This window comes from Xenopus laevis, chromosome 6L, assembly GCF_017654675.1.
Source record: "Xenopus laevis strain J_2021 chromosome 6L, Xenopus_laevis_v10.1, whole genome shotgun sequence".
Lineage (NCBI taxonomy): Eukaryota > Metazoa > Chordata > Amphibia > Anura > Pipidae > Xenopus > Xenopus laevis.
The window spans coordinates 104,729,861-104,874,039 of NC_054381.1; the positions used below are offsets into that span (position 1 = coordinate 104,729,861).

At 38.4% G+C, this 144,179-nt stretch overlaps 1 protein-coding gene across 3 annotated transcripts; it reads right to left on the reverse strand.

Annotated features, from left to right (window-relative positions):
- Window positions 1-37,951: 37,951 nt before the first annotated feature.
- On the reverse strand, window positions 37,952-119,185 carry znf236.L (zinc finger protein 236 L homeolog). 3 transcript variants are annotated; one of them, XM_018267843.2, is made up of 34 exons: window positions 118,361-119,185; window positions 110,635-110,741; window positions 107,466-107,605; window positions 107,159-107,323; window positions 104,390-104,568; window positions 103,685-103,809; window positions 96,426-96,598; window positions 94,090-94,236; window positions 92,729-92,800; window positions 90,454-90,660; window positions 89,666-89,879; window positions 88,173-88,445; window positions 86,131-86,334; window positions 84,949-85,093; window positions 83,554-83,814; window positions 78,257-78,498; window positions 76,249-76,350; window positions 74,912-75,063; window positions 72,633-72,736; window positions 70,048-70,199; window positions 69,599-69,817; window positions 63,914-64,199; window positions 58,944-59,047; window positions 55,042-55,452; window positions 53,943-54,088; window positions 53,584-53,827; window positions 52,620-52,799; window positions 52,355-52,513; window positions 49,914-50,098; window positions 46,941-47,066; window positions 44,833-45,027; window positions 44,607-44,736; window positions 40,466-40,642; window positions 37,952-38,771 (listed from the first exon to the last, which is right to left on the reverse strand). In XM_018267843.2, the coding sequence occupies exons 2-34, from the start codon at window positions 110,651-110,653 to the stop codon at window positions 38,632-38,634; spliced, it is 5,778 nt and encodes a 1,925-aa protein (XP_018123332.1). In that variant the 5' UTR covers window positions 110,654-110,741; window positions 118,361-119,185; the 3' UTR covers window positions 37,952-38,631. The 3 variants fall into 3 exon arrangements, with proteins under 3 accessions (XP_018123332.1, XP_018123331.1, XP_041422281.1); XM_018267842.2 differs by lacking the exon at window positions 110,635-110,741; XM_041566347.1 differs by lacking the exons at window positions 37,952-38,771; window positions 40,466-40,642; window positions 44,607-44,736; window positions 44,833-45,027; window positions 110,635-110,741 and having other exon boundaries at window positions 46,939-47,066; window positions 49,878-50,098.
- Between the last annotated feature and the right edge of the window lie 24,994 nt (window positions 119,186-144,179).

Here is a 144,179-nt window from a genome sequence, read left to right on the forward strand (position 1 = left end):
AGCCCAGACCACACTGAGCATGTGCACAGTCTTGGTCTTGCAAAGAGGTTTAACAAAGTTACAATATGGTGACCCCCTGCAGCCAACTTTGAAAGCATAAATCATTTGTTTGATTAGGCTTGTGGTGCAGTAAGTTCATGTTTATATTTCGTTTACAAAATACAGCATTTCTAGCCTTATTCTAATTTAGACTTTGCTTCCCCTTTAGCGAGATGTTTCAGAATTCAGTATCATGTGCAGCAGATATCATTCAGATGCAAAGAGTTAAAATGGAATCTAGAGACTTAGTCTCAGAGATCTGAAATAGACAGAGTTTCAGCAAGTTGGTTTCAACTTATTGCATAATCTATCAGTCTTGCTGAGGAAAGCTGGAGAACTCACTGGTTTTATACAAACTTTACATATACTTACTTTTGTACTAGAGTTGGTGCCCATTCAGAGAAGCCCTTGTGCATGGCAGTGGAATGTTGGCCTCTTGCTCATGGTGGATTGGTCAGAGGCTATGTGTAAGCAATTCCTAGGGTAGATGGGATTTCAAAGAGAAAGGCTTTTGTAGATAGAGACTTAACAGCATCATACTTGTGCCCATAGAATCATGTACAGATGTTATTTTGATGTACAGAACTGGAATGATGTTTTTTCCATCTGAAACCGCTGCCCTGATTTGAAGACACTGGTTCACTGGTTCATTTGGCTACAGACCAATTTATCAGAGAGATGTAGCTCTGTCCTTCATCCAGGGTTTTGACTCATTCAGATTCAGATGATCGGAATTGTAGAATCTGCTGTGAAGGTACAAGATGTCAGAAAAGTGATTTCAGTTCTACATTATCCTTACAGAGAGCCAAGTTTCTGATTCAGTCATCAAATGTGCTAGAAACCAATGAGCCATTCCACACAGAAAAGCTTGTGTTTACTTTCTCCACTTACCTGGTAATGATGATGATAATAATGGATTAGGATTAGAGTTGCCACCTTTCCTGGCTCCTAAATCCGGGCAGGAGATGGGCAGTGATGTCACAGGGGGTGGGAGGGGCAAGTGGTGGGGCTGGATGTTGCTGCCATGGGGAGGGGCTATGAAGTGGCAATTGGCCGATAGCTGTGTCAATCTCAGATAGACCTGCCCAAATTAGTTTTGACCCAGACAGCCCTTCCAAAACTGGGCTGCCCAGGTAAAAACTAGACAAATGACAACCCTATAATGGATAGATCCTATGAAGAACCACGTAAGAGGATAGGCAGAACCCATCCTCAGTGGCACACAGGGCTCCAAATCCTTCTCTCACTAAAAGGGACAGGGAAATACATATCATACAGTATATATATATATATATATATATATATATATATATATATATATATATATATATATATATATATATTATATATATATATATGATCTTGCTTTTACCTCTGCTATGATTTATAATCATCAAATCTGCCCAGTTTTGCTCCTCGACAAAATTCACGAAACCCCATTAAAATGAGTAAAGGCTTTGGAGTCAATAGGCATAATTTCCTATTCTTTCTCACATTAAATGGGAGTTTCTCTCTGCACTTTTTCGTGCATCAAATAAATTGTAGTCAAGGCCATTTTTTTTCTAGTGCAAAATAAAAAAATCAGGATTTTTTTTCACTAAAAAAACATGGAGTGGAAAAATTCAAAACATGTATGTGTTTTTTCTGCCATGCATTTGTTTTGAACCAGTAAATTTTGCAGCTAAACTGTGTCAGTTGAAAAAATGTGCTTAGTCTTAGCTTTAATGTCACTGCAATGTACTGCTGTGTTATGTTGGCACATAGAGTTCCATCTAATGACAAGTATAAAAGTGCCCAGAAACTCCGTTAGCTGCTTTTGATAGATTTAAAACCCTTAAAACGATCTTCCTACTTGCAACTATCCCACGGCGGCATGTCTAACACTCATATTATACAGTGTAAGTCACTGATCACCCCATGACCCCAGCGCTGACTCCATTTAGTTCATACCTGAAAGGTAAAAGGGCACAATATTTAGATAAATCCCTATTTCTGCATTAGGCATATTGCATTAAGGCAAAGGCTGAACTTTCTCTTAAAGGGGAAGGAAACCTAGTCGGCGCAAACCCCCCACCCCCCCTCCCGTTTGTTGCCCACCCTCCTCCTCCCCCCTGGCCTAACCGTCCCGCTGGGCAAATGCCCCTAACTTGTTACTTACCCTTCTGCGCAGGTTCCAGTCCAGGGAGTTCACAGACGACATTCTTCTTCCACGCGATTCTTCTTCCTGCTGTGAACGGCGTTTGGCGCATGCGTAGTAGTATCATTTCACAGTACGGATCTACTGCGAATGCGCCAAAAAGTCACGCGCATGCGGAGTAGATCGTACCGGCGAAATGATCCACTGACACGAGATGGTGGGAGTTGCAGTTCACTAAAGCTAATGTGAAGAGATGTAGTAATATGAGGGCCCAGAAATGAACAGGATATAAGGACTGGGGGGTTAATGCTATAGCTGGGCCTCCTGTGCTGAACCACCCCCATACCCTGCTCTGACCCCAGGACAAGGAGACGATGGCTTGAATGCTAGCAGTTACCCTATGGCTGAATGCTAGTAGTTACCCTATTGGCTGAATGCTAGTAGTTACCCTATTGGCTGAATGTGTGTGTAATGAAATGGGCCAATCCTGGTGCTGCAGTACAGTGAGTGCGGCTTGGTTTTGCCAATCTTTATAAAAATAAATACCAGCCTCCCTATACCTGTAAACATTTCCTCCCATTGTCCAGGCTGGGCACCACGGGCACCCCTAGTGAGAGCATAGGGTTCTCTGGCTCTTTGGATGGAATGACTAGTGGCTATTGGTCCTCCCAGGAGTCAGTGTAACTGGTTGAAGGGCACATGGTTCATTAAACAGTGAAATAAACTGATGAATATTTTATGTCACAGGAGTTTTATGTCACATTGTAATTAGTAGCCCCAGGGTAAAATTAACTCAAGGGATGAAAACATAATTTTTTTTTTCCCTATTAAAGCCTCACCTGGAGTATGCAGTGCAGTTTTGGACTCTGGTCCTTAAAAAGGATATAAATGAGCTGGAGAGATTTCAGAGAGGTGCAATTAAACTGGTAAATGGAATGGAGCATTTCAATGGAAAAAATATTTTTTTTAACTAATAAAAGAAAACATTCTAAACAACTTCGCAATATATATTCATTACAATTTGTCTGTGGTTTTTGAGTTATTTGTATATGTATTGCTATTGAAAGCAATGTTTGTCTGTCCCTGTCTGTTCTCTAGTGTCTCAGACTGTTGATACAATGGGGTCCGTTTACTAACGTGCGGTAAAAATATTCGCACAAAATACAGACAAATTTGTCGCCAAATATGTTTTCGCCAGTTTACTAACCTGCGCTAAATATAAATTTGCAAATTTTCTTGCGCAAAAATATGTTTTAGCCAGTTATCGCATTTGCTGAAAGTAACGATACATACACATTAATGTCTGGTTTACTAAACAGCGAAATGTGCAAAAGACAAAATTTACGCAAGAATATTTTACCGCCACCTATGTAGTGGCGTAAAAGTATTTTTTCTCCAGAAAATTCTCAAGGGGCAGGAAATATCCCATAATACTTTTTCTTTACCCATCATTCTTTGCTGACAGGAGACAGATCTGTAGCTATTGCTGGCAGGATGTTTTGCTCAGCTTCTATCTGTTGCAACAGCAGCCAGGTTCAGCTCAGGAGTTTCGTATATTGCAGCGGCATCACATCCAAGGATTCGTCAGCCTCTACGCTTTTTTGGTTTCTGTGATTGGCTTACATTAAACTGTGCATTCTATGAAGCAAGAGATTGACTGGTAATCATTCTTGTTCCTATGATTCTATTGCAGAAGGCGTTTATATGATGCCAGAACATGTTATTGCTGTTACTCGTGGTGATGTTGTTGGAATGGTTTCAATAATCATCAGTCAATTAAAGTTTATGAGTTTTTAAAGATTTCTGGCCATAAATGGCACAGTAAAATTGCCGTAATAACCGCCATAAAACAAGACTATTTTGATAGCATAAAAATTCGCAAAAAACTGTAATTTGTCGCCAGAAGAATTTGCAACTCGGCCTTAATTACCGGCTAACATAAAGCTGGTTCGTTAACTTAGTTACCGCCAAGTGATCGCCAATGACTTCTGAGCACATCATGTTTAGTAACTTAGTCGATGCGAATTATTCTGAGGAAAAATTTTTCAGCCGATAACATGCGGGAAACCTTAAGTCAGATTTTTACCGCACTTTAGGAAACGGACCCCAATGTAAGACAAGGCAGCTGAATTAACAGACCTGTCTTTGCTGGGGAACTAAAGACTTTTGCAACATTGTGTAAAAAGTAAACAAACCAGGAGTTAAGCAAATGCTGCTTTCAATAGCAATTGTTTTTACAAATAACTTAAGTTTTAGGAGAAGGAAAGTTGGCGGGTGCCAAAAGTTAGGCACCCCCAAGTAGGTTATTATTACTTACATGACCCACCGGACCTGTTCTTTCTATTAGCAGAAAACTGCATCGACTGGGGTTCTACCAGTGAGCACCACGGAGGAGTTTGTCTCCTGGGCAGATACAAGTGCAGTTAGGAATGAAATAGTCGGCTTTTACATTAAAGTTTGGCTTGTTCGCTCTACTGAGCTGCACAGCCTCGAGAAGCAACAAGAAGCAGAAGACAATTGCCCACATTGCTCGTTTGGCAGAAACCGGCCGGTTACGTTTTCTGCTGATAGGAGTTGGATGAGGGTCAGTGTGTGTTGTATGGACACTGGGGTTTTTTTTTTTTTCCATATTATTGGACGGGGTTGAACTTAAGGTTCTTTTTTTTCAACCAACTTAACTTTGTATTAGTGCTTATAATAATGTCCCTTTAGTGAGAAAAGTTAAAAAGGTATGACACCTGAGTTCCATTTATTACATCAGGGAGAATAAACTATAGGGACAAATACAAGCAGCACCAAGGGACACAAGGGTGCACACCTCAGTGTTAAAAGGGTGCAGGCTATAAGGCAATGGAGGCAGGGCCACATTGTGGGCTGTCTTCAACCAATCCCTAATTTCCATCGTGTCTTAAATGACGCGACCAAACTAGCTAGTTCTTGAACGAGGAAAGAGGGGACATCTGTACATGCCACCCCTCTTCACAATAGAGCTTAAGGATGTTTTTAACGACTGCAAAGGCAACTTGCAAGGCGAAGAAAAGGGGTGCATTGCACCTCTTTTTTTTGGAATTTATACACTGCCTAGGAGGTCATAAAGACTCATATCTATCATAGTATTCGTATGAAACAAGGCTCATAACTTGTCCCTGTGTGACTCTGTTTGGCCTGAAGAATAAGGCTTGAGTGTGGGAAGATATTTTTCCAGGTAGGCATGTCAACTAATCCTTATTTTAGGTGTCCATCCTGATTTGTACCCCTCTCACCCGTGACCCACAGAGTAACAGTCAGTCACCCACTGGGTGGTGACCTGGGTTATCTATAGTAGGATACAGTCATACCTTAGCTGGGAACCATGGCTTGGCTAATACACCATTGGTATGTAAAATAAAACTTGGTTGACATCTGTTCCCAGGGATTTGCACTGATACCCCTCCTACTAACACCCCATCATAACTCAATCATTCTGTCATAAATGAGTTCCTCTTTGCAATATAATAATATAGTAAGATGATTAGAACACGATCTTCTACAAACATGGAGTTTTCTTTTAGCAAATGGCGAATTAATAATAATAATGCCAAGGCAACCATTTCATAAAAAATTACAGTTCTTTATAAATAATTCGTAATGCTTCAGTTTTAACTGATACTTAGCCACACCTGTAATGAAGTGCTTGGAAAACACCCGATACACCAGAAAGTACAAATGAAACAAAGACCACACGTTTATAATGAATTTAGGGCCCATAAAATGATGTTTGTGGGTTGGCCGGAATCCAGTGGCGCGCGCGCCAATTGAGCGCGAGCTGCGATCACTTCGCCTTCAGAGGCCTCGCGAAGGGCAATGCTGTCTGCGATAGGAGGGTTGCTCGACGCAGGCGACGCGCATAATAAATGCCTTGCACTCTCAAGAGCCAAGTGTTTTAAACCTGGTAAATTCGCTTTGTAACTAACTGCAAAAGGGGTCTCTATTTTGCGTCTTCTTCGTTCATTGTGTTCTTGCCTCCCTCCGCTGTACAGGTGTAATGTCCGTAAATAATGAGGGGGCGGTGCTCGTCGGCACTTGCACGGAGCCTTAGGTAAAGGCATCCGGCACTGGCATGTGCTGATATTGTGGGGTGCAGAGTACGGCACAGTGCATAGAGCGCATGGTTGCGGGGGCTCGGTGTACGTACCTTTTAAACTACTGCCTACCCAGTTCTATCTGGTAGTTCTCTCTTCTTTCTTGGCACATGTATGCTGCCTTAGTTACGGACAAGATTGGTCGTGTGCTGGTTGATACGACTGCGTTTCAGTTTGGACTCGAGCGGGCATCGGGCCATGAAGCTCAGACATGGATTGTCCTGGGTGCCGGCCCTGTGGATCTGGCTCTAAAATGAGATTGACACTGAATATATGACATTGTCGCATTACAAATTGCCTTATAGTCATGTTGCCTCTCTTTGTCGGTCAACATACTTCTATATAGCGCAAAATATATTAACAGCTTGCAAAGACAATCGTTTAGTTATATGAGGTTTAAAAAGGCTTTAATTTCTGTGTTCAGTTATCATTTTAATGCTTGAGGTCTGGTATTCGGAGTATGGATTAGACATGGATTAGACTGGTGATCATTATATATTTTCACTAGACCCTCTGAGACAGAATCTCCATTGATGCACCACATCCAGTCTCCTATTGATCGAACATCATAACACGGTTAGACCAGTAACTAGCTTGAGATTGATAAACAATATGCTGGCCATCCATTCTCCATGGAGCACCGATATAGTTTCATATGACATCTAATAGTGTTGACCAGTAACTAGCTGAGATGCAGCTGTGGACCATTTCAGGTTACGGTTCATCTCTCTGACCCAGCTAACTGGGGGGCTAACACTTTCGTTAGAACGAATCTTTTATTACATCACTTCATCTGAACTATTTTCATTATGGAAGGTAGGACCTAATTTCGTTACTGATGTTCATGAATGTTAAGAGCTAGTGTTAGCCAGTGCTTCTCATTGCTGGTTGTACTACTAATAGGGCTCAATGTCACATGGACTTGGTGGATTGCTTTTCTCTTTGTATACAAGCTATCCCGCTCCTCATTGCTCCATCTTTTTATATAGAGATCACTGCGTCCAGGCCTCCGTGTACAATTTCATCTCATTTTCACGTGTAAAAATATCTACTTTTGCTTATTGTACTGGCTGCCAACATACTGCTCCAGTATGTCTTCCGTTGCCTGTTTTGTTATGCAATCGGTGGAGAACAGGCAGCTCCTACCTGTTGTGACATTAAACGTCTAACAGCTGACATGGTTGGATATGTTATACTGGAAATCAACTTTTGTATAAATGGTTCTTTCTCTCATGTAATAATATGACAGAACCTTGTACATGATCACAACTAACTGATATAACGTACATCCTTTTTGGAAAGCACAAGATCCCCTTTGAAGTTAGGTGTTTAGCATGATCTGTATGATACTTAAATATTAAGAAGTTCCAAGATTACTGAAAAGATCTCAATTAGTCCTGATGAAACCGCCAGGTTACTGGCATTTTTGGAACGTATATATTTATTGTTATTTATTTTATATTATTTCGAACTTGCCACCAAAAATGTATACGCAGTTTTTATAAAACAAAAAGTGACTGGGACATTCCTAGAAGCTATTGGAGCTCAATTGGTGGTACTTCTGGAATCTCGAACTTCGATCGATATGTCGCTCATTTCTTCAATTGTACGTATTCCGAATTCACGATTACTGGACCATATAGTTCGATCTGACAACCTGACTCTATTTCTCTGAGCACAAGAAAAACAGACTTATCATTATACCACGTTGACGCTCCTTTTGTTAATTCGAATTGTGACGTTTTTTTCAATTCAATTTCGACCCATATGGAATAATGCCGCCCTAAATGTATTATCATTTATAACCTCAACTATTCTATATACTATTATACTGCTTATAAACTACTATATGGTACTCTGTGCAATGCATGTGATCTGTTGCCGTGCATACACTGCTTAATTATTGTAACGCCTTGCACGAGAATCAAGTTGGCTATTTCGGCGAATGGCAACAATCTTCTGCCGCAGGGACCACTAAAACCCAACATACACATTGTAAACAATTAAATTATCCTATGCTCCTAATCTTATCTGACTTTTGATGCAAGTTGCAATTTTGCTTGTGTTTGTAATGCTGCAATGAGACACAGTTGGCTTATGGCACTGTACAATTTCTGCCAAGCAGGAGATAACACTAACACCTACACAGCTAAAAATTGCCACAGGGATTCTTTCCTCATGGTCTACTTATCGTGTCTACCTCTCGCTATGGAATGGACTTTATCCTTGTGGTTTCAACTAGGCTTTACCCTGCATCTCAGCCATAGTCTCTCTCAGCATGAACATTGTTATAGCCAAAAACTCTGGTTATACCCTCGAGTCAAATTATAATGCGAGATGTGCCGAGTTACAAACATCTGTGTAGTTTCCATTACAGAGGTGCGCCAACCAGGATATCTTATCAGGGAATTTGTGGAAAAGCAAACTTCCACCACAAGCGTGATTATTCATCTGCTACTCTATGTTCTAACTCATCTTGTGCCTCTTCTCTACAGAGGAGCCTACTTTATCTGCAAGGGGCCCTCCGTAAACTGTCTAGATGCATACATAGGCAATGCAGTTTATTGCTGAGAAGAAAATAAAAGGGCAGACAAAAGATGAATTCTAAAACGGCCAGCAGTGTTTGAGGGCGAATAAAAAAGAAAATGGAGAAACGTGGATTGATCCCACTTGATTATACAATGCTCAATGCAGTCGTGTTGAGAAGAAGGACTAAAAAAGGGCCACCACAAAATTTCATGGCCGAGATAGCGCAGTGTTTTATGTGCAGGCGACCAATAATTGAGAGATAGAAAAAACTGATGAGATCCACTGATGATGCAAATGCCAATGCAGTGAGTGAGAAAGACGACTAAAAAGGGCACCAAAAGAAAACCTAAGCCGGTCAGCAGTGTTTCTGAGGAAACAAAAGAGAGAATAAATGATGATCCCACTGACCAACCATTTGCCAAAAAAGCATTTTAGCAGCAACTTCAGCAAAATATGCTTGATTCAATTAATGCATTTCATGCTCTTGGCAAAAAAACTATTGTCACAAGTCAACGGGCAACCTGAAGAACAAGCACAACATCAGCGTTCAAAGCCGTCTTCACCAAAGTGTGGTCAAGTTAAAGCCCACAGCAACCTACCAAGGGAAAATGTGTAGGTGTGAAGAAGATTCAGCTCCAAGGTTGATCCCAATAGCCCAATATGAGACACCCAATACAGAAAAATCACCTCCTCGGATTAAAGACAGTTGGGAAGAACTCCTTGAGCAGTTGGAGTTTTCTATTCCACTTCCACCAGAGGAGAGTGAAGCTCTTAAAGAAAAGCCCAACAGGAGAGAGAAGAGGCCTGCCAGTATACTGCAAAGGGAAGAGTGCAGTACTTTTAACAGTGGCAGCGCGACAAGGACATCTCCCTGCACTATGGATACCTGCCATATCTAGTGCATGAATGAAGAGCGATCCAGTCTCATTCTTTTATACAATTATTTTATGTAGAATTGTTTTGCTGTGCGATGCAGCTCTATACTTACCTTTCTATATAGCTTTATTTTTTTTAAAAATGTGTTTTACAAATACATGAATAAATATATATTTTTAAAAAAATATTATTTTGTAATGCTTACTGACTTAAATGAACATTTAATAAAATTGTTACATCTATTCTGCTTGTATTATATGAAATGACATATTGTTTAAATGTAAATTACTCCAAAGAACAATCTTAGGGAATTCTGCATTGTTTTCCAAATTAGGAATACGAGGCAGGCAGTTTTGACCTGGACAGCCCTCCCAAAATCTGGCCTGGTGGTTCAAAACCGGACAGGTGGCAACCCTAAGTGTAATCTAGTCAAGCAGTTTAAACCAATGTTAAGAATTTCTTGAAATGATCACATGCATTGTACAGCAATGCAATAATTTTTAATTAACAAAATATTTTGCATTAAAGGGCATGTAAATGCAAAAAATAAATAAAAATACAAGTTTTTCTTTCTTTAATGAAAAAGAAACCTATCTCCTATATACTTCAATTAAAAAAATGTGTACCATTTTTATAAGAAACCTGACTGTGTGCAGTGAAATTCTCCTTCATTTACTGCCGTGTATAGAAATTGTCAGACGGTCCCTAACTGCTCTGCAGGGAAACAATCATACTTATGAACAGCAGGAGGAGCCCCCGCCTTAACTTCTCAGTCATGCAGAACTCAAGCAACTTTGTTTGTTTCCCTGTTAGAGGCAGTCAGAGACTGTGCAGAGATTTGTATTGGAATATTACTTTTGTCTATACATCTATACATCTATACAATACAAAAACTATAAAATCCATATTAGATAAATGACAACACAGTACCCAATGCAGTCTGCATATTCTGATTATTAATCAGTCTTGCTGTGTCGGCTCTGGCAAATATTATTTGACTTGTGCTGTTTTGATGATTTATGACGATCCCTAAAGCAGGCCCAGCCACACTGAGCATGTGCACAGTCTTGGTCTTGCAAAGAGGTTTAAACAAAGTTACAATATGGTGACCCCCTGCAGCCAACTTTGAAAGCATAAATCATTTGTTTGGATAGGCTTGTGGTGCAGTAAGTTCATGTTTATATTTCGTTTACAAATACCAGCATTTCTAGCCTTATTTCTAATTTAGACTTTGCTTCCCCTTTAGCGAGAATGTTCAGAATTCAGTATCATGTGCAGCAGATATCATTCAGATGCAAAGAGTTAAAATGGAATCTAGAGACTTGTCTCAGAGATCTGAAATAGACAGAGTTCAGCAAGTTGGTTTCAACTTATTGCATAATCTATCAGTCTTGCTGAGGAAGCTTGGAGAACATCACTGGTTTTATACAAAACTTTACATATACTTACTTTTGTACTAGAGTTGGTGCCCATCCCCCATACAAATTTCAGAGAAGCCCTTGTGGATGGCAGTGGAATGTTGGCCTCTTGCTCATGGTGGATTGGTCAGGAGGCTATGTGTAAGCAATCTAGGGTACATGGGATTTCAAAGAGAAAGGCTTTTGTAGATAGAGACTTAACAGCATCATACTTGTGCCCATAGAATCATGTACAGATGTTATTTTGATGTACAGAACTGGAATGAATGTTTTTTCCATCTGAAACCGCTGCCCTGATTTGAAGACACTGGTTCAACTGGTTCATTTGGCTACAGACCCAATTATCAGAGAGATGTAGCTCTGTCTTCATCCAGGGTTTTGACTCATTGCAGATTCAGAATGATCGGAATTTGTAGAATCTGCCGTAGATATGTGAAGGTACAAGATGTCAGAAAAAGTGATTTCAGTTCTACATTATCCTTACAGAGAGCCAAGTTTCTGATTCAGTTCATCAAATGTGCTAGAAACCAATGAGCCATTCCACACAGAAAAGCTTGTGTTTACTTTCTCCACTTACCTGGTAATGATGATGATAATAATCGGATTAGGATTAGAGTTGCCACCTTTCCTGGCTCCTAAATCCGGGCAGGAGATGGGCAGTGATGTCACAGGGGGTGGGAGTGGCAAGTGGTGGGGCTGGATGTTGCTGCCATGGGGAAGGGGCTATGAAGTGGCAATTGGCCGATAGCTGTGTCAATCTCAGATAGACCTGCCCAAATTAGTTTTGACCCAGACAGCCCTTCCAAAAACTGGGCTGCCCAGGTAAAAACTAGACAAATGACACCCTATAATGGATAGATCCTATGAAGAACACGTAAGAGGATAGGCAGAACCCCATCCTCAGTGGCACACAGGGCTCCATCCTTCTTCACTAAAAGGGACAGGGAAATACATATCATACAGTATATATATATACTATATATATATATATATATATATATATATATATATATATATATATTATATATATATATATATGATCTTGCTTTTACCTCTGCTATGATTTATAATCATCAAATCTGCCCAGTTTGCTCCTCACAAAATTCACGAACCCCATTAAAATGAGTTAAAGGCTTTGGAGTCAATAGGCATAACTTTCCTATTCTTTTCTCACATTAAATGGAGTTTTCTCTCTGCACTTTTTCGTGCATCAAATAAATTGTAGTCAAGGCCATTTTTTTTCTAGTGCAAAATAAAAAAAATCAGGGATTTTTTTTCACTAAAAAAACATGGAGTGGAAAAATTCAAAACATGTATGTGTTTTTTTCTGCCATGCATTTGTTTTGAAACAGTAAATTTTGCAGCTAAACTGTGTCAGTTGAAAAAATGTGCTTAGTCTTAGCTTAATGTCACTGCAATGTACTTGCTGTGTTATGTTGGCACATAGAGTTCCATCTAATGACAAGTATAAAAGTGCCCAGAAACTCCGTTAGCTGCTTTTGATAGATTTAAACCCTTAAAACGATCTTCCTACTTGCAAACTATCCTACGGCGCATGTCTAACACTCATATTATACAGTGTAAGTCACTGATCACCCCATGACCCCAGCACTGACTCCATTTAGTTCATACCTGAAAGTAAAAGGGCACAATATTAGATAAATCCCTATTTCTGCATTAGGCATATTGCATTAAGGCAAAGGCGAACTTTCTCTTAAAGGGGAAGGAAACCTAGTCGGCGCAAACCCCCCACCCCCTCCCGTTTGTTGCCCACCCTCCCTCCTCCCCCCTGGCCTACCCGTCCCGCTGGGCAAATGCCCCTAACTTGTTACTTACCCTTCTGCGCAGGTCCAGTCCAGGGAGTTCACAGACGAACAATCTTCTTCCACGCGATCTTCTTCCTGCTGTGAACGGCGTTTGGCGCATGCGTAGTGAGTATCATTTCACCAGTATGGATCTACTGCGAATGCGCCAAAGTCACGCGCATGCGGAGTAGATCGTTACCGGCGAAATGATCCCACTGACACGAGGATGGTGGGAGTTGCAGTTCACTAAAGCTAATGTGAAGAGATTTAGTAATATGAGGGCAGAAATGAACAGGATATAAGGACTGGGGGTTAATGCTATAGCTGGGCCTCCTGTGCTGAAACCACCCCCATACCCTGCTCTGACCCCAGGACAAGGAGACGATGGCTGGAATGCTAGCAGTACCCTATTGGCTGAATGCTAGTAGTTACCCTATTGGCTGAATGCTAGTAGTTACCCTATTGGCTGAATGTGTGTGTAATGAAATGGGCCAATCCTGGTGCTGCAGTACAGTGAGTGCGGTTTGGTTTGCCAATCTTTATAAATAAATACCAGCCTCCTATACCTGTAAACATTTCCTCCCATTGTCCAGGCTGGCCACACGGGCACCCCTAGTGAGAGCATAGGGTTCTCTGGCTCTTTGGATGGAATGACTAGTGGCTATTGGTCCTCCCAGGAGTCAGTGTAACTGGCTTGAAGGGCACATGGTTCATTAAACAGTGAAATAAACTGATGAATATTTGTATGTCACAGGAGTTTTATGTCACATTGTAATTAGTAGCCCCAGGGTAAATTAACTCAAGGGATGAAAACATAATTTTGTCCTCTTATAGGTCCCTATAAAGCCTCACCTGGAGTATGCAGTGGCAGTTTTGGACTCTGGTCCTTAAAAAGGATATAAATGAGCTGGAGAGATTTCAGAGAGGTGCAATTAAACTGGTAAATGGAATGGAGCATTTCAATGGAAAAAATATTTTTTTTTAACTAATAAAGAAAACATTCTAACAACTTCGCAATATATATTCATTACAATTTGTCTGTGGTTTTTGAGTTATTTGTATATGTATTGCTATTGGAAAGCAATGTTTGTCTGTCCCTGTCTGTCTCTAGTGTCTCAGACTGTGATACAATGGGGTCCGTTTACTAAAGTGCGGTAAAAATATTCGCACAAAATACAGACAAATTTGTCGCCAAATATGTTTTCGCCAGTTTACTAACCTGCGCTAAATATAAATTTGCAAATTTTCTTGCGCAAAAATATGTTTTAGCCAGTTATCGCATTGCTGAAAAATAACCGATACATACACATTAATGTCTGGTTTTACTAAACAGCGAAATGTGCAAAAGACAAAAATTTACGCAAGAATATTTTACCGCCACCTATGTAGTGGCGAAAAGTATTTTTCTCCAGAAAATTCTCAAGGGCAGGAAATATCCCATAATACTTTTTCTTTACCCATCATTCTTTGCTGACAGGAGACAGATCTGTAGCTATTGCTGGCAGGATGTTTTGGCTTCAGCTTCTATCTGTTGCAAACAGCAGCAGTTTCAGCTCAGAGTCGTATTATTGGCAGCGGGCATCACAGTCCAAGGATTCGTCAGCCTCTACGCTTTTTGGTTTCCATTGTGATTGGCTACATTAAACTGTGGCATTTCTATGAAGCAAAGAGATTGACTGGTATCATTTCTTGTTCCTATGATTCTATTGGCAGAGGGTTTATATGATGCAGACATGTTTGATTGGTGTTACTCTGGTGATGTTGTTGGATGGTATAATCATCAGTCAATAAAGTTTATGAGTTTTGAAGGTGCATTTCTGGCCATAAATGTCACAGTAAAAATTGCCATAATAACCGCCATAAAACAAGACTATTTTATAGCATAAAAATTCGCAAAAACTTAATTTGTCGCCAGAAAATTTGCAACTCGCTAAAATTACCGCTAACATAAGCTGGTTCGTTAACTTAGTTACCGCAAGTGATCGCAATGACTTCTGAGCGCATCGATGTTTAGTAAACTTAGTCGATGCGAATATTCTGGCGGAAAAATTTTCTCAGCGATAACATGCGGAAACTTAAAGTCAGATTTACCGCACTTTAGTAAACGGACCCCAATGTAAGACAAGGCAGCTGATTAACAGACCTGTCTTTGCTGGGGAACGAAGACTTTTGCAACATTGTGTAAAAAGTAACAACCAGGAGTTAAGCAAATGCTGCTTTCAATAGCAATTGTTTTTACAAATAACTTTAAGTTTTAAGGAGAAGGAAAGTGGGGGTGCCAAAAGTTAGGCACCCCCAAGTAGTTATATTACTTACCTGACCCACCGGACCTGTTCTTCTATCAGCAGAAAACTGCATCGACCTGGGGTTCTACCAGTGAGCACCACGGAGAGTTTGTCTCCTGGGGCAGATACATGTGCAGTAGAATGAAATAGTCGGCTTTTACATTAAAGTTTGGCTTTTCGCTCTACTGAGCATGCACAGCCTCGAGAAGCAACAAGAAGCAGGAAGACAATTGCTCCACATTGCTCGTTGGCAGAACCCCGGCCGGTACAGTTTTCTGCTGATAGGAGTTGATGGAGGGGTCAGTGTGTGTATGGACACTGGGTTTCATTTGGAGGGGTTTGAACTTAAAGGTCTTTTTTTCAACCCAACTTAACTTTGTAATTAGCGCTTTATAATAATGTCCCTTTAGTGAGAAAAAGTTAAAAGGTATGACCCTGAGTCCATTTATTACATCAGGGAGATAAACTATAGGGCACAAATACAAGAGCACCAAGGGACACAAGGTGCACACCTCAGTGTAAAAAGGTGCAGGCTATAAGGCAGATGGTGAGGTCAGGGCCACATTGTGGGCTGTCTTCAACCAATCCCTAATTTCCATGTCTAAATGACGCACAAACTAGTAGTTGAACGAGGAAAGAGGGGACATCTACATGCCACCCCTCTTACATATAGAGCTTAAGGATGTTTTGAACGACTGCAAGGCAACATTCAGAGGGAAGAAAAGGGGTGCATTGCACCTCTTTTTGGAATTTATACACTGCCTAGGAGGTCATAAAGGACTCATATCTATCATAGTATTCAGTATGAACAAGGCTATAACTGGTCCCTGTGGTGACTCTGGTTTGGCCTGAAGAATAAGGCTTGAGGAAGATATTTTTCCAGGTAGGCATGTCAACTCATCCTTATTTTTAGGGTGTCATCCTGATTTGTACCCCTCTCACCCTGTGACCCACAGTAACAGTCCAGTCACCCACTGGGTGTGACCTGGGTGTATCTATAGAGGATACAGTCATACCTTAGCTGGAACATGGCTGTGGCTAATACACATTTGGTTGTAATAAAACTTGGTTGACATCTGTGCCCAGGGATTTGCACTGATACCCCCTCCTACTAACACCCCATTCATAACTCAATTCATTTCTCGTCATAAATGAGTTCCTCTTGCATTTAATATAGTAAATGATTAGAACACATCTTCTACAAATGAGTTTTCTTTTAGCAAAATGGCGAATAATAATAATAATGCCAAGCACATTTCATAAAAAAATACAGTTTTAAAAAATTCTGTAATGCTTCAGTTTAACTGATACTTAAGCCACACCTGTAATTAAGTGCTTGGAAAACACCCGATACACAGAAAGTACCAAATGAAACAAAGACCACACGTATAATGGAATTAGAGGCCCATAAAATGATGTTTGTGGTGATCAAGTTATTTGAAAGTTTGTTCACAATTGTGATCACATTAAAGGTTATGTTCTGGAGAATGGCATTATGAGCAGCAATCAGCATGGCTTTATGAATGCTAGGTCATATCAGACTAATTTGATTGCTTTTTATGGTGGACAGTGGGCAATAGATGTGATTTGGATTTTGCCAAAGCGTTTGATACTGTGCCCCACAAGTGACTGCTTTCTAAACTAAGGTCTGTTGGACTTAATGAGGTCGTTTGCACATGGATAGGAAACTGGCTACAGGATCGGGTACAGAGGGTGGTTGTTAATGGTACATTCTCTACTTGGAGTAAGGTTCTTAGTGGGGTCCCTCGGGGCTCTGTATTGAGTTTTATTTAACTTGTTCATTAATGACTATGGGGAGGGTATTGTAAGTAATGTATGAATTTTTTAAGATGACACAAAACTATCCAGCCCAATTAATTCCATCCAGGATGTGGCATCCTTGCAACAGGATCTTGACAAACTGGCAATCTGGGCAGCTAAGTGGCAAATGAGATTCAATTTCGATAACCTGGGATATAAAAAATATTCAAGCCAATTATACCCTTAATGGGACTGTGTTAGGCAAATCCATAATAGAAATGGACCTTGGGAATAGGACCAGATAGCAGTAAGGCAGATTTCATTTAAACAAAAAGTTTGAACTCGATGTGTATTTTTTGGCTCCTTAATTACTATGTATGAAACATACATACTTCTTGTATGTGCTAGCTTGCATGTGTGGTATGTGTGTTAACTTGCACTTTTACCACCATGGTTTCAGATAAACCAAAGTTTTTTTTACTTTTTTTTAAGAACAAAGAAGGAAACCAACACAGTCAAATATTTGTGCCAAGTCTAATTTTGGAGGCTTAATTACTTAACTAGACCAATTCCCAATAGACATGCTGGCCACACTTTCATCTAATTGATTCTCTGTGTTCATCCTGTCCTCTACCAATCAAACCCCACTACCCCAAAAAAGCAAAACAAGAATAATTTACACAAAATTATTAATAGTCAGGCAGGTAGCCTGTCCTCCACACATTAGAAAACTTTACTATACATTGAAAATTACTTTCCCATAGAACCTGCAGAGGAAAACACCTAGATTTAGGGCCGGAATCAGGGGCGTGTCGCCAGTGAGGGAAGCTGAGACGCTCGACTCAGGCGGCAATGGCGGAGAAGTTTACAGGGGCGGCAAAAAGCCGCTCCTGCACCCTTAAGAGCCGAATTTCCGGTTTTTAAACCGGAAATTAGGCATTACTAATGCGAGAGAGCGTAATTGCGATTTCCGCATTAGTGTTCCTGCCTCCCCTCCTGACAGATAAGTCGGCGAGGGGGGGCGGCATTGCAGGAGCCGCCTCAGGCGGCCCTTAGATAAGGATGGGCACTGGCCGGAACTAGGGGTAGGCAGAGTAGACACATGCCTAGGGCGCAAGGCTTGGGGGGCGCCTGGTACGTACCTTCAACTACTGCCTACCCCAGTCCGGTCTGGAGTCCTGTTCTTTTTGCACATGTATGTGCCTAAGTTAGGGGAGGGTGGTGTGTGCTGTGACACGACTGCGCTCAGTGGAGGGGGCGATGAGGCCAGACAGGTTGCCTGGCCCTGGGCATTGGCTCTAAAAGTGAAATAGACACTGAAATATGAATGTACATTAAAAATTGCCTATAGGTCACGTTGATTGTTTTTCAATCAACTGAAAAAGAGAGCTGCTTTTGTAAGTAATTGTTACTTGTAGTTCCCGAACCTGATAGTTTTGCCAACCTGACTCTAACTTTCCCCCCGTCAGTTATAGCTTCTAATGCTAATGGACTACTGCTGCACAAATATGGTAGCGCCCTCATCGACGAACATGGGGGATCAGATGGGTAATGTTAAAGCTTTGGGCAAATACTTTTATAAATAGCTTGCAAAGACTATGTTACGATAGATAGAGGTTAAAAAAGGTTTAATTTCTGGTGTCAGTATCATTTTAAATGCGAGGACTGGATTAGACTGGATCATATATATTTATTCATACACCTGGACACATCTCCCTTAGGGCCACATAAGTTCCATTATGACATCGTAACAGTGACCAGTAAATTAGCTGAGATGTAAACAAGATGCTGGACACATCTCCATGGAGACCGCATAAGTTCCATTATGACATCATAATAGTGACCAGTAAACTAGCTGAGATGCAGCTGGGACATTTCAGTTAGTTCACCCTGACCCAGAGAGCAGGAGGACTAACACTTTCTAGAACGAGATCTTTTATTCCTACATTCAACTGAACTATTTATTATGGAAGGTAGGACCAATTTGTACCTGTGTTCATGAATGTTAAGAGGGTAGCAGCTTCCATGATGGTTTATACTAAGGCTAATGTCACATGGACTTGGGGATTGGCTTTTCTCTTTTGTACAAGCAGATCCGCTCTCATCAACTCCATCTTTTCTACATAGAGACACTGCGTCAGCCTGTGTACAGATACACTCATTTCAGTGTAAAAATATATACTTTGGCATTTATGCGGCAACATCTGCTCCATATGTCTCTGCCTGTGTTTTTTATGCAGGTGGAGAACAGCAGCTCCTCAACCTGTGTGACATTAAACTAACAGTACAGGTGTGGGATCTGTTATCTGGAAATCCATTATCTAGAAAGCTCTTAATCAAGGAAAGGCCATCTCCAAATAATTCAAATTTTTAAAAATGATTTCCTTTTTCTCTGTAATAATAGACAGAACCTTGTACTTGATCCAAACTAAGATATAACGAATCCTTTTTGGAAGCAAAACCAGCCTATTGAGTTAATGTTTACAAGATTGTAGACTTAATATAAGAAGATCCAAATTACTGAAAGATCCATTATCCGGAAAACCGCAGGTTCTGAGCATTCTGGAAATATTTTATTGTATTTATTTATATAGTAATTGCACCAAAAATGTATACAGTTTTTATAAAACATAAAGTGATGCCAATTTGAATACATAGTTGAAATTGCTGCTGAATTGCTGCCTATGGGGGACCTCCTAGAAGCTATTTGGAGTCAATTGGTGGACTTTGAATTGAATTCGATTCGTGCAATTCGAATTCGGCCGAATACGGACATATTTGATCGAAAACTGACCTATTCTACCACAAAAAACTTAGACTTAATTTCAGTTGGTCTTTTTGAATTCGAATTTTGACGTTTTTTCAATTCAAAATTCGACCCTTGATGAATATGCCCCTAAATGTTATCATTTATCCCTCCAGATTATAACTATAACAATTATAACTATTCTACTGACTTCAATGCAAGTTGCAACTGTTATTATTGTAACGCTGCAAGAGAACAAGTTGGCTATGGCATGCAACAATATCTGCCAGCAGGAGAACCACTAAACCAACATAACAATTGTAACAATTACAACTATTCTACTGACTTTGATGCAAGTTGCAATTGTTGTTGTTGTAATGCTGCAAGAGAACAAGTTGGCTATGGCATGCAACAATTTCTGCCAGCAGGAGAACCACTAAACCAACAGCAAATGCCACAGACTCTTCCCATGGTCTCCTATGTGTATGACAACTATGGAATGGCTTATCCTGTGGTTAACCAGGCATACCCTGCACCAGCCATGTCTCTTCAAGATGAACATTTTATGCAAACACCTGGTATACCTGAGCAAAATTATAATGCAGAGAATGCTGAGTTACAGAACCCATCTGTGAGTTCCATTACAGAGAGTGGCCAACCAGAATCTTATCAAGAATTTGTGGAAAAGCAAACTCCACCAAAGCCTGATATATCTGCTACTTCAGGTACCTCTATGCCCTTATCTACAGAGGAGCCTATTATGCAGAGCCCTAAACTGTCTGATGATACAAAGGCCAATGCAGTGAGTGAAAAGAAAACTAAAAAGGGCACAAAAAGAAAACCTAAGCCGGCCAGCAGTGTTTCTGAGGAAACAAAAAAGAAAAAGAGAAAAACGGATGATCCCACTGATGATACAAATGCTAATGCAGTGAGTGAGAAGAAGACTAAAAAGGACACACAAAAAAAGCCTAGGCCAGTCAGCAGTGTTTCTGAGGAAACAAAAGAGAGAGAGAGAAAAACTGATGATCCCACTGATGATGCAAATGCCAATGCAGTGAGTGAGAAGACGACTAAAAAGGGCACCAAAAGAAAACCTAAGCCGGTCAGCAGTGTTTCTGAGGAAACAAAAGAGAGAAAAAATGATGATCCCACTGACCAACCATTTGCCAAAAAGCATTGCAGCAAACTTCAGCAAAATATGCTTGATTCAATTAATGCATTTCATGCTCTTGGCAAAAAAACTATTGTCACAAGTCAACGGCAACAGATCAGAGAACCTGAAGAACAAGCACAACATCAGCGTTCAAAGCCGTCTTCACCAAAGTGTGGTCAAGTTAAAGCCCACTGCAACCTACCAAAGGGAAAATGTGTAGGTGTGAAGAAAAGATCAGCTCCAAGGTTGATCCCAATAGCCCAATATGAGACACCAATACAGAAATCACCTCCTCGGATTAAAGACAGTTGGGAAGAACTCCTTGAGCAGTTGGAGTTTTCTATTCCACTTCCACCAGAGGAGAGTGAAGCTCTTAAAAGAAAAGCCCAACAGGAGAGAGAAGAGGCCTGCCAGTATACTGCAAAGGGAAGAGTGCAGTACTTTAAACAGTGGCAGCGCGACAAGGACATCTCCCTGCACTATGGATACCTGCCATATCTAGTGCATGAATGAAGAGCGATCCAGTCTTATATTTTTATACAATTATTTTATGTAGAATTGTATTGCAGTACTTACTCTTTCTATATAGCTTTATTTTTTTTAAATGTGTTTATAAATACATGAATAAATATATATTTTTAAAAAAATTATTATTTTGTAATGCTTTCTGACTTAAATGAACATTTAATAAAATTGGAATCTATTCTGCTTGTATTTATGAAATGCATATTGTTTAAATGTAAATTACTCCAAAGAACAATCTTAGGGAATTCTGCCTTGTTTTCCAAATTAGGAATATCAGGCAGGCAGTTTTGACCTGGACAGCCCTCCCAAAATCTGGCCTGTCTGGTTCAAAACCGGACAGATGGCAACCCTAAGTGCAGTCTAGTCAAGCAGTTTAACCAATGTTAAGAATTTCTTGAAAATGATCACATGCATTGTAAGAAACCTGACTGTATGCAGTGAAATTCTCCCTTCATTTACTGCCGTGTATAGGAATTGTCAGACGGTCCCTAACTGCTATGCAGGGAAACAATCATACTTATGAACAGCAGGAGGAGCCCCCGCCTTACTTCTCAGCCATGCAGAACTCAAGCAACTTGTTTATTTCCCTGTAGAGCAGTCAGAGACTGTGAGGAGATTTGTATTGGATTTTGCTTTTGCCCTTTACTGTTTCCAACTCCAGCTGCAGGGACAAAGATCATCGACCCAGATTTAAGCAGATAAACTGCGATTCTATTTGGAGGATTATTTTGCTGCAGCCACTGGTTCTGCAGAGTCGGAGAAAGTTTGTATTGAACAATACAAAAACTATAAAATCCATATTATATTACATGACAACACAGTACCCAGTGTAGTCTGCATATTCTGATTATTAATCAGTCCTGTTGTATCGGCTCTGGCAAATATTATTTGACTAGTGCTGTTTTGATAATTTATGACGATCCCTAAGCAGCCCAGACCACACTGAACATGTGCACAGTCTTGGTCTTGCAAAGATCTTTAACAAAGTTAAAAGATGGTGACCCCCTGTGGCCAACTTTGAAAGCATAAATGATTTGTTTGATTAGGCTTGTGGTGAAGTAAGTTCATGTTTATATTTAGTTTACAAAATACAGCATTTCTAGCCTTATTCTATTTTAGACTTTACTTCCCCTTTAGCTATTAGATATTTCAGAATTCAGTATTATGTGCAATAGATATCATTCAGACAAAGAGTTAAAATGGAATCTAGAGACTAAGGAATAAAAATATTCGCACAATATATAGACAGAATTTTCGCCAAATATGTTATCGCCAGTTTACTAACCTGCGGTAAATATAAATTTGCAAATATTCTTGCGCAAGAATAATTGTTCGCCAGTTATCGCATTCGCTGAAAATAACGCTACGTACACATTAACGCATGGTTTACTAAACAGCGAAATGTGCTAAAGACAAAATTAACGCCAGAATATTCGCAAACTTTTACCGCCACCTATGTAGTGGAGTAAAAGTATTTTTTTCGCCAGAAAATTCTCAAGGGGCAGGAAATATCCCATAATACTGTTTTTTTTACTCATCATTCTTTGCTGACAGGAGAGAGAGATCTGTAGCTATTGCTGACAGGATGTTTTGGCTTCTGTTTCTATCTGTTGCAACAGCAGCAGTTTCAGCTCAGAGTCGTATTATTGGCAGCGGGCATCACAGTCCAAGGATTCGTCAGCCTCTACGCTTTTTTGGTTTCATTGTGATTGGCTACATTAAACTGTGCATTTCTATGAAGCAAAGAGATTGACTGGTATCATTTCTTGTTCCTATGATTCTATTGGCAGAAGGGTTTATATGATGCAGACATGTTTGATTGGTGTTACTCTGGTGATGTTGTTGGATGGTATAATCATCAGTCAATAAAGTTTATGGGGGTTATTTATAAAGTTCGCGCAGCGCATATTTTTCGCAAATGGTTGTATTGCGCATGTTTTTTGCTGAGCGCTAATATATTGCACTGCTCTGCCCGTCTTTCCGGTTTTTGCGAATTCGCAGTGTGAATAAGTTTTCGCAAATGCCGCGCAAATGAGACAGGAGTTTGCGCGAGCGCACCCAATGTGCGAGGTTGTTGTGCGCGAAAATAGTGTTAAATTCGCAGTTTGCAAAACTGTTTTGCGAATATTTTATCCGCCACCAAAGTTGTGGCGTAATTGAGTCGCAGAGTGTGCGCATAAAGATTCGCAATTTGCGAATTGTGACATATTTATAAAGCCCCTTTAGACATTCGCATTGTGAATAAAAAATTCGCAATTCTGTATGCACCCTCTTATTCAGCTTTATAAATATAACCATGCGCAGGACAAATATATTCACTTTGCGAACCAATCTGCCCTGCGCGAAGTTTATAAATGACCCCCTATGAGTTTTGAAGATGCATTTCTGGCCATAAATGTCATAGTAAAAATTGCCATAATAACCGCCATAAAACAAGACTATTTTATAGCATAAATATTCGCAAAAACTTAATTTTTCGCCAGAAAATTCACATCTCGCTAAAATTACCGCTAACGTAAGCTGGTTCCTTAACGTAGTTACCGCAAGTGATCGCAATGACTTCTGAGCGCATCGCTGTTTAGTAAACTTAGTCGCTGCGAATATTCTGGCGTACAAATATTCTCAGCGATAACATGCGGAAACTTAAAGTCAGATTTACCGCACTTTAGTAAACGGACCCCAAAGTCTTAGTGTAAGCAATTCCTAGGGTAGATGGGATTTGGGATTTCAAAGAGAAAGGCTTTTGTAGATAGAGACTTAACAGCATCATACTTGTGCCCATAGAATCATGTGCAGATGTTATTTTGATGTACAGAACTGGAATGATGTTTTTTCCATCTGAAACCGCTGCCCTGATTTGAAGACACTGGTTCACTGGTTCATTTGGCTACAGACCAATTTATCAGAGAGATGTAGCTCTGTCCTTCATCCAGGGTTTTGACTCATTGCAGATTCAGATGATCGGAATTGTAGAATCTGCTGTGAAGGTACAAGATGCCAGAAAAGTGATTTCAGTTCTACATTATCCTCAGGGAGAGCCAAGTGGTGGGGCTGGATGTTGCTGTATGAAGTGGCAATTGGCCGATAACTGTGTCAATCTCAGATAGTCCTGCCCAAATTAGGAGTATTGACTCAGTCAGCCCTTCCAAAAACTGGGCTGCCCAGGTAAAAACTAGACAAATGACAACCCTATAATGGATAGATCCTATGAAGAACCACGTAAGAGGATAGGCAGAACCCATCCTCAGTGGCACACAGGGCTCCAAATCCTTCTCTCACTAAAAGGGACAGGAAAAGAGAAATATAGATTATACAGTATTTATATATATGATCTTGCTTTTACCTCTGCTATGATTTATAATCATCAAATCTGCCCAGTTTTGCTCCTCCACAAAATTCACGAAGCCCCATTAAAATGAGTAAAGGCTTTGGAGTCAATAGGCATAATTTCCTATGTTTTTTCTCGCATTAAATGTATTGACAATTAGTGCATCAAATAAATTGTAGTCAAGGGCCATTTTTTTTTCCAGTGCAAAAAAAAATGGAGTGGAAAAATTCAAAAAATGCATGTGTTTTTTCTGCCATGCATTTGTTTTGAAATTTTGCAGCAAAACTGTGTCAGTCGAAAAAATGTGCTTAATCTTAGCTTTAATGTCACTGCAATGTACTGCTGTGTAATGTTGGCACATAGAGTTCCATCTAATGACAAGTATAAAAGTGCCCAGAAACTCCGTTAGCTGCTTTTGATAGATTTAAACCCTTAAAATGATCTTCCTACTTGCAACTATCCTACGGCGCATGTCTAACACTCATATTATACAGTGTAAGTCACTGATCACCCCATGACCCCAGCGCTGACTCCATTTAGTTCATACCTGAAAGTAAAAGGACACAATATTTAGATAAATCCCTATTTCTGCATTAGGCATATTGCATTAAGGCAAAGGCGAACTTTCTCTTAAACCATTTCTCATTCTGATGCTGAACTACAAATCCCTGCATCCACTGACAAGAGATGGTGGGAGTTGCAGTTCACTAAAGCTAATGTCATGAGAAGTAGTAATATGAGGGCAGAAATGAACAGGATATAAGGACTGGGGGTTAATGCTATAGCTGAGCCTCCTGTGCTGAACCACCCCCATACCCTGCTCCAACCCCAGGACAAGGAGACGATGGCTGAATGCTAGCAGTTACCCTATTGGCTGAATGCTAGCAGTTACCCTATTGGCTGAATGCTAGTAGTTACCCCATTGGCTGAATGTGTGTGTAATGAAATGGAATGGGCCAATCCTGGTGCTGCAGTACAGTGAGTGTGGCTTGGTTTGCCAATCTTTATAAAATAAATACCAGCCTCCCTATATCTGTAAACATTTCCTCCCATTGACCAGGCTGGGCACCGCGGGCACCCCTAGTGAGAGCATAGGGTTCTCTGGCTCTTTGGATGGAATGACTAGTGGCTATTGGTCCTCCCAGGAGTCAGTGTAACTGGTTGAAGGGCACACGGTTCATTAAACAGTGAAACTGATGAATATTTTATGTCACAGGAATTTTATGTCACGTTGTTATTAGTAGCCCCAGGGTAAAATTAGAGCTGGGCCCCTATCTGCTATGATAAAAAAATGCTAGGTTTAATCAGCTTGCAGCCCTCCAGCAGCTTCAGCATCCCACTTAAGACTAAAATGCCTCAAGCTGTTGTTGAACTCCAGCTATCAGAATCCTCCCTTGTTTGTCAGTGGGATTCTGTGAGTTGCAGTTGAACAACAAAAGGCCCACAGCTTGGACATAAGAATATAAAAACCGTTTACTTTTTCCCTCAAGGGGTCCATGTGATGTTTAGGGACCCCAAGCAAAACTCTAACAGCCGCCTGATTCAGCAACAAAGTGGTTCAGGGAACTACAATTGATTTCTCAGCAGATGCCATGTGAATTGAGGAAACATACATGGCGCGAAGTTGCCCAATGTTTCTTCTCAAGGAAACTTTGGACTGCTTTTTAAAGAAATCAGAATGAGAGTCTGCTGTCTCTATGTCACTTGCTACAAAGCAGGGCCGGAACTAGGGGTAGGTAGAAGAGGCAGCTGCCTAGGGCGCAATAATTGGGGGTGCTGGGCAGCTACCTCTTGTGCCTACCTCTAGACCAGACTAACCTGCCACTCAACTGAGTATATCTTAGACATTCAGTGTAGTAGAAGCACTCTCGTCTCTCTTAACCCCACTATAAAGTTTTTGAAGAGTGCAAATTGTCTCCAGTGGTCTGTGGTTGACAGTTCTGACTGTTGAAAAAGTAAAATGAGTGATCACATGGCATAAACACTGCCACTACTAATTCATTTATATTTATCTCTTCATACAAGTCATTGCTAAACTGGAATCTCTACAGATCTCTACGCTGGGTCTCATGCCAAACCACAAAGTTTTCTGAGGTTTCGGGTGAAAAAATCGTGAAAATCTGAGTTTTTACCGCAAAGCAAATTTTTGGGAAAATGTAATAATAGATAAGCGTTAAAAACCCGAGCGGTTTAGATCGGAGTTTGTATAGCAGATAATATTAAGATAAGTTCGGACCTTGATAAATAACCCCCCTGGTGCTGGTTATTATTATGACTGTAATATGGAGAAATATTACTGGGGCATCATTGATAGGTTAGAAGTAAGGTATGATCCCTCAGGGCACAGCGTTCTTTATATACACCAGAAGGTTTGCAAAAAACACATGATGACGGACCTACAATTGTACATTTAAATGCAAAATAAGTAGTAAACAGTGGAATTTAGGCATTATGGGGGGTTTTTACTGAAACTTACATTTATTTATTTTTTTTTATTATTAAAACAAAATAGACCTAACTCCCATTGACGAATTTAACTGGTGCGAAGAACCGTTGCGACAAAGTCAGCGTCAATTAGAATCGTGCAACTTTTTCAATTTGACTCTCTGAAAACACAACTTTATCGGATTGTCACTTGAATCTATTGGATATTTTCGAATTTGGATTTTTAGCAGCTTTGGGGTATAACGATGCTCTATAAATGTAAGGGTTTTTATTTTCCTCAAAAAATTTGAGTTTTCCCCTTTAAAAACTCAGCCAGAAAAATTTTGAGGTTTAATAAATAGGCCCTTAACAGTAGTCATTTTGAATGTAGTTTCCTGACACATATATAGTAAAATTAAATACACCATCAGTGAAACACCTATTGACAAATTATTATATATATATTATCATATATATATTGTCATATATTAATTCTGTAGCTCTGAAAATATAGAATACATACAAAAACAAAAGCCCAAAACTGATACAAGAGATAATTTGGGACTAAATTTATAAAGGGCAATACGCTGTTTCTGAACAAATTCTTCAGGTTAAAATTTCCTGTCTGTGCAGAACTGATTTTAATCAAGAAGTCATGATGTTCTCTGGGCTCAAGAAGGAAATGGACTAAATTGCTGAAATAATATTGACAAAGTTCAAAACAAATTGTTCACGTTACAGAACTGACCAAAACATATGGGTAGCAATTAGCCAGAATATGCTGAGCAATTGATTACTAATGAATTAGACAGCAGAATGTGGGGAATTTTTGCTATAACCTTAATGCTGATGGAATGGTGCAATGCATAAATGTTTGAAGAACCGTTAAGGAGCTACAATAACTATTAACAATCAATATTCTGTTGTAGCTCTGAAATGTCAGGACTCAAGAGACCGATCACGGCGCCAATGCGAAGAAAAGGTTGCCAAAATCTCTGGACTAAATAAAAGTGAATATAATTCATTCCACACAACTCGTTTCACTAATTCGTTCGGAGGCTTACTGCCACTGTTATATACAATCATTTCTCTACTCTCTCTTGTACATGGCTTTTTTTTCACATCATCGTGAGGAACATAAGGAGCACTAAAAATGTGGCATGATCTTCAACAAAGTCACCATAATATTTGTATAAACACAATATATTTATACTTATAGCACACATACATTTGTATTTGACATTGTAAATACTAAAGACATTATTTAAACAGGAAAACCGTTTAATCAGCTTGCAGCCCTCCAGCAGCTTCAGCATCCCACTTAAGACTAAAATGCCTCAAGCTGTTGAACTCCAGCTATCAGCATCCTCCCTTGTTTGTCAGTGGGATTCTGTGAGTTGTAGTGGAACAACAAGAGGCCCACAGCTTGGACATAAGAATATAAAAACCGTTTACCTTTTCCCTCAAGGGGTCCATGTGGTGTTTAGGGACCCCAAGCAAAACTCTAACAGCCGCCTGAAACCAAACTTGTTTTCCCAGCTGTATGTACCATATTTAAAATACATGCACTTGTGTAGGCCATACTGATGAAGAATGGCGACACAATGGTTAGCACTGCTGGGGTCCTAGGTTTCATTCCAGACAGGGCACTATCTTCAAGGAGTTTGTATATTCTCCCCATGTCTGTGTGGATTTTCTCCCATACTCCAAAAACATACAGGCAGCTCCATTGGTTCCTTATACAACTGACAACAGTGAATGTAAGGATTCGATTGCAAGCTCCTCTGAGACAGTGGCTAATGTAACTGATGTATAATCACTGCACAGTGCTGTGAAATATGTCAATGCATAATTGTGATACAGTACAATATTGTAGCTCCCTGAATAACCATTGGCTGAAGCTAAAGATTTCACGTATCAATAGATTGCCGCTTCTGGGACTCATATTTCTTCTGTTTTTTTTTGGCAGAATCAAGTCCCCTTTACCAAACATTTATTTCTTGTTGATACCCCTTATATGGAACCAGTTATTCAACTTCTTTGTTGATACTTAAAAGAGAAGGAAAGCCAGCACCCTGACTTTGGCACCCAGAGTGATTGTATTCAATTAATTGATATCTTAGCAGGTGCTCCTGTTAGCAGAATCCTGCCCTGGCCAGGGCCGCTCCGGCCATGAGGCAAGGTGAGAATCTTGCCTCAGACGACCGGAGCGGCCAGTTACCAGGGGCGGCAAAAAAAGCCGGCTATGGTAACTTTAAGAGCTGAATTTCTGTTTTTTTAAAAAAATAGCGCTCACTGCACTAGCGATGCAGCCCATCCTCCACCCTCTCCGATGCTAGAAGTTAAAAGTGCAGAGCGGGAGGGGGTGGCATCGGGGCTGCTGCCTCAGGCAGCAGCCCCTGACAGAAATTCGTCTCTTCTAGTGCAGCAAGCGCAATAGTGCTCACTGCACTATCGATGTGGCCCCTCTTCCACCTGCTCCAATGCTAGAAGTTAGAAGCACGGAGTGGGAGGGGGGCCTCAGGCGGCAGCAGCCCCTGACCCGGGGTTCTTTTCAGCAATCCTCTTCTTCGCTCCTTCTGTCTTCAAAACCCCAGGCCGACACATGTGCAGTAGAGTGAAAAGGCTTTTTTTAAATAAGGTTCAGCTCTTCACTGCGCATTTGCACCTGCAAGAAGAAAGAAGAAGCAGGAAGAGAATCACTCCATTGTTCTAGTTGAAAGAACCCCAGGCTGCTGCAGTTTTCTGCTGATAGGAGCACTTGCCTGGGGTATCAGGTACGACATTACAATCATTTGGGAGTGCTTAACATTTGGCACCCCCCAGTGATTGCTGCCTTTCCTTCTCCTTTAAATGAATTAACCAGAGGGAACTTGTAACTATCAGTCAACTACATGTTAGAAAGGAGTCAAACCACAACTTAATCAATAAAAGCCAAACTGAGTTAAATAGTAGGAAGAAATTTTTATAGTTGTTTTTTCATTGCACAGTACCTGGGCATGGGTATGTATAAGTCTGTAATTTAAGTCCCATGAAAAATGACTTTTACATGCTCAGAATCATATACTATGACTTTCTAGGCTGCGGTTGAAACCTTTATGTTTTAAAATGTAAATATTAACAAATTTTCTTATCAAAGAACAGCTTGTGTTTTAGGTTTGGCACCAGCTCTACCGAATGTATTATGGTTTCCAATATACGGGAGCCAGAGGTATGGATTTGAATCTCATTATAGGACCTGTGATGAGATTATACAGAATGTTTGCCAGAAAACGTTGTTGAATGTGTAAAAAAACAGCTGGAATTGCAAGATAATCTTTTACAATATATTACCTTAATGTGGCTGAAGGCTAGGTAATACTAAGAAGAAAAAAAAAAGATAATTTTCTCCCGGCTGCAAATTTTCAAGATCATTTTCAAAGGCATTAATCCAATAATTTTACAAGATAAAGCTTACCCTCCCACGCACACTTTTCATAGTATGGCTACCCTAGATGAAAAATATGAAAAATTTATTTTTACATCTCTTAAATAGATAAAGCACTGCATTATAGTAGCCATTGCTAGAGATGGAGGGATAATCCGCTGGACCATTGTATTTGGCACACTATCTTGAAACAGCAATACAGACATCACTGCATAAAAAGGCATATATTCACCCAGCAGAAGTTTATTTTTTTCTTCTGAGTTCCGTACAATTTAGATTGCCTTTTACTTCTGTATAAGCTCCTCAACACTACTGAGTTATTTCGTAAAGGCCAATATACCCTCAAGTTTTCCTACGCAATTGCATATATATGAATTATTTGATTAAAATGGAGATTGACTTCCCATAATACAGAACTTTCTGGATAATGGGTTTCCGAATAACAGTTCCCACAACTTTACTACCAAAGAACATGGTGGCATAGATACTGTATATAGTATCTTGGCTGTCAGGAAGGAGCCAGTTGTTTAATCCAGTCATTGGGGCAGATTTACTAAAGGGCGAAGTGACTAACGCTGGCAAAAATTCGCCAACGTTTCTGCTTTCAGGCACGTCTCCGATTTACTAACGGGTGCAGGCGTAACTTCGCTAGTGAGAGAGACAGACGCACTCTATTGCCAGGCGAAATTCAATCTGGCGAATGGATGTTACTCCGCAAATTCACTAAGATGCGGATTTTACTGAACGTTACCTCTTTTGCCCAGACTTACCTTCGCCAGCTCAGACCAGGAGAAGTGCACTGGAGTGCATAGATCTTCCTCAATTTTCTGTTACTTACATCATATTTTTAGTGGAGAAGATTCTAAGTCCCAAAAACCGCTGGCGTCTTCTCCTTTTTTCAGAGTGATAGCCTGCATAAGTCCTTAAATTTTTTTTGGGTAACCGGGTTCCCCCATACATTTTCTAACATATAGAACATAAACTATACACTGGGCTCATGTATAGGACTTTATACCAACTCTATTGCCTTTATTAAGGTTCCCTGGACTTGTGTAATGTAATGTATTTGCTGCAACATAAACGTCCATTCAACTTTATCATTTCCCACCATATGCAAATTAGCCTGAGCGAAGACCTCTAATGAAGTTGCGTTAGGTAATTAAACGCTAGCGTATCTTCGATTTGATTGCTGAAGCAACGCTAGCGAAAATTAGCCAGTGTGCATTTTAGTAAATTAGCGTTGTCTGAGTGAATTTTCGCCTGGCGAAGTGTTGCGATGGCTGCGAAGGTTGAATGCTAGAGTTTTTTATACCTCAAATGAACTCTCAACTTGAGTGGTTTCATATTTAAGGGTAAGGTCACACTGGGTCGCCTCGTCTTTGCAGTGACTAATCTCCCCGAGCGCCTTCCCTCACTCTTGCGTTGGCTAAAATGAAAAATCGCGGCGCACTAAGCACACACAGCGATTCTTTTTGCGAAGTTTCCTCCTGAGGCAACTTCGGGCGACTTCGGGAAAACTAATCGCCGTGTGTGCTTAGCGTCGACGATTAAATCTCTCCCCGAAACGCCCAGTGTGACCTTTCCCTAACAAAAAACTTGAATGGTAAAAACTAGATTCTGCAAATTCGTGTTGTAAAACCCGAAAACAAATTGATCAAGTTTTACACAAATAATTAACTCGATTCATTCAAATTACTCAAGTTTTTTTTTTATCCAAAAATGTGAGTTTTGACCAAAAAAATCGGCTTGAAAACTCAGACCTTAATAGATAACCCCATTATTCTTGGACAGAAGGTGTTTAAATACATTTATTTACAGAAGCCCAACTAAATGAGCTCATGTCAAAAAGCAGGGGTATGCTTACCCTTTAAGCATTATTTCATATATTACTGGATATGCAGAGCTCGGAGCCATCCTTTCTGAAATCAGTTTGAAGTGGCTTTTTCAGATGATGGGTTGGACTTCAAAAGATAATTCTAGTGTTTGTTTTCAACAATCCCGTCTCATCCTTCCTGTATTTATGTTCAGGGAAAACTATAAAACCCAGCATGCCGGCTGCTAGAGTCCAGTGTTAATTTAGCATTCAGTAAAGGGCTGCCTGCTTGTTGCCGAGTCTTATCAATGTGACACTGAGACAGATGTAACAGAGCATCCAGCAGCGAAGGAGAAGCCTTTAAGTGAATAAATGAAACACAGAAGTGGAGTGGCATACATACAATACATATACAAGTAAATAACGGGAGGATGAGACAAAGTACTGCTCTGCTTGTCTCTACTGAAGTGTCACTGTCCCGCAGCAGAATAGCAGAACATATGCACAGGCATGGGGAGAGGGAGCGCTCTCCATATTTTCCAAATTGTATTTGAAGAAGCTTTTATTTGATATACACATATTTGACTTCCCATATATATTATGCATTCTGCCACTAGGAGATGCATTCAGTGAGGCAGAGAAATGTTTCTGCTAAAGTCCCTGAAGAATGGCATTGCAGATCAAAGCAGCTAGCCCTGTCAGCATTCTTATCACTGGCAGCTACATACAATCCATACACTGCATCGCAACTATAGACTAAAATATCATTTTTGTGTTTTGCTCAGGCCCGAGTGGATCTGGGGAGCTGCTGCGACTCCTTTCAATACAGCATCTGCCAATGCTTTATCTGCTGTATGCAGGGCCGCCATTAGAATTCACGGGCCCCCGTACAGCATGGGCCCCGCCTAAAGCGGCCCCCAAGCCCCGCCCCAGATCCCGCCCATTCTACATCACAGTTAAAATACCACACAGACATCAGCGCTAAAAAAGGTAACCCCCACACACACAAGTAATAAAAAGCTATTGGTGACCAGGGCCCCCTATACGTTAAAAAAAAAAAAAAAAAAGCCAGGAGCCCCTTACAAATAAAAAATACCCCAAAGAATATTTTTTAAAAAAACATTAGTGGCAGGGGCCTATAGAGTATTAAAATAAAACATTGGTGGCAAGGGGATTAAAAAAAAACACATGGGTGTTCAGAGGAATTGAACTCGTGGCTTCAGAACTCGCCTCCTTTTGTGACTTTGGGTCTTTTTGCCGCTTCAGGACTTCAATTTCGGCTGTTTTTGTGACTTTGGCTATTTTTGCCGCTTGGGGACTTTGGCTGTTCGGCTTTTCACCACTTCTGCATTCGAGACTTCGGCTTTTTGGCACTTCCGCATTCAGGACTTCGGAAGGAGGCGGCACAGCTTTGGGCTTCGACGCCAGGGCCGGGCCAAGACAGCCGGGCGCCCAAGGCAACCCGGCAGCCCTCTTCGCCCCCTTGCGCGCCGGACTTCGAGTGCGCATGCGCGTGCAGCCAGAAATGCGCATACACGCACAGCCGGAAGTGCGCATGCGTGCACATCAGAAACTGCGTGTGTCAGGAACTGTGGCATAAACTGCGCATGCCGGAAATATTTTTATTCGTGAAGGGGGAAGAGAGCGCCGGTGGGAGAGAAAAGGTCCGGACAAGGGGTAGGCTGAAGAAAGAGGTACGTTCTTGGCGCCCCCACTTGATTGCGCCCTAGGCACGTGCCTCTTCTGCCTACCCCTAGTTCCGGCCCTGTTCGACGCTGTCAAGGGGAGCCCGGCTCTTTCAAAAGTTCAGCACTGCCGGGCCCCCATCAGGCCCGGTACACTCGTACCCCCCTGATGGCGGCCCTGGCTGTATGTGCCGAGAAGGGTCACTGACAGATGAAAATGAAATGATAAAGAAAACACCTCTTGTCACCAACACAATATACAAAATGTATTATGTTTAATCTTTTCATCATAAATATTTAACAAAGCAGTGTTTTCTCAATGTCACTATATCAGTTATGTACAACGGCAAGACTTTATAAGAGCAACATTATATAGAAGAAAATGGAAACACTTTTATACATAGATGCAGCGCGCTTAAACAATGCGTCCATCCCGTCACCCACCTCAGTCCTGCGCTGTGGGTGCTCTCACCTATTTGCTAAGGAGATGGAAGCACCGTTTAATGATCCTACAACTGTATGATAAATGGTTGCAATCAGAACAAACAAAAATAAAATATGAAATGTAAAATATTGATGTGAACCTATGTACAAACATACCTCTATCATATACTGTTAGAAATACACAAATAAGACAAATGGAAGTTTGATATTTACACCAAAAATATGTATCCTCTCTATTTATACAAATATTTACAGTGACAATATTGCAAAATATTCTGAAGCAAAACATTATGACCTTATTATATGATGGTACACAGTGTGTCTATAAATCAGGTCTATTACACTCATAGCACCTCGCTGATTTAAAGGAGTAGTTCACCTGAAAATGTACCTTTAGCATGATGTAGACAGACCTATTTGAAATTTGTCTTCATTTTTAATTTTGTGGCGTTTGAAATATTGAAAACTTTTGGGCATGGGGAGGTCAGAATGGGGCAGACGCTGTATATAGGACTGGGCATGAAAACAGCGAAGCGCAACAAATAAGTACAACAATAACAGTAAACATTCACAGTTGATCATCCTCTGCTTATCATTTGCCCAATCAGATAGTATTTGCAGTTCCAGGCTGGAAACAGGCAGAATAGGAAGACGAATGATTAAAGAAAACATACAAAATAAAAGCCTATTAGTTGCTTAGACTAAGGATAAGGTCACACTGGAAGATCTGGGGAGATTTAGTCACCCGACGACTAATCGCCTCTTCTTTGGGGCCACTAATCTCTGCAAACTGCTTCCCCCTGTCTTCCGCTTGCTAGAATGAAAAATCGCCTGCGGCATGGCACTGGCGGCGCTTCATTTTCCGAAGTCGCCCGAAATTGCCTCACGAGGACACTTTGGGCAACTTCGGAAACGAAGAGCCAATAGACTTTAATGGGCATCAGCAACTTTTCGCCGGCGGCAAATTTTTGGTGAAACAAATGGGTCAAATTTGCCCAAGCCTATTGGGGACCCCTGGCCTAGGGTATGAAAGTTTTCTAAAGCTTGTCCTACAATGTTAAGAGCAGAGACACATGCTCAGATTCAGAGAGATTAGTCGCCCGGCAACAAATCTCCTCTTCTTTGGGGCAAATTATCTCCGCCCAAACTGCCTTTCCCTGCCTTCCTGCCGGCTAGAATGTAAATCAGCGGTGGGATGGCACTTCGAGCTCTTCGTTTTCCGAAGCAGTCCAAAGTTGCCTCACAAGGAAACCAGGCGACTTAAGAAAACGAAGCGTTCCGAGTGCAATCCCGCTGGGGATTTACATTCTAGCCGGCAGGAAGGCAGGGAAAGGCAGTTCGGGGGGAGATAAATTGCTGGGCATCTAATCTCCCTAAATCTGAGTGTGTCTCTGCCCTTAATGTATGTGAGCAACAAGTCTATATACAGAGTCCAAGAACCTCTTTGCACTTGATAGACAATGTTATCTTGACACAAGCGATGTATGCCTCTGTCACTGACGGCAAAAACGTGTAGGTCACTTTAAGGTTACTAAAGCAGATAGTGTTTAACTAAAACATCTGCATGTGATATTATGTTTATACCGCGGCAGAATTCGAATTAGAAGCAAGGCTCCTTTCTAGAACTTCAGATATCTATAAAGAAAGAATTTTGAAATTTCTCAGCGATGGCTCAACAAAAACTAGAGAACTTGGTGTGGGTCTAGTGGGGGACACTGCCAGTCCAGAGAGTGCAATTGTGCTCAAATGGAAATTTGGCTGTAAAAGTTACAAAAGGCAGATTTTTGACATACCTGGTAACTTGCTGCACGTTGCACTGCACACGAGGCAAGAGCAGCTCGGGATCTCACCTTAAATATATTAACATTTGAACCCCTTCAGTTCCAGGGCTCAGCTCTTTGATCTATATTGCAAGTTGCCATATAAAGAAATGCTCAGCATATAGTGACTGCATATGTAAAATGTATGGTCTTTTTTATGCAGGAACCATAGATTCTAAATTGTATGGCACTTAAACAGGCAATAAACCTTCACTCACCTGGATAGACTTACTGAGGGGCAGATTTATCAAAGTGTGAGATTACAGCTCACTGCAGAAAAACCCATCCACTTTCTATTCATTCCTATGGGATTTTTATCAATGGGTAAAAGCTGAAGTTGACCATTTGATAAATACAATTGTAAAAATCTCATAGGAATGAAAAGAAATCTGCCGCTTAGACTTAAAGGGATTCTGTCATGATTTTTATGGTGTCATTTTTATTAATAAATTACACTGTTTACACTGCAAATAATTCACTCTACAATATAAAATTTAATTCCTGAACCAGCAAGTATATTTTTTTTTAGTTGTAATATTGGTATGTAGGCAGTCATCTCAGATCATTTTGCCTGGTCATGTGCTTTCAGAAAGAGTCAGCACTTTAGGATGGAACTGCTTTCTTGCAGGATGTTGTTTCTCCTACTCAATGTGTCACAGTGGGACCTGGATTTTTACAATTGAGTGCTGTTCTTAGATCTACCAGGCAGCTGTTATCTTGTGTTAGGGAGCTGCTATCTGGTTACCTTCCCATTGTTCTGTCGTTAGGCTGCTGGGGGGGGTGATATCACTCCAACTTGCAGTACAGCAGTAAAGAGTGACTGGAGTTTATCAGAGCACACATCACATGACTGGGGGCAGCTGGAAACTGAAAATATGTCTAGCCTGATGTCAGATTTCAAAATTAAATATAAAGAAATCTGTTTGCTCTTTTGAGAAATGGATTTCAGTGCAGAATTCTGTTGGAGCAGCACTATTAACTGATGCGTTTTGAAAAAAAAAATTTCCATGACAGTATCCCTTTAAGTTTAAGAAACGTGCATTTTGTCACTGCTATCAGGCAGGTCACTATGCCTCTCTCGGCTGTATTAATCTATGAGGAATGAGAAGTGTGAAGTAGACTTAGTGGTGACAGACACTCAGACAGACCTTTGCTTGAATGTGCTCATTTGAACATTTCTAAGGTCAGTCTTTCACCTCTAAGTGTGCAGCAGTGAGATGCATTCTGGCTATTCATGTTTTCTGCCTGATGGCAACCTAACATCTTGTGTGACATTAGCCTACAAATGCCGTTACCATGACAAATTGGTGCTCCATTCATTGGTCACATTTCATTTGGCTCCTCACTCTCTGTAGTTACATCATGGCAGGCAGAAGATAAATACTTTAAAATGACTTCCCTGTAACAGACATCATTTGATAGTACTACCCCAAGGAATCCAATTACTGAGAAGCTATATGGAACGTGACCAATGATTGGATACAGAAAAATCTGGGATTTGAATGTAATAATCAGTACTTTCAATGTGTAGTAATGGTTGATAGTTCTTGCAAGTTCTTACATGTAATATTGAATTGCTGCACGGACGTTTAAAGAAAACAAGAAACTTAAGGTATCTACAAAAAAATGCATAAAACATATTTTTATAACACAAAGGAGGAAAACAAATAAACAAAACTTTATTAAATAAAATAGCTGTGTGACGTCTCAGACATCCAAGACTAACTCTGGACTCCAGCTTTACTTATTCATACACTAAAGTGGCCCAGCCACTTTAATCAGCTTTGAACTTCCCGGTATATTAACCAGCATAAAACAAAAAATGCCACGGAACAAAGTAGCACAGTTTTTAGTCTTTTTTCACACTTCTGGCTAAAGCAAATAAAGTAAAGATGGTCAGTAATGCTGATGCACAGGTAAACTGTCTGTAAAAGAGGGAGAGAATCAACTGCATGCGTGGAATCTGCTTTACACTTCAGGTTCAGAAAATAGAAAGGTCCACGGATTATCTCAATTCCATGCCCAAATGACAAGATCTGATAAGCATTTATAAACAACACAAAAGTACTTGAAAATAAGGTCTGTCAAAGGTTACCTGAGTTGAACTTTAAAGTGTTTAGCGCTTATATGAAAATGTCTCAGAAATTGAATCCTTTAGTGATGAACTGCTATGGGTTCCAGTAAAACATCACCAGTTCTATCCAGTAGGAAAATTTTCTAAAAACGCATTGGCATTAGACACTGAAGAGTTGTGTGTGTTTGTTTTGTCCTGCATACTTTTGTTGTTGAACAAAGTCACCGGAAAACATTTGTTATGCCACACTGCCAGTCCCCTGATGATTCCTGAACAACCTCTTCCAGGTCAAGAGCTTGCCGGATATCTTCTTCACCTTCTTCCTCTTCCTCTTGGTGCAGAGAGACTTCGTCTATCAGATCTACAAAAGACACAAGAATAGTAATGCTAAATATGCTAAATATTTCATGCTAAATAAAACATATTATAGGCAACAGGCCTACTTAAAGGAGAAGGAAAGCTAGGGAGGCATTTTATTGCCAATAGATGAGCTGCAATAGTGCAAGCTAGAATGCTATATTTATTCTGTAGAATGTTTTACCATACCTGAGTAAAAAGCTCTAGAAACTCTCTGTTTGTTTAGAATAGGAGCAAGCTCTAGAAACTCTCTGTTTGTTTAGAATAGGAGCTGCAGTATTAATGTGGTGTGACATCACTTCCTGCCTGAGTCTCTCCCTGCTCTGGGCTCAGATTACAGTAGAGAAGGGAGGGGTGGGGGGAGAGGAGCAAACTGGGCATGTTCTTGCCCAGGGCAATGAGGTTTAAGGTGAAGGCAGGAAGTCTGATACAGAAGCCCATGTGTACACAATAGAACGAAAGAAATGCAGTGTTTCTTTTGACAGGGGACTCAGAGCAACACTACTTTGGGGGTTTACTGGTATATTTATATGGACCTTTCTGATAAGGCTTACTTAGTTTTAACCTTTCCTTCTCCTTTAATCCCTACGATATTGTATTCTCTTCTAAAGGAAATATTACGAGATAACAGTTATCCTTGTTTGTAAGGACCTTAATTAGCATGAAGGCACAAGTTCCATGACTGCCATTTCACCATCTTGGTTTCAAGATCTTCTGAACCAGATGAAATGTTCTGATGGAGACTATGCCTTCAACCTTATCTTCTTCTAAAATGCTTATCTCAGTTCAAGCCTTGGGTGAGGCTCCTATACCATGGGTTTGGGCGAGGCTAGCTGGTATGAGACTTGTATAGCACCACTGGAAGTGCTAGTAACAAATGAATGGGTAATAGTACAGAACCATCATAGTAAACTTCTTCTTATGCAAATAAATCACAAATGGAAAGAAATAAAACCTCCTGTCATTTGTCAAATGTGCATTTTTGGGGCAATAACCACCTGTCAATGGCAGGAGGTATGGAGGTACCAGACATTTCACGGACAGTTGAAATATGCAGATGTAAAACACTATGGGGCATATTTATTATGCTGTGTAAAAAACAGCGGGATAATATATCACATAAAGGTGGTACAGGGGCCTGCTCTAGATCATGTGGCTAAAATCATGTGTTGAACCCAGTGTTTTGAAGATTGAGATTTGGAGTATTGTAAGTTATCCCTACTTTCAGAGGGAGCCAAAACCTTGGTATTAGAGGTCGAAATCCCATAAACTGCTAAATATAGGAAACAAATGTAAAGTGCAAAAGATCTGAGAACTCAAAATCCTGATTTTGGGGTAAAAGTTGAGTTAAATTTAATAATCTTGCTGTGTAATCCTCCCATCTCTCTGTAACATCCCACTGAGAAGCCAGTTCTCTTCGAGTTATGGGTACATGAGGCAGATTGTGATGGGCAGGTGGTATATCTAATCCTGCAAGACAACTGGATATCTGCATTGTAGGGACATAACTGCTGGCATATTTCTGATATGGGTGAAGTCAATGTACCCAAAATCAACCCTGATTGCTAGTTCTGCATAAGCCTCACATGGACAGAGCAGCCCCTGCTCACTGATATAGGCTTCAGGCAAGCCATTACTGGAACATTGCTAATAAATACTGTATAATGCAAACAGATACTAGCATTGCAACATACTCACCAGGATAGGCATGGGTGCGCTTCATATGCAGTTTCATATTGCATTTCTGGGTGAAGGTCATGGAGCAATAGTCACATTTGTACGGCTTCTCACCCGTGTGCTTCTTCATGTGCACCTGCAGCGCACTTTTCTGGTTAAATGCTTTTTCGCATAATGTGCACTGGAATGGACGTTCTCCTGTATGTAAATATATGCATATAACTTGTTAAAGAGACAATTTTAGGGACTATACTCCTTAAAACAAAGTCATTAGTTACATGTAATTGAAACATAATCAAATACAGTATACTTGGTATAGTTTAATGGTTTCTTATCATTAACCCCCCCTGACCATAGACGCAAAGATATAATCTTATGAAACAAGATACATACGATTTTCAGACCGTGTGTGGATTGTCCCAACATTTTTCATACCATGACAATCAGTCATATAGTAGATCGGACAGGTTAAAAGATGTATATCAGCTAACGATAAGATCTGATTACCGTATGTCAGTGAGTGACTGTCTCTATTATTTGTCGAACATAACTTTCATACGATTGCTGGCCAGAACATTTGTCTGATTTTGTTTTTCCTACTTATTTCAATCTGAATGGTTAATGGTAGATCGTTAGACTGATACGAACAAGAGTTTCCTGCACAAAGAACAAAATCTGCATGTCTATGGTCATCTTAAAGGCCAGGAAAACTGAAATAGAACACTTTTGTACAGTAAGGGTGTCAAAAGACACAAAACAGCTTTCCTGCTAATATTGTGGGGACAAACAGCAGTAATACACTGGCCAATAAAAACTGCCATCCTGGTTCCTCCTTTCAGCCTCAGATGGGCAATTTATTGGCTTATGTATGTGGTCCAACCAGTGTCTACTGACGGGTCTCCCTAGGCCCTCCTAGTCCAGTTGCATTAGACTTATATCATAGCCTGGATAAATGAAAACCTTCATTTACAGGAGGACAGTAGTGAAGTAGATGTGACAATAAGTGAAGTAGAGCACTAACAGAGGAATTTAATAAAAGACATTCATGAAAAAAAATACACATTCTTTTTCCAACAATTGCGCAGATTTTATAAATGTATATCATAAAATTGAAAAAGCCATCAATTTTGATAAAATAGCCACCTTAAAAGAGCTCAAAACATGCAGTATATGCAATAACAATATGGAATATAATTCTAATGAATGATATTGTATTGTGAAATGCAAATTTTTTTTATCTTATTTCTGCAATTTTTCCCCTCAAAACTTTTTTTTTACATTTTTAAATTAAAGACTATTAAAAAAGTGATGACTGGCTGTTACAAAAAAAGAAAGGAAATATGGGCATTCTAAATCCTCATCTCCATTCAATTTAACCATTTTGTGGTTATAAAGTGATTCTTTCATGCTATTGAAGTCTACAGAGATTGCCTCGACCAAAGCAAGTATTTCTGAAGCTCCTATTCATATCCACATGCTTAGAAGGAATCTTTAAAGCACACAATATGATATGCCCTCAATGACTGATGCCTATTAAAGGGAAATAAGAGGAAGGTAAACTTATAAAGAGAGTATATTTTTCCATTTAAACCAATATTAACAAATACGATCCAAATTGTGCATAATTGCCCAAAAAACTGCAGCAAGATTGCCTCACTCCTCTGTGAACTCTATGTTTCTTTTCCTTTCATGTCCACAGCATTTAATATGAAGATGAAAGCAGGTGGCAACTGTGATGTTTTAAAGCAAGAAAATGTATTTAGAGATACAAATGATGCTCAGGGCTTTGTAGTTGTTCCTCAGAAACAGTAAATTGCAGCTACATACAAATCCATTCTGGCATGGTTTTGGTTAATGCCAAAGGTAAAAGAAAATCATCCATAATTACTCAGCAACATGACTAAAGATTATTCTGCCTAACCTGTCTATAAACTAATTTTTTATATTTCTGTTATTTAGGTGGGTCTTGCTGTATGTATTATAAATGTAATAAATATCTATCTATCTATCTATCTATCTATCTATCTATCTATATATATATAGCAACAAAACCTAGTCCGCACTCTTAGGTCTTGTGAAGTGAAAAAAAGTTGTGTTTATTCAACGTTTCAGCTCTTGTACACAAGAGTGCGGACTATGTTCTTTGTGCACATTGCGCTGAATTGTAGAACGAGGTACAGATACACCATCTGCAGCAAGATGTTCTTGCAGGTCTTTGGAGGTGATCTTTGGTTGTCTGTAACCATTCTCACAATCCTCTGCATATGCCGCGCCTGTATTTTTCTTTTCCTGCCAGACCTGGGTTTTACAGCAACTGTGCCTGTGGCCTTCCATTTCCTGATTCCATTCCTTACAGTTGAAATTGACAGTTTAAACCTCTGAGATAGCTTTTTGTAGCTTTCCCCTAAACCATGATACTGAACAATCTTGTTTTCAGATCTTTTGAGAGTTGTTTGAGGATCCCATGCTGTCACTCTTCAGAGGAGAGTCAAACAGAAGCACAACTTGCAATTGGCCACCTTAAATACATTTTCTCGTGATTGGACACACCTGGCTATAAAGTTCAAGGCTTAACAAGCTAATTCAACCAATTTGGTGTTGCCAGTAATCAGTATTGAGCAGTGCATTCAAATTAGCAATATTACAAGAGTACCCACATTTTTGCACAGAGTTTTTCACATTTGATTTAATACTGCTTCACTAAAAATCTTTGTTCAGAAAACACTCCAGTACTCAGATGTTCCTGGGAAATGAAAGACATACCACTGTTATCTTTTTTGATGAAAGTGGAGTTAATTGGATCTAACTGTCAATGAATATCTGACACCCAACTGCTGCATGAAGACAGAATTAAGTGAAACAGATGCTGAGAGAAAAATAGTGAAGAAATGGTTTCAGAAATGGTTCAAAATATTTAATTGATTGTATTTAGAACATTTCTGATTAAAGTATGCTGAAGCTTATTTCACATTCTCAAGATAGTTCCCTTTACGTTTATTAGTGGAACCATCATATGGAGAGGTTCTGCTTATAAAGAGCTGGCTTGGTGCCTGGAAATCATTATAGATTATTGATCTGTGAGAAAAAGGAAATGCAAATAAAGTAATGATATTGGATCTATTGTCAAATCCCCTTCTATCAGAAAATAGCCTGAATGGGTTGTGAATGGCACCGTGTAATATTTGCATTCTAGCTATAAAGTATTTTAAAAGATATTGAGCTCATAAAACTTCTAAAAGAGAAACATACCTAAATTACATTTTCAAAATTAATTTTGACAGTCCAAAAACCTATATACTAAAATGCTAAAACCTACTTAAAAAGATATATTTCCCTATAAGAAGCTCAAAGACGCAGAACATACTCAGAGCAGGGATATGAAGTGAACTGTAACAAAAGCAATGAGTTAATAGGTGTTCCAGGCTCTAATCTGTTGCCACTCTGTTTTGTTCAATTCAAGAGATGTCTGATAGTACAATGCTCAAAAGTCAAGACCAATATGTGGTTATGTAATAAAAGGCACTTCGTTTGCCTAGGGTGCAGTAACCCATAGCAACCAATCAGCAGGAAGCATTTACTGGTCACCTGTTTAAAAGCAAACATCTTATTGGTTGATATGGGTTACTGCTCTTGGGCAAACTTAGTGACTTTTATTACATATGGGGGAAAGTTAAAATATGAATGTATATTAAAAGTTAACTATAGGTCATGTTGATTGTTTTTGGCTGAGAGGTTTATTTTTGTAAGCAATTGTTAGTTGAAGTTTCTAAACCTGACTGTTTTGCCAACCTGACTGTCCCATCTCAGCCTGTCAGTTAAAGTTTCTAATGCTAACGGACTCCTGCTGCACAAATATGGCAGCCCCCTCATAGGCGATCACAGGGAGTCAGACAGGTAATGTAAAAGCATTGGGCAAATACTTTATGGCAAAGCTTTCAAAGGCAATATTATGATAGATGTGAAAAAGAGTTTAATTTCAAGTGTCAGTATCTCTTAAAGTGAGCAGGGCAAGAAATAGTTGGTATTTGTTTTAACATGTGTTAGGAAGTTATGAGTCTATTATTTGTCTAAATTTACTTAAAAATCATTGTGCTGCTATTCATTTTAAATAAAATACAACCAGATAATACAAGCTCTATAAAACATAGTCATCAATGATTACCTGTATGAATGCGACTATGCCTTTCCAGTTGACTTGGCTTAGCAAATGCCTTGTCACATGTATCACATTTAAATAATTTTGGCATCTGCGAACTTCGTGATGGACCAGGCTGGTGTGTCTGCGTGTGCTCCTGTGAGAAACAAAAAGGATTGTACCAGGTGCACAATATTTCAGAAAAAGGGTTGAATGAGGAAGAAACGGCAAAGTCAAAACTTTAGCCTGTTACCTTTAGGTGAGATGCTCTTTTAAAGGCTTTATTGCAGAGGTGGCAAACGTGAATCCGCTCCTTGCCATGAGCTTCTTTGTTGTGCTCTGCCAGAATGGCAGCTGACGGAAAGCAATGATTGCATTCAAAACACTGATGAAGTCTCCCTTCCTTATCAGCTTGGTTGTTATTTTCAATTTGTGCATCACCAGTAACCTAGAGACATTACAGACAGAACATTTCAATCTATATCGTATAGGAAGACGCAGTCGCAAACGAGACAATAGTGATATCCATCTTCTCTCTGTTGCAGTACCTACCGGTAAATCTTTTTTTAACTTTCAATGCTAGAACCCAGAGAAGGGCTCCCCACCTTTCTGCATATAGTAAGAATGATGTGTCAAAAACTGATGCAATTATTGAATCAGATGTGAATAAGCAATTAAGAGTTTGTATTTGGCAAATCCAAATATAAAGGATTTGGTTTAATACCCAAGTTTATGGATCGTTTAAGCAGATCTTAAAGCTATTCAATTCCCCTTGAAAGGCTTTATCGCTACACGAAAACATTGAAACGTTTTTTACATAGCTACTGTATGTAATGCGATAAATTGCATTGTTTGCCCCGGTGTGGTAACCCATTGCAACAGGTAGCATCTACTGGTCACCTGTTTAATAGCAAACATCCTATTGGTTGTTATGGGTTTCTGCTCCTGGGCAAACTTAATGCATTATATTACATCAGGGTGATTATATTTTGATGAAAGTATTCCTTTAAGTAGAGTGTAAACATCAGTTGTAAATTACATATACCATATGGTGTAAATAATAATTTGCCTCAATGCTTTTTTCATCATCTTCATCATTACATCTAACTCTTTATGCAGTTTGTCAGTGATGGTCTCCTTTCAGCCATCAGTTCATAAAAAATTCCTACTCTTGTCTTTTCATCTCCACACATACTGGCTGTGTCTTTCTCGTATTAAAGATGCTAGAGACTGTTTCCAATTTAGTTACCGCAATTTCTGAAATAAATGTACATCCAGCTCAGATGCATAAACTATATGTGCAATTAATGTGTTTCCACCCTGTTCATTTCTCTCCCCAACCATTTTATTAATGTAATGTAGACTAACTGTTTCAGAAGCTTTTTTTTATTTAATTTATTTTTTAATGTAAGAACAGTTACTCATATTAGGAATGTCTTATGATTAAAAATTTGCACTATGCAATGGTGAGATAGGATTACGGAAGCAGCCCCTGTATGAAATGCATCTTCTGCTGGAGAACATAATGACCTAAGCATCCCCTTGCAATTATTCTCCTCTCTTTGCTCACTGGCCTACCATTTACTTCTTGGGCAGTTAGTAGGTTACTATTTTTTAGCAATGTATCTTGTCTTTGAAAATATTAAGATTTAAAGTTGTATTTGATTAATTTGTCTAGTGCAGGGGTGCCCAAAAGGTAGATCGGGATCTACCAGTAGACCTTTAGCTGGTGATCAGTAGATCTCAAGAGACAGTAGATCTCAACAAACAGCTTGTCTAAATCACCCTCATATTTCATGGTTTACATTCAGATATTTTTTTATTACTAAGGTTACATAAGAAATCGTTATTTGTTAAATATAGCAATATACATTTTCTAATAAGTCAATATTTAAGTAATATTTTCAATGTAACAGAATGCTAATAATACTTTTATGGATGTAGATCATAATGGGACAACATCCCTAAAAGTAGACCTCGCATGGGTAAAGTATAGGCACTCCTGGTCTAGTGAATGTTGAGATGCAATGAATACTGCAGAAAAGGTGTCTATACATGGGTAGTTATCTACATTGACTAACAACAAATGAATCTGTGAATAATACCATGAGCCCCTTTCCTGAAAGATATGTAAGAGGGAATTTGGATCAAGAGGCTGTAGCTGTATTCAATGCAAGGCAGCTATGCTGGAATACATTCACACAAACTTATACTGACTATATTTTCTTGAAGGAAGCACCAATCTGTCTGTTCAGTTAATGACTAGGACAGGTCAATCCCATGTTCACATATTAGCTTTAGAATATAATTAATATTAATAAAAGTTTCTTTTATTTAGCATAAATCGAGCAAATCTAGTACCTGGTAACCAAGCTCACTGGCGCTTGATGGCTGTGCCGCATGGCTCACCAAAATGACCTGCTGGGGGCCTGCTCCATTTGGTCCAGACAAACTACTATCAGAAAGGATTCCAGGGAACTGCTGAGCCTAATAGAAAGTAAGCATATTTAACATAAGCACATTTTCACATGATAGAATGTAAATGCTCACAAGTGCATTTTGTGGTTTGAAATGAACAATATACAGACTGAAATGGAAGGCCTGTGAGAATGTGTTAAAACTGGCTTATCTTCTATCTTTAGAATGTTTAGACCACAATGATCTTACATCCTAAAAACTACTGTTTATATCACTGGACGATTTATGGTGATATACAGTAGCAGGTTGATGTAAACCGTAGCAAGCAACATAAATCGATTAGCTTGAAGAAGTTGGATAAATTGTAATAGGCCAATAAGAAATCCTATATAATAAAGTTGAAGTGTCTCTGCGTACAGTCCCTGTGTCAGTGGGATTTCGCTACTGCGCATGTGCCCCACGGATATGTTCTAGCGCCCGTTAATTTAATGGGCTTAATGTCTAGTATATAATAAAAAACAAAGTGCAGTGCTTTTTAATACTTCTCCACAATTTGCCTTTTAAATCATATTACATGTTATCATTTAAATAAAAAAAAAGAACAGACAATGTAATGAACTGAGAGAGCAACATCTGTCATAGCTACTATGGGGGGACTGTGAGAGCAGAAAGCACACTGTGACTGTGACAACAGCCGCCATATTTAAATAATTAACAATTGTTTTAATATAAGAACACTACATTAAAACAAAAACAGAAGTCACCTTGGAGTTACATGTCCTGTATATGGTATGGTACAACCTGTATACCTGGATATGGGACTGCTTAGTGACTTCTAAAGGTCCTTATACTTTATAAAAGAGGGTAAATTGTACCCATTACAAGATCGTGCATATATAAGAGTGACAGAAGTGTTCTATAATCATATATAGTTGCGCTCCGAGTGCTTTTACACAGGTCGTAAAAATTCCAACGTGACTTTAATATTTTTTATAGCTTACAAAGGAAATCAATTATTTTGTCTAATACACGTTTTACTGACATCACGTAGCACTGTTTACAAGACCAACTGCATTTGATTCGTGTTCCGCAATTTCACGTTTTAATGCATCTGCCACAGCCATCTCACAGCCGTAATTATGCTGGAACTGTGAGGGGGGAAAAAACCTTTATGTTTGTTGTATTGGTTTAGTAGCAGTTTTTACATTCAAATCTTCATTAAATCCTTATGTTATTATAGTAAATATTCGCAGGTTGGATGTACAAGTGCATCATAATATTCTCAAAATATATGTGTACAGTCATTTCTAAAGTAAGTCAGAGATCACTAGCATTAATCCCTTTGCTTCTTGTGATGGCTTAATGGGAAAACAAATCAGTGGGGTACAGGTTAAACATGTTTGTTATTTAAAATCAAAGTAATTGAAGTAATGAATATAATTTTATTGAACAGTGCAGTTCATTAATTATGTTATATTAATCAGTTTTGTAGAGCATGGCGTTTTCCTCCATCCCTTAGCAACAACAAATTGCTTTTGCCATAATGACTGTAAAATGCTATGTTCAGAAAATAAGCATTAGCTTGTCTAAACCTGCTGAGACTGAAACATGGCTCCTGCTTAATTATGTTTAGAGCCTTGCTTTTTTCGAATATGCACCCAGGGTCTGTTTAACAGAAGACATCAGGGGGAAAAATTATCCTTGGGAATAATACTTTTACAATGCCACTATACATTTAAAAAGTGAGTTATAAGTTACTGCAGTTATAGTTTGAGAGAAATACTGTACTGCACTGTACAAGACAGCATTTTGTAGGTTTTTCCACCATTGCATTTTGTTAACCTAAAAATGGGGAGATGTTTGCCACTTTCCCACCTGATACAATATCCTCTCTTTCCATATTATATGTTTACCACATTAGATGCAATTAAAGTTTAATCAATTGCTTTTACCCACAAGCCACTTTAATTAGCGCTAATGTGTTCAGCTGCTCGGAGACTAGGATTTCATTTAGGGTTCTTATGAGCATCTTTAGCTGCGCTCCCCTGCGTTCCAGTTTCATTCGTTCAGCTGCAGGGGAGCGCAGGAGTAGATGCACTGAATTCTTTTCAATGTGGCTGTACTCACACAGATGCATGTAAGCGCCGAACGCAGGAAAAATGCAACATGCTGCGTCCCAACCTGCGTTCGTCGCTTACATGCGTCTGAGTACAGCCCCATTGAAAAGAATTCAGTACATCTACTCCTGCACTCCCCTGCCTGTAAGAGCCCTTAAGAAGGCTTACTAGAAAGGAAACCATGCAAGCTGTGCCTTGGAAATTTTATTTCTGGGACACATTGAACAATTAATTTATGTTCAGTCAATGTTTTACTATAATCTCTCGATTTTATTTTACATTAACAAAATCCAAACTGTTACATGAAAAGTAACCGTATGATATAAAAGGAGAGAAAACGAGACGCAAGTGAGGCATATTAATAATTTTAAAAGGCCTGGACTCCAATTTGTGAGCTCTTCTGGGATGTAAATGTTATTTGCAGCTCTTCAAGTTAATGGCTGAGCAAACTAGATTGGTTCTGAGCACTAGCTTCTAAGAAATACTTGCCGTGTGCAATACAAAATGATTAGGTACTTATACTGTTTACTGTTAGGATAAAATAGCATATTTTGCCAGCTATAGAAAAATACCTCCCACGGGGACTTGGCCCTTTCTGAGTACATACAAGTTCTAATTCTGGAACAGGATCAGAAAATGGCCAAACGTCACAATCCTTATTGTATTTTATTATGTAAAAAAAAAGTGTAAAGCTCGAGTCACTTCAATTTCTTGCATAAATATAAATAAACATAGTTTAATTTATGAAAGCAAATTTACATACCAATGCATGTCATTTTTTTCTCAAATGAATCGGTACCTGCGAGGTGATATTGAGAGTCACAGCATCGAGACCTCCAGACAGCATGCTCTGTGTGTCCGTTAGTGTTAGCGTGACACTACCGTCACCTCCCATTCCAGAAGACATGACTAAATTCTGAGTAGAAACAGGGGTTTGTGATATTGATGTTGTGCAGGGAAGGCTGCCAGATGATGTTGTTAATTCTGCAACAAATATACAAAGCATACCAAACAGATGATCAACATAAACTATCATTAGTCTATGTGCCAATGCCATATGGTAAACAACATTGCATATCGATGTGGCACATCTATCAAATCTGTGGGACGTGTGACAATTTTGCTGCTGTTGTGCTCAAACACACACACGTGGTAAAACACCCAGTCTCACTGTTATCAGTGACAGCACTGCTCCACAATGACAGTGGCAGTCAATGTCCCATACAATACATGTCAAAACATAGCTGCAATGTCATATGTTGACAAAATGCCCCAAGTCACTGTGCTTATTCTGCAATCACTTTACAGAGGACTAAACTCTAAAAATGAATGTGGCTAAAAAATGTCACATTTTATATACTGAACTTATTGCACCAGCCTAAAATGTCAGCTTCTCAATAGCAGCAATGATCCTGGACTTAAACTTGTCACAGGGGCTCACCATCTTGGAAAGTGTCTGCAACACTCACATGCTCAGTGGGCTCTGAGCAGCTGTTGAGAAGCTAAGCTTAGGGGTCATCACAAATTATCAAGCAGAAAATGAGGTTGTCCTGTAATATAAGCTGATGCTACAAGGCCGGTTTTGAAATTATGATGCTAGTTGCACTGGTTTCTGGGCTGCCATGTAGTAATTATCTGTATTAATTACTAATCAGCCTTATATTGTGAGATTTGTATTCTATGTGTACAGTATATTTTGAGTCTGTCCCTAAGCTAAGTAAGTGACAGCAGCACAGAGCATGTGCAGTGAAAAGAAGATGGGGAGCTACAGGGGCATCTTTGGAGACACAGATCTTCCCTGCTAAAGGGTTGTTGTTGCCTTGGGCTGGTACAGAAGCCTAAACCATAATTTACAACATTTCTAGTCTACTTCTTGAGTTAAGCTTTAATTCTCCTTTAAACGATTAAAGATCACTCTTTTCACCCCTGTGGTCTGGGCCTTAAGGCAGAGATGGGAACTGAGCTGAGCTTAAAGGAGAAATCAACCTGTGGGGAAAAAACCCAGTACCCTCCACCCAAAGAAGACCTCCCTCCCTCCTCCCCCCCAGGCTAACTACCCCCCAGCTAACTGGGATTCCCCACAGGTTGATTTCTCCTTTAAATTCCTATCATCGTCCCTAAAAACAAAAAGCTGCTGTTCACCTTTAAATTAACTTTTAGTATCATGTAGAAAATGATATTCTGAGATAATGTACAATTGTTTTTTATTATTATTTGTGTGTTTGAGTTATTTAGCTTTTTATTCAGTAGCTATCCAGTTTACAATTTCAGAAAACTGGCAGCCAGGGTCCAAATTACCCTAGCAACCATGCATTGACTTGAATAAGAGACTGGAATATAAATAGGAGAGGCCTGAATAGTAAGAGGAGTAATAAAAAGTAGCAATAACAATACATTTGTAGCTTTACAGAGCATTTGTTTGTTTTTTTAGATGGGGTCAGTGACCCCCATTTGAAAGCTAGAAAGAGTCAGAAGGAGAAGGCAAATAATTCAAAAACTATAAAAAGAAAAAATGAAGGCTAATTGAAAAGTTGCTTAGAATAAGCCATTATATAACATACTAAATGTTAACTTAGAGATGACCCACCCCTTTAAGTAAAGTTCACAGATGATAACATTGTGTAAGCGGGTTAATGCTTGTCTTTGAGGAACAAATGTATGGGCAGACTGAATAAATGAATGAGTTCTTACAAAATTATTATAATCACAAAAAAAGCACAATACAAATGTATAGTTTGCTAAATTTGTGGATGAAGAGCATAAACCTTAAGACATCACTGTATATGTATATCATATACATGATGATTCCTGGACTAGCACTGTTAATTCTTTGTTGCTTACAAAGTTGCAGTTTTTTAAAATTCAAAATCATATTTTTAAGGAATTAATGTTTTTTTCTTTCTTTTTGTTGTACTCTGTAGCTTTATGTTTCGTTTTCCAGAAACAAAAGGTCACCTGGTGATTCAAAAACTGTTTTCCTTAGTGAAAACAAGAAATAGCATTTTCATGCATATTGCATTTGTATTTAATGTATTTTTTCAATTCAAAGAAAGCTACTCCTGTTGTTTTAACTTAGAGACACCTACAAGAAGTAACTATGAAATATGCAATATCCCAGCAGATAAGCAACTTGGTGGGGCAGAGAGTGTTCTGATCATAGTCTCTACAAATATGCTTATTGTGAATTTTAGTTAAATATAAAGCAAAGCAACAACACTAGAAATGGATGAACTAAGTTACCTGAGGTAGTTGTCAGAGTATTGGCTTGTGACAGTATTTGATCATTGCTTAATGATAAAGAGGTCTCGGGTGCCGGATTTGTAATTGCTGGTGTGTTTAGTCTCAGATTCCCATTCAGATCATTGTTTCCTGAAGGTCCAAGCTGCATGATATCTTGACCTAACAGAGTAGATATAACATTTGAATATAGAGGTGACACTAGGTGACTGTTTCTATTTTGAGGAAAAAGAGTAAGTATGCACGTGTGTAATGGTGTTTAACTAACCAGATATTGTAAGTGTTATTTCTTGCGGTGATCCTGTGGAAGTTGTAGGCGTAGAACCTGTAGCATGAGCCAGCACGTGGCTCAGACTAGAGTTATTAATGGTCAGTGTGATCTCATGTTGTCCATTAGATTGAGGCACCAAGCCTTGGGAAGCCATCACATGAGAAAGATCTTGGCCAGCTGAACAGGAAAAAAGAGACAATGAAATAATTATCCAAGTGTGACTTATTCCTTTTTATTCCTCCACATATACCCAATGAAACCATAAAAGGCCAACAGATACGAATCCAATCAAATCAGCTTTAGTGGCAGGACCAACAGACCCTAAGCATAATACTGTGTAAGACTCCCAAAGTCTAATTTGTCCATATGGAGGGCCACCATCAGCCATGCTGCACTTACTTGAATTAGCCGGGCCCTCTGCTGTCAGTGAGCTGCACACTTCAGAAGGGAGGACCTTCTTCATTTTTTCTCTAAGAGCTGTTTCTGTGCTCATTTGTCACGGTAAGTACTGGTAAAGCTGCATTGGATTGGATAGGCTGGAGGGGAAGTCCAAACTTCACATATCCAGTCCCTGTGCAGCTCTACCGGAACTGAAACTTCAGTGACAAATGAGCGCACAGACTCTTAGAGGAAAAAAGAAGCAGGCACCCAAGCTCCCGCCGTCCCTTCTTTTGGTTTTGGTGGCTACATACAGTACTTTTTGCACTGTAGTGCTTTTGAACTGCCTTAAGTCACAGTCCTGCACTTTTCCCCATAGTTTCTGGCTAAATGACCTGTGAAATGGATGCTCAAATGCATACTAAGCTGCATACCTGAAATGACACCTTCAAACAAACCTTGCAACAAATGTTAACTGGGTAGGAAAGCTATTTCTTAGGAAATAATCAGATTGTAGCTAATGTTTCACAGTTATGAAATAATGGAGTCAGCTTTGTGCTTTGAGGGTGTTGCAAAAACTTACATGTATTGCTGGAGCTTAACACTGACTCCTGCTCAGCCATAGGTCCTATTGTCAGTCTGGAAGATGAGGATGTGGCAGGCTGTAGAGACAGGCTTGCTATAGGCTGAATTACAACATTAGGTGGTACAGAGTTGTCACTGGTCTGCAAGCTGCTGGTTGGCTGGGCTATATTGGGAACTCCAGGAATCTGCTGGGGAATTATACTGGTGTGCTGAAGAGTTTGCTGCAAAAGGCTGGGATCGATCTAGCAGGTCCAAAGAGAATGACAGGAAAACATTTATAGAGTAGTCTTTTATTATTGGTCTTACATGAATTGCTTATAACTTTACTTATGGTGGCATATGGCAATATATTGCTACCTGTAGTGTTATGTTGTTTATGCTTGTAGCATCAATGCCAGAAATCTGAACATTCTGTCCAACAAGGTTGGCATCGAGCTGTAACTGAATTCCTTCCAGTGTGGCCAAGCTACCATCTGAGAGAGATACTGTTAAATCCCCACCAGCTGTAGAGATATATGGGGAAAGAAACAAATAAAACAAACTTCATTATAAGCCTAAAAAATGATTATGTGCTCTCTAAGCAGCTAATGCACAAACAACACTTTTTCTGCAACCTTTCTTATTCTTCAGCAAAACATGACATTCTGCCTCATTAACTCTCCCATATATATTGCAACTAATGCTGAATAGCCTGCACATAATATTATAGTTAGAAATATAATATTTTTGTTACATAACAAGGGCATGATATAGTCCCAGGAAATAATGCACATTAATAAGTAAGTAATAAGTAACGTAACGCTATAGAAATTTGAAAATATTAATAAATACAAGTTGTGCCTTTTTTCACTATGGGATTCTGGGCAGGTATGCATTAGGGTGGTCGAATTTACTGGTACCTAGGCAACAAAATTCAAATGTCATCAAAAGGTGACCATATTGATCTTGCTCTTAAATATAGATATCCAGTTACAAACACTTTTTTCAATTGAGTAGTTTTAAATTTTGCCCCAGAAATTACTTTCCATTATTTATTTTTTACTGGTTTTCCAAAATCTAAGTTTAAAGTTGAATGTCCCTGTCTCTGGTGTTTGAGTCTGGCAGCTCAGTAATTCAGGTGCAGAGTCTGTTACAATTTTGCAACATTTAGTTGATACATTTCTCAGCAGCATCTCTGGAATATTAGCAACTATTGTATCAATTCTAACAGCTGCCTTTAATGAAACGCAGAGATTCTGCTCAGCAGGGACAAAGCCAACAAACGTATTAACTAAATGTATCAATTTAGACCAGTTTACAGGGTCGTTGACCCCCCCAGCTGTTTCAGAAGGTGAAAAATTACACTTTATACTTCAAAATTAGTAAAACGTTCACACATAGAAAATAATAATGTCGTTATTTCTGCTTAGATTTCAATTCAAAGTACAGCACAAAGTTTTTAGGGCTATCTGCTTACCTGATACAGAAGCCGGGAGAATTGCTTGCCCAACGAGTCCCTGCTGAAGCAGGCTTTGATCAAACTGGCTTGATAGAACAGAACTATTAGTGATGAAGACACTGGGGTCTGTGGCTGACGTGTTAAGCAGGTTTATCGGCTGCAGTGAGTCAGTTGTTGTAGTTGTGGCACTTGATGGGGGTGCAACAACTTGAGAAAGATGCCTGCGTACAACATGCTTCCTCATTTTTTTGGCATCGGCTTTGTAATGACATTGAATATGAGTTTTCCTGCGGCCAGACGTTCGGAAGCGCATATCACAGTGAGGGCACTTGAATGGTTTTGCACCTGTATGCAGACGCATGTGAACTTTCAGGCTTCCCTTGGTTGAAAAAGAATTGCTGCAGACATGACAGCCAAACAGTTTTTGCCCTAAAAAATGTAAACATGTGTTAAGGGCTAAAAAAGGCAAACTCTATGTACAAAGAAGAATATGCAACTCTAAACTAAAGATTCTGATTTAATTCCCCAAGGTACAATTCTGCCTATAGCTTGTTGTAATGGTGAAAATACTTATTTTATTCAAAAGGCTACTGACTATAAGGAGAACAAATATGAAAAAATATTACAAAAAAGGTTAGAAAAAATAAAAACAATGAGATCACCCTCTCTTGCATGCCAAACTCTGGGGCCTGTAGAAGTGACTGAAGTAAGTGCACACTGAAGGCCAGTTACAGTGGAATTAATACTGGAATTAATTAACGACTGCTGTTTCACACTACTATATGCTCCGGGAAGGCCCAGCCTTGCAGGTCATTTAGGTGAGATTTGGGGTAAACACGTATTTGCTATCTAATACGTTGTTAGAACTATATAGAATACAGGTGATACATGTGATACAGGTATAGGATCCTTTATACGGGATACTTGGGATCTGGGATTTTCCACATAGGAGATCTTAATTCTGCTAAAAAGCATTCAAACATTAAATAAAAACAATAGGATTGTTTTGTCAGCCATTATGAATTCATGTAGCTTGTTACTTTTAAGTACAAGGTACTGTTTCATTATTACATTAAATCTATGGTGGATGGCCATCCTGTAATACAGAGCTTTCTGGATAATGGGTTTCTGGATAAAGGGTTCAGTAACCCACAACAATGAAGCTTGACTTTTACTGTTCTAGTACTGTCAGAAAAAATAAAAGAGCATCGGATCCCATTAGTTATTAAAAGTAATTAAACTGGTCTACCAGTCAAATGTTTTGTATTTATAATTCCAGCTGCACTGGATCAGTAAACGCTAACTGATAATGTATTGTCTCGGCACAGGCAGAGAATCAGCCCCTATGCCATAACCTGGCCCTTACTAAAGGGCCAATGCCCAAACCTTTGTGCACTTTGCTTTCCTATTTGTGCCTGTCAAATCACATGGCATCTAATCACTGTATATGTATGTGTATATATATATATATATATATATATATATAAACTTCACTTTGCTTGTATATGACAGCACCCAGGTAGTAAAACTCTGCTGGATTGGAGTGCACCACAGCCTGAACTGTGTGTGTGTATATATATATATATATATATATATATATATATATATATATATATATATATATATATATATATATATATATATATATTTATTTACTATTTTTTATTATAATGTTGACTTCCCTTTGTGTAATTTTCAAAATTGTACAGCGATGCGTATAATATGTTTTACATACATGCAATTTAAGCCATCCTACATTTTCCACACTATAGATTAAAATAAATACAGAGAAATGCTGAAATAATCAGGTTTGTGCTGTTGTGCTCTTAGTAACACAGGCCATAATTACTTGGCGACTATAAAGGCAGAGACGCACCTCCGGCGACAAATCTCCTCTTCTTCGGGACGACAAATCTCCTCTTCTTCTGGGCGACAAATCTACTCTTCTTTGGGGCGACTAATCTCCCTGAACTGCCTTCCCGCCGGCTAGAATGAAGATAGTCGACGGGATGGCACTCGGATCGATGAAGAAAATGAAGCGCTCAGATTGCTATCCCGCCGGCGATTTTCATTCTAGCTGGAGGGAAGGCAGTTTGGGGAGATTAGTTGCCCCGAAGAAGTTGAGATTTGTCACCAGACGACTAATCTCTCCGAATCTGACCGTGTGTCTCTGCCCTTAAATACTCAATTTATCTGTCACTAAGAGAACTATATTTTCATGAAGCTAATTTTAACATTAATTTAAAAAAAAAACATTAATTGGAAACCAATGGGATACAACTTTAGTGTTCAGCAGCCACAAAAGCCACAAAGTAAACAAGTTAAGCTTAATGAGTCAGGTTAGAGCGGGGCGTGTAAAAGTTATCGACAAGCATAAAAATGGCAGTGAAGAAGAGCATAAAAGATAAACAACATTAATCATTTAGCTTTATTGGAGAAGTATATCTGTTTATTAGCAAATCTTACAAAACAATGGCCTGTCACATCCTGATTCTTGTGTCCTTTTTTTAAAAAGCTTGCTTTTTAAACTTAGAAGCATAGACAAATCAATTTTAATTGAGTGCTTAAGTTATCCTCAGCGCTTACACATTATCACCTCTCAAAAATCAAAGTGAATGTTTATTGGTCTAATTATACAATCCTCAGGTTTACCAGCAGCCAGTCTAGAAGTAAGCCATCAATAGGATCTAATCCCTTAATGGGTATTGAACCGCAAATGTGTCAGAGGTGCAGCCAAACAATCAAAAGATCTAATAGCAGGCTCACAAACAACTTTCTGTCACAGAAAATCTCACCCCATCGATTCAGCGTGGAAAATGGGGATAACTTAAAATGTATATTTTAAGTTATGAGTGATGCGGACAGAGAAGTTAAAATTAGTGATTCATGAAGCTCTGACTATAGCAAGTCTCTAGAATAGCAAGGACTCAACGATTTCACTTAGATTTTTTTGCTTTACTACATAGTTGGATCTGATGCAATGTTGCAAACATTTTTATATCTCCATAAAAGCTTGATAATAGCCAAAGATAACTCCCAGAATGCCCCCCAAAAAATGGCTGACCTAATTTTTTTTATAAACTACTTTCTACAAATGTCCTTAAATACTCAAAACAAAACAAAAAGAGAACACCCAGATGATACACAGCGTGACACATCCACAAGTGCAGTCATGACTTCCGGCAATCATTTATATAGCAAGTGATATCACTGCAGTGTTACAGTGAAATATTGTTTACTGTGTATATATTGTATATATATATATATATATATATATATATATATATATATATATATATATATATATATATATATATATATATATATATATATATATATATATATATATAATTTATTGTCACTTCAAGAATGGGTTTTCATTTGGAGGGGTTGAACTTGATGGACTTTGTCTTTTTTCAACCCAATTTAACTATGTAACTATGTAAGAATAAGAAAATGTGTCTGGTTGGATACTTATCAATAAAGACAATATTTAAACAAAAATGTAGAGCTCAGGATGGGCACTGTGGCACATGAACAGTTAAAAAAAACAACAACATGAAATTTGATGTAGGGGAAGGGGAAGGGGAGAAGAAGGTGTGCACATTTCCAACCATGAGAACCAATGTCTATCTTAAATGTGTCCCCTATTAAAAGTGTAGAGGTGACTTTATATAAGAAAGGGCTATTAACTTGTCCATTAATAGAGACCACATATAAAATCCATTTGGAGTATGTAGCACAGCTGAATAATGCATACAGAGCTTTTACAGCAGCAAATAATATTTATAAAAGCCATCAGTTTTATTAGGAAATAATATGCTTAATATAAAATGAAAGCTACAATAATTTACACTTATATAAATATTATTATATAATGTTATTACCGGTATTATTAAATTATATAATTTACCACTAACCTGCATGTGTTTTCACGTGAGAATCCAGAGTTGATTTGACGGTGAAACTCTTTCCACATTCATCACATTTGAAAGGTTTTTCACCCGTATGGATGCGGATATGCCTAAATTAAATAAAGCAAATCATCTTTAAATATGTTTATAAATGTTTCTGACTAAATCCCAATGGATGATGTAGTAACAAAAAAGTAGGGGTCATTTATATTTGCAAGGGCAGTCCTCAACTTGCTTTTCCCCACAGTGAGTTGTGTCTAAAACCATTTTCATTAAAAGGACATGTAACCCCCCCCCACAAAAATATAATCAGCGAACAACCTCTTTGAAATCTTTAGATAACTGCCACTGATTGTTAAAAGGTTAACAGTACGGCTGCAGCATCCCCTTAATCACTTAGAAATCCTTCTACTCCTCTAACCCACTCTGCCCTCCCTAATGAAATTACGTTGTCTGTTGGTTTATGAGCATGCTCAGTTCTTCTCAGCTCAGATTACTAAACACGTCCTCCAGTCTAACAGCCAATGAAGAGATAGCATTGCTGGCTCCCACATAAACTCTAGTTGTCTGATCCTATTTTTTTCTCCTAACCACCTCTCTGGAGCTCAGCTTAACCATTAAAGTGCTCAATCCAAGCAGAACTTTTTATCAAAGTATATTGTGGCTGTATAAACCTGCATTCTGCATTGCATGAACTTTACAGCATACATGTCTTATTTGCAGATGTCAATGTTACTGATGATGTGTCAGAGGGAAAATGGCCGCCAGGTGAAAGCTGCTATTTGATTTAGGAAAATGTGATGGCGCTTGCAAATGGAGGGGGTATATGCAGTACAAATGATTTTGCTTGGGTGGGGAAGATATGCCCAACATATACATTGTATTAAAATGTAGGCTTTACATGTCCTTTAAAGGTACATTGTGTCAAAATGTGCTCTTTGCACTTCCATATAGTTGCATGCTGTGCTACTCAGTTCTTCCTATCTTCCATTCCAAAATAGGCACTGCTGCACCCATTGACACAGGGGAACCTTCCTCCTCCTAACCAGGCACTATAGCTCTGCATCAATAGAAGCAGAGAGCTCTTGCGGCTAAAGAATCGAGTGCAGACGCCCAATGCACAGAGCAGAAATTATTACATATTTTACGTGGAACATTAAAACATATTAAAAAAGTAAAGATTAATCTTATGAATGTAATAAAACCTTCTGAGATTTAATTGCAAGACTTCAACAACCAAACAATTTTATTCAATAAATGACCAATAATTTGAGCATTATAAACTATGCTACATTTAAATCTTAATTTCAAGGTTACAAGCAACTCAAGATTAAAAAGTTAATCTATTTTAAAATAAAATACAAAAGTAATTCCAAGATAAAAATGCAACTACAAAACAATTAACGACCAAAAAACAATAATATGAGCCCTATAGTACATATTAAATTTTATATCAAAATTTACTAGCAAAATAAACCAGAAACACTCTTTTTAATGCTGTATAGCAACTCCAAACGTTAACAAAAGTTCATGTATATATCATTTACTATATTTATTTTCTCAGTGAATAAAGAGATCCCCCTATTGGACATTTTTATTTAAAACACTGCCAGGTTTAAATTCTACAGAGAGCAGAGAACACGACAACTCGCTCTCATAATGATCTGTAATAGTGATGCATGTTTATTTTGAGAGTGCTGCTTTTGAGATGGAGATGTAATCAGATGCGTTCGCTTGGCAAATTGCTAGCTTAATTATGTTTTGTTACCATCTTGGATTAACATACTGTGAGGTGAATGTTTTAGGAAAACATTTACACATTTTCACTGCTAAACAAAAATCATCTTCTAAGCTAATGCATTATTTATGTTACTAAAACAAATGTGAAAAAAAAAGCCTCTCAACACAACAACAATTTTCATAATATTTGCATTGTTAAGGCGGCAAAATTGTTCATTGTACTTTTTGCAGCAAATGCTTGGTGGAGAAAGAATACTCTGTAGGTTCACTTTCCATAATTCTCCAACTAAAGAATTCACCATTTGCTGTTTTACAGGTAATGATACACAGAAAAGCAGACATATGCCTTAAGACAGGAAGGCATGAGGGATACTCTTGTGACATTTCCTAAAACAGCTCAATTTGAGGAAAATGTTCCTTGGGCCTGGGAATGGATTTCATGTTTATGTATGCATATTTTTTCCAGCTTTAAAATAGTTACAGGTTTCTTGTCATTGAAATCGCTGTAGTGCCTAAAAATATGGCAAATTGCTATCATTTGTGTATGTATGGAGTCATTGGTTGGTTAACCGGAAACACAATCAATGTGAACTTCTGAGCAGTGGTCTGACCGTTGACCAGACAGTCAAATATCAATAAAATCAGCTGTGTCTGGGCAGCTTCATCTAGATACATTATGATAAATGGCTTGTTTTACCAATATTTTAATGAGATTATTTTAAACTCTTGATTCCATCTGTCCCCTTTTAATACAGCCATATATGAAAGGCCAATATTGCATCGCTAAGTATAATTTAATTTAGGTGGCTGTAGGATGTTTTCTAATTATGATTAAACCAGGCAGCATTTTAATTTCATATGTAGCTGGTATGAAAGCAAGGAGGGGGCAATACAAAAGTAGGGTAAGGTTTCTCCAGCTCAGTCTAATTTATTGTCCCTTTAAAGGAGAACTAAAGCTTAACCAAAGAAGTAGGCTAGAAATGTTGTACATTATGGGGCAGATTTATCAAAGGTTGAAGTGAATTTTCGAATTTCGAAGTAATTTTCGAGTACTGTCTCTTTAAAAAACTCCGACACTTCGCCACCTTAAACCTGCCGAATTGCTATGTTAGCCTATGGGGACCTCCTAGAATCTATAGCCAGTTTTGAGAAGTTGAAGGATTTTTTGGTAAAATCGTACGATCGTTCGATTCAAAGTAAGATCGTACGATCTTAAAAATCCTTTGACGTCGAATGTCGGACTACCCTATTCGATGGTCGAATTTCGACGTTTTTTTCACTTCAAAATCCGACCCTTGATAAATCTGCCCCTATGTTTTGGGGTTCTGTACCAACCCGAATCAACCATAGCCCTTTAGCCGTAAAGATCTGTGCCTCCAAAGGTGCCCCAGTAGCTCCCCATCTTCTTTTCGGCTGATTTATTACACATGCTCTGTGCTGCTGTCACTTAGTGAGCGTATGTCACAATATAAGACTGATTAGTAATCAATACAGATAATTACTACATGGCAGCTCAGAAACCAGTGCAACTAGCATCACAATTTAATAATCAGCCCTGTAGCATCAGCTTATATTACAGGCCAACCTCGCTTACTATTTGATAATTCACAATGATCCCTAAGCTTAGCTTCTCAACAGCTGCTCAGAGCCCACTGAGCATGTGAGTGTCACAGACACTTTCCAAGATGGTGACCCCCTGTGACAAGTTTGAAGTCCTGGATCATTGCTGCTATTGAGAAGCTGAAACTTTAGGTTAGTGCAATACGTTCAGTATATAAAATATGGCATTTTTAGCCATATTCATTTTTAGGGTTTAGTTCTACTTTAAAGACTATCACTAGAAATTAAAACACACAAAACTGGACACTCAGTCTCCAGCAAATGTACAGACAAATGCATACAGCTTACAAATTCAGTGGGAATATAGTGAACAAGTGTCTGCATCAAGGTTACAGTATATAAAATGTATTATGATTTCTTAATGCTATAAGACATACAAACCCCCACTGGTAAAAAAGGCACTAAGGTTATAACCCATTGCAACCAATATGGTGTTTGCTTTCAAACTGGTGACCAGTTATTGCACCTTGTTGATTGGTTGCTGCACCTGTGTTTGTTACATAGCCCCAAAATTGTTAAAAGGGTGGTTCACCTTTAAAGGAATAGTTCAGTGTGAAAATATAAACTGGGTAAATAGATAGGCTGTGCAAAATAAATAATATAGTTAGTTAGCCAAAAAATGTAATGTAGTTAGGCTGGAGTGACTGGATGTCTAACATAATAGCCAGAACACTACTTCCTGCTTTTCAGCTCTCTAACTCTGAGTTAGTCAGCGACTTGAAGGGGGGCCACATGGGACATAACTGTTCAATGAGTTTGCAATTGATCCTCAGCATTCAGCTCAGATTCAGAAGCAAACAGGTATGACCCATGTGGCCCCCCTCAAGTCACGGATTAGTTACTTCCTGGTAACCAATCAGTGGAGACCAAGAGAGTTGCAAAGCAGGAAGTAGTGTTCTGGCTAATTATGTTAGACATCCAGTCACTCCAGACTTTATACATTACATTTTTGCATAAATAACTATATTAGAAACATTTTCTTTTTGCACAGCCTATCTATTTACCCAGTTTTTATCTTTACACTGAACAATTCCTTTAAAGTATTTTATTATGTTCTAGAACGGCCAATTCTAAGCAAATTTTCAATTTCTTATAGTTTTGTAGTTATTTGTCTTTTTCTTCTGATTCGTTGCAGCTTTCAAATGGGCGTTGCTGTCCCCTTCTAAAAAAACAAATGCACTGTAAGGCTACAAATGTTTTGTTAATTTTTATTACTGATCCTTCTATTCAGAATCTCTCCTATTCATATTCCAGTCTCTTATTCAAATCAATGCATGGTTGCTAGGGTAATTTGGGCCCTAGTTACCAGATTGCTTAAAATGCAAATTGAAGAGCTGCTGAATACAAAGCTAAATAACTCAAAAACCTTCAATAATAAAAAATGAAAACATATTGCAAATTATCTCAGAATATCACTCTCTACATTGTACTAAAAGTTATCTCAAAGGTGAACAACCCCTTTAAATCACAACTCCAGATGGCCATTGATCTTCTCAAATTTACTGTAATGGAATGTGCATAATGGAAGTAGCTCTCTGCAGGTAAGCACCACCAAAACCAATCTCTAGCCACAATAAAAACAGATAAAGTGGTAAAAGAAAATATTGTTTATATACCTGATTAAATCACTTGGCTTTTTAAAGCTTTTTGGACAGAAATTGCAACAGTTGGCAAATTTAGGTTCTGTTTCCATTTCAGCTTGTTTATCTTTGATCTCACTTATTCTGTCTTTCTCTGCTGCAGACTGGACCAGCACCTTTTCAGATATCGTGGCTCCGTCTCTGGGTCGAATCTTTGCAAGTTCTGCCGTTTCCTCTTCGGTAAATGTTATGACTCCATGACGAGACTTGCGTGAGGCTGATCTTTCTGCGCTTTCATCTTCCGTCTCTAAACCCATAACTCCTAAGAACAAAAAAAAGTGCATAAAGAACAAGGTATTTTTGTGTTTGTATATTATTTGTGGTGACTATTTCCTGGTAATTTATTAGTAGTAGTAGACATTAGTAACCTAAGCTATATTTCAACTAGTCTTCTTCGATAATCTAGCATAGAAACATCTACCTAGTTTGTAGGGTCAATGGGGGTACCTGACAGTTAGTAGTTTGAAAGGATGTTGGAAAATAGCAGGAATACTTTTGAACTTGCAACGACAATAAGGACCACTATGAGTTAAATAGGACTTGTGCTGAACATATTTTTTTAAAAAAAATCTATGTATCTACTTCTCAAAAACATGGAATAGCTTCAGTTTCCCCACATTTAAGGCAATAGTGCTTTAAAGGTTGATAAAAGAAAAAAAGTATACGTTAACATCTTATAACCTGTACGCATCTGATTATTTAAAATAAACAATATGCCCCTTTTGTTGCATAAATGCTGCAATATGAGCAATGAACCATGTATCTCAATAATTACCCATCAATAAACTGGTTAAGTCATCTGAACTAAAGTCATCTGAGGCACATTTATCAACGGTCGAATTTCGAATTCATGTGGGTTTTAAAAAACGTCCCTAAACTCCCATAGATTCGGAATTAGACCAATCGAAATTTATTAAAAAAATCTAATGTTTGCATGAATGCAATCAACCCGAAAACTTTAGTCGAATTTTAAAAACTCATTTTTTTCTCTCTGAAACAACTCAAAATTCATCCGTGGACCTCTCCCGTCGACTTAAACAGCAATTCGGCAGGTTTTAAATGGCGAATAGTTGAATTTAAGTTCTTAATGGAATTTATTTAAAAACTCAAATCAAATTTGAATAACTATAAGAATAGAGAGGGGATGCACACTCAATAAAGAAAATAATACTTAGTAAGCAAAGGTGGTATTTTAAAAATTCTCTTTTATATAGTGTATAGCAAACAAATATACATCATACAAACTGGTATATTATGCACAACAGTATTAGCACAGATATATACATACACTATAGCCTTTGTCAAGGGGAATTCTAAATCAGATTTCCCCTTGACAAAGGCTGTAGTGCCAAAACATTGGGGTGTTCTCATTATTGGAAAGTGTATCTGTTCCCTGTGGTTAATCCCTTTTTGCCTTGATCTTGTAACTTGGTGGTATGTATATATCTGTGCAAATACTGTTGTGCATAATATACCAGTTTGTACTAAGTATTATTTTCTTTATTGAGTGTGCATCCCCTCTCTATTCTTATATATGGTTTTGGGTAACTGACTGTAGGGTTATCTGCACCACATATTTCTTAAAAAAGAGCTTTTTTCCCATTCTAATATTGGGAGTGCCCTCCATTAACTTATATTTGAACAAATTTGAATAACTCCCTAGTCGAATTTGACAGTTTTGACCATAAAAAAAAACTCGAAAATCGAATTTCGAATTCTCAATTCGATCCCCTTAGTGAAGCATTTCTGTTGTATGACATATAAAGATAATGCAGATTTTTATATTATCTCTTTTTTCACCAGCTGAAGAGTATTACAGTATATAGAGTAAAGGCCAATACCTATCTGTGCAGCCTGTCATTCTCATAAATGGAAACTGCCTGTTACCAATCGTGGCAGCTGGTTTCCTGGACAGTAAATACATATTTGCATGATTTGGAATGAAAACCAGTGGTGACAGGCAGTTTCTATAAATGGCAATGAAAGGCAGCATAGGGTGGTAACAGGAGCTTTGCAGCCAGCAAAATTATGCCAGCAGACATATTTTATGTGTGCCATTACCTTATGCAGTAGGAAAAGGTCTTACAGTAGGAAAATAATAAAATTAAATTACAGGGCAAGAAAAGGCAAAATTCATATGTGACATTTTAACTGCCACTGTTCTCAAAAAAGTAAAAAAAAAGCCTTTCTGGTCTATGTTTTCCATTTAAGTGACTGGAAATGCTCTGCCATATAAAAGATCTTGGAAGACCCACTTAGGAACGTTTGTTTTGTTATAGGGTGTAAACTATGTCCAGTATATGCATACCCTGGAGCACACACAATATAGTTAGTACAATGTGAGTGTTCATTGACGATGGGAGGAGGGGGTAAACGACAAGTGGATGGTGGGGAAACAAGGGCCCAGACACAAGAGGTATGGGCCTAGTGTCAACCATCCCCTCCTCGTTGTGCCCCAGGCATGAGCCTCTTCTGCCTACCCCAAGTTCCAAGTCAACAGCAATAAAGTAATAATGTATAGTAGTATTGTATTACAGGCTAATTATAGAGATGATTTTAAGAAATAAATAAACTGGAGAATACAGGCAGGTTTTACACTAAGGGGCAGATTTATCAAGAGTCGAATTGAAAATTCTAAATTCAAATTTTTTTATGGTCAAAATAAATAATTCGACTAGGGAGTTATCCAAATTCGATTTGAGTTTTTCAAAAAATTTGAATTTAATTTTCGAGATTTATCATACTCTGACCCCTTAAAGGGGTTGTTCACCTGCCAAACGTTTTTTTTGGGTCCGCGGTTATTCCCAAGAAATAAATACTTTTTTCAATTACTTTCCATTATTTATTTTTTTACTGTTTTTCCAAAAGTTTAAAGTTGAATGTTCGTGTCTCTGGTGTCAGGCAGCTCAGTAATTCAGGTGAAGAATCTAAACTGTTACAATTTTACAACATTGAGTTGTTACATTTCTCAGCAGCTTCTCTGGAGTATTAGCAACTATTGGATAAATTCTAACAGCTGCCTGTAATGAAACCCAGAGATTCTGCTCAGCAGGGACAAAGATAACAAATGTATCCCCTAAATGTATCAATTTATAATAGTTTACAGGGTCAGCGACCCCTCCCTCCCAGCGCTGCTTTAGAAGGTGAAAAATGACACTTTACACTTCAATATTAGAAAACGGTCACACATAGAAAATAGAAAGTAATTGGAAAAAGTCGTTATTTCTGGTGATCCATCTGAAAAAACTAGTTGTTTGAAGGTGAACAACCCCTTTAAGAACTCGAATTTGACTATTCACCACCTAAAACCTGCTGAATTACTGTTTAAGTCAATGGGAGACATCCAGGGATCAATTCTGAGTTGTTTGCAGCCTTCCTGTTTTTTTCAGAGAATAAACTTGAATTGAGTTTTTAAAACTCAAATCAAATTTGATTCAAGTTTTCGGGTCAATCCTATTCACTCAAGTTTAAAACATTTGATTTTAATAATACATTTCGATTGGTCGAAATTCGAGTTCATGGGAGTATTAAAAGACTCGCATGAATTCGAAATTCGACCCTTGATATATCTGCCCCTGATGGTGAAGGTAAATTGGGTTGTTTGTAGCTTTACAAAAATATATTTAGTAATATGGGGTAGGAGCCAGAAATCCAAAAAAAAATCCCATGAACTCAATATTATCTAGTTCTTTAGGAGATATTTCAAGAGAGTTATTTAATTATATTATTGCATTAAAGTGTCATGCCATGGAATTGGAAATTATTTACAGTGACAAAATTATCAGAACTTTCTAACAAGAAATACAGTGAGAATGGCATGCTTTTAGGTCTTGAAGAAACAATAGATTCCAAAAACTGTGACTGAATTCAGACTAAAGTTTAAACAAGGTAAAGTTACTTTAACTAACAGGTGCCTCCAGGTGAAAGCATGCTCACACATTTTATCTGAACGTGTCCTAGCCAATGTCACGGATTCAGAATTTTACTCTTTGTACTTGTTAAATGCTGCTTTTATAATTAAGCAATATAAATTCAAAACCACAGTGACTGATTCAAATCGGCAGCATGTCGAGCCTAGTGTTACAACACCAGATCTTAAAGTTGCCACTTAAAAATACAATTTTTTTTTAAAAAAGCAAGACCCTTCAATGTTCAGGAAATTAGAACGTCAGTGTATAAATGTTTTTCATTAACAAAATTAAACTGTAATTTTTTTGAATTTTGAATTTTCACAGCAGAACAAAATAACCCTGCCCAAAATAATATTGCAGCTCTGGTTTAAGGGCACTTACATAGGCGTTTTTTTTACGCTTTGGCTCAGGTTTGACACGCAAGTTTGAATGCGCCTAAATGCATTGGCTAACCAATTCCTTTATATTCAGCCTAGTTGTACTCATGAGTGTTCAGAGTTGCATTTTACTCCTTTTGCGTTCCATGACATTTTTTTAGAAGCAGCATGCTGCATTTTCTTGAGCTTGACGCCCGTTTAGAAACCATTGGAATAGAGGATTGTGTTTGGAACTGACAAAAACACCCCTTTAATTCCACACAAAGAATTTGGTTTGTATAACAATCAAGCTAATCTACTGTGGACATAGAGATCAAGAATTCATAATCTGAAAGGTAAACACATTTATACATACATCCTCTAGCATACGTTGTTCATGATAGGTAGGAAGATATTCACAAGGCTTAAATGCCACTGAATTTCAAATGGAAGTTTGGAAATGTCTCCCAGCATAGTCTGCAAATGAGGCTAAAATATGAGGCTAATTAAAAAATCCATAAACAATCACTACCACATTACTAATACGACTTTATTAGTTCTGATAGACTTACCAAACTATTACACATATATTTGTATTTAATATAAGAGCAAGCTTTAATTTATGATACTCTTGCTAACCTATAAAGCATACATTAGGATTTAATAAAAGGCCATTTGAAATGAATCACTCAAAAAAAACAAATAGGGTTGTGGAAGAGCACTTAGTAAATTATAAATGCAAACTGGGAATTCCTTATGACATGAAATATAGTTTACGGGGGTTATTTATCAAAGCTTGAGTTGTGTTTGTCTCAAAACAATTTTAGTTTTTCAAGGGTAGTTTCAGTAAAAACTCGAAATTTTCTTGATTAAAAAAACTTGAATTTTTCAAGTTTTATTATGCCCGGAAGCTGCAAAAAGCTTGAATCTGAATAAACACCAGCTAAAATCTGTCAAGGTCATGTAGAAGTCAATGGAAGAGGTCCCTTGAACCATTTGAATATGTTTTTTGACTTGATTTTCGGGTGTTTAACAGTGGTTTTTGCTCCATACTCGATAAATTCAAGCTATTCCAGTTCCTAAATGAGGCTTATTTTCTGTAAAGTGGTAGAGCTATCTAGCCCAAAAAATATTCCTTTCCCAGGGGCAAACAGAAAAACACAGCAGACTCAGTAGCCGTTAGGAGGCTCAGAATTATAGAGGGCCTATGGGGTTCATTACAACAACTAATGCAAGGCTTTTTTTTAGGTGAGGTTTGTTTACACAATATACAAAAGATGGCAAATCACAGAAGAGCCAATAGCAAACACTCTGCATTTCCATTACTGGTGTTAACATTCCTTTAACCACTAAACTGCCCGAGGCTACTTCATTGCTTTTGGGATTATAATTACCTTCCTCATTTGAAGCCACATCAGTGTCAGGAACAAGAGCAGGACCAATATTCTGATGCTTCTTCATGTGCTTTTTGCAGTGTACAGTTGTTCTAAAGGTTTCATCACAGAAAGGGCATTTGTAGGGTTTCATACTTATGTGCGTTGACATATGACGTGTCAGGCTTCCATTTGTAGTAAAGGCTGCATTGCAAATGTTGCAGGTGAATGCTTTAACTCCTACAAAGGGAGAGAGAAATGTGGGACGAAAATAACATTTTCAAAAATGGAAAACCATATTAGACATATTATAGGGATTGTAAGCCAACAAGTTACTGGATATTGCAAAATTGTATTTTTGTATAAAATATATCCTGTTTTGAGCAGCCTTTAATCATGTGTTTACGTTACCTAAAATAGTAAAGAAAGTGCAAAATGAATCACTCCTAATTAATAATGAGGTATATTACCTGTATGAGTCTTCTCATGTGACTTAAGGACCCCTGATGAAACAAAGCCTCTGCCACACATTGCACATTTATATGGCTTCTCCCCAGTATGCGAGCGAATGTGCTGCTTAAGATGGCTGGACTTTTTGAAACCTTTATTGCAATATTCACATCTAAAAAATAAAAAAAATATATTGTAGTTATTTCTTCATACAGAAAGAGGTTAAAATAGTGGGGCAGAAACTTTATCCGAATAAAGGTTTGGCAAAGGGGACTTTGTGCCAATTACATAACATTGGACCCCTTTCTTTGTGCACTGGATACCTGGAGCCTTAAAGGGGTGGTTCACCTTCAAACAACTAGTTGTTTTCAGATAGATAACTAGAAATAACGACTTTTTCAAATGACTATATTTTCTATGTGTGACAGTTTTTCTAATATTGAAGTGTAAAGTGTAATTTTTCACCTTCTGAAGCAGCTCTGAGGAGGGGGGGTCACCGACCCTGTAAACTGTTCTAAATGGATATATATAGTTGATACATTTCTTATCTCGGTCCCTGCTGAGCAGAATCTCTGGATTTCATTACAGGCAGCTTTTAGACTTGATACAATAGTTGTTAATACGGTTAAAACAGTTTAGAGTCTGCGCCTGAATTACTGAGCTGCCAGACTCAAACACCAGAGACACGAACATTCAACTTTGAACTTAGATTTTGCAAAAACAGTAAAAAATAAATAATGGAAAGTAATTGAAAAAGTCTTTATTTCTGGGGAACAATCTAAAAACAGAATCCAAAAATATATTCCAAATCATTCTCTCAAGGTTAAAAAATCACTCTTTATTCAGCATAAAAATTAAAAAGTAGGCATACAGAAAAATTGATGCTCCGCCTTACGCGTTTCGTGCCCACAGTCACTTATTCATATGAATAAGTGCCTTTCTTGAGAGAATGATTTGGAATATATTTTTGGATTTTGACTTAAGTGCCCTTTAGAGTTGGGGGCTATATTCCAGCATTTTTTGGCCCTTTCTTGACAGGCCTTCATAGATTGCAGCAGTTGACCAATAATTTAACAATCTAAAAACAACTGAATTGAAAAAAGTGTTTGGAAGGAGAACAACCCCTTTAAAAGAACAGTAACACCAAAAAATGAAGGAATGACAATATAATATACCGTTGCCCTGCACTGGTAAAACTGGTGTGTTTGCTTCAGAAATACTACTATATTTTATATAAACAAGCTTCTGTGTAGCCATGGGGGCAGCCTTTGAAAGCTGAAAAAGGAGAAAAGGCACAGGATATGCAGGAGATAACAGATAAGCTCTATATTATACAATGGGATTTCTCCAGAACATCTGTTATTTACTATGTATCCTGTGCTTGAATGACTGCCCCTATGACTACACATCAGCATGTTTATATAAACAATAGTTGTGTTTCTGAAGCAAATACACACATTTTACCAGTGCAGGGCAACAGTACATTATATTGTCATTCCTTTAAAAAACTTTAAAAAAAGTTAGCTGATGAGAGATTCATTTGCTCTCTCCTTGAAAAATTAGCTTCACCCTCTCACTAACCTGATAGATATGCAATACATTTTGGGAATTTTTACCAAATAAGCAAGGTTAATATCACAATCTATGCTGGCACAGAAAAGCACCAGTGGTGCCTGCTACTGCCTTGTTATCAATGGTAAATATATCAATGGCATCCACCTGTAACACAGGGCAGATATTAGCCCAAAAATGTGTAAGCAGGTGAACATTTATGGGCCAATACTCACCCCGTGTACACAGTGCCAGGAACATGCCTTTGTTGTCACTTACTACAGACACCCATTGGTGGAGAAAACACAAAGTGTGACATTAGCCTTGGCTTATCACAGTAAAGAAAGTGCTAGTACACATTAAAACTTCTTACTTGTTGGAGTGTTTGGTGCAAGCTGAAATCTCAGTGAAACCATGTAGTAAATCCAATCCAGCAGCACACCAGAATAGTGAAAAGCATTGTTTTATTGTGCCAAAAACAGTCAAGCCTGTTGTCAAAGGGCTAGTGGAAATCCTGAAAATCCTGAAAATTGCACTACAAAACACTGCCTAAATGACCTACAGTATTTATCATGCTTTAAAAAACACCAACATCATTGGTGATGTTGCCCATAGCAACCAATCAGATATTTGCTTTTATTTCTAACTTGTAGGTGACTGTTGAAATCTAATTGCGGATTGGTTTCCATGGGCAACATCACCGGTCATGTTTTCTCTGTTTTTTACAAAAATAGGTCCCTTAGTGTAATGACACATGGGGCTTTTCCAGATGTGTTTCCCCAATTATTGGTGGCAGTTTTTGGGCTTTTGGGTTAGTTAAATCTTGTCCCAAAAGTAAACGCATAAATAAATCAGCATTTGCTTTCTACTTTGTATTGTACTTTGTACTTTGGTATTTTGTTTTACTCGGTCAATATTTAGAATCAATAAATGAACCTTTATTTTCAGGCAGTTATAATACAATGATAGAATATAATTTATAAAATATATAATACAAGCAGTAGGCTGCACAAAATGTTACTGTTTTATTTTGCAAAGAATAAGAGCTACTAGCCTGTAAGCGCGTCTGCTTCTATCCTCTGTGGATTCCAAAAATGGTCCACTCTGGGTCTGCAGTTCAATTTCCTCATGTGTGCCTTCTTGAATTAAGCGAGCAGTCTAGCAAAAAAAAATAAAATGGAAAACTTAAAATGAAGAAATAGGTCATATGCGTTATTTTTATCAATCAGATTCAGTTATTCCAGATCAGTTATTCGTGCAGACAGACTTAAAAAAAAATATATATCTTACTAGGTAAGCAAGTAGTGAAGTTACTAAAGTCTGTTTTGTGCATCTCCCGGTACACATAATATAAACCTGCATTAAGGTGCATACATAAGCAACATTTACACAGTCAGGTTTTTATTTCATCAAAACAGATCTGATCACCAGAACTAAATGACCATTTAAAAAACCAAAAAACAAATTGCCATATTTAACTCTAGGTACCTGAGCTTTAATGGCTTACAAGCTATTGCTTTATAATCTACCTAAAATACAATTTAATGCTAATATAATGAGCATCAGATTCTAGCTCATAAGTATGTATTTCACTTTAGGTTAAATACACAGGGCAGAAGCCTGCTGATGCTTCTACGGGTCACAAACATCATCAGATGCTGACACACAGGTCATTCGTATCCTATGGTGAAATGAATGTATGCAGTTACATGCTAAAGACTTAGAGCAGGGATCCCCAACCTTTAGAACCCGTGAGCAACATTCAGAAGTAAAAGGAGTTGGGGAGCAGCACTAGCATGAAAAATGTTCCTGGGGTGCCAAATAAGGGCTGTGATTGGCCATTTGGTGGCCCCTATGTGGATTGTCAATCTACATTGAGGCTTGATTTGGCAGTACACCTGGTTTTTATCCAACCAAAACTTGCCCCCAAGCCTGGAATTCAAAAATAAGCACCTGCTTTGAGGCCACTGGGAGCAACATCCAAAGGGTTGGAGAGCAACATGTTGCTCGCGAGCTACTGGTTGGGGATCACTGACTTAGAGCTTGAGGAAACCTCTTTTTATTGTGTTTTTTTTTTAAAAACACATTTGTCCTAGTTTTTTAATGTCATATTTCCTCTCCTTCGTTTGCACGGTTGTAGTAGAGGCTAAAATTCTGGTTATCTGCAGGGGATTAAATATACACAAATGCAAGCCTACCCCTGATCTAGTAACCCACAGTAATGCATTAGATATGTGCTTTCATTTTTTCTCCAGTAGAGGAATAATAGCTAAGTTCTGATTGGTTGCATCAGCTTTTGGGGAAAGGCAAACTTTGACCATGTCCCAATTAATATGTCCATTAAAGTAGCTATTTGGGATTTTTCAAAGGAATGTTAAATAAGAGCATTACGCAGTGGCAGTGTGGACCAAGGGAAATATGATTTTTTTTACTGTACAAATGAAGGAGGATGGCACACATAACATAATTATTTGGGTATATTCCTGCACACTAGTGTTTTCATGTTATGATATCTATCAACATCAAATATATCTATTTGGTTTTCATTCAATTCAGGAAAGACAGTTTGAAAGCATAACATTATAAAGAAATGAAAGGAACCAAATGTGTGCCATGCCTCTGCAAGTCAGGCAGACAATTCTGCAAGATTCATGGGTAATATAGGATTGCGCATCACTGCTACAGGTCAAAGGTCAAAGGTGGAATGAAGAGGTAGAACTTCTTGCTGATACAAAGATCAGAAATGCAGTATTTGAAAGACCAGGAACACCAAACATAAAAGTTTGGCTTGACATACTGTTTATTCATGTCCTGCATACGTAAAGGCAATGGCGCAAGTGTTTTGCCAGCTGCATTTCTTTTCATTAACCCAAACATGCAGGACCAACTATTTTTCACAGGCCCTATGAGAATTGCACCAATACTTGTCAGGTTATTCTCTCTCAATGTTCTCAAAACATGTTTTCAACCTGTATGTTTGGGGTATTGAAAAACACAGCAGGCAAAAATGAGCAAATATTCCTAAAAAACAACTTATGTTTGAAGAGGAAGTCCTGTTTTTATTGTAGTTTGTTTGCTATCATCTGCTGTATCCAGCCATCTTTTTTATGTTGTCTAAAAGCTGTGGCACACACAGTATTATTATGGATACTAGCCCCAAAAGGCTTTACATTAACTTGAATAGGAAGTGTTGCAGATTGAGCTGCACCCGCTACTATTGTTTGAAAATGTGAGCTTGTTAATTTTTAGTGCTATTAGAAGATGCCAAACAACTTGAGTATGCACATTATATTTGGATATACCAGAGGCACGAAATGCTGTGCAGTTACTTACAACATTAATGGTGTCTGCAGTAGGCACTTCAAGAAGAGTGGGCTGTTGGAAACTGGTGGAAAGAGCCTGAGACTCCAAGGTGCTAGAATCCTGTAGCTGCTGCACAGCTGAAAACTGGGCTTGCTGGCTAAAGCCATCGGTCACAGTAAAGCCTAGGAAAAGACATGCAGGATGTTACGTTCAAATAGATTTTATCTACAAGATGGTTTAAATGTCTTGATAACTTGATTTAGAATACATAATTTGCGTGTAAATCACACATCTTTCAGTTAATAAAAAATGATCACGTTAGAACAAGGGACAAATTTTGTCTTGGGCTTAATTACATTACTACACGGACAAACAAATCAATGTAATAAGGAAGCATTTGTAATTATTATTTGTCTTTGTTTTCCTAGATTTCTTTTTTATGTTCAACTATTATTCCCTCCCCAAAAAAAGAGAATTTAAGGGACAAATTACATGCATTCAAATCAAAAATAAATTCTTAGTCATATCTGTGTTTACATTTTAGATTTTCAGGTTTACTGTTTAGGGGTGCACAATATTAGGTAAGTCTCTGGAGGCACCTGAAGAATTATATAGCCAGTGAGACAATGAGACACACTGCATCTTGTATTTAGTAAACAAACTGATCCCTAAAGCTACTAGACAAAAAAAGGTTAACTTATTTTCTGATGTTCCTGTAGACTGCCGATAGCAACCTGGATTAAAGTGTAAAAGATTTAATTTGAGCAAAATTGTGTCAAAAACTACTGTGCAGTGAGGCAAAATTGCTGTTTTACTACTGTTTATACTTATATTTGTCTTCTACAAAATGTGGCAAAAAAAAAACACAGAAAAAAGGCACAAGTACCTTCTAAAACCATGAATAGTTGGAATTTATTAAAGAAAAAGCCTGTAAAAAGTTGCCAGAAGAAACTCGGCAAGTAAAATCTGGTTAAGTTGTACAACTTTATTTTCCCAGTTAACAAAAACATTACAGTTTTTTGGCTTCATTTTAAAATGAAAGGAACAATGTGATTCTGACCAGTGTGCAACATCCTTGACTATTTGTTTTGAGTTATTTCTTAAGCCATAAGCTGAAAAACTTGAAAAAAACATGAAAAGTCGCTCATATTTTGTCCAAGTTCTGTTTTTTTTCAATGATTACAGGATATTCTCTAAAACAAATATTGGAAAATCAGTCCCCCAGACTTAGAGTGGGTTGCTGTGGCAACCCATGGTTAAAATTGCAAACATAATGCATCACTGTAGCTCAAGGAAAAGAACAGTAGCTACTATTTATTGTATTTATCTCTTCTGATCACCTGGGGCAAAAGTGGTTTCAGGCCTACCTTGTGAAAGTCCTTGCTGATCATATGATTGTGGCGGCAATTCTGTAGGCTCGTACTGGTTGATGTTTTCCTGTAAGGCATGCTGGGAAGTAACAAATCTGTCTGCAAAAACAAATTTAAGATTTATTGTGATACGGCTTCACACAGTTTCCCAGGGAACTGAAAACAGGCACACAGTTACACAGTCCAGACACATAGGGGCCGATTCACTAAGGGTCGAATTTCGAAGTTAAAAATACTTCGAAATTCGACCCTCGGATTGAAATCCTTCGACTTCGAATATCGAAGTCGAAGGATTTAGCGCTAATCCTTCGATCGATCGATCGAAGGATTTTTCGAACGAACGATTAAATCCTTCGAATCGAACGATTCGAAGGATTTGAATCCAACGATCGAACGAAAATCCTTCGATCAAAAAAAGGTTAGCAAGCCTATGGGGACCTTCCCCATAGGCTAACATTGACTTCGGTAGGTTTTACCTGCCGAAGTAGGGGGTCGAAGTTTTTTTTAAAGGGCAAGTATTCGACTATCGAATGGTCGAATAGTCGAACGATTTTTCGTTCGATTCGTTCGATTTCGTTCGAATTCGAACGAATTTAACCAATTCGATGGTCGAAGTACCAAAAAAATACTTCGAAATTCGAAGTATTTTTCATTCGAATCCTTCACTCGAGCTTAGTGAATCTGCCCCATAGAGTTACTGCACTAAATGCCAACTCAAATGTATAGATTTAATTTTATTATTTGTGAGATTAATACAATTGCAATCTTTGATGGTGAAATTATCTTCATTTTGAGTCTGTGGTGGCAGTTTTGCCTTAATTTAAGTTATAATTTGACATTACATAGTCTGTTGTTTCCGATAAGATCTCAGTCTGCTGGTTGTGGATGGTTGCATACACATGGTCATTTCTGTTCATTGTGTAGTATGCCACATTCTGCACCATTTCTGTAGGTGTGTGACAAATGCAGGGAGAACACTTCCTACTGTTGCAACAACTTAGACTCAGAGAGTCTTAGGGGGTTATTTACTAAAACCCAAATTTATCTCATAGTTTTATTAAACCAAGCTCGACCAAATCCCCATCCACGATTTAATCTTATTTATCAGTAAAATAACTCGGAAAAGCTGGGTTGGGAAAAAACTCTATACAATTGAGCAAAAATCCAGATTGTACGAATTTTTCAGATTTGACCCCCAAATCACTCGATTTTTTCGAGCTATTGTCCTGAAAACCCTGAATTTTTCAGATTATCAGACAAAACCCAGCGCAGATCACAGTACAGGTATAGGATCCATTATCCGGAAACCTGATATCCAGAAAGCTCCGAATTACGCAATGGCTGTCTCCCATAGACTCCATTTCAACTAAATAATCCAAATTTTTAAAAATGATTTCCTTTTTCTCTGTAATAATAAAACAGTAGCTTGTACTTGATTCCAATTAAGATATAATTAATCCTTATTGGAAGCAAAGCCAGCCTTTTGGGTTTATTTAATGTTTAAATTAATTTCTAGTAGATTTAAGGCATGAAGACCCAAATTACGGAAAGATCCGTTACCTGGAAAACCCCCGGTCCCGAGCATTCTGGATAACAGGTCCCATACCTGTATTTTCAATTTGTAAAAGGGACCTCTCCCATTGACTTATACTTGACAGTCGTGAGAACGCGGATTTTGACTTTTTGCAGCTTCGGGGTATAATAAATCTCGAAAACAAAAAAGTTTTTTCCTATAAAAAAGTTTTTGCCCAAAAAAACCTTGACCAGAAAAAAACGAGTTTAGTAAATAACCCCCTTAATGTTGGACAAATAACAAAGCATGCCACCTAGAGGCACCTGCATTTGCTATACATAACCAATTTGTCAGCAACAGAAAATAAACCACTTGCGATAGATTTTCATGAACACAATGGAAGATGTCACAAATGCATAGGGCTCATATGTGAATGTAGCATTTAGTAACATGCTTATGTACAATGCCTGTATGCACAGGATATCTGCTAACCTTCATCAGTCTCTAAGGTCTGCTCAGTCAAAGTCTGCCCCAAAGCAGATGAGACAGTGTCCAAAACTGGCTGCGGGCTCAGCTGTAAAATAGCTTCTGGTTGTCTGGCAACACTGCTTGATTGATGCAGTCCATCTCCTGCCATTTCCACTTGTATCTGATTAGAAACATGTATCTGATCTGCTGGTGTTTCTTCTGAAGCTGCTGGCTGGTGCTGATGGAGCTGACTGGCAACTTCATATCTGTAAGAAGAAAGTGTGTGCAAATACAGCTTTATTCTGGAAATATGATAAATATGTAACATGTTGTACTTGCTTTAATGCCATGATTACCATTTACCAACACAGAACCAATTACTTTGGTCTATTAATGCATTACAGATACATTTATGTATTATGTAGAAAGTGATATTCTGATCCAAATTGCAATTGTTTTTTATTATATGTGGTTTTTGTGTTATTCAGCTTTTTAATCAACACTTGTCCAGTCTGCTATTTTGGCAATCTGGTTGCTAGGGTGCAAATGACCATAGCAACCATGCATTGATTTGCACGAGAGACTGGTGGTATATGAATAGGAGAGGCCCTGAATAGCAAGATGAGTAAGGAAAAAGTAGCAATAACAATATTAACAATTTATTATTATTATTATTAACATGTATTTATATAGCGCCAACATATTGCGTAGCACTGTAAAGTAACTGTGATTATACAACTACATCACATGAATTACATACATAGAATATATGGAGTAACAAACATCACAATCAATACAGGTACAAAGAGGTGAGGAAGGCCCTATGCATAGGCATACAGTCTAAAGGGAAGGGAGTAATACACAAGGTGTGGGAGTGGGCAAGATCGAAGTAAGTGGGTGAGAAATGTGGTGTTGTATGTGGTGTTGCGTTTGGTAGTTAAGCAGAGTGAGGGTAGGCTTCTCGAAAGAAGTGCGTTTTCAGAGATTTTTTGAAAGCAGAAAGGTTGGGAGAAAGTCGGACAGATCGTGGGAGAGCGTTCCAGAGGAGGGGTGCAGCCCTTCCAAAGTCTTGAATGCGAGCATGTGAGGAGGTAATGAGAGAAGAGTTGAGTAGCAGGTCAGTAGAGGAGCGAAGTAAGCGAGTGGGTGAGTATATAGAGATGAGTTCAGAGATGTAGGGTGGAGCAGAGTTGTGAAGTGCTTTGAAAGTCAGTGTCATTAATTTGAATTTGATTCTGAAAGGCAACGGAAGCCAGTGCAGGGATTGACAGAATGGCGAGGCAGAGGATGAGCGGTTGCTGAGGTGTATGAGCCTCGCAGCAGTGTTCATTATGGACTGGAGAGGTGACAGTCTCTGGAGGGGGAGGCCAATTAAAAGAGAGTTACAGTAGTGTAGACGCGATATGATGAGAGAGTGAATAAGAATTTTGGCAGCGTCTTGGGTGATAAATGATCGTATTTTGGATATGTTCCTTAGGTGGAAGTGACATGATTTAATAAGTGACTGGATATGAGGAGTGAATGACAGGGCAGAATCTAGGATAACCCCAAGGCACCGGGCCTGGGGAGAGGGGGTGATAGTGGAATTGTTAACTATGATGGATACTTCGGGGATGCTACTGGTGTTTCTTGGAGGAAAGAGAAGGAGGAAAGAGAACCATTTTCAGTTTTAGAGAGGTTTAATTTAAGGTAGCGTTGCGACATCCAGGTAGAGATAGCGGACAGGCAGGAGGAGACGCGAGTTAGGAGTTCTGGGTTGAGATCAGGAGATGAGAGATAGATTTGAGTATCGTCAGCATAGAGGTGGTAGTGGAAACCATACGAATTTATTAATTTGCCAAGGGAGGAAGTATAGAGGGAGAATAGTAATGGTCCCAGGACAGAGCCTTGACGAACTCCAACAGAAAGAGGTAGGGGAGAAGATGATACTTGTAGGAGACACTGAAGGAACGATTGGTGATGTAAGAAGAGAACCAGGACAGGGCTGTGTCACGAAGGCCAAGCGACTGGAGGGACTGGAGTAGGAGAGGGTGATCTACAGTGTCAAATGCGGCTGAGAGGTCAAGCAGTATTAGTAGTGAGAAATGATTGTTGGCTTTAGCGGTTAAAAGGTCATTAGTTAGTCGAGTCAGGGCAGTTTCCGTGGAGTGTTGTGGCTTAAAACCAGATTGTAGGGGGTCCAGCAGGTTATTGTCAGAGAGGAATGAGGTAAGTCGGTTGTAGACTAGGCGCTCAAGTAGTTTAGAGATGAAAGGTAGCAGAGAGATAGGTCGGAGGTTGTCAAGATTGGAGGGATAAAGAGAGGGTTTTTTCAGAATGGGGGTGACAAGAGCATGTTTTAGTTGAGAAGGAAACAGTCCAGTTGAGAGCGAAAGATTAAATAGGTGAGTTAAGGCTTTGATTAGACAAGGATTGGTATTGCGGAGAAGTTTCGAGGGAATTGGATCAAGCGGGCAGGTGGTAAGGTGAGAAGAGGCCAGAAGCTTTGAGACTTTTGCATCCTTAAAGAGCATTTGTTTTTTAAGATGGGTCAAGGAATTGAAAGCTGGAAATAATGAAGAAGGCAAATAATTAAAAAACTATTTTTAAAAAAATGAAGACCAGTTGAAAAGTTGCTTAGATTTAGCCAATGTATAACATACTAAAAGTTAACTTAAAGGTGAACCACCCCTTTAACAATGGAAAGATGCTACTGGGACACATTTTGCGAACAAACTTTCAGATTTAACTGTTGCATGTGAAACATAAGCATATCAAAACACCCTCAGATTCTAGAGCAAATCATGTACAAACACCCTCAGATTCCACTTTCCACTCTAGTACAATGCTGAGAATAAGATTAATTAGCTGCATATATGGCAAATTAGACCAAAAAGCATAGCTAGTGGGTCAAACAGGATTGTTATACAAGTTGCTTTTGCTCTCAATACAATACATTTACATATAATTAGGAGTTCTTAATGCATCAGAAAAAAATGGAGCAAAATATAACTTTAATCTTCTACAGCAATGACCCATGAGGAACACATAAAAAGCTCAAGGTCAAACATCATTAGCATAAATATTACTTACTGGCCTTATACCAAATCATTTTAGGTTTGTATCACCCCTTTAAGTGGTGGAAATGGACTACATAGAACATGTCATAAAATGGATAGGTTGGACACAGACTAGAGGTATTTTACAGCAGTGATTTACTGATCTCTATTTGGTAGAATTTTTACGCTTAATATTTCATTTAAATAGGGGTGATGCCAAGGAGATGTATGTTTGGGCTAAGAGTAATCATACAGCAGTTTATGCACAAATAGCACAACTAAAAATTAGAACTAACCCTTTGGACCTTGACTTTCAGCAAAATGTATACGTTGCATTTCTAGATTAGAATCCTGACCATATAATATGTTCAGAAATTCCACTACTGTCTTCACAGTTCCAAAGTCATTATTTGAGAGACTTTCTTTCATTTTCCTAAATAACAATCTTCAAACTGGTTCTGACTTAGCCTTATCATTTGAATGAAGTTGACAAATTACTTACATTCACATAGCCAAAGTGACATGACTTTGAAATGGTATGAAAAAACATCAGACATTTCTTCCATATAGCTATTACTGAAACCTGTATCAGGGCTGATTTCTGAGGTTCGGTAATTCTTGGTATTACAGCAATTTTTACATAAACATAATCATAGCTTCAAATAAACTGGCTGTTACACTCCATTATAAAAAATAACACTATTAAAATGCATATACTGTATATTTGTGGCACAAATCTTACAGAACACCAACATGTTTCTATCAGCATTAGTTTGCTATTAGCTTAAGTGCCAAACACATACCAGTGTTTATAGTCAAGTACAGCACAGCAAAGCTGATTTCCAATTTCTGAAGCAATAAACCGCCTGACAGCACTTGTCGTTTGACAGCATCTTAAGGGTCTGGCCACAAAGCAGATTTGGGGGGATTAGTCGCCAGGTGACAAATCTCTTCTTTGCGGCGACTAATCTCCCCGATCTGCCTTCCTCTGCCTTCCGCCGGCTAAAATGAAAATCGCCTGGGGGCAGGCATTCGGAGCGCTTCATTTTCCGAAGTCGCCTGTAATTGCCTCACAAGGAAACTTCGGGGCGACTTCGGAAAACGATGCGCTCCAAGTGCCTGCCCCCAGGCGATTTTCATTTTAGCCGGCGGAAGGCAGGGGAAGGCAGTTCAGGGAGATTAGTCACCACGAAGAAGAGGAGATTTGTCACCTGGTGACTAATCTCCCCGAATCTGCCCGTGTGGCCAGACCCTAAAACCAGCAATCTGCTAATACTATATATACCTTTCCCCGCTTTGAATATTGTTGTCTTCAGTGTTATACTACTGCTATACTACTGTCAAAACAAAATAAAACAAAATGCAACCTAAAACTTTTGCCTACAACTGGGATTAATGAATAGTGTGGTAGGGTGCAAAGTGCCATGTTTTCACCCTTTGGACACTGGCCCACTATTACAACCCACAAGATCTCTGGGTTCAGCATCGCTGTATTCACAAGGGGGCAGGCTAGAGAAGGTTTGCAGATATCCCCACTTCTGTCCCCTAACTGTGTGTCATTTAGACATGCAAGTTAGGGAGCATCTGTGGTGCAGGGTACAAAGGAGCCCTATAAAGCCCCTGCTATGCTCTGTACCTCCCACTGGATTTTAATCTACTGAGATGCAGAGTGCAGGTATGCCCCAGATACAAGTGATTTTGTTAAAGGGACAGTTCAGTGTGAAAATAAAAACTGTGTAAATAGATAGGCTGTGCAAAATAAAAAATGTTCCTAATATAGTTAGTTAGGCAAAAATGTAGGAATGGATAGAAAGTGGGTGGACTCTAATCTCACATTTTGATAAATCTGCCCCTATGGGGTGCAAAATCAGCAATAATAAATTAGACCCTTGGAATCTCTTGTGACTGGAATGTATACTGGAATTTTGAGTTAATTCATTAAGTGGGGTCATCTAAAGTGCATTAGGTATAGACCAATGAGCAAGCCGTTTTTTCTTTTGCATAGCTTCACTGAATAGTGGAGTATGGCGGATGCAGATGAGCATGGTTAAACTATTAAAGTGTTGTGCACACTGCAGAGGAGGTAGTAGACTGATCTAAAAATGTTTTTAAATCAGTAACATTGGGAGGTATACGTTTGTAACTGAGATAATTAGGGTGTACTGTTATCAAAACAAAGGCAGCCTTGCTTTATTCTCAGTACTTTCATATTTTTACAGCACAGATGTGTTGGTATGGTAGAAATTATTATCTTACTATACTAATTGCATGACAAATAATTACCTGTGGGTTTTCATATGTTTTTTGCAGTTTAGAGAAGTTTTAAAGGTTTTCTGACAATATGGACACATATAAGGTCGTAAATCATTATGAATACACATGTGGCGACGAAGACTTCCACCTGTGGTGAAGGCTCCATTACATACAAGACACTTGTAATCTCTTAATCCAGTGTGTGTTCGGATATGAGCTTTAAGAACACCAGACGATGCAAAACCTCTTCCACATTGTGTACACTTAAATGGCTTTTCACCGGTATGGGATCTAAATAGAGAAGGAAAGATACTGCATCAATATCAATTTCTATGCATTCTTCCTTGTAAGGTCCTCAAACAAAAAATGTATCTCTTCAGCTTTTAGTTTATTTCAATGCATATGGTCCCAATGCACAAAGCACTTTCCACAATTTGTTTTTGGTGAATCTCTCTTGATGATGCTAAGGCATGAATAGAGTGGCACCCTGTCCATAGAAGTGTTGCATGCCAATACACTAACAGGGTCACAAAATACTTAACAGAATTAAAAGATGGCACGCAAACTTATGCAGCTGCCAGATCTGAAATTCCAACCTGCTCCAGTTGGATGCAGGGCTGGAACTAAATGTAAGCAGCAAAGGAAGCTCCCAAGTGTGCCACCATTTTTTATTTATTATCCAAATTAAGGGAACTAACAATAACAGTTTTTTTCTCCTCCCTTTTTGAGTAAACTGGTCTGTATCTGCCACTCTTCGCCTGGCCCCTGGAAGCCAAATCTCTTTGGCCTAGTTCTATACAAGAAGATATTCATTCACATTTTAAAAAAGGCATTTTGATGGTACAGTAGAACCCCCATTTTATGTTTTTCAGGGAACCAGAAAAAATGGGGTAAAATCCAGGAAAATGAAAATCAGGGACATGCATTATGCATAATATAAAGGTGGGACCATAAAACAACAATGTAAAATGAATGACAACTTTAAATCAGGGGATGTTATGAGGTTCCACTGTACTTTATAATAATAAGAAAAATAAATACCTTTTGCTAAATTTATATAATCCAAGCAAATCTGAAGCAAAAGACTGCTTCAGTTTTCTGGAAGATTCAATGCTCTTGGGGGAAAAAAAGCCTTTAATACTCAAAGCTGCTGCTTTTAACATTTGTTATGCCGAAATTCCAAACAACACAGTTGGAAATGAACTGCACTTCCTGTAGAGGTGAACTTTACCAAAACATTTATCTTGGTCAAATTGACTCCAACACTCTAGAAGTGGCAGATCAATGCAATATGTAACGGTTATACTAAGTATCTCTACAAAATTGAGCACAATGGGGAATTTATGTGTTGAGTAAAAAAATCAGAATAAAGACATTTTTATTAACTTTATGTTCAGTATTTAACGGCTGGGTTGCTTTTATTACCTTATGTGTTGTTTAAGGTGACAGGACTTCTTATAAGCTCGGTGGCAGTAATAGCACTTATATGGTCTGTCAACTTCATGGGTATAGCTGTTAATGAAATAGCTCTGGAAGAATTGGCTATTCCGAGGAATCGGCTGAATAAGACCTGTATTAAAAAAACAAATATAATGAAACAATATGTTAAAAGCAATATATTCAGTGATGCATTTACAATGCAAAATTAAATTGCTTAAATAAAGATCTGTGCAATTACATATTATGCAAATTACTTGTTGAAATTGCAATAAAAACAAGATTATAATATGTACATAAGACATGTAACTACTAAACTTGTGGCTTTATCTAGCTTTCCTGTTACATTACAGAATTTATTGGTCGTATAGTTAAGCCAATTACAGGTATGGGACCTGTTATCCAGAATGCTTGGGACATGGGGTTTGCTGGATAAGGGATCCTTCTGTAATTTGGATATCTATACATTAAATTTACTATAAAATCATTTAAACATTAATAAACGCAATGGGATTGTTTTCTTCCAATGAGGATTAATTATATCTTAGCTGTGAAAAAGTACAAGGTACTGTTTTATTATTAGATGAAAAGGCAATCATTTGAATTATTTCATTATAATGGAGTCTAGGGGAGATGGCCTTAATGTAATTCGGAGCTTTCTGGATAGCAGGTTTCCAGATAACAGATCCTACACCTGTACTTAAAACATAATGCTTCTGTGTAGCATTTAAAATAATTAATTCAAGACTACACCTTGGAACTCTTGCCTATATGGAAAATACCTACTCATAAGCAATCAATACAAGCCTATTTCTCTTTAAGCAAAGCTTTTAATGGTGTTTAATTTTCAGAGTCTTGTCTGTATTGAGAATGTTCACATGTTGCATCACTACAGTTTTTAGCTCAAAATGTTTTGACATATATTTTCTAGTCTTTCTTGTTTCAAAAGAAAATCCAGTAAATGACAGGAAATCCATATGCTACTTGCAGCACCTACAGAACACATCTGCCATGTCACAATAAAAAAGAAAAAAAGCAATTTTAACAATGATGTTGTGGTTCATCTACAGGGACTGGCAAATTCTGGCCTAGAAGCCTAAAGGATGTTACCGTTACACACAGATGACATTGGGTTTTATCTTTATTTTATAAAGCATAATCACTTCTCACCAAGGTCTGTGATAAGAATTGGTTCTTGCAATGGAATCTCTGAGACTGGAACATTGCTCTTTCCAACACGAACTTTGCCAGGCTTTCGCTGTTGTCGTAACTTTCTAAGTTCACACTGTTTAAAGTGGGAGGCAATATGTGTCTTCCTATGTCCTGAAGTACGAAACTTTTTGTCACAATGTGGACAAGCAAATGGTCGGACACCTAGAGATATGATACATAAAATGCAATAATAAAACAACCCATTTTATTCAATAGAGAGCATTGGTGTTGAGTAATGTATATTATACGTGATGATCTTCCCAGACCCATTGGTTCACTGCATAAAAAGCACTTTTGTTTCACTGTTATCAATACCAGTATATAAAAGAAAAAAAACAATTGCACTCACAGGACTTATATAGTGCATGGCATCACTATTTTCACAGTATGCACCTTGTGTAACATGCAGTACTGCTGAATTTGAGTACTTACCTTGGTTATTGAATAACTGGTGATAGCAGCAGTTTCAGAACTAAACTTACCATTTAGCAAGCAAAGAGGTACTGGTACATAAATCCAGTGACATAACTGCTGTCATCCTCAGGTAGCTTACAGCAACTAACTGCACTACAAAGTACAATGAGGCTTTCATCACTCATCGTATGTTAGATGCAGTGCTGGCTGTAGACTGGGTGGTAATGTTGGGAAATAATTGGGTTCGACAGAAAGGGTACACAAGCTGGTATGGCCACTGGCAAGTGACTGCCAAAAAGGCATGATGAACTAATGTTTTAACTTGCATAAAAGCATCTCATTTAGCCTTGGCTTTAATCTACTGCTGAACTTAAAATATGTTGAGAAAAAAATGACGATTGTTGAAAAGCACACTGCATATTACAGGTGAATTGCTTTGATCGTAAAGAATCTATGTTACAGAAGGAGAATACAATTTTATAATATAGACTTGAAATATAAGATTCATGTAATAAAAATATGTTCATTTTCAATATATTCTATAATAAAAATATGTTCATTTTGGAGTTTTTCTGTTATTTTATGAAGCTGAAGAGCAGAGAAAAAAAAATTGCGTAATGTCTTAATCTGCTTGTTTTAGTAATGTTCAACTATGCTATATCTGCAACAAAAAGTGGGATTATGTATGCTTTTGCTGTGAAATTCTATAAATTGCTTGGAAATGTGTTCAACTTCCACCTGTGAGACAAGAGGCAGCAATAGAAAAGAGATGAACATATAGTCACACGTCCTTCATTTGCTTGTGTCTCAGTTGCTGCATCATGCAAAACCTGGTCTAGGTATGGGTTCCCATGTATGGAGAATATATATCACCTTAAAAGCAACATAATATTCAACTGCATATTCACAAACAAGAGCATGGTAAAGTTAGTCGCTATACTGTGGGCTTGATGTTGCATGATATCTTTACCAGACGCAGAACGCTGACACATTTTCTTAAGGACAATTTAAGACAAAATAGTAATACAAATATAAAACTATGTCTACTTTGGTTTGGCTAAATGTTCCCACTTAAATTGTATCCTGCTGAAATTTAAAGAAATTCAGACAAGTCTGCTCTTTGGGCTAGTGAATGTTCAAGATCAGTTCATATAGCTTTGTTTTACAGATTCATTACATGCACACCAGTCATAATCTCGGTTTCTGTAAAAAGAACTTTCAGTTAAAGGGATGAAAATACTCTTGCACTTCTCTAAAATAAATACATAAAACTTGCTGTTCTGCTTCATTCTGAGCATCATGTATCTCAAAAGATCTGCAACTGTACATTTTTCTGTACTGTTTCCCCATACTCCTTTGGATTTGTATACTTGTTAACTTGAAAAGTATGTGTAGGGGCAGAGCCCAGTAATAATCCAACACTATCTATTATGATCTTATGCTTCAGCAGCAAGTAAAGCAAATAAGCTAGCTAGGAGATAATATTGCTTTAAGTACCTGAGTAACTAACAACACTTCAATGCTTTGTACACTCTGGTACCATTGAAAAGAAAAAAATTGTTACCATAACAAATTAAGTAACTTACCCGTGTGCAATCGGATGTGAACTTTCAAGCTTCCAGAGGTGGAAAAACACTTCATGCAGAAGTCGCACTTAAATGCTTTTATGCCAGAATGTGTCTTTATGTGAGCGGTAAGTGTGCTTTTTACAGCGAAGGCTCTGAAGCATTGCAGACACTTGAAAGGCTTCTCATGAGTATGAATACGAATGTGACGAACAAGATCACTGGGTTTCTTAAACTCCTTGTTACAATATGTACAAATGTGCCAGCGGATGCCACTTTCCTCACGGACAGAGCCTGGGAATGATTGAAACTTTTAATTCAAACTACTTTACAGGAATACTTCACCAGTTTGCTAGTCTTACTAAAACTGTATAAAATAGATGACTAAAATATTAAATAAAACAAAACATATTAAATGCCAGGGCATAATGCACCAGAAACATATTAGTTACACAGCTGATTCTACAAAATATATACTCAAATATTAAGTTGTTGAAGTGAGAGGATCTAAACATTACTTACCAGTTATGGTTTGAGTAATATAAAATTTGTTACTATATAAAACATATGTATACATATATGCATATGCTGGTCTGTATTTCCTATGTTGCCTTCATAACGTAAAACACTGTATGTTAAATTGATTAAGCTACTGAACTCACAGGCCACTATTTTTTTTGAGTAAGATTCTAAGAGAAAAGTCTTTTAAAAGCTTACAATCTACAGTAGTATACAAGTAGTTAAAACAAACATATTAGTGTTATATCTGTATTGTGTGATTTTATTATGCTTGGAAACATAAATGCTAAAACCAAATAAAATTTAAGTTACAAAAAAAACAAAACAAACATATTAGAAGCAGTGAGCAAAGTGCAAATTCAAGTGCAAACACCATGTTTTTTCCCCAAATGTAGTGTTTACTGTGGACACAAATATGCGATTCTCTTTATGAAATTGAGCTGCGCCTACTGCACTTGAGCCAGATTCACCAAAATGGTGTAATTGTGCGAGTGACATCTGTGCCTGATTCTTTAGGCACAATTTTACTGCACCAGCCAATGCAGGGCCAAAAGGAACCTGGGAGCCACTTCCCTGCTTTAAAAGGTACAGTAGCTCCCAATTCAGAGCATGCAGGAAGGATTGAGCAGCTCTGTGCAACTATACAGAAGTGCAAGAAGCACATTTTGACACGTACCTTTAATGAAAGTGGAAAAGCACAAGGTGCCCACTGCGCTTGCAGATGTAAATGTGCCCCACGTCTTACATTATAGATGCAACATGGCAAAATCTTTACAAATGTAGAATTAAAAATCAGACCAACATATGTATCCAATGATATTTACAGAAGTGACAATAGTGAGCGAGACAGAAGAAATGTTAATCTCAGATGTCTTACCTGTCAGCACTTAGCTATTTACCAAATGTAAGTAACAAATCATATTGGTTCTTCTATTAAAGCACACTGGAAAAGTCATTTGTTAAAAAAGGCCACCATCAGCAAAGAATGTAAATACCTGCTGAAAAGGCAGATTTCTTCTTTATTATCCTTTTTTCTGTCTTGTCAGCTTTATCTTGCTCTTCATGCTCTACTTCATGCTCTTGGTCATTACAGTCCATTTGCTGAGTTGAAAGACATTCAATTTCTTGAACAGTTGCCTTGGCCTGGCTGGTGTCACTAGGAAGTGGTGCAACTGGGATTGATGAGAGTCCACTGTTTTCTAAGGCTTGCTAGCATAATATCAAAAGAGAAAGAAAAGAGAGTATACTAACAATCAGCATTTGTTAAAAGGATAAATATACTCCCCGCATGATCTCATACAGTTGGGTTATGTGCAAAAGTTGCATAAACACTATCACAACTTCCAAAAATAATTATAAAAAATTTTTGTTGGGACCAGTTCCCACCCCTTAATTTCAGTGTAATGCAATGCCTCTGTCACCTTGTTCAATTCTCCCACCCACACAAATACAAAATACAAATATACAGTTTTATTGTCACTGACTGTTTAGAGTCACTGCGTCACCCCCAATGTCATCAGCCCTGCCCCCTTTGTTCGGGTTTAGCCTTCGGAAAAGGTGGCAACTCTAGCTCGTGTCCAGAAGCACAGAAAGAATAGAGAAAAGATAACTGTCCCACTAGTATTTCTGTAAGGTTTTTATAGAGCAAAGATTGGACATTATCTTGAGATCCAAGACAAGTTAAAATTAAACTATCAAGTGAAGTGAAATATATATTGTATTAAAAACACACACACAGTTAAAGCTACCTGAAATTATTAAAAGCATGTACAATCAAACCTACCTGTAAAATATCTCTGTTGATTCCCACCGAGATATTAAGTTGCTGCTCAGATTGTGAATTTTGGGTATTTTCTACAGGCACAGGTTCTGACAGCTCTAAGAGCTGCTGGATAACATCAGTAACAGCTGGTTGCTGAGGTCCTTGTTGTCCTGGAGCAGAACAGTCTGTGGAGTCTGTCTGAGCTGGCACTGCTTGAAAAATTGTTACCTGATTGAAAAAATAGATAGTTAAAATACTGTAATTAAAAGCTTACTGAAATGGCAGTTAACACAGCTATGTCAATTTCCTCCACTCTCATCTCAGTAAATCAATTCTACTTGGACCTTGCTTGGTACATGGGGGCATCATGCAGAGTCAGGAAAGGACCTTTCCCAAAATGTTGTTACAAAGCAGAAAACATAACATTTTCAGGGATGTCAGTGTTAGCTGAAGTTTTAAAGTTTGCTTTCAGTGGAACTAGGAACCGTAGCAGAAACTATGTAATCAGCCTCATTATTCCTCCTCCATCAAGTCACATGCTCCTTACATCAGGTAAATCCAGACTCTTTCATGAGACAGAGATAGATAAAGCATAATTAATTTCTCCAGAGAATTACCACTGCTCAAGAGTCCAATGCCTAATGCCACCATCCTTGCATTTTGCATGGGATTATGTGAGGCTCCCAATCCTTTTACAATGAATAGTTATTATGCTGACCTTGCTTCCACTGACAGTTAGGAACTTGGCATTCAGAATTCCAACTGAGTACATGTGATTTATGAAGGGGTGTCTGGATACTAATGGCAGTATAATTTAGCCATTATAAGAAAACTGTTTATAAGATACTTTTTTAAGTATCTGTTGCTAGCCCCCAAGTGGAACTGCTAAAGGCCAGTTGCAGGGGGGAAGCATTGAGAATTTGCATTTCCTCCCTAGATAAAATGAAATCTTCGCTTGAAGATTAGAGTGTTTAGTTAGAGTGAGATTTTGGTGTGAGCATGTATTTGCTGTCCTGGAAAGTCTTTAAACTATGATTGAATAAGTGATAAACTGCCAGTTTCCAAGCTCTGTACTAAATTTATGAGCTCGGAGTGGGGACTTAACTGTAACTGGCAACTACAGTTTTGTACATCTGTCTTTAACTCTGCCCCACAGTTTTAACAAGTGTCCACAAAACATTACTTTAGCTTTGAATTTAGTATTGGAGTTCCAAATACTGTTATATTGAACTGGGTATCAAGGAGCCATGTAAACAGTATACACAATATAGGTGTTACAATAATGGTTTAATATATTTTTCTTGACAGCCATATGCCCGGGAAGGATTTCACACTTGATTATATTTGAGTGGTGCATTGGGACAGAATTATTCTGATCTGTAGATATAATAACAAGAAATAAGCAGTCCATGTGTTTCGATATGTGGTGCATACGGTACCATTGACATATTTGGATGTGATTAGATCCCTATTCCAATGAGACTCTACATGGCTCGGGAAGTGTTGTTATTAACTCAGTAATTATGCACCTTCAAATGCTGCTATATATTATCATTTATCTATTAAAAATTTCTTTGATTAGTTTTTTGAGCTGTAATACACGGATATCCTTGATAACCTTGTTTTGTGATCTGTCATCTGTATACTTCTTATGTTTTAAAGAGATTAGATGATTCACTATTCTTAATGTTTTTAACAAGGTCAGCGTTTTTTCACTTTTCTACACTTTTTATAAGTATCTTTTAACATGTATTTGGAATCTTTGCAAATGAATATGGTAATTTATGCTAACACTCTAATGCAGAACACTGTCGTGAATACCTAATTAACACTGTTCACTGATTGGTCTATGTTTGTATTTATGGATCACGTGATGACTTCTGGGTGCATCCTGACAACGGTTCAGAGAGAACCGAAACGCGTTGATGTGGGGTAGATTGTAACACTCCAATAAAAAGTATTCTTCACAACACCCGTGAGTGCTCTTAAATGATCCAATATATATATATATATATATATATATATATATATATATATATATATATATATATATATATATATATATATATATGGATAAATATACATATATATGTATTCCAAGAATTGTATTTATAAAATGTTATAATATGTAATTTATTGCAACTGACTGACTAAGCAATATTAAACAGCATTACCATTGCCACACATGTGAATTGGGAGTGCCCAATCTATCATTTAGCCCACCCACTTCTACTGTTCTGCAACTTTAGCTGCCTTTATTAAAGTATAAATAAAGTTATTACGGATATTTTCTTACGTTTTTCCACTTATCATCTGATGTCTGCTGTAGGAGGCTAGAGTCCGACAGAGGCTGGGATTGTGATGTGTCCTAGAGATTTATAAAGAGATATAAGGAATTAATAAGAAACATCAGCAAATACTGGCATATTAACTGCCAAATAAACAACTGGATTTGACAAGCATGTTTCTGTTGTAACTTCTACAGAAGGTATTTATGAGTTTTACAGTCCAGCTGCTCTGCAGGTGCTTTACTGTTCTGTGCTGTTTTTGAAAGCTTTCCCATGTCTTGAAGGGCCAATGTAATCTTGTTTTTTCTATGAGCCAAATAAATACGGCTTGTATTGAAAATGTGCTCTGCCTATACTGTTTATGGGCCAATTTGTAAATCACCTCTTGGACCTGTAAGCACTGGAAGATGACCCTGTCCTTTTATAAACCTTGCTGATTTTGGTATTTTTAAAGGAGTGGCAGCAACACCTTGCCTGCTGTCCTAATGGTTACTTGTAGCAGTTCTAACTCTGCACATGTGCAGTAGAGTTAGTCAAGCAGGAAACAATAATGTGCATGCATCTATCTAGTACAAGTAATGTTATCTCATGTAAAGAGTCAGATATACTGCAGATAACCACTGCTGGCATCAACACACCACTAGAAAAAACTACTATGTCCAGCAAGATTTGTAAAGAAAAGGAACATAAGCAAACTCTTATAGAATAGTGATTGAGATGTTCTAGGTATACCATACAAATTGTAATCTCTGACTTTCTAGGCTTTCTTTGTCATATAATTAAAATGCTCATATATTTTACTTTTTCCATGTCAAAAATTCTAATGCACTGTTTTAACCCTTACTACCTACCTCTTTTATCTTATGTAACCATTCTAATACACTGCATCCACCTTCTCCATTAACTGCTGGTCTCTTTAAACAAGATGGTTAATGGGCTGGCTTTTGCTACAAGAGTCAGAACCAGCAGTACAGAGAAAAGAAATGTACAAATACTGCTTTCAATAGCAATTGCATTTGTAAGTAACACTAAAACCAATGAAATTTGCAATAGGGGTATACTGATAAAAAAAAATATTCTTTTAATATTTAAAATTTAAGGGTGGAGTTTGCCTGTAAAACAAGATTGAAATGGTTACCAGAGCCTATACGCTTGGCAGCCAAAGGTCAATTTTAGTCCAAAAAGAAGGAATAAGACCAGGCCAGATCAGACATATTAATTAGCTACAGTATATGGTCTTAAAATATATCCCCATACCTGATGAAATACTTACACACACATCTCTCAGCCTGCAGTTGTCAGGTTTAGAATTCTAACCACTTCTTGTTGCTAAAGCTCAATTACCCTAGCAAGTTTAGCCTTGAGTTACCGTAGTTACAGCGGATGTTCCTCCAGTTGGAGCTGATGTTGTTTGGGATCCTACCACATGCATCTTACTTATATGCGTATTGAGGCTGCCGAGGCTTTTAAAAATGCAGCTACAGTCAGTGCAGTGATACGTGGCGCCATTCTTAACCTTCAAACACAATCAAAACAAAAGAATATTAGCTTTTTGTAATGTGCAGGATGAGCAAATTCTTCCAATACTACATGTGTTCTAAATACTAAATTGTTATTGGACTTTTTCAGTTCAAGCCTCTGTTGGAGGCTAAACTTTCGGTCATTACAAGAAGACAGACAAAATATCAGTGTCATTCAAGTCATTCCTATGATATAGGAGGATATCAGTGTATTCAGCTTTTTTAGGCAGTGGATAACAATTTGAGGAATCAAAAAGGCCAGAGAAGTTGAGATAGGTTTTGGACACATCAGGGTGTGATTGGAACTAAGATGTTCAGATTTTCTAGTTGGCCAAGTGAAGAGATAGAAATATATATACACAGGTATGGGACCCATTTTCCAGAAAGCTCTGTTTTCCAGAAGCAAATTATGGGAAGGCCATCTCCCATAGACTCCATAATAATCAAATAACTAATTTTTTTTAAAAAATGATTTCCTTTTTCTCTGTAATAATAAAACAGTAACTTGTACTGGATCTCAATTATGATATAATGTATCCTTATTGGAGTCAAAACAGATGTATTTGATATCTAAATTATATTCTAGTAGATTTATGTATGTAGATCTAAATTATTGAAAGATCCCTTATCCGGAAAACCCCAGGTGCCGAGCATTCTGGATAACAGGTCCCATACCTGCACTATAAAATATAACTTAACCCACAGGCAACAGGGTCAGAGATGCAGGCAATTAAATAGAAGGGAAATTAAAATGTCAACAAAAAGTCTTTCAAAGCTTTCCAAAATGGAAATTCCCTTTCTGTTTCTTTGTCACAGAAGAAAATAAAAAATAAGATGTCATGCATTTTTTATGAATTTTCTTTTCTTGCATTTCGACATTTCCCTGGACATCTAACACTTGCGCTATATTGCATTCAGGCACAACAATTTGAATTTTAACACAAATGCACAGAAAGCCCTCGGCCAAAGAGGAAAAAAGCTGAAGTAATATTAAATGCATAAAAAGTATTTGGTTCCTTTAATCACTTTGACATGAAAAGCATTAGACAACAATAGCTAGACAAGGACATTTTCTAAAGATGTCACGGCATCACTACAACCAACTACTCGAGCCTGTAATTTTCTGGGGCTTTGTCAAATCACAAGTAAATGTCAAAAAGCACTTTGACCACCCTTGAGCCCTCACTTCAGGAAAACTCAAAGGAGTTTTTCCATTTCTAAAGGTAACAAAATATACATGAGAATAGTTACTTTAACTTCTGTGCTTGCAAATTCAGTAGAAAAAAAATTATGGGGTTTTGTAAAAAAAAAAAAAAATTAAGACTTTTGGGGGTATATTTAGTTAGAGATTACCGCAGTCCGCTAGAGTGAAATTCTGCCACTTTCCATTCATTTCTATGGGATTTTTAAAAGAGTATTTATCAATGGGTGAAAGTGAAAGTTCATCCTTTGATAAATATGCCTTTCAAATTCCCATAGGCATAATTGGAGAGTGGCAGAATTTCACTCTATGGGACTGGGCGATCTCTAACGTCACACTTTCATAAATATACCCCTTGGGCTCATTTACCAAAGCAGTGCAAAATTTGGATGCAAAATTTTTTCCCACAATACCAAAAATGCATCCTTGTGAATGGCTACTAAATGCCAAATGTGTGCGGCTTTTTTGCCACAAAATGAAGAGCCCATGATTTAAATGAAGGGGAAGTGTATGTTTGCAGAAATAGGAATTTATGTTGCACTTCCAGCAGAGAGGATCCCAGAAATCACAAATGTCCATTTCTTATAAGCCTTAGCTGTATATAATACATAATAACCAAGATTTTAGCAACCCATAACAATTATTAATTAAACTCTTAAGAAGCTTCGTCTTACTTAATAAGATGGTTATATCTGAAAAAATATAAAATAAAGGAAAAACAAATGTATAACAAAGATTATGAATTGAATATAAAATTTAAATACAGTTGCATAGCCCCTGACTAAACCTGTGTTAAAGACAATAGAAATTCAGCTTTTTCTTCCTGTTAATTTACCAAACTAAGCAACATAAAGTACATGAGTGCTGGAAAGAAAAAGAGTACTGCAGTGCTGCTGCAATCACCTCATTACCTAATGGGTTTCAGCAGACATAATGAGCAGCCTATAGTTTGAAAGCTGAAAGGAAAGTGTATGTTCTGTTTACCTCTGAGTGAACTCTCTGTATGTGAGACTGAAGATTTCCTTTCTGAGAAAATGCTGCTGGACAAAAAGCACAAGCATGGGGCTTTTCACCTGTGTGCTTCACCATATGGGTTGCTAGTGCCCCCTTCTGATTAAAAGCTTTGCCACAGAGGTTGCATTTGAAGGGCCTTTCACCTGAAACAACAAAAAGGCGATAAAAAAGCATAACAAATTAGTAACTATTTGTTTGTCTGAGTCAGAATAGGTTTTTGACACCTATTTACATTTTACATATGCTTTATAAATACAACTTATAAATGTGGACATATGCTTCTTGAACATGCCCATATGGCATCCCTACAGTAGGCACACAAGTGTCTATTAACGGTAGCTCCCATTGCAGTTCCCCACCAAACAATAAAACAACCCTATTCTGAATATAGACAGCAAATTATTTCTTATACAGTGTTGCCGCATTAGTTGCAGCCTCACTTAATATTTCAAAGTGATTTGCAGATGCCGTTAGTTTGAAAAACACGGCAATCTACTTGTTTTCACTTATGTACAATCTATTATCAAGAAAGCTTTGAAAAGTGGCTCTGCCATTTGCAGTATGCTGTTAATCAGGCAATGCCACAATTTGGACTGATTTAGCATACATTAATGTTGATACAGAATAATGCTATTGGGTAGTTTTAATGTTTCAATGTTTTTCATTTGTCTTAAGGCATGATGCTTCATTACAGAAATAACCCTTATCTAGGTCCGAAGCATTCCAAATGAAATCCTATAACAATTTTTTGTAATGAAATTTGAACACAAGGTCTATACATAAGGATTATGCTAACAGGGAAATACTGAACTGATTCCATTAGTGCACAGAATTAAAACATATGTCAAGAATTGCTCAGAATTCTTACACCAGTTCGCCCTATGTGCTTTCTGCTTTTTTAGTTCAGTTCCATTACTAGGAGCTCACAAAATTCTGAAGAATAAAATAAACAGTGCAAGGATACATTATAGATCATACGTAACAGCGTATTTTGAGGTGCATGAATCGGTTGGTATGTCAGATCAGTCTATGCCAATAATGCAGCTTCAAGATACTTTGAAGTAAATGACAAAGCTTGAGGGGCAAATTATAAATGATAAAATAAGATTAAATGATTTTTAAAATCCAAATCTTTAACATATTAGAAAACTGTGAATTATGTGATATGTAGTTTTACCATGTACCTAAGCCTAAAATTGTAATCTTTATGAAAATATTCAAAAGTATGCTATTGGATTGTATATTATGTCGGCTTTTAAAATCTAATCTTTCAGATAGATATTTTTTTTCTAGATATCCTCATAGCATCACAGGTGGAATGGTAGTCTCTCTTGTGCCTCTAAGGAAGCAGAAGCTTGTTGGCTATACTTGAGTAGAAAACAGGAAATTGTTTATACTCACCATAATTTCTGTTTCCTGGTCACCTTCCATGGCAGCATTCACCAATGGGTTAACGCCCTCCGGGCCAATGGAAAGGACCTCCCCCACTCCCTCGTCTTAGTTTAAAGCCTGAGATAATAGGGTAGGTAATTCCCTGGTGAATGCTGCCATGGAAGGTGAACAGGAAACAGAAATTATGGTGAGTATAAACAATTTCCTGTTTTCCTAGTTACCCCTGGCAGCATTCACCAATGGGATTTCCAAAGCTAGAAAGAAGGGAGGGGCACCATAAGATTGCAGAACCGAATATATATGCTTTATTTTGCTATGTACAATTGACTGCAAGACTTTCCTCCCAAATCTAGCTTCTTGGGAGGCCAGGACGTCAAGTCTATAATGTTTAATGAACGTGTTAAGCTGCTCTACAGATAGCTTCTGTCGATGCTTTGGCTTCCATCGCCCAGGAACTCCCCAACGCCCTGGTGGAATGGGTTTTTAATTCCTGGGGAACTTTCCTGCCTGCTATATTGTAGCTCTTTGCAATTGCAGAAACAATCCAGGAGCTCAATGTCTTCTTTAAAGGAGCTTGACCCTTTCTGAAGCCACAGGGTATTACAAATAAATTATCCGATTTCCTGTAAGTTCTAGTTATTTCCAGGTAAATCTTTATGGATCTGACCAGATCTAAAGTGTGCCAGCATCTGTCTCTGACTTCGGAGATGGACAGAAGGATGGAAGCGACATCTCCAGATCCATATCAAATTTTGACACAACTTTAGGCAGAAATTTAAATGCAGATCGCAGCACTACTTTATCTTCAAAGATCACTGTATATGGTTCTGACACACACAAGGCAGCCAATTCTCTCACTGTGCAGGCTGACGTAACTGCCACTAATAATATGACCTTTAAAGTAATGTTCCATAAAGAAGCCTTTTCCAATGGTTCAAAAGGAGCTTCTGTGAGCACATCCAATACAAATTGCAAGTCCCAGGGGGGTAAAATTTTCCTTATGCAAGGTCTTATCCTTACCAAAGCATCAAAAAATCTCTGAACTAAAGAATCTGATGCCCAGCTTATTCCTGTCAATGCCGAAATGGATGACACTTAAACTTTTAGTGTGCTTAATTGGAGACCTCTCTCATAGCCTGCGAACAGAAAATTCACCAGGAGAGACGCTGTCGGACAAATTGGATCTTGTTTTCCCAGGTTTGCAAACTGAACAAACCTGTCCCAGATTTTATAATATTGTGCTAAAGTGGAACATTTCCTTGACTTTAACAGGAAATCCACAATGTCTTTTTTGAATTCAGTTTCTTTAACCTCTGCCTTTCAACCTCCATGCCATTAAGGCTAGGTGATCCTCCTCCTGGTAAAGAAACATTCCCTGAGATAGCCAACCTGGGAATCTCGCAATTCTCTTGGGAACCTCTATCGTCAGCTTGCGAACCAATGGAAACCAAGGTCTTCTTGGCCAAAAGGGCATCAGTACTATTGCATCTACTGCTTCTCGATCCACTTTCTTCAGCACTTTCCAGACAAGAGGAATTGGAGGAAATATGTATATGAGCCCTCTTGACCAATCATGTCTCAACCCGTCTACAGCCAGTGCTTCTTTGCACAGTTATCTCGCATAGAAGTTTTTGCACTTTCTGTTTTGGACAGAAGCCATGGCATCTACTTCCGGTATGCCCCATGCGTCTTCTAATTCCTGAAAGATGTCCTCGTGAAGACTCCATACTCCAGGATCTAAAGTGACTTGACTTAAAAAGTCTGCTTTTACATTTTCCGTCCCTGGCAGATGTATTGCTGATATATTTTATAGCCACCTCTCTGCCCACTGAAAAATTGGCATGGATTCCTTCAGCAATGTCATACTTCTGGTTCCCCCTTGCTTCTGCCCATAAGCGACTGCTGGGACATTGTCTGACATCACCTTTACAGTTTTTCCTTTTAGTACTTCTGAAAAAGCAAACCAAGCCTCTTTTATTGCTCTTAATTCGAGAACATTTGAAGGTGTCTGTTTCATTTCCCATGACCCTTCGGCGAAATGTTCTCCGAAATTTGCTCCCCAACTGGAACCTGGCGCGTCGGTCATTAGTACTGACCATATTGGTTCTTATAGATGCATCCCTTTCTTCAAATTCTCTTGCACACACCACCAGTCTAGGCTGTGTTTTATCACTTGAGGCAACCTTAGCGTTTTTTGCATATTTAGTTGTGGTTTTCTTACTTTTCTTAGTAGGAAATTCGCCCATTTCACTACCTGTATCGTCAAAGACATTAACCCTTTAATCTTTAAAGAGTAATGAACTGTTACTACTGCTCAGCTTCTGAAGTCCTTTATTGCCTGAGGTATGTCTCGTTGTTTCTGGACTGGAAGACTTATCAAATTTTCCTGTGTCTGGAAATATGCCCCTAGAAAAGGCAGAGACTGTGACGGACTCAGCTGAACCTTTTCTATGTTCACAATCCAACCGTGTATTTGCAGAACTTCCAACACTCTCTCTGTATGCCGCTCTGCTTCTTCTCTTGACTTTGCGGCCACCAAGGTGTCGTCAAAATAATGGAAAACTGCTATGCCTTCTTTCCTCAATTCTGCTAGGATGGTGACGAGAACCTTTGTGAAGACCCTGGGGGATTGTGAGAACCCGAACGGTAGACATCTGAATTGGATTTGAACTTCCCCTAATGCGAAGCGTAGATATTTTCTGTGCTCTAGGCAGACTGGCACAACTCCTGTCTTCACATAGTTCAGATGCTTCTGTGCATTGGTGCAAAGTAATGACATCACTGCAAAACCACTCCAATAATGGGGTTGTTTCCCTTTGCAAGAAGTAAAGTAAAAGCATATCACATTATGTTATTGGTTCTCTCTGTCTTTAATGTTCTGGTTTAACGTCTAACCTTTAAAGGAGAAGTAAATTCTAAAAATGAATATGGCTAAAAATACCATATTTTATATACTGAATTTATTGCATTAGCCTAAAGTTTCAGCTTTTCAATACCAGCAATGATACTGGACTTCAAACTTGTCACAGGGGGTCGCCATCTTGGAAAGTGTCTGTCACATGGTCAGTGGGCTTTGTGAAGCTAAGCTTAGGGGTTGTCGCAAATTATCAAGCAGAAAATAAGGTTGTTCTGTAATATATGCTGATGCTACAAGACTGATTAATTTCCGATGCTAGTTGCACTGGTTTCTGTGCTGTCATGTAGTAATTATCAGTATTAATTTCTAATTGGCCTTTTATTGTGACATTTATATTCTATGTGTACTGTATATTGTGAGTAGGTCCCTAAGCTCACTAAGTGATAGCAGCACAGAGCATGTGCAGTGAATCAGCAGAAAGGAAGATGCGGAGCTACTGGGGCATCTTTGGAGACAAAGATCTTTACTGCTAAAGGGCTGTGGTTGACTTGAGCTGGTACAGAAGCCCAAAACATAATGTACAATATTTCTAGCTACTTCTTTAGTTAAGCTCTAGTTCTCCTTTAAGTTCCTTGACCTAGACACCTCTAAGAAAGCACTCTAGCAAGCTAGCTCCTGGTGCAATTACCTTAGAGCAACACAGACTACCGCTGGAAACCACCTCTTCTTCACACTTAACATTCAGGCATAATCTGGCATAATCATGAGAAAATGTGGAAGGCATTTTGTTGTGATTATGTCAGATTCATCATAAATGTACTCTACTTTATTGGCCCCTAATGAATATGAAAGGCACCTGTTAGATTTTGTGGGTCTGCAACATATTTCCTGCCAACAGTTTCCTGTCCCTTTAAAGAGCATCTAAGAATGCTAATAAAAGCAAAGAAAAGTTCAAATGAGACATAATACATTTTTATGACCGCATTTGTGATGAAGAAACCCAAAGCTGTATCAGCCCTAGTATATGCGGGCACATGGACACATCAATTCTATATTATTATTTGTAACCAGACCTATTTGCTTCAGGAACTTGCGGCACTCACAGCTTTCCCACAGCAAACAGCACTAAATCTGTGTTATAAAATATTATTTTAATGTTATACCAGGAGTTGCAGGGTGAGAAGTAAATGGGGAATGCCCAGGAAGCACAGAGATTTCTAGAATGATAGTGGAACATAAATTAGAATACTGAGGCCTTCCATTGGATTTTGTATGTAGGGGACAACATTGTTTTAAAGTTGATTCTGAAAGTGGTCTGTGCACATTCTATAACTATTCATTATTGCACTCTATTTCCTTGCAGTTATAAAACTGTTAAACTACAAACAATGATGAGATACTCCAAGCCTATTTACAAATGGGCTCCTGTTGTGAACTGGAACTTTAATGCAGAAAAAAAGAAGAAATTGGCCAGTTAATATTTTCGCTGGTTCGAGGGTGACCTCTAGTGGGTTAGACCTTTAGCTACACCGTTAGCATAGCAATAGCATAGAATAAGAAAGACTGAAAGCTAAAGCTGTTTACATGAATGCCTGCAGTATTCAGATCTGTTAAACAGCAGTCAGAGCAAATAACAAGGATGAAGCAATCATGACTCATTTAACAGCTGCCACTCCTGATTTCTTTTGTTGCTTAGCCACTACTGTATATCAATTGTGTTTACTGCAGAGAACTTATAGAAAGCTGGGATCACTTGCATTTCCAGATGATTGGATATTGTTCCAGCAAGTCTATGTCACATTACGCCTAGATCATAAAAAGTTAGGCATAGGTTGAAATTTACCTTACAATCGCCTGCCACCCACTGTCAGCTTTTTACAATGTTTATGAGGGTGGGATTGCTGAAGAAAAGGCTATATAGAGCAGCATATTCTTACATAAAGCTATACAACTAGAAGTATGACTCCAAATATCAATGTTCTTCAAAGCAAAATCATCCCAGAGTTATAACTGCTCTTCTAAAATGTCTTCTTTTTATAAATTATGGTGGGGCAAGTGAGCTATGCTTAAGAGTTCACACATGAGGTGAGAGACTTAATTCACCACTTGACAGGACCTCCCTAGCAGAAGGCGTCTAGGCCTGCAGTACAAATGTCAGAACTGCTCATTGTGCAACTTATTTATATGTCATCCATTTCTAGCATTAAGCAATACTGCCCAATCACTATATGACATTCTTTCCATTGCCTGCATCATAACACAGATATTTAAGCTTTTTTGGCAAGTACAATAAGATGGTAATCTGTTATGTCAACTGACTTTGAACCAAAAAGCCCTGGGCACACAGTACGTAGCTCCACTGCCCTCCACCTCTGTATTTTAGGCAGGCTGAGAAAAGCAGATCTGTTCTCTTCCGCAGCTCTGTGTATCTGCACTGATAATTACAGCTTTCATTCAAGTACACAGAGCTGAGCCAAGATTATCTTGAAAAAAGGGAAATCAGTCATTTTCAGGCTGATCTCCACTCTGTTCCATGTACCTGCACTCAGGTGGAAGCTGGTCAGTACAGATACACAGAGCTGTGGGAGTGAGTAAATTTGCTTCTCTATACCTGTCAACAAAATGAAGGCATAGAGCAGCAGAGCCAACACTCAAAACAGATGGAACCAGAACATAACACTTTTTCCCCAGGCCAATATATTTTTCCTTTAAAATATACTGAGAAAAAAACATAATGATTACACATACTGGGTGGGTGCCTGACATTTTGGCACCCCTCTGTAAATGGGACTTTCCTTGTCCATGAACTCTTTATGGAAAATCCCTTTAAATCTTTTTAAATGCTAAATCAGTTATCTATGCAGAATGTTCAGTTAAAGAGTCTGCTTTAGATTACAGCAATGGGGGATAAAATAAAATACTGTACTTTTTATATTTTACGGGGCATTAAGATACATTTGATGTACATCAAACCTTATACCTGTGTGTATCCTAATGTGACGGGTTAACTGGCTTGGCTTCTGAAATGTTTTACCACAGTGGGGACATGAGTAGGAAAATCCACTTCTGTCTATGTTTCGATTGTAAGATCTAGTATTTGCAACCCTGCAAAGGCAGAAAAGAAACATTTTAAAGAAAAATTTGCATATTACATTACAGAATAATGTAACAATTTGAAAATTAGGCCTGTGTAAAGTGGAGCACTTGGCTGCCATAGACAATATGCACCTTTCTACAGACAAACAAAGAACTCCCCAACATATTCCGAAGGGAAACACTTTTAGGATGAATGTTCCCAAGTACCCTGTTTTAAAATGCCAAGTGTGTGTCATAAAACCATGTAGCGATTTTAACTATATTTATGCTGAAATAGATATTGGATATTGGGCATCAAACTGTTCAGAAGACCTCAGGCATTCATATATATGATGTTTTCTCTTGGTACATAATAACATATGGGAGATAAGTTATTGCTTAGTGTAAGTTTTGAGGTGATTTTTCAGATTTTTCAAAAATGTTTATAAAAACTGCTAAATTTCAGTTTATGAGTAGAAAGACATATTTACTCATTTTGTATTTGTAAGAATGTATATGTTTCGGAGTAGCACACTGCTGGGATTTTGATCTATCTAACTCAGAAATTGGATTCATGAGAAAACTGGGAAAGGCTAAAATGATTACCCACCTAATCTTGAAGTGTGTTTTCATATGCTCTTTAAGTTGTGGTGTAGAGTCAAATGTTTTCTTGCATGACTTGCAACTGTAGGTTTTGTTTCCTGCCATCTCTTGCCTGTGCTCTTCCATATGAAGGGACAAATGATTTGGCAGGGTGAATTCATCCCCACATTCCGAGCAGATAAGAGTCTGCAAAAAAAATATTATTGTTTTGCATGCAGCAGTTAAAGTTGCTTGATCAGCTTCTGGTAACCCAGTGTAAAACTCATACATTAAAATAGTAATCGTAATAGATTATTTTGTAGTACAGGTATAAGCTCTATTATCTGGAATCCTTAGGACCTAATGTTTTAGGAAAGTTAAGTGATCTTTGTGTAATTTGGATCTTGATCTGCTAAAAATCATTTAAACATTAAATAGTATTGCTTTGCCACCAATATGGATTCATGCAGCTTAGTTACTATAAAGTACAATGTACTTTTATTAGTACAAAGATTTTCTTTTTTTTTTTTAAACTTAGAATTATTTGCTTAATATGGACTCTATAGGATATGACCATCCATAATTTGGAGCATTCTGGACAATACACCATATTTAGATTTAAGTTTAGTTTAGTTTCACCTTATATTTTAATGAATTCTCTTACCGTACATTGCTAACACTTAGGGGCAGATTTATCAAGGGTCGAATTTCAAATTGATAAATACTTCGAAATTCGACCCTCGAATTGAAATACTCTGACTTCGAATATCGAAGTCGAAGTATTTTTCAGCGAATATGGGCATCGTATCTAACGATTCGAATGATTTTAGCTTACGAACGAACTATTTTACTTCGATGTGTAAAGACTTGGAAAAATGGTCTAGAAGGTGCCCATAGGTTAACATAGCACTTTGGCAGGTTTAATTTGGCGAAGTATTCAAGTCAAAGTTTTTTTTAAAGAGACAGTACTTCGATTATCGAATGGTCAAATATTCAAACGATTTTACTTCGAATCAAATTCGAAGTAGCCTATTCGATGGTCGAAGTATCCAAAAAATTACTTCGAAATTCGAACTTTTTTTAACTTCACTCGAACCTTAGTAAATCTGCCCCTTAAAGGGGAACTCTGGCTTCCAAACCAAAATCTGATAAAGAAGCCCACATAACACAGAAGCCCCTAATATATCCATCCATACCCTTAATCACATCCATCACCTGTTTCTTCAAAAAGTATGAATAAATGCTATTTTCTATGCTGAAATCCAGCTGTTTAACAGTTCTTCTCTTTCTGCATTATTTGAAATCCTGGCAGGGAAGGAGGGACTAAAACACTGATGTTACAAATTGTAACAACTTCTCCACAGCTTACAGACAGCATGTGGAACTACATAACCCACAATGCATTGTGATGTTCAGTTCCTTATTGAAATCACATGTGCAGGGAATTGTGGGGTTTGAAGGATGCAGGCTGAGGACAGCTGGCTATTGATACAAAGTAACAGTAGTCAGCCAGCTCAGCAAAGTAGTCAGACAGATCAGCAGGAGAGCCGGGGGCTAGGCTTAGGAAACTGTCTGAAACCATTAAAAATCATGAAAAGTCTGCATATTTTTTAAATGATGTATATTGCAAAGTTGCTTGAAATTATATTTACTTTCAAAAAGCTTAAGTTATGATTTTGTGGAGTTCCCCTTTAAGTTACCTTAATTAATGGCATACTTTTTTTTTTATTAGCAGGATATGTTACATTGCTGTCTCTGTAGAGTTAAAATGATATATAATTCACAGACTAAAACATTGCACCAGTGGACAATTTTCCAGGAAAAATGGCGTGTTTGATAAAACACATCTGTAAATTGAAAGTTCACATTTGCTCAGTGAGCAAGAACAAAAATGTACATAACATATGCTTTCTCCTTGCATCCCCTGTACTGATAATGCCTGGGGACTGAATGGGGTTTTCCAAGTCATTTTTATGCATCATCATCATAAAACTAAAAACATCATCATCTGAGAGCAGCAGAAGGGGAAACCACATCCCTACCAACAATACCTTTTAGGCTCACCAATAACTGTTTGTGGGTATTAAAAGCATACACAGATGTCTTTATTATAACTGTTGATGGGGTAAGATATAACCTTTTAAAAAACAATCTGTAAACCCTAAAAAAGAATCTGGTTAGAAATGGGTATTTTATATTCAGAACTTATTGTACCAGGCCTGAGAGTCAGCAGCCCTATACCAGTAATGATCTATGCCCTCAAAGCTCTGTACATCTGTTTCCCATCTTGTATCTCGTTAGGATCTTCTGAGTGTCAGTGATAACATACATGTTCAGTGTGCTTCGGGCTGCTGTTGAGAAGCTAAGCTATGGGATTGTTGGAAATGATCAAGGAGAAAATGAGGTTACATCTGTCATAGAACTTATGCTACAAGGCTGATGGTTGATCAATTGTGATGTAGAATGAACTGGTCTATGCTGTGGACCTAAATTAATTACTAACCAGCTTTAGAATATATAATATTTGTATATATACAGCATATGTGTATATATACAGCATATTGCAAATCCCTAAACTCAGATAAGAGACAGTTGCCTAGAGCATGTACTGTGAAATACAAATTGCATTGAGAGCTCTACAGAACTTCATAGGCCACACAGAGGTTTTCAAAGTATACAATATAAAATAAAATCACATGAAATAAAAATGCATCACTTTTTAAAAAAACATAATCCCAATATCATTAAACTAGTGTATAACATGAAAAACAAGAGAATAAAAAGCAAAATGAATTACCTCCTCTTTCTCATGTAGCATTATATGAGCTTTGAGACTTGCAACTCGAGAAAATTTCTTGCTGCATGCTGGGCACGTAGGGTCATCCACATTATGTGTAGCTTTATGAAGTGTCAGATTAAAGTCAATATTATAGGACATTGGGCACTGGTCACATCGATAAGGCTGTGCAGCAATAAACAAACATATTTATGGTTAAGCAGAGTCCATAAATAAGATCAATAGCCTATAGCATCCATAATGTTAATTATGCCTTTCTATTAAATTGATTTACTAGTCTTACTAGATTATTTTTATATATGTATACCTTATCATTCTTCTCATGGTCCCGCATGTGTCGCTGGTACTGAGTTTCTTTAGGAAAGGAGAGCAAACAGATATTACACTTGTGGGTTGGTCCATGGTAGGCATAAGAATTATTCTCATCGTTTGGCGTTAAAACCCCATCTGCAAATAAAAAAGGGTAAACATCCAATCATAAGCAGGGCCTAGCAGTCCAGGGGGTATGGTGATGACATCACACCAGGTATAGCTAAGAGCAATCGTACTGGCCAAAGTTGTTATACAAAGTGTACAGAAGGATATAATAAATCAGCATTATTTCAAGCACAATTCTGTACCATAATTTTAGAGCTAACTGTTGTATGCTTGTTGTTTTAGAACCTAACATGCTTCCATGGTGATCATTGCTAAAAAAAAAAAAGGTTATTTGTCTTTGGGAAAAGGACTTCATTCCAATTGTATTTATAGCACCTATGTATATATTCTCTCACATTTGTATACAGCACATACTCCTTGACACACTGGTGTCAATAAGTGAGAATTGACTCTCTTCAGGGGCTAAACAGGGTACAGCTCATGTGTTCTTTTGCATTAAAGTAACTGATATAGTACTTTTAAGTATTTCGATTTATGGGGTGCACACACACATAGCAGCTGAAGATGAAAAAACAGGTCCAAGTTTAACCACTTTCTCAAATAATTTATAATTAAATAATAAACCCGATCTATAGCTCTAATTTGCTTCAAATGGTAATAAAATTCCATCCTGACTTTATAACAGTAATAACACCAGTCCCTGGGTCAACAATGTACAACTAGTATTAACAGTAGCAAGTGTTACATATAGACCTTCTCTTTATAAGCTTTCTGTTGATTATCCTTATTTTATCCCAGAGCACAAGAAGGTTAATAGTACTTATAAACCATTCTCAACAACACAGTAAAATGAACTACATACATGATGGCACCAATAAGGTCTTGAGTTTAATTCCTGCCAGGACAGTATGTGCATGCAATTTACATGATTTTCTGTATTTGAATAGTTTATCTATTACACTCCAGAACATACTTGTAGGGAAAAATTTAAGTGATTTGCCACACAAAAAACATGGATACTTTATATCTACCTTATATCATCTCTGACCTGGAGTTAGTACACTAAACAATACTCTATTATTTTACAAAGTCTCACTTTTGTAAGAGCTTTGAAAAATGCTCAGAAATGATTTTGGTTAAACAAAATATCCATTGTGAAATTAGTATGCAAGCTGGCAAATTTGCAATCAGTTAAATTTTCACATAAACTGCCCTTTCCTTTAGGGCAAGGGCACACTGTGCGTGGGCTCTGCTGCTCTCAGCTACACTCCGTCTGCCCTTGCCTTAAAGGAAAGGGCACAAAAGGGAGAGGAGTGGAGGTCGGCCCGAAGAAGCCTTCTTTCGCATATTTGGGCTAACCTCTGCTGCATTTGAGTGCACACAGGAGGATATAATTCAAATCTGTTGAAATGGGGCATGTTGTGGATCTGCTTCTAGCAGCCTGCAAAAAATATGCAGGCTGAGAGCAGCAGAGCCTACGCTCCGTGTTGTCTAGGGTAGCCAGCATAACAGACTGAACAATGCGCAGTACTGTCCAGTTAAAATCAATGAGCCCTAGCAGTCTGACCAAAGTTGTAATATGCTAAAATTTTAGCCCAAACATCTGAGGCTAACAAAACCTAACATGAGATCATGAGTCACTACAAGCAGCAGTGACCAAAACCCAGCAGTGTGCACATAGTTTGTTGTTAGGGAATGCCCTCTTTAAAGGAATTGTTCAGTATAAAAATAAAAACTAGGTAAATAGATAACTGTTGCTTTTGAATCTGATCTGCATGTTGAGGATCAATTGCAAACTCACTGAACAGTTATGTCCCATGTGGCCCCCCTTACAGTTGCTGACTAACTCAGAGTTAGAGATCTAAAAAGCAGGAAGTAGTGATCTGTTATGTTAGACATCCAGTCACTCCAGTCTTTATAGGTTATATTTTTGGCTAACTAACTATATTAGAAACATTTTTTATTTTGCACAGTCTATCTATTTACCCAGTTCTAATTTTTACACTGAACTGTTCCTTTAAGTAAGTGTTATACTTTACTTGCCTCGGATCAGTGGCATCTGGGAGTATTGTGAAAGGTTGAACTTGAATATGATAAAATTGACTTTTTATTCCAAAAATAATTATGTTAAAATACCTATACAACCGGCAATACAAACAACAATATTACAATATATGTATTTGTCTTTGTATATCATACATCATTAAAAGGGAAATCACCAATAATTGTCTAGGTTTTTGTCTCTGGGACAAAGAAAATTAAATTGTTGCTACTCTTTTTTTTAATAGTCTTTTTCGAGGATTAAAGGGTCTAGCTGTCTGCTTTCCATTAGACGTGTGTGCTATGGTTTCCCCTAACAAAAATACCAGGCTGATTTTGGACCCTTCCTACACATCTGTTAATGCTAACAGTATCATCTGGATAGCTTCTTCTTTAGACCTGACAGAAAATATAAATGCCAGACAACAACATGAAAATCTGGGATACTTTACTTCTGCATCCTGATCTGAAAATATACACACATTTCTATAGAATTTTAGCAGGTATAAACAAATGAATAAAAAGCTGATAAACCATAACCCCTCCTTTAACAGAAGACAATGTATTGTCTTGCTTATAAATAAATGCAGGGCAAAGTAGTAGTGTTTGGGTTAACCAGATCATGTAGTAAGCAGCAGGTAGTGATTAGGGAGCCACAGGCATTAAGTGTATGGTTCCTACCCTGCAACATAGGCACTTTTATTCCCTTAAGTGATTGAATGACAAGACTAGTTATATATTGGGAAGATCAGTGATCATTGTTACATTTGAAAAGATATATAAATAGATGCCAATCTCCATATCTTTTCTAGTGGAAACATGTTTAAATCATTTGAGTCTTGGATTTACGACATCATTACTGAACAAAATCCTAGTAGCCATTGTGCTGCCATAATTGCTTAAATTTCACTTAACCTTTAAAGTGATACTGACAGACTCCATGGTTTTAAAGAAACTTGTCAGTACTACTTTAAAAAAAACCTTCCTGTTGCTCTTATTTTTTAAAATAAAACCCTTGTATCCCCCAGCCCCCCATTCCCTCCCCCTCCATTACTTACCAGTTTCAGCCTCAAACATCCCTTCTAGCTGCTGCAGCCGTGACGTCTGGTTTTGGGGTGCGGTAAAGACCTGGAGGCACTGTCCAGCGATGGTAAGCAACTGGGTTCTGGGGAGTTGCAAGGGTTCAGTTTTAAAAAGGATATAAAGCATCTGGAAGGTTTTTTAAGTGATACTATTCTTGTAAATTCTAGAATGTGTCAGTAACTCTAAAAAAACAACGATCATGCTAAAAATGAACAAAAGATAGTCAAAAAATCTATGTAATAGAGATTTTATGCTTATTAGGTATTTTTAATAGTTATTAATAATGTGTTTCTTTTTTGTTGCTAGAATTTACATATCAGAATAACAGCAAGATCAATTGGTTGTACCAGGGTAAATATGTTAGGTTACGAAGCATTTGAGTTCACAAACTGTATAAATTATTGCTTTGTTATGCCCATTTAGCAAACACTATGATTGTTTGCAGCAGGAAAACAAAGCAGATTGGAGGTGTGTACTAACAAAATATTTAGGGGATTATCTACTAAACCCAGATTTTTTCTGATTGGGCTTTTTGGGGTGAAAATTAAAAAAATTTGTGGGAAAAAAAATTGAATTTTTCGAGATTTATTATACCCCGATGTTGCAAAAACCCTGAACCCGAAACCTGGCATCTCAAACTTGTTGAGGTCATGTATAAGTCAATGGCAGATGTCCATATCCCAATTTGAAGATATTGTGATTTGCACTGGGTTTAGCCCAATAATCCGAAAAAATTCAGGGGGTTTCTGGGCTATAAACGAAGATAAGTAGATAACCCCCTTAATATCTCAAAATCTAAAATAAAAAAGGTGTAAGACAGAGTTATTAGCTATGCTTGAAGCTGTATGTAAATGAATTCATATTGCTAGGCAATCCATCCCTGGCACCTAGAATTTTTCAAATAATAAGAAGTTAGAATTAGATCACTGGATATGAAGGATAACGCCAAAGTATTCTACAAGCAGATTCTGCTAGCCCAAATGTTTATAAGCCTATTTCCCATCCTCTGGTTATTTAAAGAGGCAACAACCACTGGGGTGGTGCCAAGTGCAACAGCCCAGGGTCTCAGGTAAGTGACTTCAATAACTTGGGGGGGGGGGTGCCTAACCTTTGGCCCTGTTAACAGTGCAAATATCAAAAATCAACCTGTCACGTGTAGTAATCCAACGAATAAAAAGTAGGTACTTCTCTCTGTGCAACAGTTAGTGAATGGAGCGAGAGCAAGTGGTGATTCAAGATCACCTTCGGGAACATTTATAAAAAAGAAGAACTTGCATAATCATGATAATTGTGTATTTTCCCAAAATTACTTTTTTTCTTTACATCTCTGAAAAGGGTTCATCTCAATCGCATCTTGTCAAGAACATGGTTAGAAAATAATACTTCATTAACAAACTTGCATGAATGTTGAAAACATTCCATTGATATCTATGGCATCTCAACAGGTTTTACCTGGTGGCATTATTATTTTTTTAAGCTTTCCATTTGATAAATACATTAAAAAAATGGTATGTTCTACAGGGGAGGGATTTCCTTCCTACTGTGTCTCTTACCACATGGCAGGTTCTCTCTGTATACAGTACTTATACTTAATATATTATAATGTTTGTCCTCCCGGTGTGTACTTTTCTATATTTTAAAACAGGATAATTGTGTCTTGTTGCTATTCTTGCTTCTGCCATAGTATGCAATTTGAAGGTTAAACCATCACATATAATTGATCTATAGAGATGTTTGATTGATCTATAGAGATGTTATTATCTTATCATATTGTTTCATTTTTTACAAAAGGAAATGTTTGGAACATACCATACACTCTTTTCCATTGGCACACAAATCTGGATAGATAGATAGATAGATAGATAGACAGACAGACAGACAGACAGACAGACAGACTTTATTTAAAAATAAAGGATCTAAAATGGGAGATTATTATTGTTTCACCAGTGTACACACACTCTTTTCCATTGGCACACAAATCTGGATAGATAGATGATAGATAGATAGATAGATAGATAGATAGATAGATAGATAGATAGATAGATAGTAGTAGAATTCTTTTGCCTCTAATTGATTCAATTGCACTTCATTGTGGGTATTAAAGAAAAATAAAGGATATAAAATGGGAGATTATTATTGTTTCACCAATGTATTTTTAAAACAAACAACAAGGTTTGCACTACTTTCTGATCTGGTGCCTGTAGGCATTTCTTACAAGCAGATTCTTATTGATAGCTCAGTCAGATATAGTATTAGATGTGATGGGCTAGCAGCAGTGTTTGTTTGTGATGTCAGCGTGAATGAACTGCAGTACTGTGTGACCATGTGCTGCACAAACAAGTGGATTTCTTTGATAGACAAAGCATTATACTCTTGTTTCACTCTACAGTATCGTAGGTATTTCCTTTATTTTCAAACAGATCAATATTTCATAAGTTGTGAATTTTTGAAGAAAAAAAGAATCAGAAACATTTTTTCCTTCTACTTCAAGAATGGTAAATTATTAGCACAATTGTATGCTTTCCCTCAATCTACACCATTTTATCCAGAACTTTGAAAACGCAACATTTATGCTTGACTGAAGAACATAGGGGGTTATTTATAAACAGTGGACAAATTTGCTCATGGGCTGTAACCCATGGCAACCAATCAGATGATTGCTTTCAGTGCTCAACCTGAAGCTGGCTGAAAAAAACTAATCACTGATTGGTTGCTATGGGTTACTGCCCACTGTTTATAAATGAGCCCCTATAGTGTATACTTTTTTAATTCTTCTCTTCTACTTCATTCCAGCTATCAAATAGTGTTCACTCACCCCAGCAGCTAGTATCCATTGCTGTCAGACTAGAGTTTTATTGTTACTTTTTATTACTTATTCTAATTAGGCATTTTCCTATTTATCTTCATGTCTCTTGCTCAAACTTCTACCTGCTTGCAAGGAAAAACTGGACCCTAGCAACCTGCTGAAATTTCAAATTTAAGATTCGCTGAGCAAAAAGCTAAATTCAAAAAACGCAAAAATTAAAAATGAAGAGCAATTACAAAATGTCTCAAAATGGTGAACTACCCATTTCAGGTTTTATTTTATGTATTAAACATATTAAATTGTTTACTCTACACTGGTTAGGAAGGTCTAAAACAGTTGATGGAAATGAGCAAATATGAAGCCATGTACTTTGTACCCATGAGAAAGCCATAGTTGTAACTGAAAGGTCATGAAATTAAGAATATTGCACACACCTCTGTCCACCTGCATATACTATGGTTCCATTCCATTTTAAAACATGGGCCTCTTCTGGCATGGAGCATGCATAGTTGTCCAAATGCCATGCACTTGCATGCTCCACAGGCTAATGGGCAGATTTATCAAATGTCGAATTTCGAATTTATGTGTATTTTTTTTGTTCTAATAAATTTGAATATACTCACAACTTGATTGGGAGGTCATTTAAGAAAAAAATTGAATGTCTAATATTCGATCGAATAGGCCCCATCCCAAAAAATCAAATGCAAATCGAATTTGAATCAAGTTTTCCCTCCAAAAAAACTCAAATGGCAGGAAGGCAATTAACATATTCAAATTGTTCAACTGACCTCTGCCATTGACTTGTAAATAAACTCGGCAGGTTTTAGTTGGCTAATATTCGCATCAGAACTGTTAACATGGTCGAGATGTGTGATAAATCTCACATTCTAATTTACATTCAAATTGGGGGATTAAAATTCGAACGTGTGGATTTTGACACCAAAAAACAATTCTAAAATTAGAATTAGAATTTACTATTTGACCCTTAATAAATCTGACCCTAAGGGTAGAGCTACACGGGCGATTTTCAGTGCATGTCAATCCTTTCCGATGCGAGAAAGCGCAGGTGTCACGTCGGATGCACCAAATCTAATATAAGTAATACAAATGTCGCACGTACAAGCTGATTGTATACGATACGACACGACTGTCGGATGCGAACGCTGCATGTTGCGTCTTCATCCAACAGTCGCGTCGGATGCAATCAGCTAGTACGTGCGACATTTGTATTGCTTACATTCGATTTGCCGCATCAGACTTGACGCCTGCGCTTCCTCGTGACGCGACAGAATGCATGGACGCGCACCGAAAATCACCTGTGACCATAAATGTTGCCATCAGCAATGAGAATCAGGTTTGGAAAATACATCACAGCCCATCATCAGACTCACAGCTACTGCAAAAATTTATGTTGTGAACAATATGACCTCCTTTCATCACAACTTTTCAGGGGGTCTGAACCTCCTTTTGTCATATGACAGGAAACATTGTTCACTGTGGTTTCTGGCAGAATAAATACCATACATTGTTACAGCAACTAAATGCTAAAGCTCCGTTTTGTCTGCTTGCATAATTGCATCTAGAAGTCTGTACCACAGGCAAGCAGCCGTGCTACCATCTGCACTATTTTAATGAGCCAATAAGACAACCAAATACTGAGCTTTAACTTCTCCTTTAAGCAGAGAAACCAAAGTATTCTAAAACAGACCTCTTTAAAAATCAGCCCTGTATCATAAGCTTCTATGCACACTGTATGTAACCTCACTTTCTGCTCATGGTTTAATGCATTCTAACATTCCCTAAGCTTAGCATGACAACAACTGCTCAGTACACTAAAGGTGGCCATACACAGGCCGATAAAATCTGGCGAGTCGGCAGTTTATTGGGCCCTGTGTGTGGCCCTCTGACGGGCTTCCCCGTTCGTTATCTGGCCGAGAGTCGGCCAGATGTCGATCGGGCAGGGGTAAAAATCCCTAGGCCCACAATCGGATCAGCCTGATATCGCCCACATATCGGGGAGAGATTCGTTAGTTTGGCGATTTGGATACTTTCTCTGGCCACCGTTAAAGTGGCTGTAAGCCTGCCAGGCTCAGGGGCTGCTGTAAATTGCCATAGACAATCACTATTTATTGGGCTGGTGGGGGGCTGTTTGGGCCTCTATGTACCTGAAATGCCAGGGCCTATTTTGCTTCTCACGTAACTTTTTTTTTTTTGCATTTTCCAAGACAACCTTCGGTGGGGTAATTACGCCAGTACGTAGATTCAAGCTGATTTCGGCCAGGCATTATCTTTTCATTTTCCCATACTCCCATGTTGCTTTTAGCAATAATTTCTCATTCCTCATGACGCATTGCATAGTTATGTTTGCATTGTTAAGGACGAGGTACCATCAGTTTCGGACTGGGATGCCAGGGGCCCACCAGAAAACCTTAAGACTGTTGGCACACCAGAAAACCTTAACCCACGGTCCATAAAACATTAGGCCCACATTCCAAACTATTATTCCTCCTCTCCTCACTCAACCTTTTTATTTTCCTAGTCTTTTATATCTACTTTCTATATTCTTATAATATGTTTTTCCCATGAAGAAATAGGGAATGACCATGAAAAAGGCCAAATGGTTAGAAGCAAGACACCTGGGCCCAACGGGAGTTTTCCTGGTATCCAGGTGGGCCAGTCCGACACTGGGTACAATGCTATATGTAATGGCCTAGGGTCCACGATCGGATCAGTCCAATATCGCCCAACTCAATGTAGGCATATCGGGGAGAGATCCGCTTGTTTGTTAAAATCTATAAACTATCGGATCTCTACGTGTATGGCCACCTTTAGACTGAGAGGGCATACAAGGTACAGGCTCTGGTTCTCTCTGCCTGTGTTTTCTGCTCAGGCAAGGAGAAACCAATGCACTGCAATATGCTGAGCTGTTCATCTACACAGCGTTAGCCTGTGTGCAGACACACGGGCAGATATCTGTGCAGAAACCCTAACATACCTCCCAACTGTCTCATTTTCTGCGGGACAGTTCCGATTTTGACAGCTCAGTCCCAGATTATAATTAAACAGTCCTGAGTTTCTCTTGCACTGACGCCAGAAAAAGATACAAAGTTTCTGAAACTTTTTGGCAGAGAGCCCAGAATACTCAGCACCTGCACTTAAATACATTTGTAACAATTTAAAATTAGCAAAGATTGTAACTATTTAAGATAAGCAAGTCTCTTGGGAGAATCTAGTAGCATAAAGGGCAATTTCACCTTCATTAGCAATATTATAACACATAAACATTGCCCTAAAACTCCCAGAAATCTTCTTTGGATTCGGGGGTTTGGCCGAATCCAAAATAGTGGATTCGGTGCATCCCTAGAATTTGAGCACCAGTATCTGGGGCTCATTTATAAACACTGGGCAAATTTGCACCTGGGAATGAACCCATAGCAACCAATCAGACAATTGCTTTCAGTGTTCACCCTGCAGCTAGGGTTGCCAATTGGCCGGTATTTTACCGGCCTGGTCGGTAAAAATGATGCTTGATCCCAAAGTTATTAATAGGAAAAAACGGCAAGAATATAGAAAGGCCAGTATTTTTTTCCAGAAAAGGTGGCAACCCTACCTGCAGCTGACTCAAAAAAGCTAAACACAGATTAGTTGTTATGGGTAACTGCCTAGGTGCACAGGGCCAGATTTACAAAGTGGGCGCCCCTAGCCCCCCATCCCCTCCCTTTTATTCAGGAAAATGGGGACTGTAAATTTAAAAAACTATTGTATCCCCAGTGTTTCTGAACCAATGTGGGTGTAGTTGGACAACATGCTGCCCCCTAAATTCCTGCCTCCCTAGGCCCAGGCCTTGGTGGCCTTTCCACAAATCTGGGCCTGCAGGTGCATATTCCCCCAGTGTTTAGAAATGAACCCCACGTCTGCACACAGGCTGATGCTATGCCTATACAGAGGAACAGCTTTGAGGAGGGGCCCGGGTTTGTGGAAAGGCTACAAAGGTCCAGGCCTAGGGCAGCAGAATTTTAGAGGGGCGGCATGCCCAGCTACACCTGCATTGGTTTGGAAGCACTGGAGATTTACATGAGATACAAAAGTTTTTAAAATTTCCTGTGCACCAATCCCCAGTACTCTGAACCCAATGGTGAAAATGTGCGTGTGCAAAGGAAGGGGAGGACACAGGGGCAATGACTGGCAATGGGCCTAGGGGCACCTGTTATGTAAATGCGGCCTGTTTGTGGATGGTAGTGCATCACCTGAGCCTGCACCTTGTGTGGCTTTAGAAGGGGTAAAACCATTGTTTTTTTAGTGTTTCAAACTGTTCTAGAAACGTAATTAAATTGAGGATAGTAGTGTACAGCAATATGGCTTATTCGCCTGTGGGCCAACAAATGTGGGTACCCAGGCGGTTTAGGGACAGTTTTCATTTTCCTTTCCTGTGAAATATCTTCCTGGAATATTCAACAATGGACATAAACTTGGTATAAATCTTTTTTTTTTTAAAACTTGAAACATAACCACTGCCAGATATAAGAGAAGGTCCAATATCAGCTATGCAGAGTTATATCCAGGCACAACTAGAATTCAGCGTTGCAACACGTGGCCATGTTACTGAACTACAACTCCCAGCATGCCCTTCCAGACAAATACAATAGCGCTCTATAGCTGAGCACTACAAGACTGTACACTGCTAACTAACACTGTCTCACTTCTTCCCTCTGTAGTCCCGGTGCTGCGCCCTCCACCCATATCATTCCGCACTCTACGGGCAAGGCGGCCTTTCACTACATCCGGGGACTATATGTATCGCCACACGAAAACATAAGCTAACATTACACCGTGATGCTGCACCACCGCTCCCAGTTTTGTTCACTAAACGCGCCTAACGATGATTATTTTTTTACCTGGCTCAGATCCTCCCCGTGTTTTGGGGGGTCGACCCCGCGGCATTGAAACTCGGATTATTTTTTCTTTCGGGTTAATGTATCTTCTTCCTCTATTTTTTAGCAGCGGCGGAAGCAGCAGGCGAGAGATAGAGGGAGGAGAAGGAAGGGACGCGTCCGCGGCGGAGGGAGCGATGTGGGCGGGGATTTTTGAATGACGTCGCTAGTAGACTTGAAAGAATTTTTCTGAGAACCTACAGACATGCTGAAATAAGACTTGGCGGCGGGAATACATCTTTGGAGCTGTGTTAAAGAAAGCATGGGGGGATTAATTATCAAAACAACTGTAAACTACCGAATTGTTATGATTTTTGTGTGAGGGCATGTCGTCTGATCCGCCATGTCAATTACTGGCGATGGTTGGCGTGGTCATTTGGAAGCAGGAACGCAATGGAGCTTAGTTTATTTCTGCTGCTACACGTCGTACAAGTCACTTGTTTTAGTGCTAGAATTCTGGCTGGGAATTTAAAATTGCTTTGACCTCCCAAAAAAAAGTGCATTGTGTTGCTTGGAGCTTCGTGCTGACTGCTAAAATGTCTGCGGATGTGTTTGATTTCCTGTGCAAAGTGATTGTCATGAGGACTTTGTATATTTTCCTGTCGTTTGGGAGTTTGCTCTGCCCCAGTGCAGGAATTTTGCTTTATCTGAGAATATGAGAAAGAAGTTGTATCAGGCTGTTAATTCTGTCCAACCTCTGCTGCACACTGATCATATGTACCAGGGATATAAATAAGTGTGCTGTGTAGAGGGATGTTTCATTTGTTTAATAAACTGTATACAGAGTTGACCCCCTTCTGTAGCAAATAATAGTTCTATCCTTGTTGTTTTTCCTATACAGAACATTGCCATCTTATATATGGTACTTATTTATTCTAATATACTGGCAAGGTAAACCCCAATTACACGAAGAGGCAGTTGGTGGGATTTGTAATGTCTGTTGGGGGCAGAGGTGAATTGGCAGGTAGTTACAGGCACTCGGACACTGCGGGCAGCTGCATAGATCATATTTGTGAACGGCAACCCTTTATTAAAGGGGTAGTTCACTTTTAGCAACTTTTCAGTCAGTCTTCATTATTTATTTTTATACTTTTTGAATTTATAGCCTTCTGACTCTTTCCAGCCTTCAAATGGGGGTCACTGACCCCATAAAAATATAAATGCTCTGTAAGGCGACAAATGTATTGTGATGGCTGCTTTTTATTTTTTCAGGCCCTCTCCTAGTCATATTTCAGACTCTTATTCAAATCGATGCATGGTTGCTATGGTAATTTGGACGCTAGCAATCAGATTGCTGACCGTACAACCTGTAGAGCTGCTGAATAAAAAGCTAAATAATTCAAAAAGCACAATTAGTGATGGGCGAATTAGTGGCAAATTTTCGTGTTTAGCCCCCGGCAAATGCATTCGCAAATTTGCCGGTGACGATTAACGGATGTCCATTGTCTTTAATTGTCGGCGGAGTCTAATTCGGCTTTTCTCGAATGTTGCATGAAATTTGCAAAATTCGCGGCGAAGCAAAACGGGACAAATTCGCCCATCACTACAAATAATACAAAATGAAAACCAATTGCAATTTGTCACTCCCTACATGATACTGATTGAAAAGCTGCTTAGAATTGCCCATTCTATAACATACTAAATGTTTACGTTAAGGTGAACCACCACTTTAAGGCAACTTCTATTCTGAAATTGCCTTAACTTAACTTGTGGCTCAAAGATTGATTTACATTTAATTGTGTACCTTGATTTTAATTTTTTTTTTTTTGAAGCCATAACTGTCATTGCATTAAAGGGAAGCATTTAGATCCACCCTAAACATCGTGGTAACCCAAGTTTGGAAAGAGTTATAATGCATGCCTTACTTTCAGCCAGTCATGAGTTTTTATGAAGTTCCTTTGAACCAGAGTAATGTGTATATAAACTGTAAGAGCAAGCGGGCAGGATGCAGGTTTTCATTCCATGCAAGTGTTAATTTATTGTACCATTCCACCATATGGCACTATGTACATTTACCTATGTCTGAGCCTGCTGTTCCTGCAGAGTTTGCTTATTATGTAACCCAGTTTTGGGTCCTGAACTCCTGATTAAAGTAAACGTAAAGCCTTTTTCACCTGTTTTTGTTTTTTTTTTTTTCCCCTGGACTGGTGCCCCACTTCCAAAAAAATTGCACTATGGTTTGAGGTTCTATCTATTGCAGCTAAGTTATACACTGTCAGGAAATGTCCTCCAATGCAATTGCACAAGGTTACCAGTCTAAGTAAAGGTGCAAGTATGGCTAAACTACACAGGAGTTTTTTTTAGGTTTGTGTTGGACATATCTCATCCTAAAAATCGGATGCAGTTACATGGATCAATATATAATTGGACTGATACAAAAATCTTATATGTAAGCTACATGGAAGATTTGCCATCAGGTGCAGCACGCCTTTTGGATATGAATGCTGCATGCTTCGTCTTCATCCAACTAATTGTGTCTGAAAGACTTTTTCTTTCCCATGGAAATACATTGAGGGGGATATTTACTAAACCTCAATTTTTTTTCTGATCATGATTTTTGTGGCAAAAACTTGAATTTTCCATGGGAAAAAAAACTTGAATTTTTCAAGATTTATTATAGCCCAATGTGTTGAATTGACTTTTCCATCCCGAAAGTCGTTTTTTTGTTTTCCACTAAAAATTCGGATTTTATAGTAAAAAACAAAAAAAAATTACGGGTTTTTGGCATTCACACTTTACTAAATAGCCCTCTAAGTGCATAATGTTCCAGCAATTCACTTTTATATGGTGATCTTTTATATAGTGTCAATACAATAACATCACACGGACTGACAATTGTTCAAATTAGTCTCTGCCCTAGTCGAGCTAACAGTCCCTATGTTATTCACACAATAATCACTTCCATCAGGAGCTCTTTTATCAGCACATATGTTTTAGAAATAAGGGAGAAAACCCATAGAGAAAAAGGAAATATAACAAACTCATTACATGTAGTTCCAACATAGGAATTGAAATCAGAACTTTGGTAATGCAAGTCAGCCATACTAGCCAGTAACCCCCCTCCTCCAACCCAGCCATAGATAAGGAATCCATTTCACTGAGATAAGGAAACATTTAGGGGGTTATTTATCAAATGTCGAATTTTAGAGTTTTTTTATACCTCGCATGAACTCATAATTCGAATGGTTTCTAAATTAAGAAAAACTTGAATGGAAAAAACTTGAATCAGCGAGTTTAGGATTAACAACCCGAAAACTTGAATTGATTGTGTTTTCGGGAAAAAAACCTCAAATTGCTCAAATTGATAGAGTTTGGGTCAAAACCCTCAGAAAAAAGACTTGAACATCATGAAGAATATTAACATCTTCAAATGGTTCAATGGACCTCTGCCATTGACTCCTACGTGACCATGACAGGTTTTTGATGGTTTGTTTTTGGATTTGAGCTATTTCCAGGGTCGTGGTATAATAAATCTAAAGTGTTAGTAGAATGTCAGAGGAGCTGATGATTTAGTGAGTCAAAAGTAGCAGAGAGTTCAAGGAGCTCTTGTGAAGAATAGCCCTTTGTATTTAGCAGACAGGTCTTTGGAGAGTAGAGACTTTGGTTAATGAAGATCTAGTTGAATGCAGTGGGCAAAAACCAGACTGGAGTGGGTCAAGCAGAGAGTTTGTTGGATCAAAAGGGCTACATTTTTAGGTGATGGGGAGAATGGGTACCACTAGTGACATGTTGCTGGTGATGGGCAGAGCAGGGAGTTAAAAGTGTGGAGCATTTTATATTAGACCACTGTGAGAATAGTAATATGTATGTGTGTGTGTGTGTGTGTGTGTGTGTGTATATATATATATATATATATATATATATATATATATATATATATATATATATATATATATATATATATATAATCTTGTATTCAGCGCGTGCACTCTTACCGGACTGTAGTCAATGCGGGTGCGTTTGGTCAACTTTGTTGTACATATTAGTAAATGGACTCGCACTCCATAGTCAAGTGAATAAATGTGTCTTTATTCTTTAATGCGTATCCGACGTTTCGGCCCACATTAGGGCCTTTTTCAAGGATGCTTGAAAAAGGCCCTAATGTGGGCCGAAACGTCGGATACGCATTAAAGAATAAAGACACATTTATTCACTTGACTATGGAGTGCGAGTCCATTTACTGATATATATATATATATATATATATATATATATAAAAATATAGGTTATTATGATTTTTATGGCAGAGTTTTTAATACAGTATTAGTGTGCCTTGCAAAAAAAAATTTGACCATTTACAATTTTTATTTTCAAATTAATAAATTATTTTTTTTATACAGTGTGTGTGTAGATATAGATATATATATATATGTATGTATATATGAAAATGACTTGTCTTGTGTTAATTTTCAAAATGAAATTTTTTTTTTTGAAAAACAGGTTTAAGTGCAAGTTGCTTCTTGAGGAGAACTATTAACTGATGTCTTTTGAAAAGCATGTTTCCCAGTGATAGTATCCCTTATAATATATGATGCATATAATTATATATATTCTATAGTATAATAGTTACAGCTGGATGTCAGGTTCACCATAAGTGCAGAACAGTTAACCACACCTTAGCCTAATGCATTGAGCAACACTGAAGTGTATTTCATGCAGGTTTAGAATATTTACGGCATATACAATGCATCTGACATTCACCTGCTATAGTATGTATTGCCCCCGTGGTGGGTAGCACATAGCACACCCACAACATGCATAGGAAACACTAGTGTGTATGTAGTCCAAGTTATTTCAAAATGTAACTGGCCTAAGGCTTTGCATGCTGGGTGGCAACGGCCTGTGGTCCACAGGGGTGATTGGGGATGTGTAATTATTATATTTAAAAAAACAAAAAACAAACCCCCTTATTTATTCATAAATTTGCCCTTATTTATTCATTAAAAAAACTCGAATCAATAGGATCGGGAAAAAACCCAATAATATTGAGCAAAAAACCGAATCTGACTTTTTTCCCAAATCTCTATTTTTTATAGTTTATGCCCTAAAACCAAGAATTTTCCGGATTATCGGGCTAAACCCAGCACAAAACACAAATCTTCAAATTGGGATAGGTGACTTATACAGTACCTTGACAGGTCTAATATGGAGGATTTTTGGATTTGGGCTTTTTGCAGCATTGGGGTATAATAAATCTTGAAAAATGTGATTATTTTTTCCATGAAAAATTGGAGGTTTTGCCCCAAAAAGGCAGGCCTGATAAATGAGTTTTAGCAAATAACCCCCTTAGTGTCTACAGTTTTTCACTTTTAATTCCCACTTCATGATATTGCATTGTCTGGTTAATATACCTGTGTTCGTAATTGCTAGCCACTGAGGTCAACACTATTCTGTTCATGCTATGTTAATGTCTTTTTATTTTAGAGTCGTTATTGTAATGAAAATCAACATAAAAAAGAAAATATTTTAGCGTATTGGTACAATTGGCTGTGTCCTCTTTTATTGCAATAACTAAGGCTTCTCTTGTCCAGTTTTTATATTATGATTATTATTATGACTCACTGTCCTAAAAAACTGCCATTGCCTCCTACAGTGCTGCCCTGTATCGACTATATTTTAAAGAAATACATGTAAAATACCATTGCCTAAGTTCACATAATGTATTGCAGCTGTATAAGTACATTGTAACCATAACTTCCATTCTAAAATATTTATGTGACAAATGGCTGACATAGCGTCCTGGCTTTTTTACTGATTAATCTCATAGCTACCTGTTATTTCCTTACTTTAAGTGCTAATGCTTTTAAAATGTCTTAATGGACACCATATTTATGGAGTATAATGTTTAAAAAAAAGTCAGAATGATCAACAGTATGGATATTCTACACCTTAATACAAATCTGTTTTACATTTTATGTCTGTGAAAAGGCTCACACTGGCCATTTGTCTGTTTATACATACCATTAATATTGCATGTACAACAGAAAATACAGAGAGTATTTATTGTTCCACAATTAAAAAATGAAAATAAGATTGTATAAACCGTTTAAAAGAAATTATACAGAAGCATTTACTGCTATTAAAAAAACAAAGCCAGTGATTTCTTTCACATGCTTTAATTTTAAATAATATGAAAGGGGTTGTTCACCTTTAAATTAACTTTTAGTATGGTGTAGAGAGTGGTATTCTGAGACAATTGGCAATTAGTTTTAATCTTTTATTATTTGTGGGTTTTTTTGAGTTATTTAGCTTTTTATTCAGCTGCTCTCCAGGTTGCAATGTCAGCAATCTGGTTGCTAGGGTCCAAATTACCCTAGCAACCATGCATTGATTTGAGACTGTACTATAAATAGGAGAGGGCCTTAGTGATGTGCAGGTTGGGATTTCCCCGACCCGCCAATCGCCCTCCCGAGCCCGACTTCCCGTTCCTTTTATAGACCCTTGCCTACCCATCCCACCAATGATGTCACAAAAGGGGTGGGGCGAGCAGGCGCAGCGTCTATAAAAGAAGATCCTGGAAGCCGGCATTTGACGGTTGCAGCCAGGGAGAGCAGGAGAAGAGCTCAACCTGCACCCGGCCGCCACCCGCAAAGAAGAGTGCGAGGTCGTGCCGAACCCGCCCGACCCACTGGTCCCGCGGGTATCGGGCCAGCCCACACATCACTAGAGGGCCTGTATAGAAAGATGAGTAATACAAAATACCAATAACAATAAATGTGTAGCCTTAAAGAGCATTTGTTTTTAGAAGGGGTTAGTGACCGCCATTTGAAAGCCAGGAAAGCCTCAGAACAAGAAAGCAAACAATTAAAAAACTATAAAAATAAACAATGAAGACCAATTGAAAAGTTGCTTAGAATCAGCCATTCTATAACATATTAAAATTGAACTTAAGGGTGAACCACCCCTTTAAAGCACAAGAAAACCTGAAAGGGTGGTAATTAGGGATGCACCAAATCCACTATTTTGGATTCAGTCGAACCCTCGAATCCTTTGCGAAAAGAATAGACCGAACCAAATCTGAACCCTAATTTGCATATGCAAATTAGGGGTGGGAAGGGGAAACTGTTTTTTACTTCCTTGTTTTCTGACAAAATGTCACACGATTTCCCTCCCTGTCGTTCTGGTTCGGCTGGGCAGAAGGATCCTAATCCTGCTGAAAAGGCCGAATCCCAAACCGAATCCTAGATCGGTGCATCCCTAGTGGTAATATGTTAGGGACCCCTTGTGACTTTGAGGTTTTTTTGACTCTTGGTAAGTGTTCCTTTTTGGAAACAAAATACACCAGTCCAGAATGCTCCAAATTACAGGACAGCTGTCTCCCATAGACTCCATTTGAATCAAATAATATTTTAAAAATGTTTTTCCTTTTTCTCTGTAATAATAAAACAGTACCCTGTACTTGCTACCAACTAAAATATAATTTATCCTTATTGGAGGCAAAACTATTTTATTGGTTTTATTTCATGTTGCAATGATTTTTTAGCAGACTTAAGATATGGAGATCCAAATTATGTAAAGATCCCTTATCTATAATGAAAAATAGCAGTAACAATAGATTTTGTAGCTTTACAGGGCCTTTGTTTTTATATGGGGTCAGTGACCCCTATTTGAAAGTTGGAAAGTGTCAGAAGAAGAAGAAGAAGCCAAATACTATAAAAAAAAATGAAGACCAATTGAAAAGTTGCTTAGAATTGGCCATTCTATAACATACTAAACATTAATGTGAAGGTGAACCTTTAGAGAATTATAGAAGGAGGTAAGCTACGGAGGCATTTTATTGCCAATAGATTAGCTGCAATAGTGCAAGCTAGAATGCTATATTTATTTTGTATAATGTTTACCATACCTGAGTAAAAAGCTCTGTTTGTTTAGGATAGCAGCTGCAGTATTAGTTAGGTGTGACATCACTTCCTGCCTGAGTCTCTCCCTGCTCACTTATAGCTCTGGGCTCAGATTACAGCGGGGGGGGGAAGAGGAGCAAACTGAGCATGCTCAGGCCCGTGGCAAGGAGGTTTAAGCTGAAGGCAGGAAGTCTGATACAGAAGCCCATGTGTACACAATAGAAGGAAAGTGTTTTTTTGAGGACTCAGAGCAGCATTAGTTTGTGGGTTTACTGGTGTATTTATATAGACCTTTCTGATAAGGCTTACTTAGTTTTAACCTTTTCTTCTACTTTAAGAAACATATTTATCATAATCCAATATTAAAAAGCCTTCAACTAGTTGGGTAGGTTTGGTCTCCTCAATGTGAATCCATTCAAATGCACAATTTCATGCTAACTGTTTTTTAAAAACAATTTTGTGCAAGTGACTCATTCATGGCAAGGGAAAGAGAGCTGATGGGTGCTAATGTAGTGTACATCAGAATGCACCATTGATTTAGTTGGCATTACCTGAATGTATCGTATACACTGGCTGCTATTGCTAATGACATTCACAGTCGGGCGTTTTCTAGGGAAGGGGAAAAGCAATGGTGTCAGTTTATCTTCTTTCAACAAAAGTCTCTATGGAAACCAATTGAATGACCTATTTCTTTTTATAACTGGTAGTAAACAATGAGGTTTCTATTCATCAAATGTACATCTCTTAATCTGATCATATCAGCTCATACAGCAGGTTTCCTAAAAGCCCACAGCATTCTTTCTCCAGCAGGCTTTGTGTAAACAATATTTCTAACAGCATAGACACTGATATCATAGATACGAGACTGGACATCACTTTTCTTTATTACCGTTTAATTTTTACATATTGAGTGTAAGACCTGTAAGTGCTCTTACTGACGAGCGGTTGAAGCTATGCTCTCCTGCGTTCCGTTTTTCTGTGTTTGGCCGCAGGGGAGCGCAGGAATAGACGCATTAAGCTTTTTTTCAATGGGGCTGTACTCACACAGGCGAGTGTAGGCGCAGAACGCAGGTTGAGACGCAACATGCTGCATTTTTCCTGTGTGAGTACAGCCCCATTGAAAAAAGCTTAATGCGTCTATTCCTGCGCTCCCCTGCGGCTGAACGCAGAAAAACGGAACGCAGGGGAGCGCAGCTTCAACCGCTCGTCAGTAAGAGCCCTAAGTGTGCAAGCAGAAATAGATGCAAGTTTAATTAGGCAAAATAAATTGAATCTGACAGTAACTGATTACAGATTATTGTCAAACTGCTGTACAAGAAACATACACATGCTGTCTGTTTGCTTTGCACCCATGCCAGCTTGAAAAAAGGCGATTGTGAGCCTGAAACTTCGCTGCTGTTTTCTGTCCTTAACTAAGCCCTTTTGGAATAAAGGCCTTTTAAGAATAAAGTACATGTGTGGTGCTGTCTACTCATCAATTTCGTTTACAGAACAGGTGGAAGTGGCCACTTCATCTAATATACCCTAAGGGTGAGTGCTGACTTCTAATCTTGAGTGCCTTGCACCCATGGCAATAAAAAATATAATAGCCTCATTTTTCCCTATAATATTATTGAAAAAGTAGGTTCATGTTTAAAAAGAATGAAGACCAATTGCAAAGTAGGTAGGAATTGGTCATTTTATAACATACTAAAAGTTAACTTTAAAGTGAACCACCCCTTAAAGTTGAATTGGTATGTAAGTTAAGTAAGTAACAGGTACATATACCTATTAAATGCAGCTTAGATGTTTTTCTTAAAGGCCATTTAAACCCCCCCACGCAAAAATGTAATCAATGAAAAGCCTCTTTGAAATCTCTAAATACTTGCCACTCTGGTTGTTCAAAGGTTAATAGTCAGGCTGCAGCATCCCCTTAATCACTTAGGATATCATTCTCCTCCTCTAACCCACTCAGCCCCTTCCTCTGGAATTTCCTTTGGCTGTTGGCTCTTGAGCACGCTCAGTTCTTCTCAACTCAGATGACTAAACACACCCTCCATTCTAACAGCCAATGAAGAGATAGCATTGCTGCTTCCGTAGAAACTGCGCTAGCTGTCTGATCCTATTTTTAAATCCTACCCCCTGTCCTGAGCTCAGCTTAACCATTACAGTGCTCAATTCAAGCAGGACTTGTTATCATAGTTAATTCTGCCTGTGGTAGCCTGCATTTTTTAATTGCATGAACTTTACATCACATATGTGCTGTTTGCAGATATAAATACACTGATGATGTGTCGGAGGGAAAATGGCCCCCGGGTGAAGGCTATTTGTTTTAGGGAAATGTAATGTCGCTGGCAAATGGAGGGGATGTATGCAGTACAAGTAATGTAATTTGGGTGGGGGAGATGTGCTCAACTTACTGTATGTACATGGTAACAAAATGTAGGTTTTACATGTCCTTTAACATAGTATTTATTTTTACATTCATGTGCTCCACAGTAAACAACACACACCAGAGGGGGTTGGGGTGGTTTATTAAAGCTAAATGTTAATAAAGGCCAAGCAGACCACAGTACATTATTGTAATAGCCTCCATTAGTAAGTGTGAGTTGGATGTAAGTTGGATGTTCGTAACCTGGGGATTCCCTGTATAGTGACCTGATGGCCTGTGCCTATTGTGGCAGCTTCCAAAAATAAAGTTTTCCCCAGCCAACTTGCCTTGAAATCCAGGGGATAGAGGAACCCGTGGCCTCCAAACTTTTCCCTGATCGGGAAGGGGTGGCTGCTGATGCCTAGGGAAAGGCTGGCTGGTAGCAGGGGCGGAACTATAGAGGAAGCAGACCCTGAGGCTGTAGGTGGAACCAAGAGGTATAGGGACCCCATGAGGCCCTAATTCATATACAGTTTCAATAAATATTGGTAAAACAAGTCAACCTCAAACATTTTGGGGGCCTGAAAAATAATTTTCTGTGGGGCCCTATAATATCTAGTTATGCCACTGGCTGTTAATATAGCCATGCTTATGGTGTGTTATTGTGACTTACTGTTGCCTGTAAAGAATAATCTTCACTTATTGAAGGAGGGCCATGCTAATTCCTATTAATGAGTCACTTTTGGATGAAACAGATCTGTGTACATGTGTGATCCTTTGTACAAGCAGTCGGCAGTTAACTGCAGCTATGTCTGTCTAACAATGTGCTTCGTTGCATGTAACATAGTGATCAGTTGTTTTCGCAGCAATTTTTTTTTTTCTAAAGGAATGGCTGCCACTAATGATCTATAAAATGCTATAATGATCAGGAAAACTAGAACTCTGCGAAGGATTTCTGTCTAATTGCCAAATACATCTTAATTTCCTCAAATACTGCAGTCATTTAAATATGGTCATTTTTCAATATACCACCCAGGCGCAGTTTGTCTTCAGATATGATTCTACAGTACGCTAGGATAGTATAATACATTTGACCCATTCAACAATAAATTAATATAATAATAAATATATATATATATATATATATAATATTATATATATATATAATATTATATATATATATATATATATAAATATAAAGGGAATGACATGGTAACTTCTTTTTTTATTATGTGGTTTTAAGGCAAAACTAACATTCTAAAATAAAACCTGGTGTATTTATGAAATCAGTAAGGGGATTGTTCACTTACAAATCCTAAATTCAGAGGTATAATACTATATGCATTTCAATAAAATGTTACTTATTTAACAGAAAAATATGCTGCATTTGCACAGCATTTTCTCCCATTAAACACAGAGTAACATATAACTTTGTGTAAAATACTCCCTGCAGAATCTACCTCTCCATGTGTGTGACTAGCCTTGTTAGTAACATTGGCCGAGGCATTCTCCAGAGAGTTTTGTTTCTTTGATTGTGACAACTACATGGTGGTTTTCTTTGTATGCCGATGGTCAATGCCACTGGTGTGTAACTAAGCAGAACAAATATTCTGTGCGCTTATTAGGTTACGCTATCCTATTTAGTGTAAAGAGAACTAAAGAATGGTTTGTTTTTTTGGAGATTTATATGTAAATGTAATCATCATTTGTATCTGTTGAACCTGCCTATGTTTTGTTGCCCACACGTAGGGGCCCATTAATTAAGCCTCGATTTGTTGTGGTCGAGGTTTTTAGGGGAAAAACTAAATTTTTTCGTGGAAAAAAAAACTTATAGAGATTTTTCATACCCCAAAGCTGCTACAAATCCGAATTGGAAAATATCACAAACCTGTCGAGGTCATGTAGAAGTCAATGGCAGATGTCCCTGAAGCTGTTTCGTGACATCATGATCTGCGCTGGATAATCCAAAAAAGTCAGTGCTTTCCTCTGATAATCCGAAAAAGTCGAGTTTTTGCAACAAAAACGTTAAATACAAATTTTCAGTGCATAAATCGCACGATACGAATTGATGCTCAAGTTGTTGTGACGTTTAGTCGCTCTTATTTTTCGAGAAAAATTATTGATGAATGAATTCAATTCATGGAAGGGAGTTTGTTTTCAGAAAAAAATTTGATTCATTCGAGTTTTAGTAAATCGGCACCTTGGGGCAGATTTATTATGCAGTGTAAGCAACGGTGGAATAATTCGCCACACAGCGTCAAGCTTGACTGTGTAAAGAAGCTGCATTAATTTTTAATGTGTTTTTTCTTAGAGCCATTTCAGCCAAACCTTACTTACAGAGGTCTCAAGCAGTGTAAAATAACAGCAGCATTCACATGGTGTAAAATAAAGCACACCTTGATAAATTCGCCTTTTTTTTTTTTTACACAGTTTTTTCTGCGAAATTCATTTTACCCAATATATTAAATAGGCACATTGTTGTCTGATGTTCATTCATATTGGGACAAAAAGACATCACTGCAAAGCCCTGCAGTTTGGGAGGTGCTGGAAGAGGGTGTAATGCAGTTATGGAGGAAAACAACCAACAATTTATGTACTAGGGCTTAAAGTAAAAAAAATAACTAGGGGAAGTTCCCCTTTTTCATATTATCATCAACTAACTTTAATCTCTCTACTGCAGGTAAAATAATGAAAATAAATCCAATTTGATTTTGTTATTCCTTTTGCATTGGATATCTGCTTTCCCTGTGTACACTTGGGGGAACATTTATTTAGAAGGATTAGAATAAAAAATTCTTTGAATTTCAAAGTATTTTTTTGGCTACTTCGACCATCGAATTGGCTACTTCGACCTTCGAATCGAACGTTTCGAACTAAAAATCGTTCGACCATTCAATAGTCGAAGTACTTAAAAAAAACTTCGACCACCTACTTCGCCACCTAAAACCTACCAAGGTACAATGTTAGCCTATGGGGAAGGTCCCCATAGGCTTTCTAAGTATTTTTTTATCGAAGGAAAATCGTTTGATTGATGAATTAAAATCCTTGGAATCGTTCGATTCTAAGGATTTAATCGTTTGATCGAACGAATAGCGGCAAATCCTTCGATATTCGAAGTCGAAGGATTTTACTTCAACGGTCGAATATCGAGGGTTAATTAACCCTCGATATTCGACCCATAGTAAATGTGCCCCATAATTTTCATATAGATATTGTATGTTTTTGTGTGTTGTGGATATCTTCCAGTGGTATAAATGAAGGTTCATGCTTCTTCTGGTCAAGCCAGTTGATATCTAAAAAGTAAATGAAAAAGAACGATGGGCTCCCCTGGTGTAGTATGCTTATGTGGTTTTATTACATAAACAAAGTTGCACATACAGGATAAAAGTTGTTTTTCCTTTCATCAGTCAATTTAGTCTTCTTGTGCTATTTTCGTGTGTCAAGATCTCACCTGAAAATTATAAATACTTTGTTTTAACAACAACTTTTTAAAAAATAGTGTACTATTTATTTTTATTGTGGCTTTTGATTATCAGTCTTGTACTCTGTAATTCAATTCATGCATAGCTCCTAGAGTCACTGGCTCCCTAACAAACAAAAAACTATAACTTTCAAATTAAAGAGAAACATTTGCAGATTATCGTATTAGACAATTATCAACCATAAATAATAATTTTAAGGAAACTCAACTAAAAGTTTCATTTTAGCTATAGGTTTCCTTTGAAGGAGCTTTAATATAATCACCAAATACTGTATTCTTCTGGAACACGTGACACTCATTATGTGGCAAGCCAGCTTCCTTGAGATGACATGCTTTTCTCCACAATTTAAATAAACACAAAAAGAAATACTTGCTTTGCTGTGTTTCACAGAGGCTTGGGAAACAGACGCTCTTTCACTTAGAAGAAATGTTTATCTGTACATACAGTTTTCCTTACATTTGTTTTACGTGATGGCTCTGGTACATTAAGTAGCTTTCTTGTCTGGTAATTATAATATGAAAACTATATAAAACACTGATTACCTTTCAAGAAGGGATAAAGTCTCCACACTATATCAGTGTAACAGGAAAAGCATTTATTTAGCAATTACAGCTTTTTAACGCATCTAAATATTAATTCTAACCATACAATTCAGCTCTTTCCTTCGGTGCCGCCTTATTAATGTCCCGTGATTTTGATCCTCTATAACCAGAGGGGATGAGATTTGAATAATAAAGGATAAAACATCCCAGATAAAAAAACCAGGGGGCAGATTTATTAAGGGTCGAATTACAAGTGGTGAAAACCCTCGAAATTCAACCATCGAATTGAAATCCTTCGAATATCGGATTTTTAGCGATCGATCAAAGGTTTTTTATTCCATGCTAAAAACTTTAAAAAATGCACTGGAAGGACCCCTATAGGCTAATATAGCAATTCGGTAGCTTTAATTTGGCGAAGTATTGAAATCGAAAGGATTTTTAAAGAGACAGTACTTTGACTATCGAATGGTCGAATATTTTTAAAGAGACAGTACTTTGACTATCGAATGGTCGAATATTGGAATCGAAGTCAAAGTAAATTCGAAGCCGTAGTATCCTATCCGATGGTCGAAGTATCCAAAAAATTACTTCGAAATTCGAAATTTTTGGACTTCCAAAATTCACTCGAGCTTAGTAAATCTGCCCCCAGGGGTCTTCTGAAGCAACAACAATACAGAATGCAATAAAATCACCAAAATACAGTAAAATGAATCAAAGCAATACATTTTCAATGGTGAAATGAATAACGTGGTGGTCAGAATTACACTTTGATAGTTTCACTGTGCTATGGATGTTTTACAGGAGCAACAAGCAACCGGCAGCTATACAGAACTGAACATGTTATAAAATGGCTAATAATGCAATAAAATGACTAACCAAATCACCAAAATAAAATACAGTTGGTTTGTGTGTATACGTACATTCCCCCAACCCCTACAAAAGGATATGTGTTTGTTAGGGCAAGGGAACAGGCAAAATTAAAAACTGAACACTAATATTGTAAAGAAAGTGCATATTTTTGTATTTCCATGTTCAGGTTTTTTTATGCAGAGAAGAGACAGGGACAGGAAAAAATAAGATTTTGCCTTTAATTATTCACTCAAAACATATTAACCAGGTGCTTATCTTCATATGGTATCCAAAATAAAGAACAGTCTCTCTTATATATGAGATTGTAGTCTTCCTGATAATCTCAGTGCCTCTCCAAGACTCTGGACTACTACAAGGTTACTTTGTTATTCACAGTTCAGATAACTTCTCTCTATCAACCAAGACAGCCTACTTCCAAGTTAGCTTCACTGCTCCCCTTTCTCCAAACTCTCCCTTTCTCCAGTCTCAGGCCCCTGTGTGTCTCAAGCTCCACAGGCCCCTTGGGTCTCTCTCAGTCTTTCTCTCACTCACCAGGAACAACCAGAACGTGTCTTTCCTCCAGACACACAAGAGAGACCCATCTCCTCCAGATATTCAAGGAAGAGTCCATAGATGTGAGAGCGCATCTCTTTTACTTGCAGTGGCATATAGGCAACGGCACTGGAGTCTCTGAAGTTGTTCTTCCATGGTGTAGAAAATCCAGAGAAGCAGAGACAAAACAGCTCATGATTTTCACATGTGGCCTCTAGGGCGATCATGGAGGAATGAAGGAACTGCTTCAAAAGTTGTTCCTTGAACCATAATACAGCAGATAAATAGTCAGCACATTTCCACTCACTATGGAGGTAGTGCACGTTTTTCAATGGCCACTTTCCATTGGCATCACAAGTCGGCAGGTATTTTTGAACAGCACCACCAAACTTTTTATCTTTAAAAAGCCTTTATTTGTGCTTTCAAGGGCATCACAGCATCGTTTCAGGCCATGCGGCCTTTTAGCATGCTTGTTCCTTGAACTATAATATACCAATTGGATGAGACAGGATTTGGAGCCATGATTCACCACTCCAAGGTCATCATGGGTGGTGGCCTTATACCAAAGGTGACATGGTAAACTGAGCCCTGATTACTAAATAGAGCATTTATTATGTTTATAATCATATGTTTCTATTGCAGTTCAAACTATACTAAATCCCTCCCTAACTGCTCCAAAGCAAGACAAACTTTGTTTAGTATTCCACTTAGCAGGAAAAATGATTCCTTCCAGGTGTGTTTGTATTAGCTGCTGGGCAAGATACATCAAAGCTGCATTTGGAACTGTGATAAAATTACCCGCACTGCTGCTGTTGTAGGCAGCCACACACCACATTACAATGCTGGAAGGAAAAAGAATGAACGTGTATGTTTCATTGAACTGATTTTAATTGGCATATGATTGAGAGCTTGGCAAACTTTTTCTGCTGGAAGCTTCTTTTGTATGCACATACCACAGTCAGAAATCCACTCCACGCTATTGCAAAAACCTGCATAACAGCTTCCTTTTAAATACAGCTCAGCGGGGGAACAACATTGTTTTCAACTCTCTGTCCGTGTTTAACATGAACATTAATACAGCACCACAATGAAAAGATAGAATTCGATTAGCCAGAAAATGAATGAAAATGTATTCAAGAGCATGAATAGTGTTGCTTATAAGTGCCATATGCAATGGTAGTTTTAGATAGTATTATGTCTGTGCCAACAAAAAAAATGAAACCAAACTAAAAAAAAGTCATTCTAAAGGACACATTTACAAATGTTAGTGCAAGGCATTAAAATGCATACAAACTTGAGCATGCATTGAGACTATTCATATAAATACTCTTAGCTGCTTGTGGCAAAAGCCAATGTGCCCATTCAGCCTGCCCTGATTAAAATGCACACAACTGCATGCATAGATACTAGCGAACCCTGGAATTACCATCAGCCTGACAGTTACAGTTCAGCTAGTTGGTTGCATAAACACTACTCACAAATGGTGTGTGCAATGGGCATTCAAATAGAATGATAATGCAATTATTATTATTCACATTTTATTTATAAAATGCCAACATATATTCCAGAGCTCTGTAAAATAAATGGGTTTATAAAATGATCATACTGAATTACATGAATAGCAACCAATAACCAATACAAGAGGTGAAGAGGGCCCTCCCCAAAAGCCCTTACAATCTAAACGGAGAAGGGGATGTGGCACAATGTGTGGTGATGGAAAAAATCAAGTAAGCATTAGTGATGTGCATTCGGATTTTCCCTGACCCGTAACCGATCCTAACCCGCCCTCCCTCCACCAGCGCCTGGCTGCAACTTCCAGGTTCCTTTTATAGACCTGCCCTGCTGATTATGTCATAAAAAGGGGCGGGCAATAAGGCGTGAGTCTATAAAAAAGGAAGTCGGATGCCGGCAGACCGGCAGTGCAAGGTGGCGGGTGGGGAGAGCAGGAGGAAGGTGGTGCGTGGTTGGCCCAAATCCGCCGAACTCGCAGGTAAACCCCCGGGTATTGGCTTGGCCCGCACATCACTAGTAAGCATGGTGAGAGATGTATCATAGGGTATTACAATTAGCAGTACATAGAAGTTATGCTAAACTAAATAAGGGAAGCTTCTCTAAACAGATGTGTTTAGATCTTTTGAAAATGGAAAGGTTGCGAGAAAGTTAGACAAACCATGGACTGATTCCAGAGATGGGGTGTATGCCTTGTAAAGTCTTGAATATGAGTATGTGAGGAGCTTATGAGAGAGGCCATGTCAGTAGAGGAGCGTAATTAGTGGTTGGGAGAGTATTTGGCTATGGGCACACAGGCTGAAGGCCCCAAACAGGCGAAAGGAGGCATCTCTGGGCTGATCTCAACTTCAGCTCCACTGTTTGAGCGCACACAGGCTAATCGGATTCAAAAATATGGAGGCGCTGATCATATCTGCTTCTTTCAGCCTGCAAAAATACTCAGGCTGACAACAGCCAGAGCCTTCAGTCTGTGTGCCCATAGCCTTAGAGGTATGTTCAGAGATGTAGGGTGGGACAGAGTTGTGAAGTGCTTAGAATGCGAGGGTTATTCGTTTGAATTTTATTCTGAATGGTAGTGGAAAACAGTGCAGGGATTGGCAGATTGGCATAGCAGAGGAGGAGCAGTTGCTGGGGTTTATAAGCCTGGCGGCAGTGTTCATTATGAACTGGAGAGGTGACAGTCTCTGAAGGTGAAAGCCCATTAATAGAGTTACAGTAGTCCGGACATGATATGATGAGAGAGTGAATAAGAATTTTGGGAGCATCTTGGGTGATAAATTATTGTATTTGGATATGTTCATTAGGTGAAAGTGACATGATTTAATAAGTGACTGGATATGAGGAGTGAAGGACAGGACAGAATATCGGAGAACCCCAAGGCACCGGGTCTGGGGAGATGGGATGGTGGAATTGTTAACTATGATAGATACTTTTGGGATGTTATGGGTCTTGGATGGGGGGGGAGAAAAACATTCAAATGTTAAAGATAACAGACTGGCAGGAAGAGATCTGAGTTTAGAGCTCTGGGTTAAGGTTAGGAGAGGATAGATCTGAGTATTGTCAGCATAGAAGTGATACTGAAATCCATTTGAGTTGATTAGTTTGCCAAGGAAAAAAGTATATATAGAAAATAATCATAGGTGACCCACCCACATATGTGAGGTGGGTCACCCACAATTTTGTGCAGGAGAGGGGGCCTGTAAAATATTTTCTTTTTTTGCAGGAAGGCCTGGGTGCCCTGAAGTCCCTGAATTATTTGCACCTGAAAGAGGTTCAGGATTCTTACTGCTACAGTATTGTAGGCTAATGCCAGGCGTAGTGCATCTCAGCCTGCTTTTCTTCCTATGATTCTTGGAAGTGTCTGCACTCAAATACATTACATTGGCTTGGGTGTAGTCACATGTACCGAATTTATGTGCTAAAATACAAACTCTCATGTTTCTGCACCGAAATCCGCCGTTTAAGACTGCACCGGGGCCAACTTAATAAATGCGGATGCAAGCACATCAGAAAGTGTAGCGTATTTCAGCCTACGTTTCTCTACAGGCCAAGATTAGCCTTAGGCTAATGCCTCACATGGCTGAAACTTGGTCTGCTGAAAAACACAGGCCAAGAATCATCCCTTATACGGCAATTCAACCCTTACTTTGTCTGTACCTGGAATTATTGCTTTGGCCTGGGTGCAGGCATATGCAGTGGATTTCAGAGCTGAAATGCAAATTCTTGTGTATTGGTGCTTTAGCCTTAGTGATAGTCCCCAACTGGCCAGTCTGCAACAGTAGCCCCAAAAAGGTATAATAGGAAATATTTTTTCAAATCTTTTTCAAAATTTTTTCAAATCTTTTTTTTCACACACAAATAAACCCTCCTTTTGTTGCTAAAATAAAGATATAAGATCAGATTTTCCTAACAACAGGTAGGAAACAAAGCCTGGACAGTTTCCTTATCTTCCCCCAAATCTTCATAGATTGCTAAATCTAATGATTTAATTCAGTAATCATAAATGACAGCAGGACATGACTTACTTTACTTTACATGGCTTGACACGTGTACTACGTATAATGATCTTTACTTGTGTATAAAAACATATATGATGTTTGTCTGTTTCCATGTATCTCTATGTCTCTATAGCACTAGCCAGCCAATATATTGATAATTAAGAAATATTAATAAAATTTAACAGTTGGGCATTAATTAGACTAATAATCATTGCCATTGTATCCCAAATGACAGTTTAATGCTTAGCCCTTATATTGGATATCACTCAGTTTGACAGCCACATTTTCTTAATATACAGAATCCTATATATTTGTCCTCAAACATATTGAATTCTCTTTCAAGGTAATTTATAAAGGGATAGAAAGGTCAAGAAAGGGCTGGCTTCCCTTGATTGTTCCAAATACTTTCTTGTGAAGTTCTCCACCTAGTTCCCTTTGAAAATATATATGCTTGAAGCCACCATCAAAGCTTGATGCCATATGGAAATATTATATAAAAACAACATTGCTTAGATGCTTAAAAAATATATGAAATTGCAGAACTGATGTAAGAAGACTTTAAGGAGATATTGATTAACAGCTTGAAATGTTTTATGGAAGTCAGGTGACCTGCTTTAGCCTTGGTATTACAGATATGTCTATATTCTGATTACTATAAAAATATAACATATACACGGTACCAGATTCAAGGGCTAATTCATGAAGGTTTATGGCCACTTGAACTATTTTTTGTCGAGTCTTAGGAACTACACAAAGGTCACATTGTAGGCATTCACCTGTATGAGTAACATTGTACTACTCTGTAATTTTAATTTCAAAGCTGTATAACCAGAGCATCTATTGTATTTAATTACCATTAGTAACTTCTTAATTCTTGTGTCCCATGGCACAAGCGACGTTTTGCCCGCTGTTAATAATAACAATAATATTGCATGGTTTGCAGGTACGAGTAAGCCTTTTTTTAGTATCTATTGAATCTTCTTTTTTACAAAGATTCTCTCATTTTGATTGGCGTTTAACATAACAGAAGAACGAGAGAGGTTAAGTTAGGATGAGAAGGGCTCAAAGTAATAAGCAATAAATGCAGTGAGAGCCAACATACAACAGGTGTTACCATTTCTCATGCGATACACATATTTCCTTAATATGAAAAATAAAACCTTTTATGTTATTTAAGTACAGAAAGGGAAAAGTGCAAATAATGGTCAAATGCCAGCATTTTTTTTATAAATTGTGCCCTGCCTTGCACCTTGAAAAATTTGCTGCTGGTTTTTGAGCTCCAAAATGGACTGCATGGACATATACCCCCCTCCATGAATGCAGAGCTGACTTGTTCAGCAGTGCTGTATTCATGATGAGCAGGCTGGTGGAGGCATGTGGGCAGCATTCACACGTGCAGTTAAGGTGCAATGGCAGTTGAAGGCTGCAAGCGAGCCCTTTACTTGCTGCTTGCCATATGGTGCTGAACTTTAATCCAGTACTAGGAACAGAGTGCAGCCAGACTGTGATGGCACATGCTTTTAGGATGAGCAATAAAGTAGTGCTTTTATGCCCCCAAAATGAATACTTAAGCAACAGATAGTTCATATCAAATACATCTCTTACCTTGAGCCACCATTTTGTGACGGTCTGTGTGCTGCCTCAGAGATCACCTGACCAGAAATACTACAGCTCTAACTGTAACAGGAAGACGTGTGGAAGCAAAAGACACAACTCTGTTAATTGGCTCATGTGACCTAACAAGTATGGATTGTTTGGTATGTTTATGTGCACCGTGAATCCTAGGATCCAAAGGGGCAGTCCTTATTTTTTAAATGGCAATTTTCTATTTAGGATTACCCAATAACATATACTACTAAAAAAGTATATTATTATGAAAAGAAGCAGGGTTTTACAAAAGAGCAGTTTTTTTCAATATATTTTTAGAGACCTACATTGTTCGGGGGTATAGTTTTCCTTAAATGCTCCTGCACTTACATCTAGGATCTCTGTAATTAACTCCTTTTATATCTTACACATAGAATAATGGGAGTAGACAACCATAGACATTATTTCGCTGTATGCAACCAGAAGCACTGGATTAACTGTGTAGCCTGAACATTCTGAATCCAAATTTGCATAAACATGTTTGATTGTAGTTAGATATTATCAGTACAAGATACTGGTCCCTGGATTCTGGGAAGCAGGACTTGGGGGCAGATTTGCTAAAGGGTGGCAAATGCTGGCGACAATTCATCACCGATTTACTAACGGGGGCAGGCGCCAACAGGGGCGATCCTGCCCAATTTACCGCCTGAGGCACCCTTAGTTTTTGCCGCCTCCCCAAGGCACTTACCTTCAGCGCCGGACGGGGGTCAGGGGGGTTCACGTCGCTAGTGCAGAGAGCACATTTGCTCTCTCTGCACTAGAAGAGCCGAATTTCCGTGTTGAAACCCGGAAATTCGGCTCTTAGTTACCAGGAGTGGCAACCAGGGGGGTGCTGCCGCCTGAGGCGAGTGCCTCAACTCGCCTCATTGGCGGAGCACCCCTGGTCGCCAATTCACTAGCGAAAGAGATAGGCGCTAGCGCTCACCAGACGACATCGCTGTGGCAAATGGACGTTACTCCGCAGATTCACTAAAATGAGTGTAGCAATGGGTACGAACAGTTGCTGGCGACTTTTCGCCGGTTAGTGAATCTGCCCCTTTGAGAATAACCAATAAAAGCCTTCTTATAACAGGAGGCATTCACATTGGTGACCTCCCCAAGACCAGAGGGTTTGATGGCACAACACATTCCAAGCAGGTCATGGGCAGGTGGTGGTATTTCCCCTCCATCTCTCTTCCACCATTTTTATACATTCATGCCAGCCCCTCTGGTGACTTTAGGGTGGGTTGGGCACAGATATAAAATTGAGGACAGCATGGCAGGTTGGTTTGGGTTGGTGTGAGTAGATTATTTATCAAACCATGCATTACCAGTTCATTAGCTCCATGCCGTACACATTTCCTTAATACTGACACTCAAGGAATCATGGGGGAAGACGTGTATAACATATCAGCAGATGTTTTTTCTACACAAAATGCATCATAGATGACACATTTTTTAGCATGCGCAATGTTGCTACATTCTGTCCAGAGCAGAGGAAATTCTCTCCAAAGAGGGAATAAATGAAACTATTAATGAAAGCAATATGTCTGGCCTTTCAATGATGAGCTCAGTGTAACTATAGTGCAATCAAGTCAACCATGAAGCAGTAGGGAGCTGCTTGCATAGAATTTTACAAGTCACTTTGAATGCTAAATGCTGCTGTGATGTGGAAAATGAGAATGGCTGTTTGTGTGTAGGCTGTTGGAAAATTTCACTGATAATTATATTCAGTTTTTAAAAATTCTGACATAAAGTAGAAGCATTTTTGTTTTTCATGTTGTCTCTCTTTGTTCCAGACATTCATATTGTAACTGTCAAACTGTGATCATGTTGCATGAGTTAGCAAACATTTCAGGCACATTAAACCCTGATTCTAAAGAAACTTATATATGGACATACTGTTTATTATAATTACCATTTGGTAAGCTAGAGCATAGAGAAAAGGTGGCCATAGACGTAGAGATCTTGCCAAAAGAGCAGATCTCTCCCCGACTTTTCGGGGAGATATAGATCGGGGAAGCCCATTGGATGGCCCCACACACGGGCCAATAAGCTGCCGACTCGGTCTGTCGATTGATTCGTTGATGTGGTTCTCACTCTGACCACCTGCATTCCTGACATTGTGATCCAATCAGATCAGCCCACAATTGGATCCGCTCAATATTGCCCACTCAAGGTAGGCATATTGGGGCAAGATCCGCTCATTTGAGGACTTCTCCATGTATGGCCACCTTTTGACCATGTACACAAATAGCTGAATATTGTCCTGAATGAAAGTTTCTGAATGTAAGCGATGGGGGACTGATTGTCAGGCTTACCGTCTGATCCAACGAAGAAGGAGCAGGATTAGCAGAATGCGAACCCACAAGCGCCTCGCACAACACTAACCCACCTGGAGTGGAACAGGGAGAAGTGAAGTGGCGAGTAGCCAATGAGACTGACCAGGCGAAGTACAGAGGGTTCAGGCAGAAGCGAAGTCAAACAGGCCGAAGTCGTGGGCAGGCAGCGAAGTATCGTAATCGTAGTCAGGCAAGAAGGTCAGGTCAGGCGGCAATAAGACAATCCGGAAACAGGCTGAGGTCAAACACAGAAGATCAAATAGTAAACAATGCTAGGGGTTCAGTCAAATAACCTAATAACCAGGCAAGGAGTCAGAGTACAGATTGAGATTAAATAGAGCTATTTGGCGCCAAACTAGCGTCATCACGCTGGCGTCGCACAGCTGACGTCAGTGCGTCTGTCATTGGCGTCCGTCGCCGGCGCCCATGCGTCCGCGACCGTCGCCGGCGTCCAACACCGCGCGCCGACGCGCATCGGTTCCCCGATGAGCGCGCCTGCGCCTGTGCCGGAAGGAACGCGAAGGCGAGTCCTTACATTGCCCCCCATCAAGGAGCGGCCTCAGGACGCAACTGGCAGAAGGTTTATCAGGGTAGCTCTTGTGAAAATCCTTCAACAGCTCTGCGGCATGGATATTAGAAACAGGCTCCCAAGAATCCTCTTCCAGACCAAAGCCTTTCCAGCTGACCAGATATTGGAGATGCTTGCCTCTAACACGGGAATCCAGGATCTTCTCAACCTCGAACTCTTCTTGCCCGTCTACTACAACAGGAGGTGGAGGAGAAGCTGTACGGCCAGGAAAATGAAATGCGGAGGCTGGTTTCAGTAGAGCAGCATGAAACACAGGATGAATACGCCAGGTAGCCGGAAGCTTAAGTTGGAAAGCCACAGGATTAATCTGCCGAGTAATAAGAAAAGGACCCAGGAACCGTTGACCCAACTTCTTACTGGGGCAGGACAATTTGAGGTTAGCAGTGGATAACCAAACGCGGTCCCCCACCTTAAACTCTGGATCACTTCTTCGTTTCTTGTCTGCATATATCTTAAAGTTCTGTTGTGCTTTTCTCATGTTCTTCTGGAGTTTCAGAAAATTATCAGCCAAAAAGGTTAACCGGTCCTTGACTGCAGGAACAAGAATATCTGAAACAATGGAGGAAGGGAAGGTTACAGGATGTAGGCCATAATTTGCAAAGAAGGGGGACTGGTTAATAGAAGAATGTTGGGCGTTATTATAAGCGAACTCCGCCAGGGGAAGGAGATTAACCCAGTCATCCTGGAGATAAGAGGAGTAACATCTCAAGTACTGCTCAAGGGTTTGATTAGTTCGCTCCGTCTGGCCATTGGTTTGGGGATGAAAAGCTGATGAAAGCGACACAGAAATCTTAAGAGCACCACATAAGGCTTTCCAGAACTGAGACGTAAACTGTGGACCACGATCGGATACTACCTCATCGGGAAGACCGTGAAGTCTTACTACTTCCTTGATGAAACAATCCGCCGTCTCAGAGGCAGAAGGAAGTCCAGGCAAAGATTTAAAATGAGCCATCTTGGTCAAGCGGTCAATGAAGACAACAATAGTGGAGCAATCACAGGAGAGTGGTAAGTCAGAAATGAAGTCCATAGACACCGAACCCCAAGGGCGAGAAGGAACTGGAAGGGGTTGGAGAAGGCCAATAGGACGAACATGAGAATCCTTGAATCTGGTACAAACTTCACATGAAGAGACAAATTTCAAACAGTCCTTAGTCATCCCAGGCCACCAAAATAGCCTTTTAGCAGAAACAATAGTTTTCTTAATACCTGGATGACCCGCCAGTTTAGCGTCATGAATGTTTTTGAGAACTTCCAAACGCATTTGTTCAGGAACAAAGATTTTCCCCTCATGAAGAAGAAACCCTTCTTTAGGCACTAAAGAAGGTTCACAAACGGTTTTAGATGCATCCTTAATTTGATTCATCAGAACAGACTGTAACAAAAGAAAGTTATTTGAATTTAGAATTGTTTCGGGAGAAGAGAGAGTCTCATCCTCAGAAGAAAACATGCGGGATAGGGCATCCGCCTTGACATTCTTGGATCCGGGCCGGTAAGTCAGGTGAAAATTAAATCGCATGAAGAAAAGGGCCCACCTTGCTTGTCTAGGTCTTAATCTCTTGGCGGAACGTAGGTATTCCAAATTCCTATGATCAGTGAAAAT

Coding starts and splice junctions, on each gene's coding strand:
- znf236.L (XM_018267842.2), bottom strand. CDS start 118,406: ATGCCGCGGGGTCGACCCCCCAAAACACGGGGAGGATCTGAGCCAG. Junction 92,801..94,089: donor GAACATCCGCTGTAACTACG/GTAACTCAAGGC, acceptor ATAAATCTCTAG/GACACATCACAATCCCAGCC. Junction 40,643..44,606: donor GCATAGTCGCATTCATACAG/GTAATCATTGAT, acceptor ATTTACATACAG/GAGAACGTCCATTCCAGTGC.